This window comes from Dasypus novemcinctus, chromosome 17 (assembly GCF_030445035.2).
Source record: "Dasypus novemcinctus isolate mDasNov1 chromosome 17, mDasNov1.1.hap2, whole genome shotgun sequence".
Lineage (NCBI taxonomy): Eukaryota > Metazoa > Chordata > Mammalia > Cingulata > Dasypodidae > Dasypus > Dasypus novemcinctus.
Genome location: NC_080689.1, coordinates 41,647,892 through 41,792,070, shown reverse-complemented (window position 1 = coordinate 41,792,070; position 144,179 = coordinate 41,647,892). Strand labels below are relative to the sequence as shown.

At 36.5% G+C, this 144,179-nt stretch overlaps 1 long non-coding RNA gene and 1 other non-coding gene across 2 annotated transcripts; both read right to left on the bottom strand.

Moving 5' to 3' along the window:
* Positions 1-28,473: 28,473 nt before the first annotated feature.
* Positions 28,474-28,678, bottom strand: LOC111759088 (small nucleolar RNA SNORA73 family). Its single transcript, XR_002793177.1, has one exon. It is a non-coding gene; the product is annotated as a small nucleolar RNA SNORA73 family (small nucleolar RNA).
* Positions 28,679-46,697: 18,019 nt separating this feature from the next.
* LOC131273858 (uncharacterized) lies at positions 46,698-138,471 on the bottom strand. Its single transcript, XR_009181025.2, has 3 exons — positions 138,406-138,471; positions 109,430-109,485; positions 46,698-46,792 (listed from the first exon to the last, which is right to left on the bottom strand). It is a non-coding gene; the product is annotated as an uncharacterized lncRNA (long non-coding RNA).
* Positions 138,472-144,179: the final 5,708 nt, after the last annotated feature.

Below are 144,179 nucleotides of genomic sequence, written 5' to 3'. Positions count from 1 at the left end.
GTAAGACCAGTGAATTCCATGGGAATGTGCCCATTCCCACACATCATTTGCTGTGAAATTTTCCTTGTTCAGAAGCAATACTGTGTGGAATGCCATGGTGATAAGACATTTGGTAAGTCCACGGATGGTAGTTTTGGAAGAAGCATTGCATGCAGGAAATGAAAACCCATATCCAGAGCATGTATCTATTCCAGTTAAAACAAATTGCTGCCCCTTCCATGGTGGAAGTGGTCCAATGTAGTCAGCCTGCCACCAGATAGCAGGCTGGTCACCTTGAGGAATGGTGTCTTATCGGGGGCTGAGTATGGGTCTCTGCTGTTGGCAGATTGAGCACTCAGCAGTGGCTTAGTCAGCCTTGGTAAGGGGAAATCTGTGTTGCTGAGCCCATGCATAACCTCCATCCCTACCTCCATGGCCACTTTGTTCATGAGCCCACTGGGCAATGACAGGAGTTGTTAGGGAAAGAGGCTGAGCATTAGCCACAGAGCAAGTCATCTTATCCACTTGATTATTAAAACCTTCCTCTGCTGAAGCTACCCTCTGGTGAGCATTCACATGGGACACAAAAATTTTCATGTTTTTTGCCCACTCAGAAAGGTCAACCCACATACCTCTTCCCCAGACCTCTTTGTCACCAATTTTCCAATCACGTTCCTTCCAAGTCCCTGACCATCCAGCCAAACAATTGGCAACAGCCCATGAATCAGTGTACAAATGCACCTCTGGCCACTTCTTCCAAGCAAAATGAACAACCAGGTGCACTGCTCTAAGTTCTGTCCACTGGGAGGATTTGCCCTCACCAGTGTCCTTCAGGGATGTCCCAGAAAGAGGCTGCAGTGCTACAGCTGTCCACTTTTGGGTGGTACCTGCATATCATGCAGAACCATCTATAAACGAGGCCTGCATTTTCTCTTCCTCAGTCAACTGATTGTAAGGAATTCCCCAAGAGGCCAAAGTTGTGGACTGGGAAAGAGAAGGTAATGTGGCAGGGGTGGTCACCATGGGTATTTGGCTACTTCCTCATGTAAGTTACTCATGCCTTCAGGACCCACTCAAACCCTATTTCTTATATACCACTTCCACTTTACGATGGACTGTTCCTGAGCATGCCAACTTTATGGCTTAGTGGGACAGACAGTATCCAGCTCATGATAGGTAACTCAGGTCTCATGGTAACTTGATGGCCCATGGTTAAGCGTTCAGTCTGTACTATTCCAGTAGCAGGCCAAAAGCTGTTTTTTCAAAAGGGGAGTAGTTATCTTAAGAGGATGGCAGGGCTTTGCTCCAAAATCCTAAGGGTCTGCATTGTGATTCTCCTATAGGGGCCTGCCAAAGGCTCCAGACAGCATCTCTCTTTGCCACTGTAACTTCCAGCACCATTGGGTCTGCCGGATCATATGGCCCAAATGGTGATGCAGCTTGCACAGCAGCCTGGACCTGATGCAGAGCCTCTTCTTGTTCCAGTCCCCAAACGGAAGTAGCAGCTTTTCTGGTCACCTGGTAAATTGCACACCCAAATGAGGAATGTGTTGTCTCCAAATCCAAAGAGACCAATGCAGCATTGTGCCTCTTTTTTGGTTGTAGGAGGAGCCAAATTCAACAGCTTATCCTTCACTTTAGAAGGAATATCTCAAATGCCCCACAGCACTGGACACCTAGAAATTTCACTGAGGTGGAAGGACCTTGTATTTAAGTTGGATTTATCTCCCATCCTCTCTCATGCAAATGCCTTTCTAATAAGTCTAGAGTCTTTGCTACTTCTTGCTCACTAGGTCCTATCAACATGATATCATCAACATAATGGATGAGAGTAATGTCTTGTGGTAGGGAGAGATGGTCAAGATCCCTGCAGACAATATTATGACAAAGCCTGGAGAGTTGATATACCCCTGAAGCAGGATAGTGAAGGTGTACTGCTGTCCTTGTCAGCTGAAAGCAAATTATTTCTGGCAGTCCTTATTAATAGCAATAGAGAAAAAAGCATTTGCCAAATCAACAGCTGCATACCAGGTACCAGGGGATTTGTTGATTTGCTCAAGCAAATTGCTCAAGCAATGTCCACATCTGGGATAGCAGCTGCAATTGGAGTCACCACCTGGTTAAGTTTATGATAGTCAACTGTCATCCTCCAAGATCCATCTGTTTTCTGTACAGGCCAAATAGGAGAATTGAATGGGGATGTGGTGGGAATCACCACCCCTGAATCCTTCAAATCCTTGATGGTGACACTAATTTCTGCAATCCCTCCAGGAATCTGGTATTGCTTTTTGTTTACTATTTTGCTAGGTAGGGGCAGTTCTAGTGGCTTCCACTTGGCCTTTCCAACCATAATAGACCTCACTCCACAAATCAGGGATCCAATATGGGGATTCTGCCAGTTACTGAGTATGTCTATTCCAATTATGCACTTTGGAACTGGGGAAATAACTACAGAATGGGCTCAGGGACCCACTGGAAAAACTCTGAGACAGACCTGAGCTAAACTCCATTAGTTACCTCACCTCCATAAGCCTCTACTCTGATTGGTGGACCACAGTAACGTTTTGGGTCTCCTGGAATTGATGTCACTTCTGAGCCAGTGTCTAATAATCCCCAAAATGTCTGATTATTTCCTTTTCCTCAATGCACAGTTACTCTGGTAAAAGGCTGTAGATCTCCTTGGGGAAAGGTGGGAGAAAGATTAATAGTATAAATTTTGGGCAGTTTAACAGGATCCTTCCCTAAGGAGACCTGGCCTCCTTCTCATTCAAGGGGCTCTGTGTCTGTAAACTGTGTCAAGTCTGGGAATTGATTAAGGGGTTGTGATTCTCTGCATCTGTAATTTGAGTTAGGGTTTCATTCACTGGACCCAGAACTCTTCTGTTTATACAGATCCAGAAGAAATTTAGCAGACTACCTGTCTATTTCATTGCTAGGTACCCCATGATATATTAGCCCATGCCATAACTCTACATGACTCAGACTGTTTTGAGTGCTCTTCTGAATCCACCTTTTACTGCGGTAGCCAGGCCCACCTTGACTTTGGTGATTAACTGCTGATACTTGACTTTTACCAGACTGACATCCAGTCATCCCCATAATGTTTAAGGATTCTAATTCCGTCACAACTCTCCCTACAGTAATTTCTGAACTACAGAGAAGAGCAACCACAGAGCTCTTTAGGGAAGATGGAGTTAGTCTTACAAATTTATTTCTCACAGTCCTGGTTAAAGGTGTGTCCTCTGGACATTTCTGGGGTGGATGGGTAGCTCTCAGATGGTAAATATATTCTGGCATTCCAATTTCCCTAATCCTTTGAATTCCCTCTTCTACTGTGTACCAGGGCAAATCAGGCATCTCAACCTCAGACATGCTGGGCCATCTTTTACTCCATGTTTCAATCAGCCACCCAAACAAACTGTTAGAGCCCTTTCTAACACCTTGAGCTACAACATGGAATCCAGAATTTCTGCTCAGTGGGCCCATATCAATAAATTCAGCCTGATCTAACTTTTTTTTTCTTTCTACCATTATTCCACAACTTTACTATCCATTCCCACACATATTCCCCTGATTTCTGTCTATATAATTCAGAAAACTCATGCAGTTCTTTCTGAGTATACCTTACTTCCTCATGGGTCACACTTTATATTTCAGCTTTGGGGGCTTGTTATGATTTTAGTCAAGAGAGGTGGAGGGAGTGAGTAAGGAGAAGGATTAGAAATGCCTTGCAAGCTACTGACCTCAGGGCATTCCCTTGCGTTTTCTTCTGGTGAGACAGGATTAATCTCTTCAGGCAGGGGTTGGAAGGGCTTCCTCAGGACAGACTGGAGACTTGGCAGTGTGTCCTGGAGTTTGGCTAGTACTCACCTCAGGGCTGGAAGTTGTTCAGACTCCTTGGGGCAGGCTGGAGGCTGGATGACATAAGGTTAACAAGGTGTGGCCTGGACAGGGCAGTCCATGGCAGGCTTATCTGGCAAAGTCTCAGCAGAATTCAGGATTTCAATGTCTCCATCAATATCATTATCATATGTCCCCATCCCAATTCTCTGAATTTCACTCTTTTCCAATCAGTGTGTTCACTTTAACTGCAGAAACCCTTCAAGGTTGAGATTTTAGTTTCCTTTGTAATCCCGGTACTTGAAAAATGAGAGTCTGAGTTTGGGTCTCAGATATTTCGAGCCTGTGGCTACAGAAGACAAGGTTTTCTTTCAGAGCACAACTAGAAACATTCATGTCATCCATTTAGTGTTTAAGGTTCAAAATTGAAGCCTTTAAGTCATCTCTTTCTTTGGTAATAGTATCCAGAGTACCTAGGAAGAGCCATCCAACATCCTTATATTGTTTGACTCCACAAAATTCTGTTAAGGTTTTGAAAACACCCTCACCCAGATCCTTGCTTCTTACAAGCATGGAAGTAGGGGAATCCCGTAATGCTATTTTGCGAATATTGGTTGCCAACTTGCACCATGGACTGTTAGCAGCCACTTCACAATTGAGTCCAATTAGAGTAGAAAGGCAATTGTAAAACTCCAGAACCACCTAAGACATCCCATGTTTAAGACTCTGTTCCTCAAGAACCACTCCTGGTAATAAGCTGTATTAGCTGGGGTTCTCTAGGGAAACAGAATCAACAGGGGATATCTGTCGATAGTAAGAGATTTTTCAGAGTCTCTCACGCAGCCACGGGGATGCACAAGTGGAGGTTCCACAGGCAGGCTGCAACCAGTAGCTCCGATGAAAATCCAGTGAAGATTCTTGATGAGTTCTAGGAGATGTTGGCTGTCCAAAGATGAGCTGGGAAATTCTCTCTCAATGCTGGCATTACTTCCCCTTTTAAGGGACTCAACTGATTTAAGCATCACTCACTACTGATAGCAATCTCCCTGATCGATGTAATTATAACCAGCTAGCTATGATTTACCACTGCAGTAAAGTCAATGGTGACTAAAGTCCATAAATGCCCTTGAATTACAGTTAGCTCAGTGCTTTCTTGACCGAACAACTGGTTGCAATTACCTGGCTGAGTTGACATAATAGCCTAATTATCACATCAAGAAAATGAAAAGGCAGTCTACTTATTGGGAGAAATATTTGGAAACCACTTATCCAATAAATGTCTAAAATCCAGCATAAATAACGAAATCTTGCATCTGAATAATAAAAAGATAAACAATCCATTTAAAATCTGGGCAAGAGACTTGAACAGTCACTTTTCCAAAGAGGAAATGCAAAATGGCTAAAAAGCACATGAAAAGATGCTCAACACCACTAGCTATAAGAGAAATGCAAACCAAAACTACAGTGAGATAGAATTTTACACCTACTAGACTGGCTGCTATTAAAAAAACAAAAGCAAACAAACAAAAAATCCAGAAAATTACAAGTGTTGGAGAAGATGTGGAGAAATTGGAACACTCGTTCACCATTGGTAGGAATGGAGAATGGTGCTGCCACTGTGGAGGACAGTTTGGCAGTTCCTTAGGTAGCCAAGTATAGAATTGCCATATGATCTTTCAATCCCACAATTAGGTATATACCCAGAAGAATTGAAAACAGGGATATGAACAGATATATGCACAATCAAGGTTTTTGAAAAATAGAGACCCACACAGTAGCCAAAACATATTAAGCTCCCATCCTGGGGAATCCTGCTACTTTCTCAAATAAAATGTCTTGAATAATAGGCAGTGCCTAATAAAAGAAAACAGATCAATATGCCATTTCCCCAATCTTAATGCTTGTACTTTGGATCCTTCTTGCTCTGAATTTTTCCAGTGGTTATACTAGAAGTCATTAAATGCAAATTTGACTCATCAAGTCTAATATTAACTAATACTTTTACCCTTTCCCAGACAATGCTAAGATCTTAGGACACATCAAGTCTATCTATCTATCTATCTATCTATCTATCTATCTTTCTATCTATCTACCCATCTATCTATCTTGACATTAAATTAAATTCTCCCTATATTGTAAATCTCACAAGAAGTTATTAATCATTATTTTATAAAATTAATATTCATTTACATTTATTCACAGATTGCAGTTTTCCTGTTCTTCAACACTTACTGTTTTTCCCTGTGTTTCCATGTGACCTTACTTTCTTCTTAGTGACAGTCTGTTGGTGATGAATTTTCTATTTTTAATTGTACCAAAATTTCATTATTTCACTTTCATTCTTATTTTCATTCCATATGAAATTTAACATTGGTATTTCTTTTCTTTCTGCAAATGGTAAATATTAATAAATTTTCTCTTGGTTTTATTGTTTTCTGTTAAGGAATCAACTTAAAGGAAACTAGTATTTCTCTTCTTTTATTAGCTGCTCTTTGATTTTTGTGTTCTTAGATTTTACCTTGAGGTATTTAAGTGTGGATTTTTAAATTTAGGGCTAATTGTATGTTTAAATCAATGTAATGATATTTTTAATCAGCTTTGGAAAACTTGGTTATTTTATCTCCAAATATTGCATTTGGTTCATACTCTCTTCTCCTTCTGTGGTTTTAAGTACAAGAGTTTGAATTTCTTACTGTTTCCATGTTTTTTTACTCATTCTTGTTTTTGTCTTTCCACTATACTTAATTATCAATGACTTTTTCTGAGTTTATTTTAAGTTTTCTAGTTCTCTCTTTAGCACTGTCCAATTCATTGTTAAATACCTGTAATAAATTTGAAGATTACATTATTGTGGCATTTTGATATTATTTATGAATTCCAAAGGAGCAATTGATTATGTTTGTAAACTGGTCTGTTCTCTAGGCATGATCCCCTTTGATTATATTAAATTCAGCTGAGATGTCTGATTAAATTATGTTAAGATTAGGGCTTTGATTCAACTACATCATTAGAGTGCAATTCAGCATTGAGTCCCAACCCCCTTGGGCTGATAAAACAGACTCTCACACTAAAGTAGATACACACACAGGATGCACAAGAGGATCATGCAGCCCTGGGAAGATAAATGAGCCTGATAGTTTACAGCTGACCATGTGAAGAGACCAGAGAAGCTAAGTCCAGAAAGAAATGACCCCTACAGCTGGTATCAGGATATTAGAAGAAACTGGGACTACAGAGCCTTAAGCAGAAGGAGGAAGGCTGAACCTTTGCAGAGATCCCCTGCCATTTTGCTTCAACATGTGGTAAATGACTTTGGGTAAGAAAGTACCTCTTATGGTCCCTTGAGTTGGACTCTTTAGGGCCTTCTGTCTGTAAGCTTCTATCCCAAATAAAAACCTTTTATAAAAGCCAACAGAATTCTGGTACCTTGCATCAGCACCACTTTGGCTTACTAATATAAGTATGTTTCAGTTTTTCTGCTAAAATTTTCATTTTTCTATCCTTGAAATAGAGTAAGCAGTTATTTTTAAATCTAGTAATTAAAATATAGTCAACCCTTTTAAAGTTGATATTGTTAATTTTTGTTATTGCTAATTTTCCTTCATGTTGTCTTATGTTCATGTTTTATGGATATTATATTTGAAAAATTGCTTATGGAAATAATTTGAAGTCTTGAATGATGTTTCCTTCCTCCAGGAAAATTTGTTTTTGTTTTTCTCTCAAGTTTTCCTGTTTTTCCATTTGTTTTTAACAGGAGGGTTGGTTTGTATAGCTTAGTCCTTCATTACAGGGAATGTATCCAGTTTTATCCTTTATGAATAAAACATTTGTCTTGGGATAACAATTGTCTGTGTCTACCTTCTACAGTTTACAGTTCTTAAAAAAATGAACAGTGATCAAGTAAAATTCAGTGTTTCCTTTGTACATAGTTGGGTTATTCTAGGTCCAAAGCTAGTATTGTTTTACTGTCGTTCACCTAAATTTTAAACATAGTAGCCCGGAGAAATATTTTGCTTTGAATTTATTTGATACTGAGTTCATTCTGATAGCATAGGCAATGGCATCAGTTGTTCCTTTAACACATTTCTAAGGATGATATTGAGGTCTTATCATTGACACTGAAGATGTTTATACTTCTATCAGTGGTTGAACACAACCCATCTAAAAACTTAGCTCAGAGCTTTTTAGCTATAGAAGAAAACACACTTGTGGTAAGAATATGGACATTGAAGTGTCAGAAGTGGCTTTATGCCATGACTCATCCTCTAACCAGCTATGTGTCTTTGTGTATGTTACTTAGCCTCTTTAATTCTCAGTTTTCTAAGCTGTAAAATGGGAAAGAACAGTTCCTATCTAATGCAGTTGATGTGAAGATGAAATGAGATCATGCATATAAATTGCTTAACACACTAATGTCACTTTCTAAACATTTGATAGATCTTTGCTGTTAGTTTATTGAGAGGGTTTAGCCTACTATACGTCATTTAGAAATAAAACTTGATTAATGGAAACCTAATTTTCTTTGATTCTGATTCTTTATGTTGTATTGATAAGAACACATACTTTCATAGAGCAGATATAGAGCAATCTTTAGCTCAAGTTGCTCCTCACTGTAATTTTTACAAAATTAATTTCTAGGTATGCATCTCTGACTGCATATATGCACAGTTTTCTTGAATCCAACTCAGGGCTTATGTTTATGCTTGTTAAATTTCATTCAGTTTTATTTTTTTGATATCATTTTTACCCTTGATTCTTTTATCTTCTATAACAATATGCTTAATCATGTCATTTCCAAAAATGTTGAATTTAATAGAACCAAGGGGATATTGAAATACATTATATGTAATATAATCTGGTTTGAAAATATTAATAGACTTTTCCTAAAAGGAAACAAATTTAATTTGGCCTCAGCCATCACTCTGGTAACTCATAGAGGTTACCTTCTCAGAGAGAATAGACCTTTGTTTTTAGTAATATCTCCAGACTTTTTCTGGACATCAAGTCAGTGGGTTAGCACACAGTTTTCATAATTTGAAGATTTGGGATGCCATTTTGACCATTCTCAGAATTTTGCTAGAATTTTTCCACAAATTATTGCTATGAGATCACTCTTATATTAATACTTACGTTAATATGATCATTTGTAGCTAAGACAATTGTACTTCTTCAAAAGGGTCACATGCTTTTTTCTACATTTTCATGCTCAGTCTTGCATCTAAAAAAGATCCACCATTTCCACTACATTTTTTTATTTATAAGAACTTTTTCATAGATTTTGAGATCCACTTTTCTTGACACAATAGCATATTTAATTACAAGTTTCCTTATTGTCTGATTAAGTTGACATCATCTCCCCCCTTCCCTTTGTCTACAAAGAAATTTTTTTACAGTAAGAAGTAATAGGGGTCATGTGTGTGTGTGTGCCTGACAAAGTGATTCTTTTGATAGAAATTCCCTCCACATTGGTAGAGGAGAAAAGCTATAACAGTTTTCATAATAGCAAAGTAGAATTAAGTACATTAAAAAACCATCAGGAAAATGTTTTTAAAGATTATGATATATACTGTGTTTAAATATATATTACATACATTGCATATGCACACATGTCAAATGCTAACTCAAATAATAATTGAATAAGATCATTATTCAAAATTATTTTATTAGCATGTTATATAGTTAATAGCATAATAATATAATTTTGTAAGTACAAAGAATATAAAGCAAGCTCTGAATTATGTATTCTTAGTTTTCACAGGATAAAATGGAGACCTAGAGATAGAAATAACTTGCTCCAAATCACATAGTTTTGGTGGTAAGGACCATACCCATTCTCTGGACTTCCAGTATTTTTGACCCTTGCTCTTATAATCCAAAAGTTTACCATTTGGCAAGAACTGATTTCCTGACTTGGCAGAGGATTTAGTAAGTTTATATTGCCCAATGTTACTGTGGGAGGAAAAGCAGAATGGAACTTATGAAATAATTGCTACAATCAGAAAAAGAATGCACCAATTGTTTCTTTCCTTTGATGCTTAAATTTGCAGAAGTGACCTTTGGGATCAAAGAAATAAAAAAGTATATTCCAATATCACCATGTGTGGAGGAGGCAGGATTGGGTTTGTGGCAATAATATGAAGTTCTAAGACCTTAAAGGTTTCTTCATTAATTATCTTTGAAAAGTTCAGTTGTTTGTTCTGAACAAAATGAAACACTTGGCTGCAGGAACAGAATTAAAATATTTCACTCTTGGGAACTTCTTAAGATAGTTTTCATGATCCTTACACTGGGCATGGTAAAATGCAACAGTATCACTGGGTAATGTTTTTGTCTTCTTTTTTACTTTTCTAATCAAACCATCTCTATAGTCAATCCCTCTTTATTCTCTTTTACTTGTTCAGCACATCTTCAAAATCCAGCTCTGACTTTTTATCTGCTTTACTGCCAAACACTTGCTTGCCCTTAGTCTGTTCCCTTCTCTACAGATACAGCCTCAAACTTGCTTTCTCAAAATTACTCCTTAAAAAAAAAAAATCACACACAAAAATCCTTCCTTTAACAGCTTGGTGTCTGAGAGGAATAGGAAGAGGATCTTGGAAAGCCCTGTTCTTGTTCTCAAACATTATTCTCTACAGGGCTATTTGCCTCCTTGATATAATATTTTATATAGCATTTGGGAAAAATAGTTTTAGACCAAATAGAAGCTTCCATTGTGAATATTACACTGCAAAAAGGTTTTGGTTCCTAAGCCATACAAAATGGGTAATCTTTATATTCTCGTTAGCAACTAGGCAGTAAGATTTAGGAGTGTATCTAAATGCAAATAGATTTTGAAATCACTTTCAAAAGTAATTGTGCTTGGGTTGCTGGGTGTATATGCCAGTATATGCCATATTTTCTTTTATATTTTACATTTTATATCTATATTTTATCAATCCTTAATATCTTAATAACTTGTTTGGCGTTTTCCCTTAGGTTACAGATAAGAGTGAAGAGCCATGTGTGATTTCTTTTTTTTTTTTTTTTTTTGGTTTGTTTTGCTTTTGTTTGTTTGTTTTTTGGACATACTTAGTGAAATACCACTGGGTGTATTGAAAATAGCAACTTTTAGTTTAAGTGTATACCTTGTTTCTCATATATGTGTGGTCAACTAATTGGTGATATATCTGTGACTTACACATTTTGCAGATGTATGCCACACAATTATAACATAAATAGCCAAGGTCTTTCTGAATAGAAGCACATAAAAGTAAAAGGAAACTCCTTACCTAGTGAATTTTAATGCTCATCTCTTCCCATCTATTTTATATACAAAAATGAATCCCATTTTAGCTCATATACATGTTCTTTTACTCAACTGGGAAACAAATTCCCCGTAAAGGATTAATGGTTGTAAAATCACTTCCCCCAGACAATTTTTCCACTTTGACAAAAGCTTCAGTATCTTAATCAAACAGAACTTCTTAGTCAAAATAGTATTTGTTGTTGCTTGTCTGTTGTTTTATCTGTTATACCTCAAATGGCAGCAACTATAAAGTCAGTGTTGTTGTTTTTTTCTGCAAGTATAGTTAACTGATAAGCCTTTTCAAGGATATCCAAGTTAACATGTCATGATTTCTTGTCATTCCAGGCTCTCTAGCCCCTTCCCAAAACTCTGAGTAAGGAAAAAAGTCATTGCTTCATGAGTATACAGTTCTTAATCCCAGGTAGAGTTAGGTAAAAAGTTATTTCTCCTTTTTGTTCCAAATATCTTCTTTTAGTCTTTTCTTCCCACTGCTAAGCTGTACAGACCTGGTTTAAACTGTCAGAATGTCTAGAAGAGCTCTCTTTTCTCTCCAGCATGTCTTCTCAGTCTGTAGAGATGACATTTTAGTTCATCACTTCCAGCCTTTACTAGGCTGGTCTTTGCTTTTTGCTGCATGAACTCAAGAATGTGGGGGTTTTCTCTAAAATGACAAAAAAGAAGTGGAATAGAAAGAGAGATAATGAGGAAGACAAGAAGAAAAAGGCATGAAAAGATGCACGTGGAGAAACAGAGAAAGATGCACCAGAAAGGAACCATGCGCCTGGGGGTGAGCATGTGTCCACATTCCCACAGACTTCACAGTCTGAGTATTTCACTTCTTTTAGTGCAGCCTAAGGCCAATTTTTTAAATTTTCTTTTCTGGCAATCTCATAACACTGTTGGTTCACATTGAGGTTTTAGTAAGAGCAACTCTCTTTTACAAACACAATAGTAATTTAACTAATATTCATTGAAGGCTGACTCTGACAGATAATCCTTTAAGCTCATTTAATCCTCAAACATTCTTTAAAAATAGGCACTGTTTTTATTATATCGGGTTTACAGATGAAGAAACTGAAACACAAAGATGTTAAGCAACTTGCTCCACTTTACACAGCAAGTAAATAGCAGGGCAAAAATTCCAACCAGAATTGCCTCTCCTGTGCTTGTACTTGAGTAGTTTTGATACATTTCACATTTTATAAAATTCAGACTAATTCATCTACATTCATTTTATTTTTTTTGACTTTGACTCCTCATTTCATACTGTCAGGTACATTTTCAATGCTGATTCTATTACCCTTTGTGTTAGCTATTTCTCTCAGGTTCTTTTAATAAGCAAATGATGATGAGCATATCATTTTTCCCTCATCCAAAGCATTCTTGGACTTGATGAACAGAACAGAACCAAGGATGGCATGCAATGCTCTATGCCTTGAGTCTTCCTGTGAGTGATATTGCTTCATGTGTGTAGTTATTTTTTTATATCATTGATGGATTCCAAAAAGAAATATTGGATTATGTTTGTAAACTGATCTTTTCCTCTGGGCATATTAGTTATATTGGATTCATAAATTTACTTGATTAAAGTAATTATGTAAACCTCTTGTGCCAGTAGGGTGTTGAGTCCCCACCCTTTGGTGGGTAAGGACTCACAGATAAAAGGCATGGCAAAGGATAGAGTTGGAGGGTTTTTGATGTTGGAGCTTTGATATTGGAGTTTGATGCTGAAGCCATAAGCTGGAGCCCCAGGAAGAGAGGAACCCTAAGCCCGGGAAGAAGCAAGCCCTGGGAAGAGAGGAACCGAGAAAGCCTGAACCCTTGCAGACGTCAGCAGCCATCTTGCTCCAACACGTGAAAATAGACTTTGGTGAGGGAAGTAACTTATGCTTCATGGCCTGGTATCTGTAAGCTCCTACCCCAAATAAATACCCTTTATAAAAACCAACCAATTTCTGGTATTTTGCATCAGTACCCCTTTGGCTGTCTAATACAGTGTGTCTATTTATACCTTTTCAGAATAGATGATCACCCTCTTCTAAAGTGAGCTAGTACTAATTAGTATGCAGATATATTTCTTCATCTTATAATCAATGATGTTATGATAGAATATTCTGGTACATGTATACTGAATATTTGTATTCTAATAGTTTAACAGTAACCCTATCAAATTATTTGAGTAAAATGAATGATCTACACCCAAATATCTCCAAAGCATTTTCAGTAGGATAATTATCAAGGGTAGTTGATATTTCAATGTTTTTGAATTATGCAAAATAGTTTTCCAAAATTAGAGAATCTTTAATCCTTAGAAGACAAATAAGAAAATATAAAGATGAGTATATGTTTGTTTATACAGACACTCATATATATATATACACACACATGCATATAAGTATATATAAATATCAATTTTATGTGTATATTCTTGAGACAAATTTATTTATAAAGTTTTATCTTTGAAAACAGAAATTTGGATCTCTGTAGTATTAATTATAATTCCAATCCTGGAAACTTTTTCAGAGCTCAAGTGTTGAAAGAAGCTCAAGTAATGAAAAACAGTATTCAAGTCATGGAAGTAGCTGATAGTGAAGAACAGTATTCTTTTCAGTTGTTTGCCTTCTAGACTCATTCAGGTTCTAATATTATATCACAAGTAAAGATGTGGCCCTTTGTCCTTTGAGGGAATCTCAGGTACTAAGAAAGACAGTTGAATTTCCAGATAAATATCTAGGCTGTTTTAATCTTCCACCTTCACCTCTGATTCTCTTTCCAAATAGACTGTTAGAAAGTGGAATTGAATATTACACATACAGTAAACAATATTGGATCCCTCAATTTCTGTGAGGGTGTTCAGACAACTCATTATCAGTAAAATACAAATTAAACTTTGCCTGGGTATTTTATAAAATGCCTGGCCATGACAAATACTCAGCAAGAAATGCTTGTACAAATGGTGCCAGGGTGCTGTCCACTGGCAGCAGCATAAAGTGTCAACTTTCTTATCTCTGATTTTGCACCTTTCTTTCTCTTATCAAAGAGAGAGAAAAGCCCTATCCATTTTACAAACAGAAGAAGGTCCAAGGGTGAAACAAAATTATCATGTATGTCTGTAATTGCTCAATCATTTCTACCCCAAATCACTGCAAATGACTCTTTTTCTATGCAGGAATAATCATGCTTCTGCTTTTCAAAACACAAAAGCTGGTTTTGCCTTCATGCGTGAAATAGGAGATGGAGAATTTGGGGGTCATGCAATACATATTTATATAATTAAAGGGCAAACTGCATCTTATTATAGGGTCATGGATTCTTTGTTCTTCTTCACCCACCAATTGTGGAAATGATATTAAAAGCACTGGCTGTGTCTGTCTGACACTTGGAGGTTAGGTTTAGTTTCTACAACACTTTGTCAAAGACATATGGCAAAGTAATGGGTACAAGTGATTCTAGGGCATTCTACCGATAACACCTATCTTTTGGTTCATGCAAAAGCCATTTTTAGTATTTTTTCCTCCAACTACCCACCTTGTGCATATTACAATTTGTGTTTCCTGCAAGGAAAAGAAGTATAAGGTTTCTTCCTGATGATCCCAGAAATGTGAATAAAGTTGTTGGCATATGGTTCACACATTTCATTCTGAAATATCTTATAGTGACAAATAACAAAGTGTATATAATTAGCTCTATGCAGATGGCATACCAAGTGTTGATATTCATCTCTGCAGACTTTTTTTTTTTTTTTTTTTACACAGACACTATTTTAAGAGTCAAGCTACAAAAGCAGCCCATAAACCCCATAAAGAGGAGCCAAGCAGGGTTTTACCAAAAAGGACCATGACTATTAAGAAATCCTTTTCCTGACCAAGATTCCTATCCTGGACTCATGTTGTACTCTGTGGGGAAACAACCCACAGTGAGTTGTGTTTACACACAACTGATTGGACTGTTTTGATTGAACTGACACCAGGTTTGCACCAGGAATTGAAGACCTGTGTTCACTGCACTAGACCACGGAGAACTTTCTCATCCTCCACCCAGCCAAGCTGGTTCCTACCTCAAGGACTTTGTGCCTGTAGTTTTCTCTATGAGGCTCTGCTTTCAGGTCATTTCATTGCTAGAAACCTTTTATCAGTAAGTTTTATTATAAATGTCACTTTCTCAGAAAGGCTTTCACTGACCACCCAAACACTGTTGCTCTTTCCCATTCCCAGGTACCTCTCATTATGCTGGGTTTATTTTTCTTATAGTTTTCATTACTTTACATGAGATAAATGAGAACCTTGTTCATCTGGTCCACTGCTGTAATCCCCAGCATCTATTACAGTGTTTGGCATGTAGATGTTGCTTAAACATTATTTATAGGAGTGACTTTTGTAACTTGTTCCTCTCTGATCAAAGTAGTCAAATGCTTAAGCTAATACCTTCTCTCTATTCTGCAGTATTAATATATATGGTGCCAAAGTTCATACATTGAACTAGTATTAACTCTGCCATCAATATTTTATTTTATTAGTTCTTAAAAAAATATTTACTTTCACATATTTTGATAGCTACATATGTTGGACAGAGAATGTGAAATCAGACCAGGACTGAATACAAATAAGAAACAGAGTTTGATGTACGTATTTATTTTCTATTGTAGTTTTCCAAAGAATAGAGATCATCAGGTCAGTTGAACTTGTTTGTATATTGTCCACTACAAGGCCTTGCCCCTAATAGGTTCTGATACTAGTTACATTGTCTTATATACAGGGAAGGGAAAGTGTTGTCTTACTGTCTTATTGAAAGTGTCTAGCTTTTTTTAGTTCTTTCATAAATTTATTATTGTAATTTAAAGAATATTCTGTGTCTTACCTTGATAATCCATATATAACAAAGTATTTATAATATATCTTTCTATAGTTTGATGGGACTAATAAAGAGAATGACCTCCAAACGGATAGAAATAGGAAATATTCTGCTTTTGTTTTGAAAGTTGCATTTTGAAATTTTTTTTTTTTTAAAGAATGGCATCACACAGTTTCCATTTTGGCAATACTGAATTTTCTGATAAACTGTCACGTTTCATGGTGTGAATCATTGCCTAAAATTATTTTTTCCATTTCAGTCCACTGAAACTTTAAGAATTCTCCTGTTTCTCTAAAGTTTTTAATGTTTGTCTTGATCTACAATTTTGTTCCAGATCTCAGATATTTGCACCTTTGGTTTTAAGCAGGAACAGCTGAAAATTTTGAAAACTCACTCAGTGAAACATAAACAACAGGTTTAAGGAAACAAAATGGAACATTACCTTCTTCCCCAGTGTCTTTATAATTGTTAAATTTAAACACTTTAGACTCAATATCCATAAAATGTAATGATTGTCTCAGCTGGGATTCTGCTGTCTTCCAGTTTCTTCATATATTTTTAAAAAATGTAACCATTTTGCATTTAAAGGGGCAGCAGGATCTACGTATTTCTTTACTCTTTTAATTTTAATCCACAAGGGAATCCTTTTAATAGCTTTGTTTTTAACTCTCATGACAAAAAGTTGGCTACATTAAAGTCACCAAATCTCTATACTCTTGATCTATTTGGATTCCAGTGGTCCCCAAATTACTGTGAATGGAGAACAGCAGATCCTGAATTGCTCCCTCATGGAAGGGCTTCCTGGAAAGCAGGTTTCTATATAGTAACACTTCAGAAGCCATAGGAAGCCAAGCAAATGGAGGTGAAAGGTAAAGCTCCAAATCTGAAGTCCTCGTAGTAATGGCTGACTGAGGCTAAAACATTGAAGGTGCTAAAGTTATTAAGAGAAGGTTGATGAAGTACAGGACATGCACATAGGCTCAAAGCAGTGCTTGACAAACTAATAATTACAAAAGGTAAATAGTAACGAAGGTAGTAAGAATATGGGGATGCCATGGAAAAATACAATTAATGTAACTTATGGACTATAGTTACCAATATTGTAATATTCTTGCATCAATGTCACAGAAGATACTATATCAACAGTAATGATCAGTAATGGGGGTATGAGAGTTTTCTATTTGGACTAAGGAAAACATTAAAAAATTGATGTGATGACTGCACAACTCTGTGATGAAAGTGAGAGTCACTGAGTGAATACTTTGGATGAATGGCACAAGGAATGGGACTGTATGTTCACACAGTGAACCACGTGGTGGATGCTGGACTGTGGTTAACAGCACAAATTTGAGAGTGTTCCTCTCATGAACTGTAACAAATCAACAGTACTAACATATGGTGTTAATAACAGGGGTATGGAAAAAAACATACCAAATGCAAGATATGGACCATAGTTACTAGTTATATTTTTACGATATTCTTTCATAATCCATAACAAATGTCCCACAACAAAGCAAGGTGTTGGTGGAGAGATGATGCATGAGAATTCTGCACATTATGCCTGACTGTTCTGTAAGCTCACAACTTCACTTATAATTTTTAAAAGTAAATAGTAACTTTGTAATGAAGAAACCTGATAGACACCACTTTCCCAGGTGATCGAAGTCTACATCATTAATAACAGGACAAAACGATGTGCATGTGCCTTTTGGTGTGATGCACTGAGAAGCACACAAAATACTTCTTGACATTCCTGCCCTAAATCAGTCATCTCAATCTAATCATGAGGAAGTATCATGATGAATCCAAATTGAGAGGCATGCTTCAAAATACCTGACCTGTACTCGTCAAGACCGATACTATCATGAAACACAAAGAAAGGCGGAGGAACTTTTATAGATTAAAGAATACCAAAAAGATAGAACAGCTGAATGTTGGGGATTATCTTGCTTATAAAGAGTATTACTGGGACAATTGATGGAATCTGAATAATGTAGGTAAGATACAGTATTGTATCAAAATTAATTGTCCGACTTTTATAATTGTATAATTATGAAAAAGAATGTTTTTGTTAATAAATACACATTGAAATATTTAGAACTAAATAGGGAAAATGTCTGCCACTTACCTCTCAAACAGTACATGGAGAGGGGGAAAAAATGAGAAAAAGTAGTGTGGCAAAATATAAAAAATAACGGTAAAAAGTACTAGGTATCATGGGAACAGTTTCACAACTTTTCTCTAAGTTTGAAACTGTTTCAAAATACAAAGTTAAAACTTGGCCTTGTATCTTGGTTCCTCCTCCAGGTGCACAACCACAACAGGGAGCGCTGGCTTGGCTTCTCCATTGTGTGTTATGCCTAGCCTGCTTGACCTTCCCTCCAGGTGCAGCCTCTGGCTGTTTCAGTTCTTCTAAATCACCCTTAAATATTTCTAAAAGTATATTTCAACTTACAAGTTCTTTTGAATTATTGATATATAAAATTTTATTTACAGTGCTTGGTCTTTCAAAGGTTCTAATGTCTGTATATTGTATGTTACATTTTTTATATTTACATTTTTATTTGAATATTTTAAAGGCTAAGTTTATTATTTTAAAAAATTTGCATATATAATTCCAGAAGTCCCCAAACATTTAAGGTAACTAATAAGATGTAAATTACATTTATTTGGTTTCTTCTGGGTAACAGGTGGTATACTGAATACTTTCTTTAGGAAATTTATTACTCATAATGGTACTCTGAGATATTTTAAGCATTATTGATAAGAAAAGAGGCTCAGAGAGATTACATGATTTTCTCAATGTCACACAGCTAGTGGATGTTAGAATTAGAATTTGAACCCATGATGGCCTAGTTCCAAGGTCCAGTCTCTTTTCACTACTATCCTATTTCCACATACCATATATCTTGGTACAAATGAAAGATCAAAAGTCTAGTTAGTGAAGATGTGGCGATAGAATGGGAAGAAAATAATATGTCAATATTGTAGGTGAGTGATATAATTGCTGGAGAAACATGATGAGCCCTGATTTTTTTCATTGTTGCAAAATTGCAGTGTTCAGGGGAGATAAACTATTTATTGGTGCCAAGCATCTAAGAGTTTTCAAGATTCTTGTGTCCTCTAACATCCCCGAGCACTTAAAGAATGTGCTGATTTTCATATGCTTCCTTACTTTATAAACTTCATTGGCAATTACTGTTAGTTCAGGATTTTATCAAAGACACTGAAGAAGAGGCACTTAGGTGGCATATGCCCATTTCTGTTACCTGTAGACAATAATGATCTAGAAAGTGGTGTGATTCTTTAGAGAAGACTGTCAAATAGTCCGTGGTGAACCAAACATAAATATCAATTTGATAATGCCAGGAAAAATTTTAATAAGGGACAGAAAAGAGAATGTAGCCATTGTTTCTTTATAGCTGCCTAGTTCAGACAAACAAGATATTTTCCTGATTCCTCTGAGCCTGTCCTTCATCCACATACATGATTTCATGATTCAGTCAATCATGAATGTGTTTTTTCAACAAATATTTATTGAACACCTATTATCTACCAGGCAATGTTTTAGGTGTTGGAGTAACACAAGTGAACAAGGTAGACAAGCATTTTTAGGGCTTATATTTTAATGGGTAAGATACAAAATAGGGAACAAAAAAGAAATAAACTATCCAAGGAAACAATGGCATATTTTGTTAAGTGTGCATGAAGAGTATATGTTCAGCTTATGAAGCTGAACAATGTGAAGAGACTGTGTAGTCAGGAAAGGCTTCTCTGAATAGGTGATATTTGTATTTGATAGACTACAGGAGTCTTTCTGTGAGACCTGGTGGAATCAATTTCAGCGGGAGGAAGAGTAGATGCAAAAGCCCTGAGGCATGTTAGAGCTTGGGGTTTTCCAGAAATAAACAGAAAGCCAATCAGGCAGGATTAGATGAACAAGAAGGAAATAGGTAGAATGAGGTAGGAAATTGCGGAGGAAATTTAGGAGCAGCCCTGATAGGTCTTGTAAGAAGTTTGGGTTTTGTTCTAAGTGGGATGGGAAGTCATTGCAAGGTATTGAGCAGGGAAGTTCTGTGATCTGGTATATATTTTAAAGAGATTTTTTGGTTGATCTTTGGGAAGTGAATTACAAAAAGTCAACTATAAAAGAGATGTGGTAGGCTGTAACGATAATCTGAGCAAGGATTAGGGAACTAGCTGTAGCAGTGGAAATGTGGGAGTGGATCTGGGATACATTTTGGGATTAGAGCCATCAGGTAGAACAGACTAAGTGATGGATTGGAAAATTGAAAGTGAAGAAGAGTCTCAAATCTAATACAAATCAGCCCTGAGGGTTACTGGTTAGAGATCTGTTAGACTGGTGACCCATTCATGTAAAGTTACTTGGTCAAAGTTTGCCCCGGATGGCCTATACATTTTTCATGAAAAGCATCCCTGGTTAGTTAATTTGTGAAAGAAATTCCTTTTGTTTAGTCTGCAATCCTGCAATAACATTGTCAGGTTTGTTGTTAAGATATGACCCCTTCCTTGTGTCTGCTTGGTTTAGCAGTTCAAGACATTTTTTACAAGCACATACTGTTGCGCAGTAGCCTCTTTTTCCTGTCATTTATCAGTGTGTCTATGTCAAAACTATAACCTTCTATTGGAAGAATTCCTTGCTTCCCCAACTCATTATATAAAATCAGCAGTCAGAGACTGCCTGATCAGCATTGTTCTATCTTATAACAATCAATACATTTAGCTTTGTTTATTTTAGGTATTGAATGGTGATCTCATTATCTTTTGAAAATTCTGGGTTTGTCAATTTCTGGAATATATAGACAAAGTTAAATTTATTGCTTCCTAGAAAAAGGCATAGCTTGTTGGACAGACACACTCTCTCCAAGGAAGGAAACATGCTTATTTAATACAGGGTTTTGAGAAGCATGAAAGTTAGGGATAGCCCAAGTGGTTTGACCACATCTGTAGCGATGTGGTGACTGTCCTTGATTGTTTGGCATTCAGTAGTGTTTTTCTCCAAATGAGTTCATTCTTTAATATCTGGCTTTCAAAAACAAAAGGCTATTACTGATTGGTTGGCTTGTAACATCATGTTTACAGAGGCAAATTTCCACTGATGGGTGGATGGGTTTATAACTAGTTCTGTCAGCTGCTTTTCAACATAGCTATAAAAGAGCCATTTTCTAAGTGTATGGGAGCTTCTCTTTATTTTCACTCTTTCCTTTTCACTCTCATTCAGCCAAAGCCACAGTAAAGCCCATGAAGAGGAAGGTTTCTTAACCTCAGCACTATTGACACTTTGGATCACTTAGTTCTTTGGTGTGTGTGTGTGTGTGTGTGTGTGTGTGTGGAGGGGAGGCTATTCTTTGCATTGTAGGATGTTTAGCAGCATTTCTGGCCTCCCCTCAGCTGTGAAAACCAAAAATGTCTCCAATCATTGGCAAATGTCCCCATGGGGGAGAAAAATCACCAAGCAATGACTTAGAAGTAAGAGGATGAGACACTCATCTCTCTGGGAAAGCCCAGACTTAGTAAAGGGACTACTTTGGGGTAAACCCAAAGTGCATTAAGTTAATAAAGAGGAAAAGTACTAAGAAAAGTATAAGCAAGAGTTTGCAAAGGATAATGTGACATATGGGAGAATCTTGTTCCAGTGGTCTTGGAAGGAAGCTGGCTGCTTTGTGTGGTCAGCAGCTTATTCCAAGGATATTAAGTTGGCAGGTAATTTCCTTTTATCTTCTGCTTCTGGAGGTTCTCTGGAAAACCTCAGTTTCTCTAAAGGGTATAGCTTTACTTTTAAATCCTTGATCTTTTAAAAAATAATTATGGTATTAATATAAAGAATGGCAGAAGCATTCAAGTGTTGTTTTTCTAAATGACCAATCAGTAGCCCCAACATTTGATAGTTTTTAAAAAACAAGTCAATTTTATTGGTACATATTAATAAAGCATACAATTCATTCAAAGTGTACAAGTGTATTTGGTACAATCAATAGTTGTGCATTCATCACTTCAATCATTATTAGAGCATTTTCATTATTTTAATGATAATAATAAACAAAAAGCAAACACGAAAATTCTTCATCTCTCAATCTCTCTATGCTTCCCCTGCTGTACATAGCTGCTATTTCTGGCTATTCTTGCACAATTATTTATTTATTTATTTAGCAGTTTTATTGAGATTTACTCATATACTATACAATTTAATACCATATGATCTAAAACTAATTAAATAGGTTTTCTCATTCTCTGGAACAACACTGCTCTGCTCAAATCCTTGCTCTGCTACTTACTAGCTCTATTGGATCTTGGAAAAATTAAACTCTCTGTGCTTATAATTTTTGGTAGGATAATTATCTTTTCATTGTATTTTTCCAGGATTACCTTAACTATTCATATTTATTCTTTCAAAACAATTTTTAAACCATTTTATAATGAATATTTCAAAAATTATGAAGTTTTGATTTAGGCTACCTGTAATTTATTTACCTTTAATCCCATTTCAGAGAATTGACAATTATATAATGCTGTTATTTCCATCTAAGGACCAGTTTAATTATGGCCATTGGTAGAATGGTATAAATTTCTATATTATAATAGATCTTATATAGAGAGAATAGATCTATATTATAATAGAATTCTTAAATTCTATTTTGAACAGAATTACTTTTGGTTTAAAAGACAGCTACTTATTTTATAAACAGCCACCTTAGTAAATTCCGTTTTTAAAAGATTTCTCTTTTTTTTCATTATTTGTAATACTTATTTAATCCTTTGATTTATGACATAGGCTGATACTGTTTAATTGTCTGGCTCAATGTTAGATAATAGTGATAGGTATCCTAATTTTGCTCATAATATAAATGGAATGCTACTACTCTTTCTCTCCTATTGATGTGTATTTATATCACATTAAAGAAGTACTTCTTCCTATTTTACTTAAATTTAAAAAAATTACAAATAGCTAATAAAGTTTACCAAATATCATTAGAGTATTTGTTAAGATGAACATATGATATTTCTCCCTTACCTTACTAATATGGACATTAATATAGTTAATTAGTAATATTGACTAATAATTCCATTATGTGACTGAGTGTAGTTGGTCACAGTACTTTAATCTTTTTGTGTAATGATTTGTTTTTATTAATTTTAGATTTTAATTTAATATTCACAAGTTATATTGGTTTCTAAATTATTTTTTGAGTTTGCTATCATGTTTGGTATTGATGCTACGTTAACTTCAAGAAAGGAAGTGAGGTGATACCCTTTTCTGCTTTATGTTTGATGGCAACTGAAATAGCATAGGAATTTTTCCCTGAACATCTGAAAAAATTCACTCATGGAGGGATCTAAATCTGACATTTTTGAGAATGGGCTAAATGGGGAGGCACATATTTAGCAATCTATTTAATCCTATATTTGTCTATGTTTTGTCTCATCTTGAGTCAAATTTTGTAACTTTTATATTCCTAGAAAAATGTTTGTTTCAAGTTTTTTTCCAATATACTAGTCTTCCATCTGTAATGGATATTTCTTTAAACTTTTCTATGTCTGTAAAATTCTGAGCCATTTCCAATTTTGGATTTGTATTCATCTCATTTTGCTGATGAATATTTTACTTATATTTTCTGTTGAAATCTTTGCTTACAAATTACCTGCTGCTTTTATTTACTTTTGTTTCCTTTTTTCTTTTGTATTCCATACTTTTTATTAGAATGTTTAATTGAAATCTTAGTTTTTTCCAAGTTGTTTATTGATAAAATTTTCTTTAGTCTACAGATTTTAGGTATTGTTGTATTGTTTCTTCAGAAAACACTATTCTAAGGGCACTGTTCTAAGGGCTACCATTTTCATTTTCAAGGGATTCCACAAGTTTTGTCTGATTTCCTCTTTTATATGAAAAAATAAATATTAAATAGATAGCATATTGAATTTCAATGTCATAGTCTGGTTGTTTCTACTTTTATTTATTTCTAGTTTTATTGTATTGAGGCCAGAGAATGTGGATTGTGATTTTACTTTTCAGAATTTAAGATTTTCTTTGTGAATGAATAACCAATCCTTATGAATGTTTCATGAGTACTTGAAAAAAGAGTTAATTTTTTTTATGACATAGGATTCCAAATACATTTTGAGAAAAAAAAAAAATTCTGATTCTCTGAATTTGTGTTTTCTTTCTATAATTCTCTGAAAGTATATCAAATTTTGGCATAGTTGATTTTTCAAAAAGTGGAAGTGCACTCTAGCTAATATAATTTCTTATGTGTTCTCCTTATAGTTATGGGCAATTTAGTTTTACATAATATATTATTTGGTAAATGCAAGCTCACTTTGGATTAAATTATCCTTATTTATAAAATGATCATTATTGTTTCTTTTATTGAAAATTCCTTAGAACTCAGTTTCTGTTGTTTATTTGGTTTATATTGGCCCAGTATCAATTTGACCATTCTTTTACTTTCTTCATATTGAGGCAATTTTTCCAGAGAACATAAAGCTGGGTTCTGTTTCTGAAGTTAAATTCAAGTCTCAGGCTCTTTCTCTTTCTCCTTTTTTCTCAATTGGTGATTTTATATTATTTATCAATTAAACAATATGTGTATGGTTTCATCTTATTTTAGGTTGGCTGTTGTGAATTCTTCACATTAATGTTTCTTCAGTGACATGAAATTATTCATATTAGGTTGGAAAATTAATGTCTATGTTCTCAAATTCTTTATCTCTGTAGGTATGATTGAAAGTATAATCCCTGTTTCCTACATGATTGAGAATGTATTTGTTTTGCTTTCATATATATGAAAAAAATTTGACTGAATATAAAATTCTTGGGTCACTGAATATTTCTATAATCCTTTCCAGGAATTCACATTGCTAAGGGAAATCTAAAATCAACCTTTTGTTTTCTTTCCTTCTTTTTTTAGGGTGACTTGATTCTTTTCTTCCGTCTGAATGCTTGCAGGATGTTTTCTTTAGGTATGTTATGCAATTTCAAAAACAGAGTTGTAGTCTGATTTTAGAAAACAAAGTCATGAGACTTCTAGTGTTCTTGTCAGTCATGAGAACTTCACCTTACCTATGACATATTGATTCCTGGAATCAAGAGTTCCAGGGTGACGCTCTTCACTATTGCATCAGAATACCAGAGTGCCCCCTAAATTTTACTACCAAGACAGTCTAGCACAATAAGTAAAAGTAGTATTTTCAGGTAAAATAGCCCTCCTACAAAGAAGCAAGCCTTGATATGCTTATGCCATGGATGATTAACTTACTCAGAGGTATTTATATTTTAAAGGAAAGCACCTTAAATCAAAAGGAAAGGGACATTAAAGATATGATTTCTAGGGAATACTAAAGTCCCACAAGAAGAAATCACCTTTTATGTCAGCCAGTTGGGAAACTGATACATTCATGTGTGCTGAGAAACATGGTGCTAGTGCAAAATTGAAAGGTTAAGCTAATCATTACCTTTTTTTTTACTGGAATGTTTACCTCAAGGAATTGTTTAGGACCTCTTTTAACTACTGGGATGATAAGTGGTTAGGAAATGATTCAGGTACTCAGAACACATAGAGCCCTTTTGGAAACAATAATTTACATATTAAATATTTTCATTCTAACGTAATATGCTGATAGAGCCAGACACATAGTGATTAGTCCCTGGGGGAAATACAAAGAAAGAAACCATCTTCATGAGGTAAATAAAAATAAAGGGGAAGATGAAGAATGAATATTTAGGTGGCCAAAAGGTAGAAAGGATTTAGGTAAAGAACTAGAAAACTTAACTTGGCAGATTCTAATGGTAGGAGAGTACACATTTATTTAAAAAATGAAATATTGAAATTTGATTCTCTGATCACTATAATTATTAGTAATGGTCGATTGTAGTTATTATAATTTAGAAAAATGAAGGGATCTGGCTAGCACGCAGGCATTTAATTACCATGTTATGACCACACCATTTAGAAAGATTACATTTGCATTCATGGTGATGAATAATTCCTTTTTGATTCAATGAGAAGAAAGCACACTTCCCCTGCTTCACTTTATATCTTACAATTTCTTGAAAGTATTTCTTATTCAGATTCCTTTAATGCAAAAGATCTGCAGAATGACATAGAGGTATTGCAACTTTTTCTCCTTTTTTTTGTTTTCAAATTCCCCTCCTTTGAGAGAAGCCTTTCTGTTCTCACTTAGTGGCCTACTTATCTACACTGAATAGGACGCTCTAGTTGCAAAGCATTGTCTAAAGGAGAGCAAGTGACTGAATAAAACATGATGATATTTCTCCTTTGCATTTATAGATTATTTTATTCTGTTTTTCTGATAAGAGCTTTCAAATTCATTGTCACAGCTTTCTTGTCACATAAGGTGTTTATGTATCCTTCTTTTGGAGATAAGAAATCAGAGTCAGAGAATTGAAGATTTTGTTCTTTTTACTTTCTTTTAATTTCCTTTATCTTTTCTCTTTCTTAATATAGTATTATTTTATATAATGAGAGAAAAGGATTTAAATTTATTCTCTTATTCATTATGCCATTGTCAATTATCAAATAAACTATACTCTCCTCAGAGTTGAAATACCAATTTAATCATATATTAAGTTCTCCTACGTATATTAAATTCTCCTATGTATTGGGATATGTGTATGTATAGAAATGATGTGGCAGTCTGAGATTATTTATGAATTCTAAAAAGAGAGGTTATGTTTGTAAACTGGTCTGTTCCTCTGGTCATGATCCCCTTTGATTGTATGAGATTCAACTGAGATGTATTTGATTAAATTATGTTAAGATGAGGGCTTTGATTTGACCATGTCAGTAGAGTGTGACTCAGGTTAAGTTCCAGCTCCCTTGGTGGGCTGTATAAACAGACACTCACTTCAGAAGACACACAGAGGAAGATACATGAGAAAAGAGAAAGAAGATGCCAGAAGAAAGAACTTTGTCATGACACGGAAGAGGAGAGAACCTTGGTCCTGTGGTCTGGGGAGAGATGAGCCATTTGCGTGATAGTTGCAGTCGAAGAGAATAGATGATAGTTGCACTCGAAGAGAAGAGAGCTACGAGTAGTTAAGGCCTGAAAGCCCAGGCAGAGACAGTTCACTATCTTACCTTAATATGTGGCAACTGACTTTGGTGAGAAACCAACCTTGAGTTGGACTCTTTAGGGCCTTATATAATAACTGTAAGCTTTTACCCCAAATAAATATGCTTTATAAAAGCAAACAGATTTCTGGTACTTTGCATCAGCACCTCTTTGGTTGATTAATACACATACATACAAACATATATATTTATACATATATGTTTATAGATGTACACATATTTTCTTTCTGGACTCTCTAATTCTATTCTTGTTTTAATACCATACTATTTTGATCACAACAAATGTATAGTCAATTTAAATATCACATAAGACAGATCTTCCCCTTACATGCTGATATGAAGAATATAGAAGAAAAGACATAAAAATATTTGGAAATTCAATTGATAAACAGGTAAGGGGTAGAGACTGATAATTCACAGAAGAATTGTCACAACCTCAGCAACAGTCAAGAAAGTGAAAATTAAAACACAACGTGAGACTAATTTTCACTCATTAAATATAGACTGGAAAGAAAATAAGCAAAGAAAAGAATGAAATCCCTCTAGAAGATTATGTATGTTTTTATGAGCAGGGTATAAGTTTTTGAAGGTTATACATTACAATTTATTGATATGAGGTTACTGCAGAGAATCAGGAATAAATATGGAGGGGAAATTATTAACTTTTTTAGTAATTTTAACTTTTAAAATATTCATGTATTACTTTTACAATTAAAAAATTGAATATGATAAAAATTAGAAAACATGCAATTGATGAATGCCTAGAGATTTGTAAAGTCATCAGAAATTCAAAAGATTAAGAAATGTTCTTTATACACAGCTTAGACTGGATTCCCCAGAATCAGACTCTGAAATAGGGATTTTTTTCAAAATCATCTTTATTTGAATTCATAAATACATTAGTTTATTAGGCTAATCTACTTTGCTCCTATTCTCAGAATACACGGGTTATTTAGTACATTAGACTTTAAAACTGGTATATGGTTTTGGGCTGACCTGAAAATTTGCATTTCTAGCCCCACGATTCTGTTTTTAAGGCTGCAATTCTTTGATTTACTCAGTTTTTTAAAAAGGCAAACATGGAGATATGTGTGCCAATTTTCAAACCCTCCATGATGCAACAAAAAGAAACACAGATTCCCTGTGATGCTGATAAGGATAGAAGTGGTCACAGAACATACAACAAATGAACACAGAGAACAGACAACTGGGGGGGGGGGGGGGAAATGGGGAGAGAAATAAATAAAAAATAAATCTTAAAAAAAAAAAAAAGATAGTATAGCATCCACTTTCCCACCTCGTATTTCAGTGTCAAGGCTTTGCTCCTCTTCTCTCCTGAATATACACAAATATAAAACCAGTTTAGATTCCTTTTTAAGGTTTTTGCATTTTAATTTTTAATGTGAGATATGTTTCCTGCATGGCTTGTCTCCTTAGGTATTGTCCATAGGACTCTGAGAAGCTGGAGGAATATGCAGGTGCAGGCTCAAGAGCCTGGCTTCATCTCCAACGTCATGGAATGGGACTGCACATTACTGGGCACAGCCCTATGTGCCCCTGTGCCACCTGGACAGAGCCCGGGGAGAGTGACCTCTCAGGGTATCCATGCTGGAATGAAATAAGGATTTTTGTTCAAGTATTTTATATAGAAGAGATTCCAAAAACTTTTCATGTAAGAGTGAGAATGTGATATAGGGTAGGAAAGGCAGTCAATAAAACATACACTTTTAAGCCCTTGTCTACTACTAGTAAATCTGGCCAAGAGGTAAAGAAACTGGGGTATTTACATAGAACTCCTATCATATGGACTTTGATTCCAGATGGAGAGGTCAGTTTAGTTTTTGAAACATAGTTTAAATAAGCACATTCCTTCAGTTTAGGGTAGCAGCTGTTATTTGTAAACTTTAGGGTTTACCTTGTGTGTGTGTGTGTCTGCATGCTTTACCTCTTACTAGAGCAGAATTTAACTAATACTTCACAGGTAAATAGAAGTCGCTATATGCAGAGAGACTGTAATCTCTTAAACATACCTTTATGTCTTCTGTCTTTTAACTTGATAGTTGTCATATTTGCCATGTGAACTTATCTATTTATTTCCATTCCTACTTTTAAAGAATATTTCTTTTTTCCAGAGTTGGTGATTTTATTGCTGGGCAGAATATATGTAACAATTTGAAACTTTAAATACATTTTAAGGTTTTAAAGTCCTTGTCCTATTTTCTCAAAGTCAGCCATGTGCATTTGAAACCTTGAGAAATCTATCTTGTATATATGATGCTGGTAGTTCTTTATTCATTCTCTGTAAATGAATTACACATGGGTTAATTTTTAGTAATAAATCTGATTAAATTCTCATTTAAATGTTTGAAGCCTTGCTTTTTACTGAAAGAAGGAAATATTTAGATTGATTTATTTACCTGAACTCTCTGTGCACTTGCCACATTCTTTGCTGGCCATTGATTTGACATCCAGCTGACTTCAAAAGGGCTGAGCAACAAGATGATTTCTCTTTCCCCTCTGTCTCTCTTACAGAGATAGAGCCTGTTTATTGATTTTTTTTCATTGTAATACAATATGAGGTTGTTTTTACAATCCTGTGTCCAATTGGTTAATTCCTTAGATTTATAGTTGGACTAATGGGATACATTTCTTTAAGTAGCCACACAGGGTTTGCAAAAAATATGGTAAATAGAAGTGATTAAAAGGAGGACAATGTTGAAAGACCATTTTAATTTTTAAAGCTCGGAAATGGCTGGAGAGAAGTTGTTTGTAAGGAACACTGGTAGTCTCAGTAGACCAAACTAATTAAAACATATCTCCCTCCAATAAGTTCTAGCAGAATGAAAACCAACAAATCTCTTAGATATTTGGAATTATAAATCTCATATCTAAAAATGAATCTAGAAATGATAACACGACTTGGGAAAAAAACCCTAAAATCTGAAGAGTAATAATTGATTTTTGACTTATGTTTATTGCAGGTTAACTTTGATTTTAAAAGAAATAAAATTAAACTTCTTTTCAGTTCCTTCTATGTTCATTCTTCCATGGATTATAAACTTTGATGCCCTAGTTTTGTCATATAATTCACTCCCCCAGGAAACAATGCAGACCTGTGGGAGCTGAAGTAAACTTCAACTGCCTGGTATTCAGTTTAATGACAATATTTTAAGAAGGTTAGTGGCTAGATGGTTATTATGCTGTTCAGAGTCCCTCTGTAAATAGCCAGACCAAGCCCTCAACTTAGAGGAACTTTTTTAGTTAGAACTCTTAATTGTGATGGAAATTCAACTCATTGAACTCAAGCAAAAAAGGGCATTTATTGGCTCTAGTAACTGCAAAGTGCCGAGATGGACAGGGCTTCCGGCTAAGAGTAGGTTACCAGATTTTTCATTTGATTTCTTTCCCCCATCTCTCTCTGTTTCTTGCCTCTGTGTCTCTCTTCCCTTCTCTGTGTCTCTCTTCCCTTCCCTTAATCTTCTTTTACTGTCTTTTGACTTCCTCCTTTTCTACTAGATCCAGTCTTAAAGCTCTTGATTTACATTCAAACAGCCTAACACACTATGCCAAAACCTAGTGGCTGAAAAAATGTCAACCATTTTATATTTTTCATGGGTCAGGAATTCAGACAAGACTTACCTCTACTTGGTAAATGCAAGAACTTGAATGTTCAGGATGTCTTTTTTCTTCATATGTTGGCCACTCCAGCTCAGATGGCTGAAATATTCATAATGATGCTAAAATAATAATGCTCAGTAGTGAGTTTCATTTTTCCCCTGAATTTCAATAAGAAATATTTCTAATAAGATGTCAAGTATAAAATTTTTTCATCCTATAGACATATATCCATGTATCCTTTGTTATCCTAAGTTATTTTATCAAGATCATGTTTTATGTTTATTTTTAAAATTCAATTTCATGTATAGAAATAATCCTGTGGCTTTTCTTAATTGATTTATCAGCGTGGTATCTTTGGACAATTCATTATAAGTCATTTTTGCAATTCTGAGTAAACTAGTACTATGTCTTGATAGTATGTAGCAGTTTGATATAGTTATGAATTCCAAAAATAGATATTGGATTATGTTTGTAAACTGGTCTGTACCTAGGCATGATTAAATTATGATTAGGGCTTTGATTGGGCCATGTCAGTAGGATGTTGAGTCCTCACAGATGAAAGACATGGCAAAGGACAGAGTTGGGAGTTTTGATGTTGGAGTTTTCTGTAGAAGTTTTGATGCTGAAGTCTTAAGCTGGAGCCCTGGGAAGTAAATGACACTTTATGGCCTGGTAACTCTAAGCTTCTTCCCCAAATAAATACTGTTAGAGGTTTGCAATAATTAATAAGCCATAGCTCAGTTTCCCCTGGGGAAAGGCTAACCCAACCCCCATAAGCCTACATGTCCAAGGGCATGGCACTTCCCCACAGGTTAAATAAGGAAACCACGGAGAGAGGGGAGTAAAGGGAAATAGAAACCTTCCCTACCTACATATTGGAGAGAGAGAAAATTCCTACAGAACAAAGAAACATCTGCTCCTGCAGCATTCCAAGAAATGATAACTCCCTAACCCACTATCTTCTAGTCACTATCAGGAAAAGTTCCACCTCTAAGGGCTTCGCATTGGCCCCTGCACTTCACTCGGACCTTCAACCCCCTCCCACCAACTATCATTTCCCCGCCTAGGAAAGTTCTGTATAAATTCAAGTCCCCCTTTCCAGGAGTGGGTTGAAGTCTCTCTTCTGACTCCCACTGTGCTGGTGGTGGTGGTGGGGGGGTGGGCTGAAGTCTGTTCTTCAGACCCCCTCCATTGGGAGACCTTCTCAATAAATCTTTGTCTATAGTCATTCAGTCTCCGTGTCCCACTAAGCGCCATATTTTATCCAACAGATACTCTATAAAAACCAACTGATTTCTGGTATTTTGCCTCAGCACCTCTTTGGCTGACTAATAAATAGTATATACTTTAATAAAGTCCATTTTTATTCAGTAATTTAAGACATATATGTTCATAAGTAAGATTAGCCACAACTTTTTTCCTTGTTTTCTTTTGTCTGAGGTTGATGTTAGGACATGTTATCTTCATTAATTAATCAAGTATCTTTTCAACATATATTTTATTTCTTAGGTAAGGAAGTGATATTTAATAATTTTCCCATTCTCTGATGGTTATGCATTTATTTAGTTTTTCTAACTAGAATCAATTTTGGTAATTTACATTTCACCAAAAAATTATTCATTTTATTGAGATACAAGTTTTATTACCCCATATTTTCTGTTGTAATCTTTCTCCTTCACTTTCCATATCTACTTTCAGCCAGCATCGTACTACAGAAGGCTGACTATTATCAACTACATCAGTGAGATCCCATACCTTCTGACTTTGCCTTGGGTTCAGTTAATGGAGAGCTCCATCAACACATCAGAGGAGAGAGAGGTTGAGTATTCATTTGCTTATTCCCTACACTGTGGTTCATGTCAGGCTGTCAGGGTCACCAGGTGCCCCAGCTCTTCTCAAGGGGGTCATCTATTCAACATTCTCCTTCTAGGATATTGATTTTTTTTTTTTTTTGACTTTTAAAAATGTGCTTTTATTTTATTTTTTGTCTTTACTTATTTTTTTAATATTACATTAAAAAAATATGAGGTCCCCATATACCCCCCAACCCCCTCACCCCACTTCTCCCCCCATAACAATAATCTCCTCCATCATCATGAGATGATCCTCCATCATCATTCATTGCATTTGGTGAATACATCTCTGAGCACCGCTGCACCTCATGGTCAATGGTCCACATCATAGCCCACACTCTCCCGCATTCCACCCAGTGGGCCATGGGAGGACATACAATGTCCAGTATCTGTCCCTGCAGCACTACCCAGGACAACTCCAAGTCCCAAAACTGCCCCCACATCTCATCGCTTCCTCCCACTCCCTACCCCCAGCAGCCACCATGGCCACTTTCTCCACACCAATGCCACATTTCCTTCGATTACTAATCACAATAGTTCATGAATAGAATATCAGTAAGTCCACTCTAATCCATATGCTATTCCTCCATCCTGTGGGCCTTGGAATAGTTGTGTCTACTCCACATCTATATCAAGAGGGGGCTTAGATTCCACATGGATACTGGATGCAATCCTCCTGCTTTCAGTTGTAGGCACTCTTGGCTCCCTGGTATGGTGGTTTACCTTCTTCAGCTCCATGTTAGCTGAGTGGGCTAAGTCCAATAAACCAGAGTATAGGAGATGAAGTCTGTTGAGGCTCAGGGCCTGGCTATCACATGGTCAGTCCAGAGATTCAGGTCCCCTGGGTATATATTAAACCCTGGCACAAACTACAGTTCCGGTAAAAGTAACAGGAGAGGCTTGTGAACAAAGATCACATCTGAGTCCAGCTCCATCACACAGAAACACAAACTTGTTTTTTTTGTTTGTTTGTTTTTATCATCCGTTCTTCAGGTATCTAATTCATTATCCTGAGAGAATCAGAAATCCTGGCTATTTTATCTCATGAAAAAACTGTCTTTCTTTGAATAGAAAATAAAATAATTATTTGTTGAAGTTCTAACAATAATTCAGAGGGAATGATGTACTGTCCTATTTTTCATTTATAAAAGCCCGTTGGAATTCTGATTGTAGAAGAAAGCAAAAATTAAATCATCGTAACAAAGCTTATTAGCATTTTGATGTATTTTTTCAGTCACACTGGCACATATGCATATGTACATATACAAACCCTATATATCAGTAGTTAGTATACAAATAGCATTTTTCATATTATCAAGCTTTCTTCAAAAGCTTAATTCATATATTTTAGGTATTTTTCCCAATCCCTTAATGTACAATGTACTTCCAAAATATTTTAAATAATTCATATTATTTTATGTATACAACATACTTTTTAAAGCAGTCCCATATTTTTGGACTTATGCTTTATAAAAGTATTTTTATATAATGTATGCATTTCTTTCATATGTATTTGATAAAATCGAACTATTCTTTAAAAAGAACATTGTTTCCTATATTTTTGCTATTTTACATAATGCTATAACTTTTATTGCACATATGTATGCACAGCTTAAATTATTTCCTTTGTGTAGATTTCTAGAAGAATTATTGATATCAAATAGGAATGTTCATAAGGACCTTTGATAATTTTAACCAAATATTTATATCAGTGTCAACTTCTACCAGCAGTCTGAGTACGTATGTTTTAAATTATGATTTCCATCATTAACCATTAATTGAAAAGAAAATATTTAGTTGCTTTTTATATGAAACATAATTTTAAAGATGCTTTTTATTATTTATATTTCTATTTTTATTAATTATTAGGATAAATATTTTCCATATAATTATAGAATATATATTTCTTTTGTTGATTATTTAATAAATTTATGTATATTTCTACTTAGTTTAAGGCTTTTCTCCTCATTTTGGTAAACTTGTTAGACTTATATTTTTAAAATGTTATTTCATAGTTAATTCTTTATTGCTGTTTAATTGATTTTGAAATGATTTTAGGCATACAAAAGCCTTAAATCTTTAGATACTCAACGTTTTAGTAAACTTTTGTCGTTGACTTTTTTTTATTGCATTTTGGCTGAGAAAGTCCTCTCCCAAATTTATATTATTCTCTCTCAAACTTATATTATATATATATTTTAGCTGGAATATATAAATGTAAATCTAGATCCACATTTTATGTCATATATTATTTAACAATAGCTAACCAATTACCCAGACCAAGTATGTTTGTATCTTTACTCAATTTGAACCATGGGATCTGCCTTTTATTTTAGTATTTTAGAAAATGAAGAGCAGAAAGCCAAACACATGGGTATAGAAAGAAAAAGTATTTTCTTCTATCTTTACATCATTTATGTTTGTTTTCGATTGGATTTTAAATGCCTGCATCATTAACAAAAAAAAACACCACATGAATTTTATTTCTTCCTAAGTATTGGTAAGATTTCCTTTTTCTCTACCGTTATTTCTTCTTGGCCAGTGTTGCCAATTGTAATATAGATTGCTAGTGAAGAGATGTGTCTCAGGATATTTATACTGAACAAAGCTGATTCTAGTCACAGATCTCATGTCAAAATGAAGTAATCAGTATATATTCTGTCTCTTGCCTCTCTTCACCAGTTTCAGATTCTGTTTCAGGGAATAGAAGCACAGCCCCTCTTTCTTCTGCAGTGACAATTCAAGTGAGAGAACAGAGTGTTCAATTAGCTGAGCTAATGGAGCAGCTCCCCCAGTTAAACAGGGAGAAAGATTTTGAACCTTTCATGCTTCCTGCTCAATTTCAGTCTCTCTGATAACGTTTTTAACTGTCTGAAGAATCCTATTAAACGGTATTCTTCCCATATCTTATTACTGAAGAATATTCCAGTCAAATCCCAAAGATGTCAACTTTGGTGGGTATATGGAGAAACATTTAAGTGTTTTAAGTGGTACATTTCTGCAGTCCATCTTACCTCTTCTACCTTTGGATTCTTTCAAAGTTGGTGTGTGTGCACACATGGTGGGGATGGGATTTTTGTCAGTCTTTCCCAAGGTTTGCTCCAGTTCTGCTGTCTTCCTGGAAAAGAAGCTTTCAAAGTCTGCGAGAAGGAAGCTGAATTGCAACTTTCCCTGAAAAATGTGGAGTTGACAGCAAATGGGGTAATTAGCAGAAAATATGGAATGCATTCCCAGCAGTGAAATGTGGTGAGAAGACATTCTTTTAACCCTGTCAATGCAGAGGAAGCTTCAAGGCACTGATACGGTGGTGGCATGTTGAAGGACACTGGGTTTACACTCAGATTCGGATTGGAGAGCAGACTCTGCTACTCACTTACCTGAAAGTTTGACAGTGCATTCCTCTTTCAGTCTCAGTTTCCTTATATCTATTTCACATGGGTAGTGTGAGACTAAAATGAGAGATTATGTGAAAGTGTTTTGTAAACAGAAAGTGCTATGCAAAATATAAGGATATGTTATGATTATTCCTGATGTACAGACAATGAAGGGGGTAAGAGAGAAGTTTATTTATAAACATTTTCTAGGAAGTCCTGTGGATGAAGACTGAGTGAATGAGAGGATTATAAATGATCAGTCATCCCAGAGACTGTATTTCTGAGGACTTGTCCTTAAGAACCTTGTTACAAATTTGGAACTTTGTTTTGCTTGAAATAGGTACCATCAGAAGATGTTATATTCATATTGAGTGGGTAAATCTTCAAGTCCAAGTCTTTAGGGGTAGGTCCATCCACCCATCCATCTATCCCTCCACATATCCATCCATATAATAAATATGCATTATGTGCTGACTACGTAAAGTACATATTTTAAACTATGTGATTGCAAAGATGTAAAAGATGCACTTTCTACTTTGAAGGAGCTCAAAGGCTAAAAAAGGGGATAGGCATGGCAATTAGATCTGTAGCTGTTATCTTTTTCCAATAAACAAAATTTCAAAAGAAGTCCATATAAGTAAGAATAAAAGTGGTTTATACAACTACTCTAGAAATTTCGTACAAATTTAAAGGGAACACTATCATTTTGGGAGGCCCATGACCACTCTTATTTCTTTCTATTTTCAGGCCATTTTATTTTATTTTATCATGGCTAGTATGTAATTCCTATTTAAAGACTTCCATACCTATTTAAACTTTTCTCTGTACAGTCAGAACCAATACATTAGTTGAAGTGGTTGTGTTTAAGCATTTTTTAGTAAGTGAGGCCAAGCTATCAGACTCAGAAACAAGACTATTGAAATAAGTCTAAATCAGGGCTACCATATACGTGGTGTCTTGGTTTGTCAAGAGTACTCTAACAAATAACATGAGCTCTTTGGCTTAAACAACAGGCTAGAAATCTGAAATCAAGGTATCAGCTGGCCATGCTTTCTCTGAAGTCTGTAGAAGCTTGCCAACAGATCGTAACTCAATCTTACTGCTTCTGTCACATGGTGATCTGTCATCTTCTGTCTCTTCCTCTGGCTTCTAAATTTCCTTTGCTTAGAAAAACTTTGGTCGTCTTGGATTGAGGCCAACTCAGATTGCCTTATCTTAATACGATTTTCAAAGCTCCTATTCACAGGACGTGGAGTTAAGACTTGAACATGTCTTGTGAGAAGTATGGTTCAATCCCCCAACACATGGGACCCTATGCAGGCTAAAGAATTAATTTGTATTTAAAATGTTTCCTTTGATGGAAACTGATGGAAACTGATAGAGCGTCCACCTACCTTATGGGAGGCCCAGGGTTCAAACCCAGGGACTCCTGACCCATGCGGTGAACTGGCCCAAGTGCAGTGCTGATACGTGCAAGGAGTGCCGGGCCACACAGGAATGTCCCCATGTAGGAGAGCCCTATGAACAAGGAGTGTACCCCACAAGGAGCCACCCCACATGAAGAAAGCACAACCTGCCCAAGAGTGGCGCTGCACACACGGAGAGCTGACACAGCAAGATGATGCAACAAAATGAGACACAGATTCCTGGTGCCACTGACAAGAATGCAAGCGGACACAGAAGAGCACAAAATGAATGGACACAGAGAACAGACAATGGGGGTAGGGGGGAAGGGGAGAGAAAAAAAAATGGGGGGGAAGGGGAGAGAAATTTTTTAAAAAGGCTAGAAAAATAAAATGTTTCCTTTGAGAATTTGCTAAATTTATTTAAAAGGGTTAAAGGAAGCTAGGGTAAATCATGTTTTATAATTGTTTGTTACTTTCCATGCCAGGGAGGGGAGGTGATTATTTTACATTTCACTACTTACAAAAAATTCATGTGTAGAGATCTAAGGTAACTGGCAACAAATTTTAGATGCATTGAAGTAATATTTTCTTACTCTTTATATTAATAGATTGGCTTCATTGGCAGTTGCTCAATTGGCCTGCTTTTAATCTGGCTCAGTAAAGAGTCATGTATATTCTTATTTTTTTTATGCTTAATGTCTCTTTATAGAAGGAGATCAGAACTCATCTTCATGTCTTTCTTCCACTCACTGACTCTTACAGAACTTTTATTGAGCAGCTATAAAATAAAATGGATTATACTTAAATTAGGTTCCTCGTTCTTTTTCTTCCTTCTTTCCTTCCTTTCCACCTCCGTCCCATCTTTCCTTCCTTAAAAAAAGGAGAAATTTTATCAAAGAATATTTAGAAATGAAATAAGAAAGTAAAGATTACTTATGTTTTGCTGTAGTTCTTTCTGCTCCCTTTATAAATATTATAGGTAAGTGTATATGTATATATTTTATTAAAAATATGATTTACTATATTACTGTTTGGTAATATAGTTGCTTAACAAATAAGCATCTGTTTGTTTAAATATATTTTTCTATAATATAATTTCTTGTCTGAATTCTCAGTCCCTGGGTTGTTGATAAATTTATATTATAAACTATATTATAACATATTTTAGATAAATTTTATGTACATAATATTATTTGAAAGTATATTCCTTTATATGGAAACTCTAGGTCAAAAAATTTTCATTATATGAGTCTTTTGATACAAATTTTCAAATTCTCTTCCAGAAATGTGCAAGTTTATACTCCTTGTATATGTGTGCTGCATCACACCATCAAATTCTTATTTATAGGGAATGAAGCCCCCTCTCAATTAGAGGTAGAGTGGACATCACCATCATGGAATCTTTAGGACTGGGAATAAAATGTGACTAGAGTAGACTTATTGGTATGCTACTGTGGACTTATTATAATTCTAACAATGGAAGAAATTATGTCATTGATGTGGAGATAGTGACCACTGAAGGTGCTGAAGTCAGGGAGAAGGAAAACAAAGTATAATAGAGGGGCATTCTCAGGACTTGGAATTGTCCTGGATGACATTGAAGGACAGATACAGGCCATTATATATCCTGACATAACCTACTGAATTGAGTGGAAGAGAGTGTAAACTACAATGTAAACTATAATCCATGCTTAGTGGCAATATTCCAAATGCCACTGATGTGGTACATCAATTTCAATGAATGTACCACACTAATGAAAGAAGTTATTAATGTGAGGAAAAGTGGGAGATGTGGGGAGTGGGGCATATGGGAATCCCTTATGTTTTTTTATGTAATATTTTATGTAATCTAAGCATCTTTTAAAAATAAAAGTATATTTTTAAAAATCATTAAGGCATATCCTATATATTAAATGTCAACCACGAATCTTTGTTTCTAAGTGTGAGCTTTGCAATTCAAACATCCTTGTTAAAGTCGTCTTTATTTATGAACGTTAATATCTAGGTAAAAGCACATCTTTTACCTTAAATAAGGGGTTAATCTTGAAAATATAAATAAGATCTAGGTAATCAGTTTAGTGAATAGTTTTTCAACTTCAATGATGCCATTTTTTGGTTAAAGCAAAAAGTCATGATTTTTCTATAAGTCATTTTCACTGCAGGAAGCAATAAAAAAGTCTATTTCATTGTCAATGGTGATCCTACTAATCTCTTTTTGGCAGGGTATGAGGTTTGAATTGTCTAGTTACAACCAATTAAATATGACATAACATTAAAAAAATTCCTATTTACAAAAGATTTCTCTGAGAATTTAACTATTTTTAAACAACTTAAAATTCATAGCAAAATAAAAAAATTAATTTAACTCACTTTTACTACAATTAGGAAAGCTTGTCTTTACTAAATATTCTAATGAATTCTAATGCTATATTATTAAATGTCTATAAAGACAGGCTAGTTGAGAATTTAAGTATTAATTATGATTGCTTTAATGAGGTGAACTTGATATTGAAATGAAAAATTATGAAGAAAATAAAAGCAAAATGAAAGCAATGAATTAGACCAGTAGATTAAATGCTATTCTGAATGGAGATAGCTATGCATTGTAAGAAAAGCACAAAGTTCCTGTGTTCTTGTACTGGTTCCTTTGCCAGCCAGCTATACAGTATTCTGCAAAACTTTTAAATTCTTTGGTAGCCAGTTTTTCTATCAATAACATTCTGACAATAATAATTTTTCTACCAAATGTATAGGGTTATTTGTGGGACTAAGGAACAATTCACTGAAAATGATAATGCATGTATTATCCTTCCCAGGTAATTCTGTACTTGTCATTTGCTTTGGTATGATATCATGGTTGTCTCATTATCATCATCATATCTAAGAGTGATGCTTAATTCCATGTGTCATCTTAGCTAGGTTATGGTGTCCAGTTGTTTGGCTAAGCAAGGACCCCTGGTTGTTACTGTGAGGAAATTTTGTTGATGGATTAGAATCTATAGACGGTTGATTTCCTCTAAGGTGGACTGCATTTATAATTAACAAGGGAGATTGCCCTAAGCAATGAGGAGAGTTTCCTCATTCAATCAGTTGGAGGTCTTGTAGTGAGTGTTGAGGATTTCAGAAGTCAGGAAGAAGAATTCCTCCCTCTATTTCAGTCAGCCACCTTCTGGGGAATTCTGTCTCACCTTCATTAGAATTTCAGCATTTCCAAATTGCTACCTACACTACAGAATTTGGATTTACCAATCCCATGGTCATGTTAGCCAATTCCTATAATAAATCTCTGAACATTTACATGTCTATTCTGTATCTCTGAAGAACCCAGGCTAACATATTAACATTCCTCCTTTTTGTGAAATATTTTTCTGTAGACATTCCAGATATTGTATCATTGACAATGAGGTGGACGTTATTGTTATCCCCATTTTATAAATGGGAAACTCAATGTCTGCGAGTTTAAATGAATTTCCCATGGTTTCTTGGCTAGTGAGTAGGGAATAAGGGACATAAAGCCATGTATGTCTGAATCCAGTGTCCTGAAGATGAATGAAAGGGTTACAGTTGATGGTTCAATGGCCCTCTTTCTTATGCAGAAAAATATCTAATTTTGTTAAGTGTATTAGATGATCAGCAAGGGGATATCTTTGTTTTTCAAGGTCTCTGATCCATCTAATGGGTCTGAATTTTCTTTATCAATCCATTTTCCCAAATATTATAATTTGATGTAGGGAGAAACTTGCCTTATAAAATAATGTGAGACATTTGTAAATGGAAGATGGAGTAATTACCTAAATTTAGTTTCCTGTAATCCTGGTTTAAAAAAAAATCAAGCAGGTCTAACAGCCTTGTTTTACCAAAGAAATAAAATTTGATGGTTAAAGTTTGCCAGAATCCACGCTTCTGAGCTCTGGAGTGATGAAAATTTGTTATATCTATAAGGCAAGTTATTCATGTGAAGGATAAAAGTATGTAAGTAAATATTTACTTTGGAACATGACATCTCCCAAAGGAAGGCTCCTCTAACATCCAACCCCCTTCTGATATCATGCTTTGTCAGGATGTTTTCGTTTCTGACTGACTGAAAAATAGAATGATTCCTGGGGACTTAGAACTTGTCAGGTTCATACTTTGAAAGTTCAAAGAATTTTCTTCTTGCTGATATATATTTATTTAGTCTTTGAACAACTACAGACATTCAAAACCAGGAATATATTAAAATGAAAGTTTAAGTGCATAAGTGATTTGAACATTCTTACCTGATCTGTTCGGTGAAATCTAATGATAAATGTTCTCTAAAAAATGTCAATTCTCTTTAAAAGTAGAAATTTTAATTTGGTTTATGTATATCTCTGTAATACTGAATAAAAGCATATATTTGTACATTTATTGAGCAAATATATCTTGAGTGTCTCCTTTATACCAAGAGTTATTCTACAACTGCAGATAGAGGTATGAAAGATAGAGTTTAGATCTCAGGAAACTCATAGTTTACATGAGGAAACAATGGTATAGGCATTATAATAAATTGGGGTTGATGCTAAGATAGAAATATACTGGACCCTGGGAATACTGAATGGTATCTACCCTACATCTCACGTTTGTCTGAAATATGAGCAAGTTAACCTTTGGTCTGAGGCAAGTATTGCTAGAGATAGAGCAAAAGCTATGCTCCTAAACTGTTATAACAGTTACACAATTTAGTTCTTAATTATACTCTGTTTTCCATACAATGTTGTATGATGATATAGCTTAGTGGTTCAGAGTATGGCTTCTGTAATCCGATGGTTTTGGGAGTCCAAAACCTGTTTTCCCATTAGCTTTGGCAAATTTCTTACCTTTTTTAAGCTTCATACACTTTATCTTTTAATTGTAAATAGCAGCTGCACCTACCTCATAGGATTGTTTTGGATATTAAATGGAAGTCTATATAAAACATTTTTAACACAATTTCTGCCATATTAATAGTATATGACAGCTTCCATCATCATCATCATCATCATGCTTTCCTCTCAGAGACTGTAATTTATTTTAAATGTGGGCATAGTACAGTTTTTTGTTTTTCTTTTAATAGTGGAAAAGTCATTAGGAACAGGGCTCAGAAGTGCCTTGTTTTTATTTCTGGTCCTTGACATCTTCATTTGCTCCTTGGATATCCATTTCCTTTCTGAAAATTGAGAATAGAGAATCAAGGGGTGGGGCAAGGCAAGAACCAAAAATTCTCTTGAAACTTTTGGAGCACTTCTCAATGGCAAAGGAATTAGATATATTTAGGGTAGTTCTAAAAGGCCGAACTAAGACCAATGATGGAGGTTCTAGGGGGAAAGATTTTGGTTCAACTCAACGATACAATTCTAAACAACTAAATTTTTTCAGAACTCTGTGAGATAATAACTTTCTCCATTAAGTAAAGATTCAATTAGTATCTCTCAAACCTGCCCCAAGTGAAGAATTCCTAATAAAATTATAGACTTCTAGATTCTCCTGTCGAGTCCTGATTCAACAGGTCAAAAGAAAGGCCTAGACATAGATTATTTTTAACCAGCCCATCATGAAAGAAAGTTTGGGAAAAGTCTTCAGTGATCATCCATCAGGGAGACAGTAAGATGGCTTTTTATTTTGATTAGAGTATCATCATGATGTTAAAGATTCATTTAAAATTTCTGGTAGATTCTCAATATATTTAGTAATTGACTTTCATTATGGTCATTATAGCAATAAATTTTAAGAAATTCGTATTAATTTGATATACAACAAATAATATATAATATACCAGTATAGAGATGTTTTGTCTTGAGATGTGAGCTTAGGAATAATTGTCATCAATATTTATTTTTTTAAAGATATACATGTATTTTCATAATTTGAAATGGTATTTTCCTGTGTGTTATTCCTAATAAGGATAAATATAAATTGTGGCTATTCAGGCTTCATGAAAATTATCATGGGTCTTGCTAGGTAATATATTGAGCACATTCTAAAATGATATCCTGAAGTTTGGAAAAATATACAGGTTTTCAGAATACAAACTATTATAGTTTGAATGATTTATGAATCTGTAATTCAGGACATATACTTTCTGTATGGTTAGAAAAAATTAGCCTCCGACATTACTGTCCATGAAGGTGATGGTTGTTAGCAGAAACATCCCCTTTTAAATGATTATTTTAGAAGCTAAGTTACAGAAACCATCTAGGGACCTGTATGTCTCTGACTTCGTGTCAATTTTATTTCTGTAATAATTGAACCAGCTCTGGGGTAGTGTTAGAAATTTTTATTTTGCAAAACAAAGAAAAACTGTGTTGAAGTAAAGTAAACTGGAATCATTCAGAAATATCTTCTATCTATTGTTTGCAAAACCAATTATCAGCATAAATTACTTTCTTTTGGCTTCCAGAGGGGAGCAAATGAAAATTTAGAAACAAGAAAACTACAAGCATTTGTTCTAGAGGAAGAATAAAAATGAGGAGGATTCACATGCTGGCCATCAGTTGGAAGAATGAAACTTATGAGGTGGAGGCCAGCTGAGCAGTTTGGAAAGATGGCCAACTTAGAGAGAGACAAAGGCCAAAGGTTCTCAACTTCCATGTAGGGCTATTACTTAGGCATAAACATGTAATTGTGGTGGTTTTAAATTTGCCTATACATTCTTGATACTCTTCCCTTCAAGAGATAGAGCCTAATTCCCCTCCCCTTGAATGCTAGATGGTCTTAATGACTCATTTCTAATAAATAAAATATGGCAGAAGTGACAGTATGTGACTTCAGAAACTAGGTCATGCAAAGGGTCTTTGGCTTTTGTCATGGTCTTTCTGACTCTTGCTGTCTCTTGGATCACTCACCCTGAAGGAAGCCAGCTGTGTGCCCTGAGAAAACTCGGGGAGCCATGGGAGCCCATGTGACAGAGGAAAGAAGTGACTCCTTGCCTAGTTGAGCTTTCAGACTGAAACCTTGTGAAGACCTTCTACTGGAACCAACCATGTGAGCCAGTCCCCGATTCCTGATGTATAGTAGGTGTGAGAAAATGAGTTTGTTGTTTTAAGATACTAAGATTTGAGGTAATTTTTTACTTAGCAATAGGTAAATAAAATTGCTATTTTCCTCCATGTTCACTTTTTCTATACCTGAGTTTGGAGTTGTATCTTTAAAAATAAGTATTTGGGTTTTGATATACCATTCAAAAGTATTTTTAAAAGAGCTCTGGGACAAATTTATATTCTCGCCAGCTAAATCTTGTGCCTATTATGAAAATGAAGTATAGTGACATATGGGGGAGAATCAATCAGTGCTTGTATTTTGTTTTTTTAAAAAATATAATTAATTATATTCATGGGTTTAATAATAAATGCCTTTATTGTGTAAGGCATTTAAGCTAAAAACTCTCCAGCCGATACATTCTAGCTGGTCCTAATTTACTTTGACATTCTAACTGATCCCAATTTCCTTTGACTTTACATACTTTCAGACAGATTATCCATTTAGAGATCATCTGAAAGAAATGTTTGAGAGAAATTCTTGGGAAACTTTTTCCAATTTAAATATCTTATTCTTGGCCAGAATGCCACAAAAGTCAAGCTGTGCAAGCAGATGTAGCTCAAGTGGTTAAGCACCTGCTTCCCATGTACGAGGTCCTGGGTTCATTCCCTGCTATCTCCTAAAAAATAAAATAAAATAAAATAAAGTGAAGTTGTGCCTTACTTAGTGCATCATGTCAGGGTCTACATGATATCCATGTCTCATTGTTAGCAATGTTAATTTTGATCATGTAGTTGAATTGGTGTCTGCCAGGTTTTGCTAATATAAATTTATTGTTTTTCCCTTTACATTGGATAAGTACTTTCTGTAGAGGCTTTGCGACTGTGCACATATCCTGTTTCTGGTCATAGATTTGTCCCCCAATTTTTGCCCAGAATAATTAATGCTCTGTAGTTTGCCAAATGGTGATTTTATAATTCCATCATTCTTTCTATACTTGTTATTTATAAGGAAGAGCTTTCCTTTCTCCCTCTTTGCATATTTACTCAATTATTTGTTTAGGAACTTTAGTACTATTTTTGTAACTTTCTTGAAAACCTGACACTATTTCAAAATGAAAAATTAGCAAATAAAAAACACAAAGCCTTAAAGTTCTCTTAATGTTCAGGTGAGAAAGGCATAGAGGGATTTTATAACTTTAAGGAAGTGTAGAATTGTTTTGTAAATTTAGATGTTTTTGAAAAATACTGACATTATTATTATTAAACAAGCAGTGAGTGAATATTCTCAAAAATCACCATTAACTTTACCACTCATGACAATACAATATCTATTGAAGGATAATCATGTTATCCAAAATTTTGCAACAAATATAATGATGGTGCCCATTGCTCTCAATCACTGGGATTCATCCTAGTAACTTTTCTTTCAATGTGTATATTTCCCATTTCCATCTCCAAATTCTAAATAATGAACAAATTCGTTTCCAAAAAAAGAGAACATGTTGGATGGTCTCCAATTTTATTTCAGTTTTTTCAGTGTTAGTATAAGTGTAAAGAATAGAGAACTGGCAAACATGACAGCTTTTAAACATTTTCATAGTTTAAAATTTTAATATTCTTAGACTCATATCCTAATCAAGGAAACTAATGTACCATACATATGACCTCTATTATACTTATTTGTCTATCATAAAAATGACAATATTTTTTGACACTGGTATGAATTTGCATTTATATTAGGTTAATGGGCCTTCAAAACAACTTTTGGGGTAGGTATTATTATATCCATTTTATAGATGAGGACATGGAATAAGAGAAGTTAATTATTTTTCTCTGTCTCCAGCTAGATCAATAAAGATTCTGATTTGGAAACTCCACGCTTTTTCCTTTATAGCACAATACTCGAGGGTATTTTTATTTCTACAGGTAGCTATGTTTAACTAAATTATGTTATATTTATTGAGATTGTAAAATAATCTGTATCTGTACCTTGTCCCTTCTTTGTTTTCTAATAACTTTCTTTTACTGTTAAGTTCTTTGGTCCTTTTTCAAATTCATTTTATTATTGCAGTTACTTGTTCAGAGTGGAAGTTGGAGCAAATTCATTTTCTTGAAATGCATTTTTGATGGGGCTGTTTCACAGGGATAGAAATAGAAAGGAAATGAAGAGCTCCTTTACTGTATTTATGGTAGCCTGATGTTATTAAAGACTAACTCTACTTACTACAAGTATGGCTTCTATTCTTCTCTGCCATGTACATTAAAAGTGTTTTCTTTTTTTTTTTTTTGTTTGGCAAGTAGCATGAAGGAGGGAAAAAAAGCTGAAAATGCTTTCCTCTAGCTGCAATAGAAGTAGTTCTATTTTCCATTGATCAGCATTTCTCAGCTTGGAGATACCTGGTGATTGTCCTTGGCTTTGTCTTGGGCAGGAGGTCGCAGGAAACTTTCCTGATCAATTTGGATGCTCTAAATGGTGATGAAGTAGCAGAGTTGGTTGGCTAGAAAAAAAGAAATGAAATGAGAATGTGTTAATCTAAGATATTGACATTGACATCCTTTTATGTTTTTGTGAACAGCGAGGGGGTAGTTTAAAAAGTACTTGGAGAAGTTAGAAAATATGGAAGATACTTAAGATATAACACATTCTGGTGCACAAGCTTGTAGGAAGGCGCAAGGCCAATAACTATATTCTAGTCAATTATTAGTTCATAATTTAGGAAAATCCTAAATTAAGCTAAAAGATTCATAGTCTTAAGAATGAGTTATTTAAAAATGCATTCAATATAGTTAATCTGAAGTAGAGTGGAGTATATTATGTCTGATTACCACAAGGGGTGAGGTAGGAAAAAGACCATTTGAAAAACCAAACAGAACAGACTAAAAGGTAGTCTTATTTAAGGCATTTTAGTGACACTGTGTTTGAATCTATTATGGTTAGTGAACAGAACTTTTCTCCCAGTCAGGAAAATATATACATTTCTACTCAAATCTGGTCCAGATAGTAACACAATGTGCATCTTTATAAGGTACTTAATTGTTCCCTTAAAAAACAAAGAAAGTGTTAAAGATATGGTTTCCATAGTCATCAAATCTGTGTTGTTTATAAGTTGAAAATAGTGTTAAGGGTAGGGACAAAATACTTTAAAACGAATTTTCTACAGCACTTTATGCGCTGATGCGCTGTGTTGCCTGATAAATATTTATTGACACTGATTAATGCCTTTGTCTGGAGTCAGTGAATTGATGCACAGTGCCTTCAAGAAATTAAAGATATTGTGGCTTAGATCTGAAGAGTTATTCATAGTATCCTGGCAAATGGCCTGGGTCACCGCTCTGTACTGTTTCTATCTGCATCTTCCTATATTCTCATTTTTAGGACTCTGGTGACACTGTTCTTTTCCCATTTATAGCTCAAGAAACCTTTTAGAGGTAAATGAGCAAAGACATGAATCAGACCATTAAACAGATGCCAGGCTCTGGGTCTGAAAGAAATGGTCATCCTGGGTTCTAAATATTAATTGGACAAAATAGCAACTAGGCAACACTCCTAATTTTGAAAAATGTGCAGTAACAGAGAGTGCATGATAAATAAGCCACTCTTAAAATATCCTCTGAGAAAAACAGTACTTGAAAATGCATAAACTGAATTGTAATTTGTTGGCATAATTAGAGAGAAAAGCTCTGTTATTACAAAATAGGTACTTTACTATTCCTTGCAATTCATTGGGTTTGGACTTTTCATTCGGTCTAACAATTCAGGGAAAATTCATAAAACGTTCTCTGTGCATTAGGAACTGGGTGATAGACAAAGATGACTATGACATAATTTGCCCTCAAAAAGGTTCATATTCTTAAGAAAATTGATTTAATTGAAATGTTAATTATTGTTATTAAATAGTATATATTCATCAATATAAAATTCAAAGAAAAATAGAGAAGATATTAAAGTAAAAATCTAAGTCTTTCCACCTAACCATTGACATGTTTAAGAGATTTGTATTTTTAAAATTTTTTTCTGTCGATAATTACATAATTATTATACATGGTTGAAGTCATATATTTGTATAATTATAGATTCTCTCTTTTTACTTATCACAAGGGGACATATAAACGATGGTTAGAGGAGGTAAAAGATCAGACACAGTAAGAATGTTCAGAATGAAAGAGAGGGTTGGGTGTTGGTAGATTTATTCTACTGCAAAAGTTGATTTTCCTTGGGAAAATGAGGAAGGATGAAAATGCAAATCAGTATAATAGCTCCAGTCTGGGAGGTGTGGTTGGAAAGCTAATTTGGAACAAGATTACAGAGAACTTCGAATCTCAGCTTAAAATATCTGTATTTTGTTCTAAGGGTAGTTGAGAACTAGGAAAGCTTTTAAATAAGAAAACAGAATAAAAAATTTCTTTCGGAAAAAGATGTTGCCATGGTGAAGATGATCAATGAAGCAGAAGAGAAAGAACTAAAAAGTTCTATAAACCTTATTAATTTTTTTACTTTAATTTTAAGTGGCAGCCATTTTTCTCATATTTAATTTATGCCTACAATCTTATAGCTTTATGGTGTCTTTATCTGTAGTACTGCCTAGTAAGGAAATACTGTTAAAGTGATAGGAGAGAAAGTTATTTTAATGTTGGAACTTGAGTCACTCCTTTGATCTTCTGATGGAAACACACACACACTAAAATAATGAATCCAAGAACAAAATGGCTAATCATTGGTGGACCTCTATGTCAAATAAAAAATAATCAGGGAAGCAGACTTGGCCCAGTGGATAGGGCGTCCGTCTACCACATGGGAGGTCCGTGGTTCAAACCCTGGGCCTCCTTGACCTGTGTGGAGCTGGCCCACACACAGTGCTGATGCGCGCAAGGAGTGCACTGCCACACAGGGGTGTCCCCGCATAGGTGAGCCCCATGCGCAAGTAGTGCGCCCCGTAAGGAGAGCCGCACACTGCAAAAGAAAGTTCATCCTGCCCAGGAATGGTGCCGCACACATAGAGAGCTGACACAACAAGATGACGCAACAAAAAGAAAACACAGGTTCCCTGTGCTACTGACAACAACAGAAGTGGACAAAGAAGAACACGCAGCAAAGGGACACAGAGAAGAGACAACTGGGGTGGCTGGGGGGAAGGGGAGAGAAATTTTTTAAAAATCAATCATTATTATTTGGAACAGAAAAGGGTAAGGCATTGAAATTTTATGGAAAATCTGAGAGTGCTAATTGGGTAAGTTTGTCAGTTTAAGAAAAAACTGAGTTATTTCCTTTACTATACATTCTTTCAATTTTGACTCAACTAATGACACACACTTTTATGATATATAGCTTGTGCTAGCAGTTTACATTCAGTTTATGTAAATAGATTGTGTATTTTCCTTTAGAGATTTGGACCTTTTGCATTGTTTTGTTCAGAATCAGTGTTTTATAATAAACTTTTCATTTTAGATTAGTTTTAGGCTTACAAAAAAGTTGTGAAAATATTAAAAAATATCTATAAACCTACATAAACTTACATAAATGTATGGCTCATTTGTCAAATTAATGAACTAATATTGATAAATTATAATTGAAGTCCATAATTTTTTCAGGTTTCCACAGTTTTTACCTATTTTATCTCTTCCTGAATTCCATCCAGGACACCACATTACATTTGTCGCTGTGTCACCTTACGTTTCTCTTGGCTCTGACAATTTCTAAGACATTCCTGTTTTTGATGACTTTGAGAGTTTGGAGGAGTACTAGTCAGGTAGAATATCCCTCCAATGAGACTGACTGGGATTTATTCATGATTAGACTGGGGTTGCGGGTTTTGGAAAGGAAGACTACAGAGGTAAAGTGCCATTCTTACCACATCATATCAAGGGTGCATGCACCAACAAGACTCATCACTGTTAATGTTAACCTTGGCCACTTGGCTGAGGCAGTGTTGATTGGCTTTCTCCACTGTAAAGTTACTCTTTGTTCCCTTGTTCCAGACTGTACTCTTTGGAAGGAATTCACTGAACTCAGCTCACACTTAAAGAGGGAGGATTTATGTTTCCCTCCTCAAGGACTATGTATTTATGTTAATTATTTGAAATGCTTCTGTGTAGGAGATCTGTTTCTTCTCTCCCATTTATTTGTTCATTCAATCATTGATATCAGTATGGACTTACTGATATTTGTTTATTGATATATTTCGATACTACATTATTTATTTTGGTTTTTCAAATTGTTCCAGTTTGGGTAATTGGGAGCTCTTTTAAAAGGCTCTTATGTCCCTTTGGCATACTTCATCACTGTGTGTTTATTCAAACCCTTCTTTATTTCTGGGACTGAAACATGCTTCAGGCACATCTTGTATCTTTCCTTCCCCAGTCCTAAATTAGTCATTTCTCCAAGGAATCTTGGTTCCTTATATTGAAGAATGGTGTTAGAAAGTAAGACTTGGGTACTAAGTGTATCCATTGCTACTGTTATGTTAATTCTAGGCCCCTTCAGCAGACAGACCAAGGAAATATATTTATATATACGAAAGTATACATGTACACAAATCTATATCCCTCTGTATCTGTAATAGGCTAAACATGTGGACCTTTCTAACCTTCTCTGCTTTTTTTTGATCACCCACTCCATCATTGAGAACACTGGCTCGCATCATCTGATACCCAGTTACTTAATTGTTCATTTCCAGGACAAAACTTTAGTGGTTTCAGAACTAGTTTTTCAGATTTAATTCATTTCTAAAGTTGCTTAGGCCGGTCCTTCCTTCCTTCACCACCTTTCATTATTTTATTTCATATGTTTGTGACACAGTTAGAATCTTTTGTCACAATCTGAATTCCTCTTGGGACACCTGACCTCCTAAATTATTTTTTAAATATGCATCCATTAAGATTTACTCTTTTCTATGAGCTTCCATGGATTTTGACAAATGCATTGTCATATATCCACTATTACAGTATCATACAGATTAGTTTCATTGCCCTAAAAATTCCCTTGTGTTTCACCTATGTAACACCCAGTCTTCCCAAACCCTGGCAACCACTCATCTATTTATAGTTTCTATGGTTTTCCTCTCCCAGAATGTTATATGAATGGAATCATACAATATGATTTTCAGATTTTCACTTAGCAATATGCATTTAAGATCCATTCATGCTTTTACAAGGCTTGGTAGCTCATTGCTTATTATTGCTGAACACTGTTCTATTATACGCATTTCCCACAGTTTATCATTCACCTATTTAAGGAAATCTCGGTTGAAGAAGCCAAATACTTTAATCCAACTGAAAATATTCTCTTTTCTTTGTTTTTTGGTTCAAAATGGGTCTGAAATTACCGAAGTTCTTTACCCACTAATCTTATTTCCTCTTTGCTCTTATTAGGGCTTAATTTCTTAAGTGAGTATATTTTTCTATTTGCATTTTTTAAAATGTTATACTTTAATCATTTCAGTGCATAGACAGCTAGCATTGGTTTTAAGTATATTTTTAAAGCACAAAACCATTGTTCTACTTCTATCAGAATGCCTTTACAAAGTAAATGACAACATAAGCTATAAATCTCAAATATTATTTTTTATCTAATTTGTTTTGCCTAAAGGCATTTTCTTGTTTCAAAACAGTAATCCCTCCACCTCCTGAGGATTTTTCTCTATAACAAACCATGGATTAAAACATGTTTTAGTCACTTAGTTCCAAGACAAAAGCATTACTCAATCCCAAACAAAATTGTATTTACACTTAGAGAATTTGATTTTTAAATGTTTTCACTGAGTATCTACATTATTTTCTGTTCTATTTATTTTAAGGGTGTGATGTATCCAGGAAGCAGTTCATAATGCAAGTTATTCCTGCAGATATTTTCATTAAAAGATAAAGATACTGAGTTTTAAGGAGGATTATGTAAGTGTTAAAATGGTATTCAAATTCCATGTAATTAGCCATTTTTACCCATTTCAGTGCTTCCTTTGGTTAAAAACTGGAACTGTTACCAAATGTTTCAGGTGAATATTGCGTAGAGCAGATAGCAGATATTGTGACTTTTGGAAATTAGCTCCTGTGTCCCAGAAGCAGATAATACTTCAAATCCAGATAGTGTTTTCTACTGACAGCTCTCTCTAGTTACAAACCCTAACCATCCATTACTTCTGTTATGAAAAGAGTACTATGACTGAAGGTATGAAAGTTCTATTTAAAATCAAGTAGTCTCATTATAGAATTCCAGCAGGCATTTAGCTGATGATGGTAATAATGGCAATTATTATTAATATAATAACTTATTAGCTATCATTGGCAGTGCCAAGTTAATTTAGGATTGTAGCATCTAATACCACAAATATATATGATATGTATCATTATCTCTATTTTAAAAAGCAGGAACTAAGATTTAGAGCAGGGGTTCTTGACCAGTGGTCCATGACCTCAAATTGAACTTCAGAAAAAAACATTCTCATGGGGAAGTGTTGGTGCAGATGTGATGTATTTATTAAATAATACACAGAAGGATGTGGACTTAGTAAAGTGTCCATGGTGTTCACCTGACTGGAAAAGAGGCCCATAGAACGAAAACGGTTAAGAACCCCTGATTTAGAGAGATTCCCTAGCATGATTAAGGTCACAGACCTTGTAAGGGTGAAGACAGAACACATGTTTGATCTTATTTGTCTCTAAAGTCCTATTCTTAATGATTATGCTGTAATTATGAGCAATTATTTTCACCCAGACATCCTTTTAAAATCAATTTATTAAGGTATAATTTATATAAAGTGCAATGTACCCGTTTAAAGTATGCATTTAGGTATATTTTGAGTGAGTTTTTGTAGTAGAAAAATCATTAGCACAGAGTATGCAACATCTCTGTCACCTCAAAGAGTTACCTTGTACTCCTTTCTAATCCAATACTCCCAACCCTACCCTATTTCTTTGGTTATATTTATGTTTCCTAGGGATTAATATAAAAGGGCTAGTGTAATATGTAGTCTATCGTGTCTAGCTTCTTTCCCTTAGCACACTATTTTAGGTTTATTTATGTTATTTTGTTTTTCAGTAGTTCCTTCTTTTAAGTTTCTGAGTAATATTCTCTTGTATGAATTTACAGGAATATTTTTACCCATTCACTTATTGATGGACATTTGAGTTGTTTCCATTTTTTAGTCCTATGAAAATTTGAGCACTAGTATTTGTTTGAACATAGATTTCATTTATCTGGGTCTTGGAAAGTGACCGTTGACTCTTACATGATCAGTGTTTAACTATATGAGAAACTGCCAAACTGTTTTCCAAAGTGGCTGTGCCGTTTTGCATTTCTACCAGCAATGCATGAAAGCTGCACTCACGCCACATCCTTACTAATACTTAGTATTGTCAGACATTTTAATGTTTATCATTCTAATTGGTGTGTAGTATAACTCATTGTGGTTTTAATTTGCATTTACCCAATGACTAATAATGCTCAGTATCTCTTTGCATATCTTCTCTTGATAAGTATTGAATTATTGGCCCATTTTTTGTTGAAATGGTTACATTCTTATTAAATTGTGGGAGTATTTAATATAGAGTGTATACAAATCATTTGTAATATATGTAAGGTGAGTAATTTCTTTTGTTCTGCAGCTTTTAAATTTTTTTAAATGGTATCTTCATTTTTTTTGAGAGATGAAGTCCAATGCATCAATTTATTCTGTTATGGCATGTGTCTCTATAGTCCAACCTACAAAATCTTAACACCTCAGCAGCACGAATATTTCTCCTATGTTTTCCTCTAACCATTTTAGTGTTTTAGCTTTATGTTTAGGACTATGATTCACATTGACTTAATTTTTGTGGATAGTATTATGTAAGGGTTAAGGCTTATTTTTTCAAAATTGGTATACATTTGTTTCATTACCATATGTTGAAAATACTATCCTATCTCCATTGAATGAATAACTTTGTGCCTTTCTTGAATATTAGTTGATCATATATGGTGAGTCTGTTTTGGAACTTTTAATTTCATCCCCTTTTTCTCCATATATATCCTTATGCCAGAACCACACTGTCCTGATTATTATAGCCTTGAAGTCTTGAAATGAGGTAGTATAGTTTCTAACTTTATCTTTTTCATAATTTTTCAACTATTCAAGATTCTTTGTATTTCCACACAAATGCTATAGTTTGTAAATTTCTTTTAAAAAATATCTGCTGGGATTTATTTGGAGGTGGACTTGTAGTAAATCTCTGAATCAATTTGAGAAAATTTCCCATTTTATCCATAATGTCTTTTAATTAATGAGTATGGTATATCTGATTATTTAGGTTATCTTTAATGTCTTTCAGCCATGTTTTATTATTTTAATGTACATGCATCCATACTCTTTTTAAAATCTACTTGATATCTTTTGTATTTCCATGGGAAATTAATCAACAATTTCTTTTGTTGGTAGCCAAATAAATGAACTATAAAGTCTTGTATTTTAACCAGCAACATGACCATAGAGTGCTGAGTCTTATCCCAGGGACTTAATATACCAAACTTATTTCTAAATATCATTGCTGATGAAAGTTTATTTGGAGTAAAACATGGTTTTAGATGCATAAACTAGAGAGTCAATTTTTATGTAATATACATTACTGTGTGCCTACTATATGTTAGCCATTGTTTTAGATGCTAGGAAAATAACAATGAACTAAGGCACAAAATAACTGCATATGGAGTTTACATTCTGAACTTTTATAATGACAAAGCATCATGTCATGTAAAGTTGCTTGCATAATCATGTAATAGCAAATCAGCAAATGTGATAAACAAGATCAAATCATTAAAAACATGGAACAAAATGATAATATGAAGATTAAATGAAGAAGAGACTTTTAGAATATAATCATATAGATATTATCAGTTTGATGTAGAGCTGTGTAGTAACATCTTTTAAAACTGAATTTGAGAGGATGACTGTGCAATATCATTTTCTCAATGATAATACTGAGGGAAAATATTATTAGTAAATTAATTAAAAACCTAGCCATGAGTAGTCATTAACATGACCATAACTGAAGTTTGAACATATGAATAAAATGTTCTGGAAACTATAAAGTGATTCAGGCTGGGAACAGCTTTAGATTCTCAAAGAAAGTCATAGCAATTCTGCTAAAAATATTTTATTAAATCCATGTCTAATTTCTGAAGAACCACTAAATATGTGATTGGTGAGAGTCAAGGGTTTATTGTGTCTTTCTGGCTATAGTTATTTGCAATAAAATTTGCTGAAAAACATAAAATTGAATAGCATATTTGATGTAAAAACTAAGGAAATGCAGTAGAATATGTCATTGCAAACTATACTAACCTAACTCTTATGGGTCATAAAAAGGGAAACTCTAATGTTGCTGAAACGATCACCCTAAAAATTAACCCTCCAATACTTATTTTTAATATGAACTTAAGAGTATTTTAGAAGGCATACTTGAAATTCGTTTAGAAAGTTAAATACTTTTAAATTAATATTTGTTATTTGGTATGCATACTATGCTAATTTTATTACATGAATTATTTTATTTAATCCATGAAGCAACCCCATAAGGTAAATACTACCATCATCCCAACTTTATAGATAGGAAACTGAAGTTTAGGGAGGTAATGTATACTCATTATTTTACAGATGGTAAGAGAGAGGTGCACTTGGATTCAGGCACATTTAGTTTCAAAGCTCATGCTCATCAACCCTGTACAACTCTGGACCATTGGCCATGAGGTGCGGTGGTGCTCAGAGATGTATTCACCAAATGCAATGAATGTCTCATGATGATTGGAGAGGTTGTTGTTATGGGGGAAGGAGTGGGGTGAGGGGGCTGGGGGGTATATGGGGACCTCACATTTCTTGAATGTAACATTAAAAAATAAATAAAGACAAAAAAAATTTATCTGTCATATAGGGAATTTAAAGGAGAGGAGTTTGTGAAAATTTGTTCCTGTAAAAACTGAAAGTTTCATAAATAAGCCCTAAAAAATAAATGTATCATTATCAGTAGCTTTCCTCAAGAAGTTAAAAAAATAATAGAGGATATCACAGAATGTAGTTGGTTGGCTACCTTAGTTTCCTGTCTTAAAGAACCCAGAATTCCTTAAATGCTATTAACCACTTAGGAGGAATATTTCTGAGTATTTTTATATCTTTAAGGCTTCAATATATTTGGTTAACTTTTTAGTATAGAATTACAAGTCTAAGCTAATTGTAAAAGCACAAGGATAAAATAAAGCTAATGAGAAATCTGAATCATCACTGTTATTGCACGTGCACAAAAATAATCTGATCAGTCCTTTAAGTTAGAGAAAGAAAATTAATAATATATATGGATATACTGCTGTGACAAAATTGAATGGTAAACACAGCACTAAAACAAAATAAAAACAAAAACATATAATAGAGTGTTTGAGGCCCAAATTAGGGAATTTAGAACAAATTGTATTTAGATTTAAAATAACTCAGAAGGGCTTATTAATGTAAAAAACAAAAATACTGAACTGAACCTTATAACTTCTGGGGATAATTATTTAGTGCTTGTTGCTGTTTTGTAAATGCAGTTAAATGGAAATGTTTTTAAATTTAAGGGAAAAGGTTAATGAAAAATGTGAGTTAAATTCTAGATTACAAGTAATATATTCAGAGAATGATCTTACAAGTACTTTTATTCTGAAAAATGATTTATAAGAGTCTGGGAATAGACTAGTGCAGATCCATCAATAGTACATTATCAGTAAAGGATGCTTTTCAACATGGCATAGAAGATTAGGAAAGGACACAGAAAGCTAAAGAAGATATTCAGAAGAATAACAGGAGAGTAGATTTATACGGTAACTTCCATAAAAGTAATGACTTTGAAGTACCTTTAAAAAGGAGAAAAGTAGCAAGTCAACTGTTTCACATGTACATTTAAAGTAACTGAACCAAAGCCCCAGCATAGGAAATAGCGGAGGAGAGAGCTGTGTCTCCACTATACTGCTAAATTAGACTTGCTAAATAACTGGAAATGGAGTTTTATAGCCATTCAAATAAACATGGGCATCTTTCTTATCTACCCTCTAAACCATAGCAAACCAACATAGTGTCAGTAAAATAGAAAACCTCGTCAATTTGTTGGAGCTGATGGGGAAAAATTATACCATTTTCTTCCATTTGCAGTGAATCCAGGATTTTGTTTGGAAACACGCTTGGGCTGTGTGGACTCACTTCTGATACTGAGCTCTCATTCAGTCCAAGTAGGATGGACTGTCTGGAAGGTAGCAGTGTGGCCAGGAGAGGCTCATTGCTCTCCATAGCAGTAGGATGTAGACTGTGGTGATTTTATGATGAGATGGTACAATCAGAATGGTTCAAAAATCACTTCAGTGCTGAAGTATAGCACGTAAGGATCCAGGTTACAAATTCAAGGAATAGAAGCTTCTTTCCTATAGTTGAAATTACGTTCTGTTTAGAATATTCTTTCTCAGAGTCCGTTGCCAGCCTCTGTGCAGTGCAAAACTCCAGGCACAACCTACACATAAAGAATGCTATATGCAGTGTCTTCTGGAGCTGTGCAATGCCCTTCCCTGCCATCTGTCAAGATGGAGGAAATAACCTCTGTCAGTTTGGGACTTCTAACTCCTTATCCCTTTCCTTCTGAGGTTGTCTCTAAATGCCAGGGTAGAGTGAGGGTTACCCATCAGATTTTTTATGCCATTTGCCCATGTTCACATCCCTGAAATACTGTCTGGGTATTCTTTGCTCAATGGTTCCTGCCAGTTACTGGCATATCTGTGACAGAGGCTGTGTAAGTCCCTCGGCCAGAGGTAGGGGGGGATTAATAACTTTAATTATGAACTGGCTCATTTACCTCTGGTCAATAAGAAGTTTTTTCTCATATTAAGACTCTCAAGGCTTTCCATCAAAAGACATTGCATGACTGGTTCCATTTCTTTGGAATCTGACAAGGGCTTTTGTCAGCAACTGCTGGTAGCTTAAATAGAAGTTGATCATTTGACTCCAAAAGTATTAAATTAAGTTGTTCTTCTAAACCTGCTTAACTAATTATTTTGAAACAAATATTCCTAAAAATTCTTTCAAATTGTTCTATGGATTTATGATTCTCAGTTATCAAAAGCTATCAACCATTAACGATGTTGATACTTGAGTGTAGACAATTACTGGTACACAGGAGTTGCTCTGTTGTTGATCTCAAAGAGCCTGTACTCTAATGAGAAAAGTGTGGTCTGCAGACCCTGAAACATCCTGTATGGACATTAAATGTGATTAAATCAAAATATCTCTTGCTTAGCAGACCCGAACAATGCTATAATAAATACATTGAAGCTGGGTTTAGATGTAGGATCTGTGTTCCAAAGTCCCAATAAAGAACAACAAAAGTAAAATGAAGATTGCCTGCAAAAATTCACCAACAGGAAATTGAGGGATCTTGGGACATTTTATCTGTATAAATATCAGAGGGACTAAATCTTCTAGGGCCTATGTCAATGCTGAAGAATTAGAAATAAACTATTGAAAATTGGAAATCATTGAAATGTTTTAAGGGAGGGAAACAGATCTGGGTTTTTAGGCTAACTAAACTAGTGGTGGGTGAGAATGAACTTGAGAAGGCAGAACTGTTGGAGCAGAAGTGGGAAAAGAGAGGTCTCAACTGAGGCAGTGGGAAGGAGGGAGATCAGTAGTTAGACAAGTTATTTGCAGCTGGCAAAGCAGCTGGCAGGGGAAATTACAAGTGTGTAGACAAGCACTACATTCTGGAATTCTACATGCATAACTTTCCTGTCTCCTCAACCAGAGGATCTCAACTCGAGATCAGAGGATATGATGTCTATTTCTTTTTTATCCTCCACAGATTCTGGTAGAGGCTGGACACATAGAGCTTAATAAACATTTTTTATTTGTTTTGACTGATTAAAATCTCTACAAGCCAGTATTTATTTTCACCTGCTACTATATTGTGTGTTAACCTATAAGAGATGATTCCTGATGTGGTATTGGCAATTAGTGGGAGCTTTGTGAAATCCAGCCCTCTTTATTCTGACATCAATAAACCTGACTTGATAATTGCTATTGATGTCAATAAAGTTTAAGTATTTTACCACAATCATTAAGTCACTAAGACACTAATCAACATTAATACTAAACCTAATTTATGACCAATTTTTTATTGCTGTTTTATGGACTTGTGTTCTCCATGAGGCAAGGAAAATACTGCACATAACTTCATGGTCCCCCATCTCAGCATGAGAAAAACAGTCAAATCTATTGAGTCCCAAATATAGAATTTTGCTGTAACTGTATTGGACTATGTCATCAATGTATGTATGTAATGTCTCTGATTCACCTACATAGACCAATGACTCCCAAATTGGTAGATTCAGATTAGTAGTAAGTAACTACTATTACTACTATTGCTACTACTATGCACTGTTCTCAGCAGTTAAGAAAAAGTGTAATTATAGGAATAAAATATATATATTCATTACAAGACAACAAGGGCTATTAAGTTTCTAGTTTTTGACTAGAATTATGTATCATCTCGGTGTGGTAACATTCTTTATCTCATGCTTTTTTTTTTTAAGATTTATTTATTTATTTATTTCTCTCCCCTCCCCCCCCCCCCATTGTCTGTTCTCTGTGTCTCTTTGCTGCGTCTTCTTTGTCCGCTTCTGTTCTTGTCAGCGGCACAGGAATCTGTTTCTTTTTGTTGCGTCATCTTGTTGTGTCAGCTTTTCGTGTGTGCGGCACCATTCCTGGGCAGGCTGCACTTTCTTTCGCGCTGGGTAGCTCTACTTATGGGGTGCACTCCTTGCGTGTGGGGCTCCCCTATGCGGGGGACATCCCTGAGAGGCAGTGCACTCCTTGCACATCAGCACTGTGCATGGGCCAGCTCCACACGGGTCAAGGAGGCCCAGGGTTTGAACTGCGGACCTCCTATGTGGTAGACGGACGCCCTAACCACCGGGCTAAGTCCACCACCCCATGTTCAGTTTTGATTAACAATTTAAAGCACACTTGTACACTCACTCATATGGAAAACTTTTTTTAATATATGCCATTTGATAGGTCAAATCCTTCAAAACATGGAACCAAGGTGAGTAAATAGTAAGAGGAATCCTTGGAGGTAAAAACTTAAGACCTCAGACACAGATAGCATAATTCAGACTGTACATGGAGCTTACAGTCTAGTAAGAATAAGATTTTACAGAGTACTGCCAAAAGGCAATTTACTAGATTGTGCTGGATTGTTGAGTTAAGAAATATTGAGGTGCTAGAGAAGGGAAGTATCTCAATGATAAGATTAAAAATGGTTTCAGAAATCAATAGGACTTTTGGAGTAGTCATCATAGATACCCTGCTTCTTTTAGAAGTTTTCTGCAAAGCCTGTTTCCTTTTCTCACTAGCAATTTCCTTGATGTGAAGACCCTTTGTAAGACAGGGCACTTCTCATTTCTAGAGAATGATATCATTCCTCTGGTGACTGAAGTTATTTGGTGGGTGGCCTATTTTATGCTGCTTCTGTTCCACCCAAGTACAAATGAGCTGTATGCTGTGTGCTCCTTATTAATTAGTTGTACCTTGGAAAGGACAGGAAATGTTACATATTGATGATCTGTGTGGGGGTTTGCATCTTTTAAGCTATTGGATTTTGTTTCTTTTCGGAAAAAGTATCAAGTGAAAGATCTGTTGGGTATTTTACTTCTGAAATCTAGTTGTTACAAAGAAAATGAAGTTAAATTGCAGGCAATTTATGACTCTTTAATAAAAACATTATAACGTCTAAACTCCTATAGCATTTGGTAGCTTATTCCATTTTATTTCGTTTAGATGATGTATTAGTCAGCCAAAGGGGTACTGATGCAGAATACGAGAAATCTGTTGGCTTTTGTAAAGGGTGTTTAATTGGGGTAAAAGCTTACAGTTAAAAGGCCCTACAGAGTCCAAGTGAAGGCTGCTTTCTCATCAAAGTCTGTTGCCATGTGTTGAAGCAAGATGGCAGGCAATCTCTGCCTGGTCTCTCCTTCCTTCTTCCTCTTAAGGCTCTGTGGGCCTAGCTTCTTCTGATCTCAGCTGTAGGCGGGTATAGGGCTCATTTCTCAGGGCTTCCTATATCAGTCTGGCATAGGGCTCATTCCTTTCCAGGCCTTATCAGCTGCTCAACTGTTCTGTTCTCTTCAACTGCAAGCTATCAGGCAAAATGACTCATCTCTCCCTGTGGCCCCAGGATCAAACAGGACAGAACTATCTCGTCTTTCATGTGTTTTTTTAGTGAGTGTCCATTTATATCAGCCCACCAAGGGGGCAGGAACTCAACCCTGAGTCACACCCTACTGATGTGGTCGAATCAAAACCCTAATCTTAACAGGTAATTTAATCAAAGTCATCCCAGGTGAATCTAATAGAACCAAAGGGGATCACACTCAGAGGAACAGACTAGTTTGCAAACACTATCTCCCTTTTTGGGTTCATAAATAATCTCAGAATGCCAGAGAAGCCTAACAATATTTTAAAATAAAATCTAATACCTTTGAAATACTTACAGAAATTCTGGAATGTTTGTTAGACAACAGTTATATACATTAACAATGGAAACAGAAGTGGCAAATTGAAACATTTTTGATATTTTATGCATTTTGTAGAAATATTTGTTTAGCAGGACTAACATCATACATGTACAGGAAATTAGTTTATCAGGCTGTTTTTAAATTATTCTCATTTGTTACTTCCGTGGACATAACTTTAAAGCAAATAGAACTAATTACATGCACATAGTATTAATTTTTAATCACCTTGGTATCTTATTGTCTATGAATATTTTGTATGATTTGTTTTGTTTTATATTTGTCTGGTTTTTAGAATTTGTCTCTGAAAAACATCAAAATAATGAAGAAAATGCATTCTAAAATATTATTTTGGGTTTGGGCTTGGTCACAAATGCACTCAAACTATTTAGGGAGCTGTTTTAGTTTGCCAAAGGGCTGTATATGCAAAAATACTAGAAATCTGTTGGCTTTTATAATAGGGATTTATTTGGGATAAAAGCTTACAGTTCCAAGGCCATGAAAAGTCCAACTCATGGCACCATGAGAGGTACTTTGTACCAAATTCAGCTGCCACGTGTTGAAGCAAGATGACAGACAATCTTCTGCCTCATCTTTGCCCTCCCCTCCAAGTTTCCTTTCTCAGGTGTAGTTGCTCTGTTTTCTTCCAGATTTCAGATGCAAGCTGGCCTCCTAGATCAGTCTTGTTGTTCTGCTTTCTTCCTAAGTTCAGCCGTAAGCTATCAGTCAAATGGCTTGTCTTTCTCTGGGACTCAGCTGTTTGAACCTCTTCTTTCTGTCATATAGCAGGATCAAAAGTGGCAGAGCTCTCTTTTCCTGTGCCTATTTGAATGAGTCTTTCCATTTACATCAGATCTAGCAAGGGGGCGGAGACTCAACCTGAGTCATGCCTCATTGACTTGGTCCAATAAAAACCCTACAGCAATCTTAACAGATAATCTAATCAAAGATCCCTCAACTGAATTTAATGCAACCAAAAGGTATCACACCCAGAGGATTCATAAAATAACCTCAAACTGCCACAGGAGCTATCTGAGTTTTTCATTTTGGATAAGCATATATGTGGTTAATTTCAAGATTTTTCTATATGCATGTGCTCTATTCATCTAATAGTGTCAATATTTCTTCAACAGATTACAAAAGAAGAAATGAATTATAAAATGATGTAATTCAAAACAGAAATGAAAAGAGAGGGGAGTTGTCTATTTAGCCTGTATAATTAAGGGGTAGTTTATGTGATAGGTAGAGAAACACTCTTCTCAGGGCTGGGGTCAGGTGACTATTCTAACAAGACTTCTCCCCAACTAGTCATTGTAGGAAACCAGAGTGCACTTTTCAGGGTTTTGCATAGGAAGGCTGAGGAAGAACCAATACAATGATGGAACATCATGCAATGCATTATTCTGCAATGTCTAAATCTTCAGTAAATTTAAAGAGCATCATGCTTGCTTTAGTAATTATCTTTATTTGAGAAAACTGATACTGAAATAAGAAGGCAAGAGAAAAGACAATGAAACAGTATTGAAGGAAGAATGAATTAGTAGAAAGTAGGGCATGTCATAATAGTGTTTGGGTCAAATTCAACAAGAGAGCGAAGTGATTAGCTCCGTTGGACCTTGCTTCAGCTATAGTCATCAGCAACAACCTTTATTCTTCCCTTAGATTTCTTCTTGCCTCTGTGACTTGAGTTATCTTTTATTCTCAAAACCTTTTCAGATGGTCTGCTTCATAAAAATGACACTTACAGGTGATATCCAGATAGTTAAAATTCTTTATTGCTATTCTATGGTGCTTCTTTGTCAAGTTTCTTATTTATTTTAGCAAAGCTCGATCCATGTATTCTATCTCAGCATTCGGTAGTACACTGGTATATGGATGACAGTAATAACAAATGACTTTACACTTTTACCAGTATTATTATTCTAATCTCCCAAGATGTAATTTTTTTTTCCTGGACCTTTTTAGGGACCAGAGTTTACAGTTCGCAGGGCACACTTTGGAAACACTGTCCAATGAAAGACACTCTAGGCTTTCTGAGGAATTTAATAACTTGTGCATACATCTTCTTGAGTCATATGTAAAGTCAATCATTGTAAATATTCATTTTCCTTTTGGATGTCGTATATTCAATTGTGACTTGTTAAAAAGGAGTGCATTCTCTTTCTTCACCACAGCTACATGTACTAGCAATACCATAAAAGCAAATCTCAGCACAAAATAACTGATTAACACTCTAATGCACATCTTCCTCAGGTAAATTTTTCTGACAGTATTCTAGGGAGGTGAACAGCTAGAAAAATGGAGGAAAAGAAAAGCTAAGAATATAATAAAATTAGATTTAATTTTCCTTGCCCTTTATCCACAATTCCACTGATAAAAAAATTAATCAAAGTATTTAAAGCTAAGGAAATCATTTTCTTATAATTATGTACTAGGGGCGTTGGAGTCGGAAAACAGTATTGAGGCCATTTTTAGGACTTTTTTTTTAAGATTTATTTTTTATTTATTTCCCCTTGCCCCCCACCCACTGTTGTCTGCTCCCTCTGTCCATTCACTGTGAGGTCTTCTGGGTCAGCTTCTCATTTTTGTCAGCAGCACCGGGAATCTGTGTCTCTTTTGTTGTTGTTGTTGCACCATTTTGCTGTGTCAGCTCTCTGTGTGTGTGGTGCCACTCCTGGGCAGGCTGAACCTTTTATTGCATGGGGCGGTTCTCCTTATGGGGTGCATTCCTTGCGCCCAGGGCTCCCTTACACGGGGGACACCGCTGCGTGGCATGGCACTCCTTGCACGCATCAGAACTGCGTGTGGGCCAACTTACCACACGGGTCAGGAGGCCCTGGGTTTGAACACTGGACCTCCCATGTGGTAGGTGGATGCTCTATCAGTTGAGCCAGTTCTGCTTCCCAGGACATTTCTTTACTAATAGTGTCACGTTCAATCTTAGAGACTATAAATCCAGCCAGGCAGGTAAAGTCACTTTTTCCAAGTGGTTGTAGACAGGCACAAAATAAGTATATTGGTTGCTTCATGTACAGTTCCAAAAAGTCTCTCCCCTTTTCTTCTTTTTCCTTATGGGATATATTCCTTAACATATATAGAGGCTCCCTCCCAACATTTATTCTTGCAAGAAATACTGTCTTCAATGTTCAATGATGAATTCTTGTCCTTGCCTATACTATAACAGTTTCTCTCATGAATGAAGTAAAATGCAACATGAAAATATGTTTAATCTTCATAGAGCACCCTGTTATATTTTATCCTGCCATTCATTTCACATTGGGTGGGTCTGAAAAAATGGATATAAAAAGATAAGAGATAGATTGAGCTAAGGTACTCAGTGCTATCAGCACAAGCTACTTGGCTAAGATTAAATTCTGGTTTCAGCTTTGGCTACACAGCCCTTTCTAGGTCGTAGGTAGGCTGCTTCCTCCTTCATTGTGTAATATGTTATCATGGTAGATCCACTGTAAAGGCCCCTAATCTTTAATTTTAAAGGGTGATTTTATAATGCCTAGGGGTGTTGAGACCAGAAAAATTTGTTTTAGTGGAAATCATATTGGGGAAGACTGGGGAAATGTGGCACTGAAGGACAAATGCTGAATTAGAGTGGATAGTGTTCAAGAAAAGGATAGAAGCTGAGATGAGTAAGTCCTAGAGCATGGGAAGAAGCCAAATGACAACTACTCATTCTAGAACTTATGACGGCAGGAACCAAAGTAGGCAGAAATAAAGTGGTGACAGCTGACTCAGCAATAAGCCAGATTGCTATGGGATTCTTGATTTCCTTGGCATTTTACTTCCCTCTCTCTCAGTCAGGGATCTCCAGAGGAGCAGAAACATCAGGATATATGCATAGATATTTTTAAAGATTTAATTTAAGAAATTGACTCACATGGTTGTGGGGGCTGGCAAATTTGAAATTTTAGGGCATGCTGGCAGGCTGGAAATTCTGACAAGAGTTGATGTTGCAGTCTTGAGGCAGAATTTCTTCATTTCTGGGAAACATCAGCTTTTTTGCTCTTAAGGACTTCAATTTCAACTGATTTGATGAGGCTCACCCACATTATCAATAGTAATCCCTTTAGTTAACGTAGAGGGAAAAAAGGTGTATCAATAAACTGCTCTCAGGAGGACTTGTAGTTTTAGGGGTTTATAAGACATTCTGTGTGATTGAAACCCAAGTGCCTAATTGTGTGTGCCTGGTGCAATGGAGGAGTGCAGGATAGGACACAGTTTAGATATATGAAGTTTCAGATATAATCAGGGTCTGGTCATAAAGCCATTTTTTAAAAAGTATAATAATTTGGACATTTTCCTGAGGGCAATGGGGACCTGTTGGAGGATTTCAATCAAGAAGTGACATGATTAGATTTGAGTTTTTGAAAGATCAGTTTGGCTGCCACGTAGAGAAAGGATCAGAAGGAAATGAAATTTATCTATTATTCATTAAGATATTGAAATTGGTTGGGGAGCATTTTCAGACAAGAGACGTGACATCGCTTCATTTACTCAAAAATTTTTAAGAGAGAGATTTAATTCTTGTTTTGTCACTCAGGAAAACTTTAAGACAAAAAATTCATCACTGAGAAAGAGCAACCTTGTTTGTACATGCATAGTATATTAATACTTCACAGATTTGAGAATTATTTTTGTAACAATTCCTTTTGCTCATAAATCTCCAGGCACACAAACCTTCTATCACTACTATAACAATTATCATTCCATCTGGATTTGTCCTCAAATGAAAACAAAACCATCAAGGGAAATCAATATTGTTCTTCTTTCAGTCTCATTTGAAATGAAAATGACTTCTTAAAAAGGCTTGTCGTAGTAATTCGTCAAGACATGGCTAACACCTCCCATCTTGAAGCCTTTCTTAGGTGATAAAAGCTGAACACATTTCAGCCTGTTTGACACTGAGCCTTGAGACATAGGGGCCCCCAACTGATAATGGTGATCATTCACCACATTTAGATTGTGAAATGCTCTGATTTCAATTTTTTTTTTCCTGCTGGAATGTTTCTATGAGTAGGATAGCGGTAAAAACAAATGCAAGGCATTGACATTATGAGTTTGCAGGTTGGTGCTTTTCTCTTCCCAAAACCAATCTCAAACTCAGAGTTTTGGCTCTGCTTCCTTAGGGAAATTGTTCAGGGTACAGAATTATCACACAATTTAACGCAGCTAGCACTCTGGCCTCAAGAGAAACCAGAAAAAGATTGGAGAAGATAAACAGTAGGTAGGTCAAACATAGGCTAAGAAAGGGACCTGGAGAATAGAGATTCTCGTTTTAAGTTTAGGGATATTTTTAATCCTTGAGGTTTCTTTTGTACATTCAGCCAAGTTCATGTTAAAATTCTAAAGAGGTATTATTTGGGTATTAGTCTTCACAAGGCTATATTTAATAGAGTTTTCTAAATGTTTTCTAATTTATCTCCTATTTTTTCATTTTCTTCTAAGAAGCATAATACAATAGATTGTCATTTGGTAGCGAAGAAAACGGAGGCACAAAAATATGAAATAACTTGAATGATGTCATATAATTAATAACAGAGAAAAGATAAGCATCCAGGTCAACTTCCAAATCCTCTTCCCAATCAGAGGTGATCAAAACAGATTTAGATATAACCATTAAATTCCACAAATAATTAAAAAGAATGAGTTACTTGGTCCATCATATCTGTGGTTTGAGTATTTGAGCATCACCCCTCCCCCCTTTTCTGTTTTTGCAGCTTGAGCAAATGCTAGCAAAGACAAAGAAAATACTAGAATAAGAGTAGATTTGATTCAGAGGATATTTCATATCAATACCCTGTCTTGGAATTTTTGCTTTTTCTCTCCTCTGTCTGAACACAAATTCCCTGTTGTTTTTCCTATTTGTTTCTTTGTTTTAAGACATGAAGGCAGAAGATTGAAAGGAATGAACATGGGAATCTCAAATACTCCTTCATTTAACTCATATATGAGGGTGTCAAATGCATTCACAACATTGCAGTCGATTATGAAGAAGAGAAACAGAACAAGTTTAACAGAGTGCTTGCCTAAATGGGCTTTACTAGTTCCCACAGTGCTTACCGAAAAGGACACTATTGACAGTATTTAAGAAAATAAATAAAATAGGCAAAATTCCCACGTTAGAGAAGCTTTACAATCTAGCTCAAGAAACAAACTACACATGCTTGAACTAGCTAAGTAACAGTGCAGGGTTAATATGTGATTAAGAGTAAAAATAGGTAGATCTTGATTAAAGTCTTTCTACTAAAAATATCAGAAAATCACTTCAAACCACTATGTAAAAAAGGAATTAGAAGGATTCTAGGATATCTTTGCCAGAGGCAAGATATGCAGCAAAGCATCATAAGAGACTGAAACAACAGACTGGAAAATGGTCAGAAATCAGTCAGCAACTGCCTTCAAATCTCATCTCTACATCCTCTGTACATCTGCTTTGTTCTTTCCTTCCTTTTCTGTAGATCAGGATTTGTTGTGTACACAGCTAAAAATGGCTTTCCAAAATTATATGTTTTCAATTTGAGTCATCAGACCAGAGTGAGTGGTTGTCTCTGTGTACCAATTCTAGTTATTGGGATAGAGATTCTGATTGGTTCACCCTAGGACTGGTCACTCCCCCTGATTTGGTCAGGTCTGGCTAGGTGGGAGAGACCTGTATACAAAATACTTCCTGGGTCAAATTGGGGGAAACAATCATAAGAAAAATCGTCACATTCTGGCAGGATATCTTGTAAATTGCTTTTACTAGAGAGACTAGGAAACAAGAGAAATTCAGAAAAAAGAGCAAGTTATGGGCTGAGATGAGCTGCTGGAAGGCTTTGGGAAACAGACCATGAAAACTCAATAACACTTAGGGGAAAGAGGATGGGGGCAAGGAATAAGTACAGATGGAGCAAGAAAAATGGCACAAAGGCAGAGATGAGTCAGGTATATTTGAGAAGCAGTGGGCAGATTGGTTTTCCTTGACATGAGGGTGCTTGCTGTGGAGTTTGGGGAAAATAGTTGAATATCTTGGCAGAGGGGTAAATGGAATGGCAGACTTTGGAGACTTTGAGTTTGTGTGGGGATACATTAGAAGTGGATGTCTAGTTTCTGTTTCAAGTTATAAAGGTAGCTTTAGAGGTTTTCAGCAATAGAAAGAGAAGTTCTCTAACGTTATGAGAATAGATGAGTTTATCCAGGGATATATTTTTTAAATGAGTATGTAATGGATAGTGGTGGTGGTAGCACAACACTGTGAACATAATTAACATGAGTGAATTACATAATTGAATGTGATTAAAAGGGGAAATATTAGGCTGGGTATATATTACTAGAATACATTTTTTAAAAAAAAACAACACGACTGTACAACACAGTGAACCATAATGTGAACTATGGATTATAGTTAATAGTATAGTTACAATAATAACAAGGATGTGGTTACTTTATTTTTAAAACATAGCTTTATTTCAAAATATGGTAACTTTATGTGATTCTAGGATAAAGAAGGCTTGAGGTAGATGTGCCATATGGGGATGTAGCAGTGAGGGAGAAGAAAACTCTCAAGGGCAAAGTTTTGAAAATGACAGCAGAGATTCAGTGGTCAGTCTTGGCAAAGAATAGCCATAGCTGCTCCTGGGTGAGAGATGATGACAAAGGGGTGGATGAAATGTGGAGACATTTTGAGGGAACAGTAAACAAGTTTCTCTGTCCCTAAGTTTCTTCCTTCATCAATAGATAATAATATCCCCCTAAAGGCTGTTGTAAGACTACATGGACACTATATAACTATCTAGCACAGAGTAAGCATTGCATTAATGGTGGCTATGTGGGGGCTTTGAATGGCATTAAAATGCAATAGGTCCAAGACAAGGTTCTGATCAAACATTCCTTAAACTTCCCCCTCATTTCCTGAACTCTTACACTTAGATGTGGTTATCAGCAGTTAGCTGAACAATGTGAGTCATTCTGGACAGCAGGCACGAGCACAGGTGATGCAAGTTCCTCTGGGACAAAAGAGTGAAGAGTTAGTGTGTAACTCACCAGCTGTCTTTTCCTTGCTCAGCAAATGGCAGCATTCTGAGAGGTGGGGGTACCATCAGCATGGGTAGAGGAGAGCTCCCCTCCCCACCTTTTCTTGTCAGCATTGGTTATATAAAATGATTTTCTTGTGATTTGTCACTAAATTGAGGTTTAATTTGTTAAGTCTACATAACTAGCATATCTTGACTCCCACCAAGCTAATGGCGATTTCACATTCCATATATAAAGTTTCTAAGATTCCATGTTAAGTAAGGGCTTAGTTAGTTAAGATAATTTACAAACTACTGTTTGAGCATTAACCATGTACACTGTGCTGGGAGCTTAGGACACAAAGCTAATAATAATAGCAATAATGAGCATTTATTGAACCATCCTTATTCCAGGTATAATTTAGCCTCACAACAAAATTTTGACTTATATACTATAAGTAACTCCATTTTAGAAATGAGGAAATTGCAGCCCAGAGAGGTTACTTTACCAAAAACTACAAGCTAATGGGCAGAAAAGCCAGGATTCTAAATTAGCTGCTATGATTCATAGTTTTAACTGCTACAATATACTTTCTCTTTCATGGAGTTCTCTACCCTGGAGGGTTCACAGAACCTGGAAAAGTTTCTAAAATTCTAGACCATGGATTAAGTGCTTCAGAATTATCTGAAGAACTTATCTAAAAAGTGATATTCTTGAGCCCTTCCCAGACTCACTGAATGGGAATCTCTGTAGTCAGGCCTGCTGATTCTGACAACCAGGTTTGGGAACCATTGGCTATGAGTAATAAAGGCATTTAAATAATTTTAACATATAATATGATAAATGAAAAGAGAGAATTGCTGAAAAGTCCAATGGAAGCACATATATAAGAGCAATTAATTCTGCTTCTGGAACTTTAGATGAACTTGTAACTGAAGGAAAGGTAACAGAATGAACAAAGACAACACGGAACTCTCAGTCCACCTCCTCTCTTAACATGTTGGGTTTATATGGTTTGATGGATACCCTCTTCTCCTTCCTCCCTATATTCTCTCCCTAAGTTACCTCAGTTACTGCTAGGGCACTAAATCCTAATATATATTGATGACTTCCAGATTTATACTTAAACCCAGATTCTCCTCTAAGATCAGGGCTTTTCTAGGAATTGCTTGTTTATCTTCACTCAGCTATTTCACCAGCTTTGCAAATGTAACACATCTGAAATTCTTGATATTTTATAGACATTAGTTCTAAAAAACTTGCCCCTTTCAGTGCATGACACTGATCCAGTTACCTGTTGCTGCATAACAATCTACCCCCAAAACTAGAGACTTAAAACAATAGTTTATTATGATTATATCTTAAGACTTCGCTGGTCAGGAATTGGAGCAGTACACAGCGAAGATCGCCCATCTCTGTTCCACAATTAGAGAGAATGATCATGGCTGGACTTAGAAAAGATGAGGGTTGGACTGGCATCCCTCTGTCACTTTCACTCTTTCTCTCCATTCATGGTAGCTCTACCTGGCTGGCTTAGGCTTCCTTACAGCATGACTGCTTCAGGATAGGCACACTTAACTTTTTACCTGTCAGCTCAGCGCCCTAGGAGCAATCGTTCCCAGAAACCTGGGCAAGGCTTTTTTTAAAAAACCTAGTCTCAGTAGTTCTGAAATGGCCCATCTGCTGTATTTCTTGGTAAATCCAGTTTAGCCCAGATACAAAGTGTGTGTGTGGTGGGGGGGCAGTGGGGAGGTGGTACTTATCATAGTCCCTCTCTCAATGAAAGAATTGCAGAGCGTTTATAGCCAAATTTAATCTACCAAGGGTCTAGTTGCTCAAGTCTGAAATCTGGGAGCAATCATTAATATTGTTTCTCTCTGAACTTCTCTCTTGCTGTTTCTATTTCCACAACCTATCCTAAATCCTAACTATTTCCTCTGCCACCACTATAGTTCAAATTCCCGTCATCTCTTGTCTACAGATGTTTCTTAACTATTTTCACAGCTATCTTTTTTGCTCTTCTATAATGTGTTCTCCACCCAGAAATCAGTGTGTGATCCCATTACTCCCCTGATGAAACACCCTGTGCCTTCCCATTAAGTTGAGAATGAAATAGAAATTCCTCTACATGACCTAAAGGCCCTGCCTGACCTGTTCCCCTTTTAACTCTCCAATCTTATCGCAAACTGCTGTACTCCTAACTCCTTACACTCACAGACACGTGTGCCCCTAGGGCAGTGGTTCTCCACTGGGGACGATTCCCCCCCCCCCCCAGGACATTTGGCAATGTCTGAAGACATTTTTAGTTGTCTCAACTGAGGACTTGCTACTTAAAACAAATGCTGCTAAATGTCTTCCAATGGCACATATAACCCCCAACAATGAAGGCTGATTCTGAGAATGGATGACCTTTTCCTGCTTCTCAGCTGAAGTGATGCCACCAGGTAGCAGTAGTTCAAACATGATATGGACATTGACTTGGCCCCAGCAGCTTTAAATTTATATGATTCTTTATACATTTAAAAAATAGTAGTGATTTTTCACTATTTAAAATTTTTCATATAAATTGAGCCTTGGTCATTATTTTTATACCACAATATTTCAAAATTGCATAAGCTGAAATCACATAAAATGTGACTATATTGTATCTCATTCCCAGTCTTCTACTTTAGGAAATGGTAAAATATCATTCCCTCTTTCTCACTCTGTCTGTTTTGGGGAGGTCTCAGGACATATTAAGAATGGTTCTACTCACTTGTCGATAGTCAGCAACTCCCTGCCATTCTACATCTTGCTCTGAGGCCTGATGCCCACGGTTGCTATGGAATCTGATGTGCCATGAGTCTCCAAAGATTGATGGTGGCTCTGCCATTAGTATTTAGTCTGCTGCTCAATTCACTTTTACCCTTTTCATGGTACCAATTGGTACCATGATTGTGACTTGTATTTGGCCCATTGATGGAAACACAAGAGAACAAGCAATATCTGTTTAATCATTTGCTATTGCCATTCTGCTTTTGGACATAATCGGTGCTGTTTTGAGCTCAGATTCCCTGTAGATCTGATTGAGGGAACCCTGACAGTTGTGAAATCTGAAGGTTCAAGTGGAGGAGTCATGACAGGGAATAGCTGATTATTTTTTGCCGAGCTTTCATTTTTACTCTTAGCTAAGGAATATTTTCAGGGACTATAGCCCATGGAAAGCTATTGGCACTCCACAATATACTCAACATTGCTAAATGTAGCATAAAAATTTATTTTAAGTGTCTGTGTAATACTTTGCAATACACACAGAATTTTCCTGTCAGCTTTGAATAATTTCTGCATTCAGCAATATCATCAAAGAAAAAATCAGCTCTTTTCTTTCTACTGTTTGTGCCTAGTTTGTTAAATAAGATCCCCCAGTCTCATTAAAGCATCGAAGATGCTGACCTCTTGTGGAGTCTTAAGGGAGCATTTTATTGCAATGAGAGTCATGCAATTGAAACTATGTAGGAATAGATATATGGATTAGCTTCCACCCACAGCAGCTAGAAGTGCCTTCTTCCTCCGATTTTCGCAATCATGTGTGTTTTGGTCATAGGATTCTTAAATACTGTTATGCTTTGTGGTTTTTTAAAACTTCTTTGGTATGTTTATTTAGCATATACCAAATGTCAGGCATTTATTATGTGGCTAAGATTAGGGAATTAAATGAAGCAAAGCTCCTACCTTCAAGGAACTCACAGCCCAGTAAGGAAATGCATAAAACTAAACATAGAAATGTAACATGAAATCAGTGTTTACATAATTTGTATATAGTGTTCTGAAATCTCAAGATTATTGGTATATACTTTACCTGACTAGTTTATGAAATTGTACAATTCAGTTACTTTCTCATTTTCCCCTGTACCCATTCCCATAATAATTAGAATTTATTTGGTGAGTTTTCAGAGTTGATTGATTTTGCTTTGGTTTTATTTCGTTTTCAATACTTCCTCATTTTGGTGAACACAGCTGGTAGTATTTCTTAAAATATTATTTTATTGAAGTACAAAATGTGCATAGAAGTTTCACCAAGTCGTAAGTTTATATTTGATGAAATGGCTATGGTTACTAGATATAACCACAACCCAGAGTAGTGTGCTGGATGGAGATGGCTCATGCCAGCCTGTGAGAGCCATTGTTTAATATTCAGGAATTTTGTGAGTTGGTTGTTCAACTATTGGTAGCTTGAAATTGGCCATGGTGAGAATATTTACATATTAGGGCCACTGCTCCGACCCCACCCCCTGCGCTGAGTCCCTTGCTAAACATTTATCAGCACACCATTGCAGATGAATAGCATTCCCAGCATCCCGAATGCCACTCCTGGGCCTAGTCCTGCTCACCAGCCACTACACCTTCTTAGAGGTAACTACTAATCTGACCTCTAGCATCACAGGTTACTTCTGCTATTTTGGAATTACACAGAGTAGAATAATCTAAACCTTATCCTAACCCCAAACCTAACCCTAACCCTAACTAATTTTCACATTACATTTATGTATTTACTTTTATACAATTTCTTACTGGGCTGTAACATGTGATTGCGAAAGTCAGGGGAGGGAGAAGCCACTTCTAGCTGCTGGGGTCAGAGGAAGTTAAGCCATGTATCTATTCCTATGTAGTTTGACAACATGATTCTTACTGCAATAAAAGCTCCCTTTAGACTGAAAGAGGTCAGAGTCTTCTTCCATGGCCTAAAGAGGTCTATGAGAGTCTAAACCTTAAACAATTTTTGAGACTCTCTCTAAATAAACAAATATAAAAGTATAAAAGCAAAATTAGGTATAGGGCCTTAGACAAGATATGAGCAAGTTAAGGGACCTTTGTCTTTACAGTAAATCCGATTCTTTTAGAATGTGTATCAGTTTTTGTCTGATTTCTTTTATTTAACATTGTGTTTAAGTGTTACCTTGGCACATCTATAACCCATGAAAGAGCCCCTTGTTGAGAGCTCTTAGATAAGTAATAGTGTTGAATAAGGAATTGTGCTTATGATTTTGCAGAAGATGTATTCTGACTATACTGTAGACGGTGCGATGAAGGGGAATGGAAGAACATTATTCACATACATCTATTTCTTCACTGTAATCCATGAAAAGTTAAGAGAATGTTGTCCAGACACGTCTTACATTTCAGCAATGGACCTGTGCTGGCCTCCTGTGCCAGGACCTTAACCTTGGGTATATTGGGTGTACATTGCATGTTGGCTTGAACATTCCATTACTGCCTGGTAGATGCTTACTTTATCCGAACCTGCTCTATTAATAATTAGCACATTTAAATAACCTCAATATTCCTGGACTCATGTGTCATTTCCCATTGCTGAGATAAACTCCCATCCTACTCCTAGTCAGTTATATTTGAACAGGTTCCTCATTCCCATTAATAATGTGTCATTTTACTCAGTTGTATTCTATTTATACCTTTAAGCTGTAGTCTTCAAATCTGTGATATAGATAAATAATTCATAGTAAATTGATATCTTGATGCCTCTCTCTTAAATATTGAGAGATTTTTTACCTACTTTTCTACTATAGATTTAATATCATTATTATTATTATCTAAACTATTTCTGTGGAGGAAAGGAATAGTTAGGAGAGGAGTAGCATACCAAATTATCTGTGAGTAAATATGTCCCATACTATCTCCATTTCAATGATATTACTCATAAAACTCATAACACCCTTAGACTAAAGTTTTTACTCTAATAACTTTTTCTGACATACCCTGGAAAATGGAAAGTTGGTATCTAAAGATTGGAAAGATAGATACAAAGAATGCAGGCAGTGGAGAAGTTATATCTTAGTATAAATATTTTTTTTGTTATAAATAAGACTAGAATGTAGGTGCCCACATGTCTAGCCTACTGCTGGACCTATTAAAGTACACTGGCTCAGCAGTTGTAAAGCTGGGAGTTGCTGTTCTTGTGCATAAATTTCAGACCTCTAGTGTGAGACTGAGACATAAACTGTGTTTGCTCCTTTGGGTATGTCAAATGCACATGCTAATTCCAGTATACTCAGTGTGTGAACACCATGAGAGCATGCAGGTCACAGTCACCAAAAGTGACACAGCAAGTGCGAGAAATCCTGAATGTGAGTGCCATAGTTTCTATGACTACAACTGCTTCCATGTTTTCTTCTTGCTCTATAACCTCCTCTTCTTAACTGCCTTCTCTAACCTTTGCTGGATCCTCATTCTCTTCTAACTTCCTTAATGTTGATGGACCCTATGTTTCTGTCTTTAGTCCCTTTTTGTTTTCTCTGCATTATCTTCCTGGTGATTCTTCCTGGAGTCCAGTATCCACTAGATTTGGTTAACACCTACGTCTGTGTCTCTGGAACATATCTGTGATGGTTAAGCTATTGTGTCAACTTAGCCAGGTAGTTGTGCCCAGTTGTTTGGTCAAGCAAGCACTGGGCTAACTGTAATACAAGAGCATTTATGGACTTTTGTCACCGATGACTTTACTGCAGTGGTAAATCATAGATAGCTCGTTATAATTACATCGATCAGGGAGATTGCCATCAGCAGTGAGTGACGCTTAACCCAATCAGTTGAATCCCTTAAAAGAGGAAGTGATTCCAGCATTGAGAGAGAATTTCCAAGTTCTTCAGATAGCCAGTATCTCCCAGAACTCATCAAGAATCTTCATTGGACTTTCATCAGAGCTCCTGGTTGCAGCCTGCCTGTGGAACCTGGACTTGTGTATTCCCACAACTGCGTGAGAGACTCTGATAAATCTCTTGCTATTGACAGATATCCCCTGTTGATTCTGTTTCCCTAGAGAACCCTGGCTAATACAATATCTTTCCACTGAGATTCAGCATTGTATCTTTATTTCTCTGACACCTCAAGTTCAACTTGTTCTAAATGAATTCATTATTGTACTTCTAACGCATAACTAATGGTATCATCATTCACCTGAAAGCTCAAATTCAGCAGCTAAGGTGTTGCCCTGTTGCTTCCCTTTCCTTTAGATGCTACATCTAATTAATCCTATTAATCACATTTCTGAACTAGTTCCTGAATTTTCCTCTCCTCTCCATCCCCACTAGCTTTTATTACTGTTCACATGGAAAAATGTTATATATGTGAATGGAAAAATAGATGCAAAGATTCTGACTTTACAAATTATTGAAAACATTCCCTCTTTCTGCTATAATAGGAACAATAGTTTGAGAATGACTTAGTGATTTATTAATTTTATTTGCCAACAAGAACTATGTTATGTAGTGCTTTGCAGTTGGTGTGGCAGTCAGAAAGCTGAGCAAAAGTCAAGAATTGACAGTGTTAGATTTCTTCTGCTTATGTGTACTTTCATGGAAATTTCCTTGTGTGACCAGATAGAGGCAAAAATGATTGATATAAAAAAGTCTTCTTTGACTAGATTTTAAAAGACACTTTAGGTCTTCAGGGAAAAAAATATTAAGTTGCAGTCTTTCAATTTCAATATAAAAGCAAAATCTGTACTTTATGAGTAATGGTTGCAATATGTCCAGGTTGGGTCTGGAAACTGCAGCTGATTTTAAGCAATTCAGACAATACAGGTCATACAATCAGATATTTCCTAAGTTTCTGGGACCAAGCCCTGTATCAAATTCTTATGGTTGGGGAAGGGTAGTTTGTTTATATTTAATTTAAAAAATGATGTTATGGTAAGAGCAAAACTACTATTTCAGAGAAGGCATGTAAGAATTTAGTTAGATATGATTCAGATGAAAATCAACTAATTTTGATTCAAAAGCTTCAGACTTTCCTTAGTTGTGAAATGAAAGGTTTGTGAGGTTGTAGTCATGGCAACCAGTGTGAGGAAGCTCTGCTCAGAGCACCCATGTCCTCCATTACTGTCAGATTATAGATTCCCTATCTGGGGAAAAGGTGTTACCAAATTGAACAAAAATGGAGTAAGAAGTCACCAATTGAACTATTTACCACCTTGTCAAAGCCGTCTTTTGTACAATCAGGTAATGGTTATGATTCTTAAGTACCTCCAACGAGGTTACAAGTTGGAACTGTTTCTAATAGAAAACCCAATGATTTTGATTTTCCTTTTCTGCTGCTTTTTTCTTTTAATTTTGCTAAGAGTTTTCTGAATCCATTGCCTTTCCACTTGGGCCTCTGTTTGTATCAGGGAGCAATTAGGTCTCCTCAGGACCATAAAAAATTTCCTGTCATTTACCCCTCTCTGGCCTTGCTTTGTTTACTCTCTCAGCAACCCAAACAATGAACTCTCAACACATTAAGAGAAAATTGATGAAGTAATGATTTTTCTCAATGTAGGGATGAGGCTTAGGAGATATATAATCTCTTTCAGGGGGTTTTCTTGAAGCTTCTTTAAGCAAAGATCAGATCCCCTGCTCTTGAGTAGTTCTATAAAGCTGGCAGTGGTTTCTGAAACAGAATCTTAACTCAGTCTTTTCTTTCTTTTCCTCTCCTACTCAACCCTCTTTACCATCACCCTAACAATAAGTATACAATGAACACTTGTGAATCAGTTGTTAACATTTCTTAATGACAGTTAGGGTAGTAAAAATGTTGGAAATGTAAGAAGAGTGGAATAAAAATAACAAATTTCTGAGCTCTTTGAGTCTCTATGCTAAACACATTGTATACTACTAGTTCTTTTAATTATCAATCATCCAATGAAACAGATAGTATCATTTCCATATTTTAAGTGAATAAATTGTGTCTTAGGATGTTTAAGCAACTTACCCCAAAGTCAGCAACTAGTGTGTGTCAGAACTAGAACTAGAACTCAGGTTTTTCTGGTTAAAGCCTGGGGTTCTTAACCTCTTTACTGTTTCCCACCACCAAGTCTTCAGGGAATTAGGCTGTCAGATTCACTTTAACATGACACTTCCCTTCTGAAGTGAAAAATTCGTTATGGCTTCCTATTTCGTATCAGGCCAAATTCATCATTTTTTTTCAATAAGTATTTATTGACTGCCTACTATGTGCCAAGCAGTATTATAGGCCCATGGACTATTTGTGACCAAGAGATTAGGACTCTGTCCTCATGGTTCCAACAATTGAGTAGAGGATAAAATATCAAACAAGAGAGCAAAAAATAAACAAGATTATTAAAGGTAGTGATCAGTGCTCTGATGAAAAATGAAAGTGATAGAATATATTTGAAAGTATGTACACTTAATGGCATCAGGTTTGGGAATGGGCTGTTTAAAATGTGATTAGGAAATAACTGCTTATGAAGAAGATACTTGCTCTGAGACTTGAATAATGGGAAAGGGGAAGGCATCATGGATTAGATTAGGACAAGATTACCCAGCTTAATCTATGAGACAGGGGCAAACTAAGCATGTTTCAAAAATAGACAGAAGGCCAGTATTGATAAGGCAAAGTGAAAAATGAAAAAAAAGAGTGGTACAAAATAAGAGTGGAAAAGTGGGCAGGGGTTAGATCATGTGGGAGAGTGCAGACCCTGATTAAAAGAGAATTTATTCTAAATGCAATGGGGACATATTAGAAAGTTTTAAGCACAATAGTGACATGATCTGATTTATGTTTTTAAATGATTACTTTGTCTATTAGATGTTGAATGGATTATAAGGGAAAGGACAAAAATGGAAACAAGGATATGTGTGGAAAAGTTACTTAAGTAGTCTAGATTAGAAATAATGGTGGTTTGGATTAGGCTGGCGACAATGGAACTGGAGAGAACTGGGCAGATTCAGGACACATTTTGAGGACACTGTCATTAGGACTTGTTGATAGATGAATAGGGAAGTTTGAACGAAAAGAGGAATCAAGGACAATCTTGGATTCAGGACAACTCTGTGGCTTCTGGCTTCAGGGGACAGGTGGACAGATATTATATTGACTGAGATGCAGATGACCAAATTGCCAGGTTGGGGGTAATCAAAATTTCACGTTAGGATCTTGTCTAAATTCTTTAGCTTATTACCCATCTATATGTACCAGTGTCATTTTAGGTGCTGTCATCTCAACAGGATCTCACTGATTGCCACAATAAACAGTGCCTCAAACAGCAGGGCTCCTGAGGGCTCTAGAGGCATCTAGACACTATAGACAGGGCAAACAATCTCTGGAATTCAGCATCCTGTCAGGGGACCTTACTTTGGAATATATGCTCCCCAATGTAACAGAGTTAGCCTCATTTAAAATTGCCCTACACATGGCTCTTCTACCCCCTTTATTTGAACCTATAATTAGCACTATACATGTTAAATATATGTCCCAGAAACTTAAATCTTCCATCTGTTCATATGCCAGTTGAGCCCTGAGTCTTAGCAGAGTGGCAATACCTACTCTCCAGTTCATTTGAATCACCCAGGACAACTAACAAAAGGATGATGATGGACAACACCCATTCCAAAAAAACCCAAACAAAACAGATTATCAACAGCTGCAAGCAATACTGTTCCATCCATCTGCCCCATAGGATCTTAGGCCCCTCTCAATCAGAATCAGAGTGGGCATCACCATCCCAAAATATCCAAAATTGAGAAAAGAATAAGGAGCATATGCAACTTTGGACTAAAGTAGGTTTATTATTATTCTAGCAATGGAAGAATTTGTATCATTGATATAAAGGCAGTGGCCACCAGAGGTTCTGAGGGATGGGAGAGGGAAAAACAGTTGTAATATGGAGGCATTTTGGGGACATTGTAATTGTCTTGCTTGACATTGCAATGATGGATACAGGCCATTATACATTTTGTCAAAACCTATAAAAGTGTGCAGGGCAAAGTGTAAATTTTAATGTAAGCTATAGTCCATGGTTAGTAGCAATGCTTCAACATGTGTTTATCAATTGTAACAAATGTACCATGCTAATGAAAGATGATGTTAATGGGGGAAAGGGTGGGAGGGGGAGGGAGTGAGGTATATGGGAATCCCCTATATTTTTGATGTAACATTTATGTAATCTAAAGCTTCTTTAGAAATAAAAAAAATTAAAATTAGGTGCTATTTATACAATATTATTAATTTATTGGCTCAACATGTGGAGAAGTCAGTCCACTTAGCTAATTTCTCTAAAACCCATCCACTGAGAAAAGCTTACTGATTCTAGAATTCTATTGCCCAGTTTTTGGAGAAGGTCAAAACTGCCCCATTAATCACTTAACATGCATAATCACTTGTACTCTAAATTATAAAATTGCTTCCTCAATATTCACCACCTTTTTGCAAAACCCCTATTAACCCACTGCAAGAAATATTCACTTCCTAAGTTAATACAATATTTGTATATCAGCCAGAGCTGGAAAGGCCCATTGTCATTTTATGAAAATTAGTTTTCTTTTCCCTAGAGGCAAATTGCTGATTCTTGCAAATGATATATAATGTGACCTGTGTTCCATAGGATATGGGAAATATCTCCAACCATCCAGATTGTTCAACAAGTCAGATGTATTTTTTACTCATATTTTAATTGCTTTACTGTCAGCATCAGAGCTCATTAAGTTTTTTAAGGCACCATATCTTCTGTATGAAATATTTTTATTGAGAAAATGAATTTTTTCCTGCCTTGAGAATAGCTCCCTAATTAGCAAGCACATGCCATTAGTGCAAGTATATCACATTAAACATACACTCTGATGAATTGATAATTCATCTCAATCTCAAATTATAATCACTTTATGGCCTTTTTGCAAGAAAGAAACCTCCAGTGAAAGGAGAAAAATCATCAAGATATTTTGAGGGATTTCATTTTTCTCAGCTCACTGAGGTTTCCTTGACAATCATGGTTGCCTAAATGGTGTATAGTAATTTGATGTTTCTCCTTGTTCCTTCAAAAACCAGGCGACATTTAAACCTGCTGCCTCTAGCCACTTACTGTTATATAACTTTTTAAGTATTATTTTGCAATAATCTCAAAAAATTATTTGATGGAGCTGTAAGAAAAGTTACATCTGTCATCATTAAAATATCCTCCATTTATTCTAGACATCATGGTGATTATAGGAAGAGCATGCTCTATCTTACTGCATACAGTGAATAGCTGCAGCAAAGAATGATCATCTGCTATTGTTACAGAATCAGCAGTTTTAGGCAGCATACAATACATTAGCTTTCACATTTTCTTCAATAGAAACTCTCCAAGTTTAATTTACTCAACTGTATGGTGGTTAAATATCTGCTGGTGAAGCACCATCATTAACAGTGATTATTCATTGTCACCCTGGAGTAGGAAAATTCAACTTTCAGAGTTTCTTTTTCTTGAAGAGTATTAGTGGGAGCTGGAGAGTTGGGACAGGAAGCTCTGGGCCACAACCCTAAAGCTTGAGACTTAAAATTGGAGAGGAACCTAAGAGTCATGTTTAGGTGGACAGAGTTGGGTACCTATCATTGTGGAGATGGGAAAGAGAGGAAGCTGGAGGTGGCAAGAGAGAGTATGATGTAGACTTTGTAACAAAAGCGCTAGCAACAAGAGAAAAGATAGATAAATGGGACTTCTTCAAAATTAAAAACATTTGTGCATCAAAGGACTTCATCATAAAAGTAAAAAGTCAACCTACAGATTGGAGCAAAATATTTGTAATCATATATCCAACAAGGGTTTAAAATCCAGAATATATAAAGAAATTCTTTTTCCACAACAAAAAGACAAAAGAAAAATTAAAGGGAGTAAAAGACTTGAATAGACATTTCTTCAAAGAAGATATACAAATGTCAAAAAAGCACATGAAAAGATGCTCAACATCATTAACCACTAGGGAAAAAGCAAATCAAAACCACAATGAGATACCATTTCATACCCACTAGAATGGCAAATATTCAAAAATCAGAAAGTAAGTATTGGACAGGATGTGAAGAAATAGGAACAAGGAATGCATGTACATTGTTAATGGGAATGTTAAATTGTGCAGTGGCAATTGAAAATAGTTTGGTGGTTCCTCCGAAAGTTAAATATAGAATTACCATATGACCTGGTAATCTCACTTCCAGGTATATACCCAAAAGAACAGATATTTGCACCCTGATATTCATATTATTTACAATTTCCAAAAGGTGGAAGGAGCCCAAGTATCCATCAACAGATGAATGGATAGACAAAACATGGTGTATATAGACACACACACACACACCATACAATGTAATGTTTTTCAGCCATAGGAAGGAATGAAGTCCTGATACATGTGACAATATGGATGAATCTTGAAGACACCATGTTGAGCAAAATAAGCCAGACCCCAAATGACAAACATTGCATGATCTCACTGATATGAAATAATTAGAATAAGCAAACTCATGGAGTCAGAAACTAGAATACAGGTTACTAGGGGCTTTGGTGCAGGTAGGAAATGGAGTGTTAATTGGTACAGACTTAATTAGTACAGACTGTTTTCAGTGATGGAAGATTTTAGGGTGGATATGTATAAATTTTAGTGTGTATATTTGTTTACTAGAATAAAATTCTTTAAAGATGTAGCTCTGTACAATGCTAACAGTAAACCCTATTGTAAATTATAGTCTATAGTTAATAGTATACTTTGATAATGTTGTTTCACGAATTTTAACAAAGGTATACACTGATGCAAAGTGTTAATAACAGGAAAAATGCATGTATGGGAGTATTTAGAATTCTGTATTTTCTGCATGATTTTTATATAAACCGACAACTTCTCTAATTAAAAAAAAATGTTTAAAAAATGAGAGAGTAAGATGGTAGCAGGAAAGCAGTAAAAGACTGAATCCTGTTTATTGTTACTTAGAAACAGCTCTTTAATTTGGCCCTTCTTTATGGGAAATGTGACCTTTCCCTCAATCCCCTCATTCCTGTAATTAATAATTTCCATCTCCTTAAAATTCATTATGAAGGAAGGTTCTGTCAGCAACTACTTACATTACAGAGTATGAATTAATTATATCATTGTTTCGGAAATCTTCATTTTGGGAAATTCTCCCTTATGGAATAAAACATTTCAACTGTTAATGAGGAGGAGAAAGTCCTTCTGCTATCAGGGAGACCTTTATGGTTCCTCTAAAACTTACCTGTTTCCTCCTACAATTTACCCTTCTCTGAAAAAGACTTTTCCCTGAGGAAAAACGGCATCCCAAGCACTTCTTGGCAAGAAAGAAAATGTCCTCTCTTAATAAACGATATTAAAAATTATGAAGGAGAAGAGGCCGAAAATAAAGCCCTTTAAATCAAAACAAATAGCCTCTCAGTTTGAAATGCTTTTCTCTCTTTGTTCCCTTGTTTTTCGCTCATTTTCCATCCACCATCACAGCATGAATTCTTTAGGTTTGAGTGTAGATTTTCCCTGCCATGGCTTCTACCCGCGTGGGCAAGAGAGGCTTGACATGGAATGTAGGACCCTTGGGCCATCTCTAACCTGAAGGCATGCCACGTCTGAAATGCCACACACTGCCTTGGTTGCAGGTTGGAGAATAAGGAAGGGAGGGAGGCTGCTCGAGGCTCAGCTTCTCCAAACATATCTTCTGATAATTAGCAATCGCTGGGGGAATGCAGGAAATCATAAACTGGCTTAATTGCTTTTTTGTTTTAATGTTTTCCTTCTTTGTGTCTGTCCCAGTGTAGAAAGCCCCCTTCTGAGTGTGAATCTGCACTGCAGCCCTTGGTACAATTAAACGCTCAACGCAGGCCAAGCTTAAAGAGCTCTCTCAAACGGAAGTTTTTATTTTTAGCAGTGGATAAGCAGGGGCTCTGTAACACTTAGATTGGGAGAAACACTGTGACTAAGACTCCAAGGCACAATGTGAGGGTTCCAGGACTCACAAGAGGATCTGGTGCATACTCAGAGAAATGAACTTGGGAGGCACTCTATGCCATTTATAAATTGCCTACGTAACTTTATATTTTACTTAAATATAAAACTAAATATAATGGAGTTGGGCTGCTCAATAAAATAAAATCAGAGAGTTAGAGGCATGGTGGAAGTCACAGTGGCTGTAGAATAGAGGGATAGGGGAAGAGACAAATACTGCTTTAGTGAAGACCAGGGGCTTTGAGGAGGTGATCAGAGACTAAAGGAGACACAGTCTCTGCAGATGTATAGGAGCAAAGGCAGGAGGAAGGATTTTGCATCTGGGCAGGACCCGAGAAGTACAGGTGGAAAGATGATGAGTGGTAGCCATCATGCCTGGCAGAGTCATACATTTTTCTCTTCACCATTTATTGAGGAAGTACTGTGTGCTGAATCCAGAGACTGCTGAGAAGAATAAAACATGACTGTCATCTGCAAGGATATAGGAATATAAATGTGGAAATAAATAATTCAAATTCAATCCAAACCCATAAAGAAATATAGGTTACAACGGAGCCCAGAGGTAAATGTGACAAAATGCCAAGGAGAGTCAGAAACGACATCAAGGAAAGGGAACATTTTAGCTGGATTTGAAGAGTGAGAGGAATTTTCCAGGTGAAGAAATGGAGAAATGACAGTCCAGACTGAGAAAACACCATGCCCCAAAGCATGTTGTGGAAGACATGAATAGGGGAACTGCAGGGAAGAAGAGGCAGATCAGCAGATGTTCGGGGAGGCCAGAGAGGTCTTGAATTCTTCAGTACCCAAGTGTAAGCCAATGCAGTGGATCAAGAATCTGCACGGACCTGACAAAAGGTGAAAGGCCACGAAGCATCACCAGTCCTGAGGAGTCTATGCAGTGAACTAGATTCTGAGACAGCTTCAGGCTAATCAAGTGCTTCTCAGATGTTCGCCATTAGGGTAGGGACCAGCTCCAGCTTATTAAAAAGCAGTTTCCTAGATATGCCTTTTTGGAAAATCACCAAAAGTTATCGGGCCTTTATTAAGTGCAAGGTATGGCACTCTGTGAAATTAACATGATGAAGTGCTTGCCCTTAAGAAACTTATCTAGCAGGAAAGGAAGGCATGCATTTTGATCAATTAAAGGGGCCATGTCACCTTCATGTCCCAGTAGGGAGAGTGTGCTAACCGAGGGCCAATTTGGTACAAGACAATGTGTCAAATGTTTGCAAGGAACTCACGCACCAAGCGAGCAATAGATTATTGTTCCAATTTAGAAATGAAAACTGATATTTCGAGAGGCTAATCAGCTTGTACCAAAAAAAACCATTAATAAATGACAGAGCCAAATTGAGCTCATCTACCTGACACCGAAACAGCCTTTGTTCCCAAACCCAACTGTCTCAAATCAAACATAATGTAAAAATTTAGGTTCTATGCCTCATAGATATCATTTTCTTGAACAAGAGAATGGATAATGAATACGTAGGCACTGATATTCTCCAAAGTTTCTGGTATTATTACATACTCCATTAAAGAGGCAAAATTGGATTACCAATGATACTTTTGCTCATCCTTCACCAGATCTCTGTTCATTATTCATCACCATTCCCATCTCCTCCTAAATATCTGTACTAGTCAGCCAAAGTAATGCTGTTGCAAAGTACCAGAAATATGCTGGCTTTTAGAAAGGGTATTTATTTGGGGTAGAAGCTTTCAGGCACAAGATCCTAAAGAGTCCAATCAGGTATCATAAGAGGCACTTTCTCACCCAAAGTCTGTTGCCACATGTTGATGCAAGATGTTGGGTGATGTCTGCAAGGGTTCAGTTTCCTCTTCCCTCTTAAGGTACTGTAGTCCAGCTTCTTCCAATCTCATCTGTAGGCTGACAGAGGGCTTGCCTCTCTTCCTGGAACTAGTTTTTTTCTGGGCTCAGCTGCTCTGCTCCCCTCACAAGGTCAGCTACAAACTATCAGGCAAATGGCTCAACTCTCATCCTGGGGTCACAGGATCTTTTTCCATGTCCATGGAGCATTCTCTCTTTTCTCATGTATCTGCTTCTGTGTTCTTGATTGAGTGTCCATTTATATAGCCCACCAAAGGTGAGTTGCTGTAATGAAGGTAGTTGAATCGAAGTCCTAATCTTAACATAATTTAATTGAAGACATCTCAGCTGAAGCTAATTCAGTCAAAGTTCATTATGTCCAGAGGAACAGACCAATTTCCAAACATAATCAAAAATCTTTTTTGGGGGGAATTCATAAATAATGTCAAACCGACACAATATCTATCCTTCCCTGTCCAGCCAGAAGTGATTTCTTCCCCCTCCTAATGTTTGCAGCAGTTGTCTGCACTAGAGGATTCTAAATTGACCTGTACTCCCTCAAGCTTCTCTTCTTCAGAAGATTTCCTCCTCTGAGGCAATGGATGTCTGAAGCTTTAGAGTCAATAAGTTTCACAGAGCAAAAATTTATCACAAATGAAAATCACATCTATTAGTATAGCAAAATATTATCCAGCTGAAAATATTAGCATGGAAACAGCTGAGAGTGTCAGACCTGGAGAGGTCCACAAGCAGGAGCAGGAGATGATACAGAAGTGACCTGAGTGGAATGATGGCTGACTCGGTGGAGAGAAGTCCCAAAGTGATCCCTTTCTAGTGCGTAGAAGAATTATATAAACTGTGATATTCACACCTGATGTAGCAAAAGTGAGTGGGGCTTTCCTAAATTGACTCAGATTTAGTTTCCTCTGCCCTGTGGAACAGAGGCTTGAAATAGAAATTAACTTCAGTGATGGAGAAATAAAGTGCTATATATCTTGCATGCTTGAATGTATGGATTCAAAATGGTACTGCCTACATATATCTATATTCTCTTTCTCTCTCTAAATTCCAAAGTCTCTGGGACATACAAAAACAAAAACAAAAACAAAAAAAACCAGTCTCTTCTGTTTTTTTGTATATACCAGTTTTTCTGGTATAGTGGCCTATTCACAGCAACCCAGAATGGGCATTTCTTGTATATATTTTTTTAATGGAATGGTATTTTACTTTTTCAGGGTTTCTCTGACAAATACCACAGAATGGGTTGGTTTAAGTAACAGGAATTTATTATCTTACAGTTTTGGAGATGAGAAGTAGTACACCCTCAAGGTATCATCAAGGTATCACCAAGGCCATGCTTTCTCCCAGAGTCTGTAGCATTCTGGTGCTGACTTGACATTAATCCTTGGGGTTCCTTGGTTTGTAAATACATCACTGCCTCTGTAATATAATGATCTCCCTCTCTTTTTCTGACTTTGCCTCTAAGACATAGGTCATATTGGATTAAGGCCCACTCTCATTCAGTTTGGCCACACACTAACTGGTAATAGCTGCAAAAGTCCTGTCTATGAATGGTTTCACGCCCATACCCTGGGTCATCTTAACCAATAACATATGCAATCATCCTATTTACAAGTGAGTTCACACCCACAAAACTGGAAGCTAGGACTTGATCATATCCTTTGTGGGAGAAATTATTTGATTTTCAACAAATGGGATGCTTATTTCAGACCAAGACCAATGTAAAAAGTAAGGGAATGCATTGGAATAGTAAATTTGAGCAGTTTTTGTTAGAGGATATCTCTTTTTACATCAGCAAAGAACATTTAATTCCCTCTTTGGTTTCAAAGATGTACTAAAACATAACCTCCAATACTTCTGCAATTTGGCATGTAGGTGTAGCTGTAAATCCTTCCCTTTTTCTAATTAGGGTAATTTCTTGATGCTCTAAGCAACAGTCACCCCAATACTCAGACATGCCTGGCCATGGACATGTGGGACCAGTTGACTGTGGTAAAGTTTCACCACTGGAGAAGCAATTGGGGCAATGCATAAGAGGGGTCCAAACACTTCTTTCTTGGAAATTTTAAGGTATTTACTGTACTTCCACATTAAAAATGGAAGCATGGCAATTTACAGCAGTTAGAGCAATATTCTCTCTACTGAGAACATCAACATGACCCTTCAATTAAAAATCTGCATTAAGCCCTAAGCAACTGTAATATAAAATAAGAAATCTAATATTCCTTATGATCCATCTTATTTAGTTTTATGCTTACAGTGAGGAGCTTTCCATAAGGAAGGAAGTTCTAGGTGAAGAAATTATTGTGAAGAAAAGCTTCCTGGCTAGTTGCCAAGAAGCCTCAACAGGGGGCAATATCTTGGTCAGTTCTTCGTAGTCTTTTTTTTTTTTTTAATTATCTTTTTAAAAAGTTAATAGATCACCCAAAATGTTACATTAAGAAAACATAAAAAATTCCCATATACTGCACTCCCTACCTCCCCACCCCATCAATTTTTTAATTGTATTTTTTTGAAGATACATAGGTCACAAAAAGTGTTATATTAAAAAAAAATAAGAGGCTCCCATATAACCCCCACCCCCCATCACACCACTCCTCCCACATCAACAACCTCTTTCTTCATTGTGGCACATTCATTGGATTTGGTGAATACATTTTGGAGCACTACTGCACCACATGGATAATAGTTTACATTGTAGTTTACACTCTCCCACAGTACATTCAGTGGGTTATGGCAGGATATATAATGTCCAGCATCTGTCCCTGCAATATCATTTAGGACAACTCCAAGTCCCAAAAATGCCCTCACATTACATCTCTTCTTCCCTCTCCCTGCCCTCAGCAACTACCAAGGCGACTTTCTCCACATCAATGCTACAATTTCTTTCATTACTAGTCACAATAGTTCTATTGTAGAATATCAGTAAGTCCACTCTGATCCATATTTTATTCCACCATCCTGTGGACCCTGGGATGGTGATGTCCACTACACTTCTATATCAAAAGGGGGCTTAGATTCCACATGGATGATAGATGCATTTCTCCTGCTTGCAATTGTAGGCCCTCTCAGTTCCCTGGTGTGTTTGTTGACCATCTTTACCTCCCTGTTAGCTGACTTGGGTAAGTCCAGTGAACCAGAGGGTAGGAATTCCCACTCTGCTGAGGCTCAGGGCCCAGCTAGCACATGGACAGTCCAGAGATTCAAGTCTCCTGAGTATATTCCAACCCTAACGTCAACCATTGGTTCAGTAAAAGTGACAGAAGAGGCACGTGTAGAAAGGTCACATCTGAGTCCAACTCTATCACACTCAGGAACACATATTCCAAAGTAGGGCTCACTGATATGGCACTGAATTCCAGAGCCATCTACTATAACCATAGAACCTGTGTGTCTCCATAGCTCTCAGGAGAACCAGTTCATGGAGTTGTATCTACTTTGGCTGGTTCGGGTGTCCTGCTGAGATGTGCATAAGCTCAACCCCCCTGATGACCTCCTGGTTCCCCTTTATTTTATTCCCCCCCCCTTGCAGCTTGCTTGCTGTTTTCTCTCTGTGTCCATTCACTGTGCATTCTTCTGTGTGTCTGTATTTATTATTTTTATTTATCCCCCCTCCCCTTTGTGGCTTGCTTGTTGTCTGCTCTCTGTGTCCATTCACTGAGTGCTCTTCTGTGTTTTTACTTGTCTCCCTTTTTTGTTGCATCACCTTGCTGAGTTGGCTCTCCATGGCACTTGCAGGCCAGCAGCACTTCACGGTGCTTGTAGGCCAGGTGGCACTTCATGGTGTTTGTATGCCAGTGGCTCTCTGTGGCATCAGGTGAGCCTGCCTACACAAGGAGGTCCCTGGATGCAAACCCAGGGCCTCCCATATGGTAAATGGGAGCCCAACTAATTAAGCCACAGCTGCTTCCCATGACTCTTTTTTGAAGACTCTTAGCCATATAAACGCATTTGTCTTTGCCATTTCCCCCTTTCCTTCAAGGTCAAAAAGCAGTTTTTAACACACGATCTTACATGTAGGCTGAGATATTCTGCTGGTCTGAGTTGGTCCTTTTATTCACGGTCTCTTTCTAGTTGCATCACCAGTTAGTGATTGGTAGTAATCCCTTAGTGCTGTCACCCCTCGGGCTGCAGTGTGGTTTGCTGGCCTGGCGGGGGAGCAGCCGCGGCAGGCCAAGCCGCTGCCCCCATAATAGGGTGGTTGGTCGGGCCCACCGCCACCCCTGAAGGAAGCTCGGCATGGGCGCAGAGTGCCCTCGGGTCTCCCCTTCTCGGCAGCCATGCTTCCACGGCCGCCCCTCCTCCCGGATGGCGCCACACGATGCCTGTGGGGCAGCACCCTTCTTCTTCTTTCTCCCTGCGCAGGCGCAGGGCGGAAAAATCCAGTCTGCCCTTTTCCCTCCCCCCCGACAGCAGCAACAGCCAGGCGTGGGCGGGAAACTCAAGTCTGCCCTCTACCCCAGCAACAGCAGCCACCAATCACTAAGCCCTGCCACTTCCCCCAGCAACAGCAACAGCCAATCCCTAATCACCACCCTTCCCCCATCCAGTACTTCCCACTGACCTTTCGCCGGCAACCAATCAGAACAGGGCGTGGCTTCGACCAATCAGCCTTCCCCAGCCCCTATAAAACTGTTGCCTCTCCCTCAATAAAGTGGACTTGCGTGTTTACCTTGTCTCCGCGGTAGTTCTTCTGCCATGCGCCCTCCAGTCCTGAGAGCCCCCGACAAGGGCCTGGCCTCCCTTGTCCCCAGTTCGTTGCCTGCTTCTCCGGGCGACCCCTTCGTCGCCTGCTTCTCCGGGCGACCACTTCGTCGCCGGCTTCGCCGGGCGACCCCGTCAGCCGAACCCGATCCCTCGTCTGCTGCCGGACCGACCCTTGTCCCAAGTGGGACCGACCCCTCGTCCCAAGCGGGACCGACCCCTCGTCCAGAGCTGGACCAACCCTTCATCCGCAGCCAGACCCCACCTCTACCGACCGAGCAAGCCGCCGCACCTTAGCACCAGGGAGGCTCATCCCTGGGAGTCATGTCCCATACTGGGAGGAAGGTTAATGCATTTATGTGCTGAGTTGGGCTTAGACAGTGGCCACATTTGAGAAACATAGAGGCACTTAGGAAGTAACTCTTAGGGACCCTGCAGCTCTAGACCTAGTTCATATTTCAGGCACACAGGCTCAGAAGAATAGTCATAAGTATCAAGGGCTCATCGTTGGACCATCCTTCTTCATTGGTCTTTGCTCTTGAACTTGGGGGATTGTTGCTGTTCCATAGGGGAGTATGATAGAGCTCCCCTGGGTAGGAACTCAGCACTCCCTCAGTTGCCATTTGTAACTATAACTACTATGAAAATACCCAACATATATCTGAACATTTTTATGTACCCTATATACATGCCCTGGAGAACTCACTCCCAACCATGTGTCCCCCATCAGTAACACCCCACACCAGTGTTCCTCCCCTCCCATAGTTGAATCTCTCTGTGGTCCAAAACTTCTTCAAAAATGAAGCCTAATATATTGCCAAAATTAATTAATAGGAAAATGAAATAAATATAGTGATGGGTTTAAAGATTAGAAAAGGAATACATACTAATTTATAAAAACTAAAATAAAGTAAAAATAAATTAGGGTATTGAAAAATGAAAAATATTATAAAGCTTTATTTTTGATGTTTTGCCTTTCATCACTGCAGTAGGTGTTGCCCTGTATGTACAGTGGCAAGGCAATTTCTTTCTTTTCTTCCTCAGTGTCTACATCCTTTCTTTTTTCCCCTAATTTTTAATATTACCTTCACAAAAGTTTCTGATTACAGAAATTCACATATAAAATATAGGGGACTCCTATATATCCAACATCAATCCCTTTTCCCCCTTTCCTAGCAATGATCTTTTTATATGTTCATGTTATATTTGCTGCAGCTGATGTACAAATATTGAAACATAGCTTTCAAACATGGTTTCATTTTGGTTTACATTATGGTTTATATTTTAGATTGTATAATTTTCTAAATTTTTAGTTACCTTATGTTTCACATTATGGTTTGCTTTTTAGTCTATAGACTTTTATACGTTATTGGTGTAATTTAACATGTCTTATATCCATCATTGCATGATCCTGTGGAACACTTCCATTGTCCCCCAGTTGCCCTGATTCCATCTATTCTATACATCTCTCCCTCTTCCCTCAGGGCCTACAGTGACAATCAATCTTCACTACTTGAAGGACCAGATTCACAGATACTTGCAACATGTTGAGGGTTTGATAAACTAGACTGCCCTAACCCATTGGGAGTCACCAGTTCTCTCAAGAGACACAATTCCCTTTGTTTGAGAACATCAGGCCTCCCCAGGATGTGGGTACACCTTCACACTCATTGTATGGGTCTCCACTCAATGATATAATACACTATGACAAAATGAGCACTCACACACTCCCTAGAAGCCTTTCCCTGTGCCAGATACCCCCCCCCCTTAAGCACCTTAAACAGGTATTCCTTCCTTATTGTATTTTTTAAAGGGTTTTTCTCAACATTATAGTTTCAACCATATACCTGACAATCTCCCATATTCAACTGTTCCCCCCAGCCTTCCCCCCAATTCCTTGGACCATCTGATCCATCCTCCCAAACCTAGCCCCTCTCAAGCCTGCAAAGCCCCACCCAAAGTTATCCCTATGCTCCTATCTTATCTATTCCCTGTACAAATTCTTACCTCCAGCTTATCATAGATTTCACCCATGTTTGCATCAGCTCACAACCTTCCTCTCACCCCCAACTTCCTTTAAGCCTGTCATCCAGTCTCTAGCTCTCTAAGACAGCTTGCTTTACTTATTTCAAATCAGAGAGGTCATGTAGCATTTGTCCTTCAATGTCTGGCCTACTTCACTCAACATAAGGTCCTCAAGATTCATTTCTGTTATCCCATGTGTTTGTACCATATTCCTTCTTATAGCTGAGTGGTATTCCATTGTATGTATATACCACATTTTATTTATCCATTCATCTATTGATGGGCATTTGGGTTGATTCCAACTTTTGGCATTAGTGAGTAATGCTATATGAACATTGATGTCCATATATTGGTTTGTGTCCTTGTTTTCATTTCTTCTGGGTGTATACCCAGCAGTGGAATTGCTGGATTATATGGAAATCTATAGCTATTTTTTTGAGAAACCATCAAACTGTCCTCCAGAATGGTTGGCTCCTTCTGCATTCCCACCAGCAGTGGATGTGTTTCCATTCCTCCACGTCCTCTCCAACACTTGTAGTCTTCTGTTTTTTTGATAGCCACCAGTCATATGGGAGTAAGATAGTATCTCATTGTGGTTTTGATTTGCATTTCTGTAATAGCTAGTGATTTTGAGCGTTTTCTCATGTGCTTTTTAGTCATTTGTATTTCTTCTTTGGAGAAGTGTCTGTTCAAATCTTTTTCCCATTATTTAAATGGGCTGTCTTTTTGTTTTCAAGATATAGGAATTCTTTATATATGCAAGATATTAGTCTCCTATCAGATATATAGTGACCAAATATTTTCTCCAATTGAGAAGGCTGTCTTTTCACTTTCTTGACAAACTCCTTTGAGGTGCAAAAAGCTTTAATTTTGAGGAAGTCCCATTTATCTGGTTTTTCTTTTGCTGCTTGTGCTTTGGGTGTGAATTTCATGAAGCCATTTCCTATTACAAGGTCCGGTAGATGCTTCCTTACATTGTTTTCCAAGGTCTTTAAGGCTCTTATATTTAGGTCTTTGATCTATCTCGAGTTGATTTTTATATAAGGTGTGAGATGGTAATCCTCTTTCATTCTTTTGCAAATGGATATCCAGTTCTCCAGTCACCATTTGTTGAAAAGGCCATTCTCTCCCAGTTGATTGGGTTTGGTGGCCTTGTCAAATATCATATGACTGCATATGTGAGGATCTATATCAGAACTCTCAGTTCAGTTTCATTGGTCAGTGTGTCTATCCTTGTACCAATACCATGTGGTTTTCACTACTGTAGCTTTGTAGTATGTTTTGAAGTCAGGTAGTATGATTCCTCCAATTTCATTTTTCTTTTTCAATATGTCTTTCGCTCTTTGGGGCATCTTTCCTTTCCAAATAACTTTCCTAGTTAGTTTTTCTAGTTCATTAAAAATGCTGTGTCAATTTTTATTGGGTTTGCATTGAATCTGTAGATCAGTTTTGGTAGGATAGACATCTTAATGACATTTAATCTTCCTATCCATAAACAGGGAATATTCTTCCATTTAGTTAGGTCTTCCTTGATTTTCTTGAACAGTGTTGTGTAGTTTCCTGTGTATAAGTCTTTCACATCTTAGTTAAATTTATTCCTAGGTATTTGATTTTTTAATTTACTATTGTACATGGTATTTGTTTCTTGATTATGTCCTCAGATTGCTCATTACTGGTGTACAGAAATGCTACTGATTTTTGAGCATTGATCTTATAGCCTGCAACATTACTGAACTCATTTATAAGTTCCAAAGTTTTGCTGTAGACTTCTAAGGGCTTTCTATGTGTAGGATTATGTAATCTGCAAATAGTTAAATTTTGACTTCTTCCTTTCCAATTTGGATGACCTTTATATCTGATTATTGCCTCAGTGCCTGAGCAAGTACTCCTAAGATGATGTTAAATAGAAGGGGTGATAGTGGGCATCCTTGTCTTGTTCCTGATCTTAAAGGGGAAGATTTTAGGATCTCACAATGTAAATGATGTTAGCTGTGGGATTTTCATATATACCCTTTATCATGTTCAGAAAGTTTCCTTCAATTCTGATCTTTTGCAGTGTTTTTATCAAGAAAGGTTATGATATTTTGTCAAATGCTTTTTCTGCATCTATAGATAAGGTCTGTAATTTTCCTTTCTTATGGTATCTTTGTTTGGCTTTGGTATTAGGGTAATGTTGGCATCATAGAAGGAGTTGGGCAATATTCCTTCTGTTTCAATTTTTTGGAAGAGTTTAAGCAAGATTGGTGTTAGTTCTTTCTGCAATGTTTGGTATAATTCACCTGTAAAGCCATCTGGCCCAGGGCTTTTTCTTAGTTAGGAGGTTTTTAATGACTGATTCTATCTCTTTACTTGTGATTGGTTTGTTGAGATCATCAATTTCTTTTTTTGTTCATGTAGGCTGCTTATGTCTTTCTAGGAATTTGTCCATTTACTCTAAATTGTCCTCCTCATTGGAGTATAGCTTTTCAAAGTATCCTCTTATGATAGTCTTTATTTCTGTGGGGTCAGTGATGATATTCCCTTTCTCATTTCTTATTTTGTGTATTTATATCTTCTCTCTTTTTTTCTTTGTTAGTCTAGCTAAGGGTTTGTCAATTTTATTGACCTTCTCAAAGAACCAGCTTTTTGTTTTTTTTTTTATTTTTTAAGTGCTTTCTTATTTTCTATTTCATTTAGTTCTTCTCTGATCTTTGTTATTTCTTTCCTTTTTCTTCCTTTGGGCTTAGTTAGTTGTTTTTTACTAATTCCTCCAAGTGTACAGTTAGTTCTTCAATTTTAGCTCTTTCTTCTTTTTTGATGAATGAATTTATGCCTTTGTTTTTTTTATTTTTTAAGTGCTTTCTTATTTTCTATTTCATTTAGTTCTTCTCTGATCTTTGTTATTTCTTTCCTTCTTCTGCCTTTGGGCTTAGTTAGTTGTTTTTTACTAATTCCTCCAAGTGTGCAGTTAGTTCTTCAATTTTAGCTCTTTCCTCTTTTTTGATGTATGAATTTATGCCTATGAACTTCCCTCTCAGTACATCTTTTGCTGCATCCTGTAAATTTGGATATGTTGTGTTATCAGTTCCATTAGTTTCAAGGCAGTTATTGATTTCTTTTGAGATTTCCTACTTGACCCACTGTTTTTCTAAGACTGTGTTGTTTAACTTCCATATCTTGGTGCCAAATCTGGATCTCTGGCCCTTGCAGATTTCCAGCTTCATTCCACTGTGGTCAGAGAAATTATTTTGTATGATTTCAATTTTTCTGAATTCATTGAGACTTTCTTTGTGGCCTAGCATGTGGTCTATCTTGGAGAATGATTCATGTGCAATTAAGAAGAATGTATATCCTGCTGTATTTGGGTGTAATGTTCTGTATATGCCTCTTCAGTCCAGATCCTCTAATATATTGTTCAAAACCTTGTTTCTTTGTTGATTCTCTTTTGAGATGTTCTGTCCAATGGTGATAATGATGTATTAAAACCCCCACTATAATTGTAGAAGCATCTATTCCATCACTTAGTTTTTCCGCTGTTTGCCTTATGTATTTGGAGGCGCACTTGTTAGGGGAATAAATGTTTATGATTGTTCTTTCTTCTTGAAAGATTATCCCTTTCACTAATATGTAGTGTCCATCTTTGTCTCTCACAACTGTTCTGCATTTAAAGTCTATTTTGTCTAATATTAATATTGCTAGCTACTCGTGCCCTTTTTTGGTTATTGTTTGCCTGTAAGATTGTTTTCCATCCATTCACTTTCAATCTCCTTGAATCCCTGGGTCTAAGATATATTTCTTGTAGATAGCATATAGATGGGTCATATTTCCTTATCCAGTCTTCCAATTTGTGACTCTTAACAGGTGAGTTTAGTCCATTGACAGTCAGTGTTATAACTTTCAAGAAATTACTTATATTAGTGATATTTTCTTTGGATTTGTGTTTGTCATATTTTGTTTGTTTGTTTTTTCCTCTTTAATTGTTCTTATACTCTCCTCCAACTCTGTCTCTCCTGTTTTTTTCTTTCCTCCAGCAGAACTTCCTTTAGTATGTCTTGAAGGGCAGGTTTCTAGATGGCATACTCTCTCAGTTTCTATTTATCTGTGAATATTTTGAACTCACCATCATTTTTGAATGCTAGCTTTGCTGGATAGAGTATTCTTGGTTGGAAATTTTTTTCTTTTAGTACCTTGACTTTGTCATTTCACTGCCTTCTTGCCTCCATGGTTTCAGATGAGAAATCAGCACTTAATCTTATGGAGTTTCCCTTGTATGTGATGGTTCTCTTTTCTCTTGCAGCTTTTAGTATTTTCTCTTTGTCTTGAGCATTGGGTAATTTGACAAGTATATGTCTTGGGGTTGGCCTGTTTGGATTTATGGTGTTTGTGGTGCATTCTGCTTCCTGGACATGTATATCCATCTCCCTCAATAGGTTTGGGAACTTTTCAGCCATTATTTCCTCCAACACTCCTTCTGTTCCCCTTTCCCTTCTCTTCTCCTTCTGGGATGCCTATAATGTGTATGTTTGTGTGTTTTGCATTGTCATTCAGGTCCCTAAGTCCCTGCTGGATTTTTTTCTATCTTTTTATTGGTTAATTCTACTATCTGTTTGATTTCAGATGTACTGTCTTCCACATCACTAATTCTTTCCTCTGCCTCTTCAAATCTGCTGTTATTTGCTGAGAGTGTATTTTTGATTTCTTGAATTGTGCTGTTCATCACCATCATTATCTGTTATCTTTCTGGGTATGATTACAATTTCTTCTGTAAGCTCTCCAAGTGTTTTCTTAATATCCTTAATCTCTTCCTTCACTTCAATTAATTGGTCCATGATATATGTTTTGAGAGCTTTGATTAGTTGTTTGATGTTCCACTCCTCTTCCTGGTTTTTAGTCTGTTCATTGGATTGGGCCACATTTTCCTCATTACTGGTGTTTTGTAGATTTTTTTGCTGTCTGGTCATCATTTTATCTTGATGGGTTTATTCATTTTTTTAGCTTCTTCATCTGGTCTAGGGGTTTAATTAGTTCTTGTTTTTGCATATGTGACAAGTCTTCTCTTTGTCACTTTGTTCTTCTTATTCTATTTCCTTGTTGTTGGCTAAGTTCCCTTGAAGGAAAATATTAGAGCCAGGGAAAGCAAAAGGGGTAAGAAAAGAAAAAGTATAATAGTAGTATTGATAGTAAATTTCAGCAGAAATACCATGTGAGATCTAGGAGAATAGATATTAAACTCATGTAAGCTGTGTAGAGTTATAACTGTAATAAAAGTGGAGTACCTATAATGAGATAGTAAACTGAATATGGGGAGGAATACAGTATGAATCAAAAGTCCAATGTGGTTAGGAGAGAGGGAAAGAGAAAAGAAAGGACAATAATATAAAGAGTGAATGAAAGAAAGAAAACAGAATAGAGGTATTAGAAATAAAAAGTCAGAAAAATTGGGGGCTAAACAAAGAGAGGTGGAATGTAAAAGAAGTAATAAATGATGGAAGATAGAAAAATATAAAGGAAAGGGGATAGTGTTGGTAGCCAAAATCAGTACACACAAAAAAGAAGAAATCGAGGAAGAGGAATCACAGCAAATAAGAAATGCTGCCTACTGCACCTAATATAAAAAAAGAAAAAAGAAGGAAAAATGGGGGGGGGGGGGGGCGGAGCTAACAAGACAAAGAAAAAGAAAAAAGAAAAAAGGGCCATGGGAGGATTAAAAGGAAGGAAAAACTAGAAAACAAAACAACAAAAAAGACCAGACAAGGCCTCAAGCAAGGAATCTTCTTTGCAATTGAATAAATTGCTTAGGAGTCTGGCCTTCCCCCTTTCTCCCTTCCTCACTTCCCTCTCTCCCAGGGCAACAGAAAGGCTGCATGAGGGGTCCCATAGGAGATTCAGATGGGTCCCTGTTGAAACAACTCACCATAGAAAATAATGACTATTAATTTCTTGAGAAAGAGCACACACACCTTGCCAGGATCCCTAAATATGCTATTGGAAGCCTGCAGAGCATGTCCTACTGACCCTTTCCCTTAGGTGTGCTACAGAAGGGTTTATTAATTTTCTGACTCCACCTTCTCCCAGACCAAATTTTCTATCCCAGGTCTTTTAGGTGAATTGGTCTCTCTCAATAGATTTGCCTTTCCTCTCTTCCTAGTCTCTCCCCAAGCCAGCTGGTATGCTCCTCCAAGTTCAAAGAAAAGGGAGTGAACCAGAAAATTGAACCTGCACTCCTCAAGCTCTTCTGCACCTCCCACCAAAACCCTCCCTCTCTTGGAGTTAGTCCAATACCAGAGGGATAGGGGTATGCCGGATTTTGGGGAGTACTGTGTTTGGGAAGTGGAGACCCAGGGTAATGTGGACTAGGGGTATGTCGATCTGTGGAATGTGGGTTATGGATGTTCAGGGAACACGGAACTGGGAATCACATGTTTGGGGAACACAGGACTTTGGAATGCTGCCACACGACCAGCAGTTTTCAGGGAATGCTGAAACACTCAGCCCTAGAGATAAGGGTTTTGCCTTCCCACAGCTTCTGACTTCAGTGTAAGAAACCTGCAGTTTTACCTTGAGTGAGCACTACTTTTGTCACAGTCTTTCCATATCGACATCCAGACACCTCCTGCTTTGTAGGTTCCTGAAACAGCCTGCTCTGGCAGGTTCAGTCCCCACTCAGCTAGTCCTTTGCAGGAGAGATGCCAAGAGTGTATTCACTCGGATGCCATCTTGCCCCACCTCTCTTCATAGTCTTGAACCTAGCTTGCAACCAGAATACAGATTTTTCCTTACCACATTCCTAAGGCATGGATGTAAAAGCCGAATATCAAATTTTAAGTTTACAGTGAGACCACTAACCAGACTAGACATTCTTCAAATATGGGCATATGCTTTCTTCATAAAAAAATTGCAGGGAAATCAAATTATGATACATGTTATCTGAAGGTTGCTTGTTGAGAAAAAATGTCAGATAATAATCAAGATAAAAAATATACAAAGATAATAGTCAAGATAAAATAGCATTACCTCATTACACTGATTCTTACTGAATACCTTGCTCTGAGCTATTCCGTTTTAAACCCTGTGCCAGGTCTTGAAGAACAGATCAAAAGTCAAAGGGACTCTCATCATCAGCTTTCAGTTTTCTGGGGCATATAATAAAGAAACAGACAGCTAAAATGCATACAATAAAGACTGGCAGAGAGGCAGAGATTTATTCAATTGTTGGTATGCCTGGAGAGACCCTTACTCAAGATGGCGGTCAGGTAGGGGAAAGATAGGGATCCTCCTGGTGTAGGCAATATCTGAGTGACAGTATGGATGAGTAGCATAAATCCCCTGAAGGAAGAAGGAAGGGAGGGTGTGAGTGGAAGGTGTTTCACACTGAAACAAGGGCTTAGACTAAAATCAGGAACAAAGGAGAGTTTAGAATTTGCAGAACTGTAAATAGTTCAGTTTGACTGAGTCTAAGTCCAGTCCTGGGTGAGAACAGATGAGGCTGGGCCAGATTACAAACTCAATGGTGCACTCATTTTCAAATTTGGGAATATTTGCAGAAGAAAACAGTTAAGTCTGCCATAAGAGATTTCTTTTTCTTTTAGAGCCAATTTTTGCCTAGAGATCTTGGTCATGACATGTAGTATTTTTTTTCAAACATTGGTCATCTGGGATTTTTATTGAATTATTTTATTAATGTTATGAATAATGTGTTATTCATGTAACAGCTACCTCCTTTCTTTTTCCTGTAGTTGCTGAATATTACAATATAAAAATGAGAGTAGTAATAAGCAAGAGAAGGCAGCATTCTGATAACAGGTAGAGTAGACTTGTAATGGAGGCATGGAGGAAATAATCCCTGGCATGGAGCTATTGCTGAATGGTACTCATATAGCAAGCATCCAATTAAGCTGATATTCTTCTTCTTCAAATAATCTAATACTGGTTTTCTACTGAAGTACTTCTTGGTGGTCAGCTTTAAGAAATGATGAAAAAATCTAAGATGAAGAATTGGTCAGGTTGTATTCCAGAGATCTGTCATCCATGTAGATGTTACCTGTGTCGTGTGGTTTGGGGGTGGGGGTAGCGGTGGGCAGAGAGGTGGAGATGTTTTATTATGTGGATGAGCCAATATACCATATTTCTTATTGGAAAGTTAAAACCATGCAATTTGGCCATTTGACCCCATGGGATTCCACAAAAACAATTCAAAGCATAAGGATGCCATTACTGCTGAAATTGTGGAAGCCCCGCAGAACTAACATGGGGGGAAAAGAACTCTACCTATTTAGAATTAAAAATTAAATATGTATGAATATCCCCTACCCTACTTCTACCTCCACCTCAAATCTGGCTCAGGGGATGTTTGGAAAATATAGATTTGACAAGTGAAACATAAATAACCTATTTAGTTTCTTGGTAGCTGAATATATTTTTGTTGTTATTCTAGAGAGATGGCAAAAGAGAAAATCAACTATTTAAGTACCCCGTGGGTAGCCTACTCAGGAAAATGACAAAACAAAATAAATGGCCATTTTCCTATTGCTCCCTAGTGCAGCTAGAAAGGAATGGTGTTATTTCGTGAGTCTGACATAAATACTGGATTTCTAGATTGCTGGAGTATATATGTGAATTTCAGGATATTATGGTTTTTTTTTTTACAAGTTTCTTAGGGAAATTAACAAAAGAAAATGACTTTAGGATGCACAAAATCTGTTTCAAATAAGTAATATAGGTAAAAAGAGACAAGATATTTGGGGAATTATAATTACACTAATCACAGATGTTTTTAACTGTATCATATGGAATTTTTAAATGTACTCTAGTTTTTCTTCTTAAAACAGCAAATGTTTGGATCAGTTTTGTTGTTAATGGCTAATAAACCAGATTCTCATTAACTTAGAGTACCCTATAGAAAAAGAGTCTATTTTAAGACAGTTATCACAGAAAATAGAAGGATAGTCACCTTATTATAATGTAATTTCATCTCCGTGAAAATTCAATGGCAGAAATCGCATTATAATAAGGTTCATATTTTCTACCATTGGAGAAATTTGAACCTGGCTATCACTAAGACATTAAAAGGCTCTAACACTTATGGGAGTTACTAGGCTCAAAGAAAATATTAGATCTACTATTGTCAGGAGAAAACTTTCATTTGTTACCCGATTTCTTTGATTTGTTTACACAAAGATTAGTAAAATACAAATTAATCAGTGCATAGCTTTTATGATTCACACACTGAATACACCTTAAAGTCAAATTGCAAGGGAGTAGGATATTGCACTTAAGACAGAATCTAGAGGAGAAGTGGCTGTGGCTCAATCAATTGGGCTCCTGTCTTCTATATAGGAGGCCCTGCATTTGCATCCTGGGGCCTCCTTGTGAAGGCAAACTGGCCCGCACCCACAGAGAGCTGATGGTCCATGTCCACGGAGAGCTGGCACAGCAAGATAACGCAACAAATGGAGACAAGCAGACACAGAATTACGTACAGCAAATGGACACAGAGAACAGAGAGCAAGCAAGCTGCAAGTGTGTGGGGGGGATAAATAAATAAATAAATAAATAAATAATAAATCTTAAAAAAAAACCCAACAGAATCTAGAGACCTGGTTTTTACTTGTAACTCTACAACCAACCAGCTGTGCAATCTTGCAAGTCTCAGAACTCCTCTGGACCTTAGCTTTTGATCCATGAACTGAAGGAATTGGACCAAAGGCCTATTCTAGTCTAAACTCTATAAATATTAAACAGCGTATTATTAGCCAGGATGATTCAGTTGCAAAAGACAGAAACCCAACTCAGGGATTTTTTTTTTCCAAAAAGGGGAATTATTGGCTAATTATACTGAAAGTCCAGAGGTAGACCAGCTCCAGAAGTGGGTCCAAGGGCTTAAATACTCAGTTTTCTTCTATCTCATCTTACTAATGCTTTTTTTCTCTGCTTTTGCTTCATTTTCAAGTCAGCCATATGCATGCAGAAATTCTGACTTTCTAGAATTAACTATCCTACACATAACAATTCTAAAGATAGAACTTCTCCTTTCTAATAGTTCTAGCAAAATTCTAAAATTGATACTGATTTCTTTAACTTGAATCATGTGCCCATTCAAGTTCTGTGACCACAAGAATTCTCTAATTGGTCTGGCGATGGTTATGTTTCTATACTTACATCTCTGGTACAGAAATGTATACATTTCTGTGGATCACATGAAAAGAAAAGCATAGATCCCCTAACAGAACATTGAGGTGCTGCTCCCTAAAGTGGAAAATAATAAATACCAGCAGGCAAAACTAACAGATGCCCACCATAGGAATCTTATCAGTTTGACAGAAAAATTAATCACATCCATTTGCATAGGTTCTTGAGAAAGTTCAAAATTATATTTTGCTACATTTCTATTATTTAAAATATATATAAATATAGTTATTTTAGAACAGTTATATGCATAAAAGGAATGATAAAAAAATTTTTAAATCAGCATTTTGAAGCCTCCAAAATCATAACTCATTCAAAGACAATCATCAGCAGAAGGTAAAAAACATTAAGGAAAAACCAGATAATCCCAAAGTATACCTCCACAGATTTCTTCTTACTACTTACAAAGGAGAAGAGGTACTTTTAAAATGGATAGGTTTGATGATCATGACCTTAAACAAGTAATCAAACATAGTGTCACAGACATGGATTAACCTGGCATGATATGCCTATTAATGTAATGCACTAATGTCCCTGGTGAAATATTCTTGACAAAAATCTTTAACCAGACTCTAATTAGACTTTATTTTAGCCTTTTAAAATCAAGACTAGAAAATAGTATAAGTTAAAATAAAGGCTGAAAAGAAATTTAACCAACCAATGCAAGGGGAAAAATTAACTAGACCTCAGAGATATTAGTGGATTTTTTTTTTTCGGTTTGATAATGATATTGTGGTTATGCAGGAGCATGTTACTATTCTCAGGATATCCATACAGAAGCACTGGAGTGGGCGTGCAACTTGCCTGAAATAGTGCAGCAAAATATATACATGTAGACATACACATATATGCATGTATGTATATGTGTATATGTATACATATATGTATATATATCTATATTTAGCAGCTAAAGAGGCACAAAGCCAAAAGAAAATCCTATTATATTCCATTTTCCTAAATAAGAACTTAGAATTGATTTTACAATTTCTTCAGTATCCATGGTAAATGCATTAATAAGCCTTTGCAATGCCATGAAGGAACACATTAATCATACCACTCCAGTCCTTATAGTTCTTTTCCATTCCTGCACCCTATGGTGTTCACTCAACCAGAAGAAAATAAATGCTGCCCAGAGATCATTGTTTAGAAGTGAAGGCTTCCTGTTCTTAATTCCTACCCTTACCTTAGCCATGCCTGTTACTGTTAACAAATAGTCAGTTATTTGTAGCTTTTGTCCCTTTCTTCTGGAACCAGTGTATGGTGGTAGTTTCCTGCCCTTCTAACTAGTGATTTTTGGAATGATTCCCACTGTCGCTCTATGGTAATATTTATAATTTATTGAACATTACTAAATATTACTAAATAATATCAGCATTCTGGTAAATTATATTCCCAGGAAATCTATGATTTAGATAAAAATAATTTTTCAAATTGCTACCCTACTCAAACCACCACCATCTCTTGCTGGATTACTATTTTAGGTTTCTAACAGCTTCCAGTATTGTTTCTGTGTAAAGCATCCCCCATGCAGTAGGTAGAGGAAGACATCCATAGATCAGCAACAGAGATTTTGTTTGTATTTAAAAATCCTCAGCCTAAATCAATGCCTGGTAAATTGAGGATGCTAATATTGATTGAATGACAGAATGAATTGATATCTTTTCTCTTCTAAAAATATTTTAATGGCTTAGATTTGCACTTAAAGTAGTATGCAGACTCCTTATCTTGGTCAACAAAGCCTTCCCTGAGCTTGGCCCTACCTACCTTTCTGGTAATCTCTAGAATACTCTTCTGCTTTTTTCACATGAACCTTCTTTTCTCAAACATGCCAAATTTAGATCTACTTCAAAATTTTGGCACCTTGTTTTTGCTATTCCTTCTGCCTTGAATCTTCTACCTCCAGATCCTCCAGAGGTTCACTCTATTGGTTTATGAACTTCTCAAATCAAATATCACTGGAGGCTTTTGCTGACCATCGACAATCTTAATGAATCTCCCTTGCCAGTCACTGTTTATTGCATCATCCAATTTGTTTTCTCCACAGCCCTACTCTCTACTACTAAAACTAGCATTATCTAAAATTATGTTTCCCATTTGTTAGTTTATTTTCTGTTTAATGCCACTAAAATACAATCTCTCCATGCATAAGGACTTTATCAATCACATTTAATACAGCATTCTTGGCTCCTAGAACCATACCTGGCATGTAGTAGGTACTCCATGAATGAACCGATTTTGAATGAACGAGGAAATAGAGGCCAACAGAGCTTAAGAGCAAAAATTCGCAATGGTTTGAACCCATATATATATACATATATGTGAATATTAAAATAATGTTTTCTATGAAAAAAATAGATTATAATGTATAATAACTGTAATGCTCATTTTAAGTATGAGTCAACTCTTATGGACCATCCAAGGCCAAAATTGGTCACATTCTTCCCTGGGTATTTTCTTCATTTCACACTGATTCTGCTTTTTGGAATATACCCTGGCCTTAATTGCAGATTTGGATAGGAGAAAAATACTCTTAGCTCTGTACAATTTATCTGACACACTTTCACTCTTTTCTGATCCTTTAATCAGGCTCATCTCTTCCATTTTTGTTTTCTTTTGGAGACAATGAGAAACCAGTACCAGGAACTGAGAAAAGTCATCCTAGCGCCCAAGCTGTATGGCTAGCTCTTAGCAAAACTCTTCCTTAAACCATATATGTCTCATGGAAATTCTCTCAGTTTACATATGCTTGAATAGTTTCTACTTCTGTTAATTGGGATACATAAAGTTGCATCAATGTGTTTTTGAGCAATGAGCATTACAGTTATTTCTCTCATACAAATATAGTAGAATAGCTTCATGTGTGAAATTATATATACTTTTAAATCCTCACACTTATCTATTATTTCAACATTTCAGAGTACTTTCATATATATTACCTCATGTTATTTTGAAAATAGTCCAAGGAGGTAAACATGCTGTAAAATATTCCTGTTTAACAGATGAGATCATTAATGCACATAGTAGTAAAAAACTGTCTAAGGAACACATCTATATAATAGTGGATGACAAACTAAAAGAGGTAGGGTTGGGAATTAAGTCTCCTGATTCCTCATCCAGAACTGTTCCTTTCATGTGAGATAAGATTCAAATAATAGTATCAATAGGTAAATGTTATCAGAAAAATGTTATTTCAGAATAGTGAGAGAATTAAAAGGGCCAAAATGGCAATTTCAGTAGGTTTGTGGCATCAATATTTTGAATGAGATACAGAGAGAATGAAGTGCTATTGTTTTTAAGTGTCCAATATGAACAATGGAAATTGCCATATTAGGCACTTGAAAAGAAGCCATTAAGGAAGAATGCTTTTCAGATTAAAGTCCTATATTAAATCTCATCTTCAACATTTATGAAAATTGTAACCTCCCTAAACATCAGCTAAAGTACCTTTATTTCTTGCTTGGCTGAAACCATTATAATTTAGACTCATTATAATTGCACCTGAACAGATGCACATTTTGCTCAGTTTGACTCTGCCTACAAATGATATATGTGGGTGAAAACTTGTAAATTCAGCTAATTATCTTTGCAATTTTTCCTTCATAATGTTAAACTTTCTGATGATGGTAACGATGATTATAAAGATGAATTTAAAAGTTAGGGTCCCAATAGGAAATACATGACACACTCAAATGAGGATTAATATTCAAAATGGGTTTATTTTCAAAGGTATGAGCAAGAAATAGAATAGCCCCCTCTTATCTCTTTTTGGAGCCCCTTGGTGGTAGAACCCAACCTGAAGGTAAGTTTAGCTCCAAAGGGCAACAGGCAGATCATAAAGGTGGAAAATAGATCTTGATATGCAAAATGAAGATATCCAGCAGAGTGAATTTGCTTAGGAGGATGGTGGTGATGATGATGATGATATAGCTAACATTTACTGGCTGCTATATATTCATCACTGAACTTAGCACTTTACATTAATTGACTCACTTAACCTTCACAAGAGCCCTATAAAGTCAATATTATTCTTTCTACTTCACAGGAGAAGTATATGGTGAATTTCTTCCAGGTGTGTTTATGATTATCCCCTATCTTGGGAGCTGATAGTCTGCAAGGAAAGCAAATGTCTGTTGATGCTGGGAGAATTTTCTACAGCCAATTGTTATGAATTTTTCCTTTGGAAAAATTATAGAGCAATTCTGACATATTTCTGGTTAGTTATATATTTAAATTTAAAATACATTATAAAATATGGATAACTGTAACCTAGCTAGCTAGAGCTAACAAGAAAGCTCTGATGTCAAAATTTGTCACGTCTCTAGCTAAAATTAAGACAAATAAAGATGATGAGTCAATAATGATTGAATGAAAGTTTTCCACCCCACCCCTGGTCTTCCCATTAAGTGGTCAGAAGATGTGAGCTAAAGAAGTTATAACTTGTAGATCTAAGAACCTCAGAGAATGTGGGCCAGAAAGAAACTAACCATGTTATTTGAAAGCCTGAGACACACCCCTATCATACTGCCTCTCCTGGGACAAGAAAAGTGAGGAGGCATATAATGGACCCCATTCTGGGGAAGTCATGAGCACTACATCTAACCTGACCAAGACCCTGAGTGAGACAAGATGGGGTGGGGGTGGGGGGAGCGGCGGGGAACAGGGATGTGGGAAATGGTTATAGATTTCCTTTTTCTTCTTTGCTTGCAGTATTCAGTAAACAGGCTCCTCTACCCCTTTCTTTTAAGTGACTGGTGTAAGCATGACTCAAATTGAACCTCACTGGAGGGCAGGAGAAGATCTGGATAAAACAGTCCATAAATTTTTTTGTGGTTCATCTACAGGACCACAAGCTAATGAATACTGAAAATAGGTCCTGTACCCAAATGCGTTTTGAAAGTCCGTCTCTGTACCATTTTGCCATATTGACTCTCTTGACCCTTCCTCTACATCTGCACAAGGTATTTGCAAAGAAAGAATATAATTTGTATATATTAGAGAACTTATTGTTCCTTCTTTTCCCCCACCTTCCATCACCTTCCACCAGGACTCATAAACTGGTATCCAAAAAAATAGCTTCATAGGGCACGAAAGTATGTCATTTATCTCTTGAAAAGATCAAGAGATATAAAAATAGCATTATTTAAGACAAGTAACACTAAATCACATCTCAGGAGACTTTAGGGCCTGATTTTGAGATACCACTTTAACTCAAGTCGTCATGAGTTATTTAAATGGATGTAGTATTATCTGATCTGACAAAAAACCAAAAAGGTCAATGAAAACAGACCCAAGTTCTTCAGCCTGATACTCAAGGACTGTGAAGATATCTGACTTAAAGCTGACAAGATCTTGTCATTTTTTCACTGTACCCATGCCAGTCCAGCTCATGCCCAGATGTATGTTCTACTTTATGCCTCTATAAATGGGCATGGAAGTCTTTAAGGATTTTCTGAAGATTGATGAAGTAATTTGTAGAAGGTACTTTGAAATCCCCAGAGTTTCTTTCAATCAACTCATTTTAGGTATTTTTTCCTTGGTTTATGTTACCAGCTGAAAATTTGCAGGTCATATCAACACATAAATATTTGTTCTAGTTTAGAGCTTGAAAGGTGGAATTGTATTTCTTGCATGCTATTTTATTGATAGAACACTTTGGTTGAACTCCATGGGGAAATACAGACCCTGAAAGAAATGATTGCATTGCTGGAATTATGCTTTGGGGATCTGCACCACTTTGTAGACATCTTAGCAGTTACCAGATAGCATAGCACCCCTCTCTCTCCACCTCTTTTTAAAAATCCAACACTGTAACACCCTTCATAATTTTGTCATTGCCTATCTTTCTCTCTTTTTCAGCTGGTTTAAAGTGTGTGCTACAAACTCTGCTCTGAATTCTTAAAGAGCTTAACATTGCCTATGCCATCCTAAACCATCTCTACAGGAAACATTAGCTTCTTGTATAATATGTACAAACTCTTCCATGTATCACAATGAATTTCCTTGGATTGAAAACAAATCATGCGACTCACTGATGAAGAGAAAACAGACGTCTGAGATTCTACTTGCCTTGCTGGCTATAGCCCGTGTCATGAAGAATTACCTGCAGAATGGTGTTTCTTTCTGGTGTTGTTTTCCTTCACATTTCAGGTACTGATCCTGTGAATATGGAACAGAGCTTGAAGTAAGTCCATGATTTGCTCGGAACAAAGATTGCATGAAGTGCCTCAGTGCTTTCTCAGCTGAAAACATCTGTTAGGAGGCACAAATTCAGCTTCTCATTGGTGCCTTCCTGAGTACCAGACAGAGTTTATTATTTAACTGATGACTGGGAGAAATGGCCTCCTGCAACAATCTGGCCACAAACTGAAGAAGGTTTTTATATTTGTTCTTTAAAGCAGCTTGGGATGGAAGGATTGGGGAATGAATTATTGACCTTTCCTCCTTGCTGGCTAGGAAATCAAGTTGAATAGTGTTTGTAGGAAATATCTTTTGTTTTGATTCTCTACTATAGTAAACAACTTTGCTTTTTAAATTTTATTTTTAAAGAAGCTTTAGATTATATAAATGTTACATTAGGGAGCAGATGTGGCTCAAGTGGTTGAGTGCCTGCTTCCTACATGGGAAGTTCCAGGTTTCATCCCTGGTGCCTCCTAAAAACAGGAGAACAAACAGCAAGCAAGCAAACAAGCAAACAAGAAAACAAGAAAACGAAAGGGCCAACTCAGGGGAGGCTATGTGCCTCAGTGGTTGAGTGCTGGCTTCCCACAGGCAAGGTCCCAGGCTCAATTCCTGGCCTGAGTACCTCAAAAAAAAAAAAAAAAAAAGGGATTCCCATAAAACCCATTCTCTCCTCCTCCCCCACTTCCCCCATTAATATCTTTCACTGGTATGGAACATTTGTTATGACGGATGAACACTTATTGAAGCATTGCTACTAACCATGGTCTAGTTTACTTTATGGTTTATACTTTGCACCACACAGTTTTATTGGTTTTGACAAAATATATAATGGCCTGTATCTGTCATTGCAATGTCAAGCAGAATAATTCCAATGTCCCCAAAATGCCCATGTTACACCCAACTCCTCCTCCTCCTCTCAAAACCCCTGCCTTTGTATCAATGTTATAAGTTCTTCCATTACTAGAATAATAAATCTACTTTAGTCCATTGTTGCATTTGCCCCTTATGTTTGTTCATTCCTCAATTTTGAGGATTTGGGCATGGTGATCCCTACTCTGATGCCACTTGAGAGAGGGTTTAGAGCCCATGGGGTACAGGTGTGGAACTGACTTGTTTGCAGTTGTAGATACTCTGTTTTGGGGATGGACATTGTCCATCATCAGCCTTTTGTTTGTTGTCCTGGGCGAGTCCAATAAACTGGAGAGCAGGTGTGGGCTGCAACTCTGCTGAGATTCAAGGCTCAACCCGCATATGAACAGCCAGAAGATTTAAGTCTCCGGGACACATATTTAATGGGTTATAGTGCTAATTATAGGTTCAAATAAAAGGGGCATAAGAGTCATGTGTAGGAAAATTATAAATAAGTTTAACTCTGATACATTGAGGAGATAGGCTGTCATATATTCCAAGGTAAGGCCCACTGACAGGTTGCTGAATTCCTGGGATTGTGTCTGCCCTGCCTATAGTGTCTAGATGTCTCTAGAGTCCACAGGAGCCCCCTGCTTGAGGCAACTTTGCTTCTTTAAGAATAGAAAAAAATGATTTTTTGACAGTTTTTAAAAAAAATCAGATTATTTGAGTTTAGCAAACATAAAAGGAGAAAAAAAGAGGGAATTGCTTTAAGAGTTTATTTTATCATAAAGAATGAAAAAGAGAGAAAATGGAGAGAATGGGATAGACTGCATTGAAAGCAAATGTAATCAAATTGTAGTTAGTAGCCTGGAATGGACACATCCCATATAGGATATTGTATCATTCACTATGGGGGCATTCTAAAAGAAAATTTTCTTCCTCACCTAAATGTTTGAGGAGGTTAGAACAGAGAATTACTTCTTATCCTTTGCATAATTGCAACTGATATGAATGGTCTCAAATATTATTTCATTGTATTCTACGAAAGGTGGATTTCCAACAGTGTTTGACTGTTTGCAAGTGCTTACTGCTTTCTGTTCCTCTGGTTAGTTGAATGGGTCTTATACAGTGTTTCTCACACCATTTACTGCTTATTATATTACCTCAGGGAGTTTTTCAATAAACATCTGTTTCTAGAATCCAATCCAGACCAAATGAGTTAGGATTTCTGGTACAGTAATGGAAACCTAGATGAGTGACTGACTGTGCAATTGTAGACTCAGTGTCATAGCTCCTCTTGCTCTGGTTTCTTCAGATGAGCCATAATACTATTATGCAAATAATCTCTAAGTCCCTTCAAGGTATAAACTCACTCCAAGTCAAAGTTTCCAGCCAGCTACATGACATAAAATTTCTCAGCTGGTCTTGAACACACTTTCTGAGATAGGTATCATTATTTTTACTTTACATATAAGGAAACTGAGGGCCAGTTAGGTGAAGAACATTTTCCTGGGGTCATGAAGCTTGTTCATTTTAGAGACAGGGTTTAAATTCAGGTAAAAATAGAATTGCAGTCCAAACTATTAATTGTGGTTTTCATTCTCTGATTCAGGCTCCACCTTTTTATAACAAATATTTTGAAACACCCCCTTTACTATCTTGTAATAAAATTTATTTGTAATATAATCTATTTCCAAAAAATAAAAAATATATTCCTAATTAAAAATAAATAAAAGGAAAGTAATTTAAAATCAAATAATAATTTATTGATGCATCTTATTATATGATGTTTAAATGCTCATGTTAAGAGCATACTAGAACATGTCTTAAAGCAGCCAACTGTAATTAAACTAAGAATCACTCTGAATGACACAGTTGTAACATGCAGGTTGACACAGATGTGTAATATAGGTAGTGTATGTACTATACTTATATAGGAGCCTATACATGAGCAACTTTACAGTACAAAATGCATTTTTTTCCCTAAAGAGTAAAATAAGTAATTTCTGAACAAAACAGATTAGAATTTACCCATAATTTACAATGATGTTGCAATCCTGGAAATTGCAATGTATATTAAAACTTTGCAAAAAATACTTTGCAAAATGGAGGTAGATTAGGGCTGGAATAATTATAAATACACTTTTCAATTATGTAGATGTCTGGGGCATTCAGAAGGTATATGGGGTTCTCCACTTTTCTTTGTATGGGACTTTTGTGAAATTCAGAAAGACTCACCTGCCCTTCCCCCACTAAAGGCCAGGAGTACTCCCCTCCTTCTCCCACCTCCCCAAAAGAACAACATTGAGATAAAAAAAATACCCTAGGAATTCACAAAATGCACTCCAAGGGGGGCAACAGTGCCATTGTTGAGAACCATTATATGGCACTACTATACTATCTAACTAAGGCTAATCTTGCACATATGTGAGTCTTTTGGGTTTTATCTTTGGAGCATATGGTAGAATGGATTACTAGGTAGTTAAAAATCTAGGTCTGCTATTATGTGCTTAGTCAAGGAGCATCTTCTCTGAAGCTTTCTGTATTTAAAGTAGCATCTCTTACAGAGATTAATTGCTCAAAGGCAAAAGGTAAAGTGATGGAAGAAATGTGATGCTGATATGATGCCATTACTTTCAAGATTGGAACACAGTAACACATAATGATACTCTTCTAGAAGATGAAAAATATGTTTTGTTTTGTTTTATTTTTCTGCCTGAAATGTTCTTGTGACACTCCAAAAATCCTTATCAGGGATCTCTCCTTGACTCTGTTAGCCCACAAGGAAGCTAAAGATAGTTTTTGCTGAAGGCATCCCTTTTCTTTAAGCCACAATGCCAAGGGAGAGAATGACATGCTTTTCCCTTCTAACACTTAGATTTTGGTGTCCTTTTTTCTGTCCTAAACATTGTCCTGCAAATAGGTCCAATTTGAATTGAAACTCCTAAAACTGAACAAGTTGTGTATTCATCCTTGTCCTCATTTTCACCATTAGAGACCACTCACTTCTATGAAACTAGATTTACTTAACATTATGATATTTAATGTGCATATACATATATACATATATATATATATATATATATATTCTCAAAATCTTTGCATGTTAATGATTTAGGATTTGCCAAGGAAACGTTGTTTTATATTGTGCCTGACTGTGTTGGCTCTTCAGTGAGAATTTCAATTGCCGATTTGAAGTGAAAAAAGGCACTATCAACATTGTTAGCTTTAAGGAGAAAGCTAATTTCAATTATTAGACTCAGTTTCCATATCTGAAAGCAAGTCTAGGACATATAGACTAGGGATTACTTCCTAGCTGCCTACAGTTCTTGATGTGGATTAAGTGTTTAAAGGATGAGATAGAAGAAAATTTTCTCTACCTGGGGAAAATTTTGAAATAAATGTTTTCTGTTCAAACATCATATCTCTTCATGCCAATGACAGGTAATTTTCACAGGTGGAAAATTGCTATTCTACTCTTTCCCAAATCTAATATCACTTTGAAAAACAGTTTGGCTTTGGAAAATGGATATTTTTCAAGTAAAAATAATAATTTCCAATTGATACCAGCAACTTGCCTCTGATTGGGTTGATTTTGGGAAAAGTTTACCTTGCATGATTAATAAAGAGTAGATCTTTTTTAAAGAAATAAATTGGTTGTTTCTTGACAAATGGAAAACTTGTTTTAAAAGGAAATGATAGAGAGGGAAGCGGCTGTGGCTCAAGCAATTGAGCTCTCGTTTACTGAATGGAGGACCCAGGATCGGTCCCTGGGACCTCCTGGTTAAAGAAAGAAAAAGGGTGTCCCAGACCATCATGGGAAGGTGCAGGCCCCTGTGCAGTGAGGAAAGGTGCACCAAAACAACAACAACAACAACAACAACAACAACAAAATAACACTACCAGATAGGGAAAAAAAAGGAAATGAGAAACTAATACCCTCAGTCCTTTATTTGAGCAATGAACTATATTCTGTGCTGAGTTTCAAATATATTCAAGGTTCCATTCTCATATAATCCTCTAAAAAATACCAAATATGAAAACAAAAGTGAGAATAGGCTCTTAGTTGACTCTATCTACCAAGATTTCTCAATGGCAATCATGAGAATGAGCTGCGAAGGCAAAACCAAATATATTACTTCAGACTTAAGGAGCATTTACCAACTGTGGAGTTTTGAAAATATGTACACAAGTTCTTTGATACTCCTCTCTTCAAGAGATGGAATCTGTTTCTCCTCCCCTGAGTATGGGCTATACTTATTGATACTGCAATGACTAATAAAGCAGAAATCACTATAATGGGTAACTTTGGAGAATGAGTCATTTAAAAAATCACTGTGGTATCCATCTTGGTGGTTCTCTTTCTTCGATAGCTTACTCTGGGGAAGTCAACCTTGACATTGTTGGCAGAAAGCTCTGGGTTTCTGGGCTTCTAGTTTCCTGGCTCATGTCACATAAAAGAATTTAAGGACATGCCATAGAGTAGGCAAGGGAGTAAACAGTTTATTAAGAAACAAGAAAAGATTACACAGTACCAGACATGGTCTGTGGAAATACTGCAGAGTGAGTCATGCATGTGGGGGTCCCAGGTTAGGCCTTTTAATACCTTTACTACTCTCCCTTCATAGTGTTGGGGAGGGGCCCCAGCTGTTTGCTGTTCTGATTGGTTGCCTTATGACCCCCACCTGTTAGCTGTAGGGGTCTAATGAGAAGGCCTGTTTGACCTTCTCCTTGACCCTGGAAAGAGTTCCAAATGGGATCTCATGGCCAGGGTCTCATGGGATCTTTCTGGCAGCCTTCCCCTCAGGAGCTTCCCAGGTGGGATCTCTCAATCATGTGTTCTGTCCTCCATGTGGTCTGCAAACATGGTCAGGCCTGAGCCACCTTCCTTCTTTCACTGCATTAACCTGCCTCAACATGAGTACACTTAAGCAACCCTATGGAGGGCCCTAGAAGTCAGGAATGGAGCCCTCCTACAGACTGCCCTGGAAGTGAATCATTTTAGAAGTGGATCCTCCACCCCAGTCAAGCCTTCAGATGATGGCAGCTCCAGCTGATATCTGAATCTAACTTCATGTGAGACCCAGAGCCAGAACTACTGGGCTAGGCTTTGCCCAAATTTGCCCATAGAAACTGTTACACACAAAAAAGTTTGTTGTTTGTAGCCACTAATTTTTAGAGTACTTTAAAACACATTGATAAAGAATGACTGCACCAATAATATGCCTTTGATATTCACTGATATTTAGATCATTTTTCATTTCTGATATATTGAAAATCTAAAGGATATACTTGCTTAATATTTCAATTAAGATCTCTGGGAAGATAGGGCTATAAGGAAACTAGTCACTCTCCTTGGCAGATCACACACAGTTTTTCCACTTTATATAGTACTCTTACCCTGCATTCTTTCATATTTATCTATAAGTTTATTGGTTTAGAGATGCAGTAGTCCCATCATCCTTCTTATAGTCTAATGAAAATTGATGAGGTGCCAAGGTTATAACAGGTAATCAGTTATGAATGGGAGCATGACCTCTAGAGCCAGGCTATCTGGGTTCAAATTTTGATTCCACTACTTACCAGCTGGTGACCTAGTGCTGGTGAATCACAATATATCTGTGAAGATTTACTGTGAAGTTCCAAGTTTCTACCTCTCTAAAACAGGATGTTAAGCAGCTTTGTATCACAGGGAAGCATAGAGAGATTGAGAGGTGACGAGTTTTTATTTGTCTTATTATTATTGTTATTAGAATAATGAAAATGCTCTAATCATGATTGAATTGATGAATGGACAACTCTGTGATTATACCAAATACCACTGACTGCACACTTTGGATGGATTGTATGCTTTATTAATATATATCAATAAAATTGGTTTGTTTAAAGAAAAACCAGGATGATAATACATTCTTCATTTGGGTAGCCAAATGTTTCAGCCCCACACACTAAAAATACCATCATCATCATTTTCCCATTGATCCACTATATTACCTTTTATTTTTTTGGAGGTCAAGTGTCCCTGTGGGAGGATTCCTACCACTAACTAATAAAATTCGCTCATTGAACCTACACTGTTTTATGATTTGTGCTGAACACCTACTGTGTGACTCCAGTGGAAGAGGGTTCTTGAAAGCTTGCCTCTGCTTTCCCCAGTCCTCACCATGCACTTTATCCCTTTGCTGATTGTGCTTTGTATCCTTTCATTGTAATAATCTTAGGCATGGTGTTAGGATTGAATCATGTCTCCCACAAAAAGCATGTTCAGAACCCAACCCCTGATCCTGTGGGGGTGAACCCATTTGTAAATTGGACCTTTGAAGATGTTATGTTAAGGCGTGTCCAAACTGAATGCGGGAGGGCCTTAATCCAGTGTGGCTGAAGTCCATATAAGCAAAGGAAATTGAACACAAAAGAGAAGCCATAGTGAACAGCCAGAAACTGGAAGTCAACAGAACCAGGAAGAGAAAGATGATACCACCATATGCATTAACATGATAGAAAAGTCAAGGAACCCCAAAGATTGCCAGCCAGCCCCAGGACACCACAATCTTTGGGGGGAAAGAACCTTGTTGCTGGTACCTTATTTTTGGTACCAATAAATTCCCACTGTTTAAGCCAGTGTATTGTATGGTATTTGCTTTAGCAGCAAACACATTAACAGGGCTATATGCTGAGTGCTGTGAGTACTCAGTAAATCATTGAATCTGGGGGTTGTCTTGGGGATTCCTAGCACAGATATTTAACTTATCTTAAACCTTGAATGGGAGAATAAAAATGCGTGCAATACTACTTAAAGAAAGAAAATGACAATGGGTAGATGCATAGAAAGAAACTTTAAAAAAAATATTGTATTTCTTTAAAGGCTATTATTGACTTTAAGTTTTTGCAAATATGTACACATATATATTACACAAAACAAAAACAGAATTTGTCGCCATCAATCCTATAACTATTGAGAGAAAATCACAACCACAGTTTAAAACTTACACACAAAGAAAATTTTAGGCTTAAATAATTGTTCTGTATTGAAATTTTATTAATGATCTTGAATCTTCAAAAAACATTGTAAAATGTTGACCATAATTAGAATGTAAACAAATTGAGAAAAACATGTTTTTGTAACAACTGATAACCAGGCATTTATTTATGCAAGAATATGATATGGACTGGCTTAATGCCAGCCAGAAGGGCACTTTCTACAAAATTCAGTGCAGATACCACTTCTACGAGCATCAGGTAAGAGGCAGGCTGACACTGGCTTGCTCTGACTTCCAGCTCCAATGCCTGCGCTATGCTGCAAGATTATCTGCTGTTCTCAATAACAGCCTGCTACCAGCCCAGTGGCTTCCCCCATGGGCTTTGCAACCTCTGTTGAAAACCCTGTCTAACCTAGCTCTGGAGACCCACTGTTAAAGGTACCACCTACTTTTCCCCAGTCCTCAGGTGGACTTTAGGGATTATCTTTAATATTTATATGTCTTTGATCTGGCTATTGTGTATTGGTTGTATTGGAAGCTTGAGATCAAGCAAGCAAATAAATTGCATTGAGCTTGGGAACTAGAATCCTGTTGGACCTGTTTTCAAGTGCCTAATTTACTTTCATTTTGATCACCTGTCAGTTACTACAACGAAATTTACATGACAATTGGCATAGTGGGCAGGATCCCAATACCAATGCAAATACTTATTTGGGCACTACAAGCAATATATTTATTTAAATTATAAATTCTAAAAGAAAAGAATTCATGGGAGATATGTATCAGCATTGCCTATTTGAAATTTTGCATGTACTTATTTTAATTGACGTTTATGTTTGGAAGAAAACTGAGAAGAAGTTTGGAAAACACTCATGCTGTGGAAAAATCTTTTAAGACAATGAAATGGGGGGAAAACTAAGTGTTAAAAGATGAGGATGCTTGGAGGCCAACAGAGGACGTCATAAAACTAAGATTTAGGATTAGAGATGTTGGCCTGATGTTGGCCTGATCACCACACCAGAAGAGTTATATCCTATAATTAAGAGCTAAACAGAAGGAAATACCTTCTATATTGCCACAAGCAAGAGGCAACATAGACAAAGATATAAAAGTAAAGGGAACATTCTGACTAGAAGGACTGAGTCTAAAAGACCAATCCAAATCCTGACCCAAATGCTCCAGGTGATGACCCAGATTCCTTGCCAGGTGGTGATGACTATCCGGATGATCCGTACAGCTGGCATGGATGTAGCGAGACCTATCACTCTGATTAAAACTACTAAGAACAGTAGCGATAATGACCCTATTGCAGTAACAGAGCAAAGGGCATTTCCCAGACAAGAAATCATAAAATTAAGGCAAAAATTCTCACAAAATGGAGAAACAACGGAAACACAGTGGTTATTAGATCTATGGTCCAAAGGAGGACATAATTTGCCATTAATAGGTGGCAAATTAATACAATCAGGAAACATATCTAATGATGCTAGACTAAATAAAATACTTAGAAGTTTTGGTGAAAAACATCCAGAAATAGAAAGATCACTATTTGATTTGATTTCTAGGGCTTGGAAATTAAGCCCTTTTGAAATTTAGCAGCAGCCATAACAGGGACTTGGCCTTCTGTGGGGGCTGCAACTAATACCTTGATGAAGCTGGGGCTATGGACTATGATTCATGATGGTCGTACTAATAGCCTGTTAGAAGCAAAAGCAACAGACCAAATAAAGAAAATTATACTAAGATCAGCACCAAGTCGGGAGAGAATAACTCTGTTCACAGTTTTCACAGGTGCTGAGACAATTGGCAAATAAATTAACGCAATTAGAACAGCTGAAGAAGTATGTTAGGATAAAATGTATGCCTTCAGAGCACTGCTCAGTTTTGAAAAACCTATGAGATCCCCCTATTTAATCTAGAATGGGAAAAACCTGTACCAATAGGGGAAAAGCTGAAAGGAAATGGGATACAAAATATTAGGAATGCTTTCAATAATAGAAATGAAGATTTTAGGCAGATAAGAACAATATTTTGAAACAATGGTGATGGCAGAGAGAACTTTAGACCACCTACGACCTCTTACATAACTAGTGCAGTAAGTAGTAAAATGCAAAGTAAACCAAGAAAAAGTACAGCGATACATAGAGACCTTGTGTTACTATAGGGACACAGGGACTCAGCAGTCTCCAACTATTGGTCAAAGGTAGAATCAATTACCCATATATAAGGGTGACCATTTCTATGGATTATTTTGTAAATATGAATATCTAATGTTAGTAGATATTGGATCACAGATCACAATGTTTAAAATCCAGATAGACAATGATGAAGAAAATAATGAAAAAATTTGTACTGAAGGTCTGGGAGGCAAAATTAGTATAGGAACTTGGGTTAAGAGATATAGTATAATAGTGGAAATGGAACCTATGTAACCAAAAAGCCTCATATGGCCTAATTTAGAAAACATATTGGGAACGGGCATTATGGCATCACATGTGAATAGAAATATGTAACATACGACAGATTAGCAAAAGCTAAATGGATTCATGTTGTGCTATCAGATGTAATTATAGTAATTAATACTGCACAATGTAATTTAAAGAGCAGTTTCTAGTATATTACTAAAAATTTACAGGAGCTAGTGGAAGAAGGCATAATAATCCCTAACATCTCACTTTACAATAATAACATTTGGCCAGTTAAAAACTAGATGAATCTTATAGAGTCATTGTAGATTTTAGAAATTTTGATAGGGCTACTGCTAAACTAGAAGGAACACTACCAGATATTGGTACAGTAATTAATAAAGTTACTACAGGAAAAGGAATATGGTATACAACGTAGCTTTTAGTGATATATTCTTTGCAATATTTATTGGTAGTGAAAGCATTCTCATGGGAAGGAAGGTGATATAGGTTCACTAGATTACCATAAGAATTTATTAATAGCCCAGTAATAGCATACAACCAGTTAATACCAGAATCATATATATTTTCTTATACATATCCACACGCTAGGATAGCATCTTGTATTATACTGATGGCATTATTATAATTGGAACAGACAAAAGAGAACAGGAAACATTAAATTACAAATTATTTACTTTCAGAAAGATAAAATGCAAGGACAAATTATTGTGGTAAAATTTTTTGGAATACACTGGTTCTCAGAAGGACAAACTAAACCAATCATAACCAAATTACAACAGTTACAACCACCCAACACAAAAGAAGAGACATAAAATTTCTTGGGTTTATTCGGCTTATTAGAAACAGCCTATACCCTATATAGGTATATTGTTGAAAGTTGTATATGAAACAACAAGGGAAAACAAAACCTATTCCTGGGAAGAAAAGCAGGAATTAGCATTACAACTAAAAGATGCAATTACAAATTATCAGACATTAGCACCTATAGTATTAGACTCTAAATTAAGATTAGAACCTATATTTACACAAGGCTTTGGTACACAGTCATTACAGACCAACAAACCAAAAGTTGCTAGATTCTATCCAGTAAGTTTCTGAACTAAAAAGTATTAAGAAGAATACCTGTGCACTGTGAGAAGCCCTACAATATTCAAAGCCATTAACAGAAAAAAAAAAAATCTCACAACCCATACTGGCATGGGCTAAGCAAATGCGAAATTAGCACAGAAGAATTATGCTGGTTCAACGAATTCTCAATTGGAAATGGTATATTTTTGAGCAGACAGTCCACTCTCTGCATTTGCTGAGGAAATCTGAGTATTGCCAACTGTGGGCTTCCTGAAATTTTTGAGGGATTAGTCGATCCAAGTGCAAGCACTTGGGCCATGGGGGCCACCCTGGTCCAAGGCACTTGAAAATGCATGTATGCAGATGGGGGAGCTGGAAGACTGTGGCCTTGGCACTCAAAGATGCAAAAACCCTAACAAGTAAGGGGAGGCATCATTCAGCATAACAAGCAGAATTAGTAGAAATCTGGCTGGCAATTGAACAAATGCTCAAAGAGAAAAAGAAAAAAACTATGTCTTTATAGATCAATGGGCAGTAGCTAGAGGAGTGGCAATATGGTCTGGATCATGAAAACTGAATAATTGGCAAATTAATAACCATGACACTTGGGACAAAGAAATGTAGGATGAAATAGCTAATTCAAAAAAGATATCATGCTCACACATGTATCAGCACATCAAAAGGACAAATCTAAAACAAAATATACTAATGCAATAGGTTAAATAGAATAGAATAGAACATATGGAAACTATATGTAAGGTGATAATAAAGAAAGAAAAGGGAGAAAGGAAAATACAGAAGATGATGTAACACTATGGAGGAAAACCTATGAACAGACAGGACATGAAGGATTACATGGTACAATTAAATGGACACAAAATAGAAATTTGCCCACATACGTACAGATTGCAAGAGACATTTTCATAAATGGGAGTTCTATAAAAAACCTGAAAACACAACTGACAAAATGAAATACAGCATTTCAAATAAAATGAGTTGACTATGTAGGTCTGATGACACCAACAGGAAATAAAGCTTACTCTTATAATAGGTAGAAACATGGTCAGGAAAAGGGATTTCTTTGACATGGAAAAAGAATAATAAAAAAGCAACTATTAAAGCTCTTGAAACATGGATAGCCTGTTACAGAAATTCTCTAATCATAAACTCAGATCAAGATAGTCATTTTAGGGTAAAAGAATTGCAAAAGTGGGCAGAGAGTGAAGGAATATGCTGGAATATTATTTAGTATGCAACCCCCATATAAGCAGGAAGCATACAAAGATATAATGGATTAATGAAAGAAAAATTTAGAATGCTAACGAATAATGTGGAACTGAAAGGTTGGACTTAAGTTTGGAAGGCTGCTAAAGCATTCAAACTAAATTCTTGTTGGATCTGCTTTCAACTGCTAAATTTTCTTTTTCTTTACTTTTTAATTTTTTTAATTAAATTTTTTTGTAATTTATTGAAATATATCACTCATACACAAACATACATAAACAATAAATGTATTATAGTTGTGAACTTACAAAACAGATATAACATCAAACATATGTAACAGCTCAGCCTACCACCAATAACCTGCATTATTTTTAAACCTTTTAACTAATCATTAAAGAGCATTGTCAAAATATTACTACTAAACAAAGTATTTTTCCCCTAACAAATCTGATTATCTTTATATCATTTATATATGAACATACCTAAACAATTAAGTGTATAGTAAAACTTGTGAACTTACAAAGCAAACATGCATAACATCATACAGGGGTCCCATACATCAACCCTCCACCAACACCTTGCAATGTCAAGAGACATTTGTTACAAACTATGAAAGAACACTGTCAAAATCTTGCTACGAATCATAGTTATAATCTTACATTTGGTGTGTTTTTTCCCCCACCCCACCCTCTTATTATTTTTTAAATACATTTTTTATGACAGAATTTGTAAACTTATAAAATAATCATGCACATGTGCAGAATTCCCAAACAACACCCTTCCATCAACACACCACAATGTGGTGTGTCATTTACTACAGATAAAATAATATCATCTGATTATTGCCATGACATAGTGTACATTTGGCTCACATTTTCCATACTGCCTCAGTATCAACACAGTACATCTTTTGCACAGATGCAAGAATATTATATTATTACTACTAACCACAGTCCATAGGACCCTCCAGCTGTATTTTTCCCATGCTTCTCCACATTCCCAACACCAAGCAGTAGTGATACACATTTGCTCTAGCTAACAAAGGACACTCTTGCATCTGTGCCATCAGCTACAATTCTCACCCACCTCTTGGTTTACTATGCTATCCAGTTCCTAGATTATTCTCAAGAATTCTGTCAATTGGCATTTGCATAACTAGACTACCATTTTCAGTCACATCCCCATTTATAAACTAGCTATTACTCACTGTGTGTTACCACCCACTCTATACATTTCCACAATTTTACAGTAAAGCTAATTAAAACTTCTACATACATTAAACATCAGTAATTCATTCAGTCCTTCTCATCTCCTTTAAGAATCTGCCATCTACCACCAGGTCTTTAAGATATTTTCCAATCATTTCTTCTAGAAGTTTTGTGGTTCTTGCTTTTATTTTTAGGTTTTTGATCCATTTTGAGTTAGTTTTTGGATAAGATGTGAGATAGGGGTCCTCTTTCCTTCTTTCAGCTATGGGTGTCCAATTCTTTCAGCACCATTTGTTGAATGGATTGTTCTACCCAAGCTGTGTGAGTTTGACAGGCTAGTCAAAAATAACTTGACCATACCTGTGAGGCTCTGTTTCTGAAGTATAAATTTGGTTCCATTGGTCTATTGTGTCTGCCTTTAGGCCAGTATCATGCTGTTTTTACTACTATAGGTAGGTATTATGACTTAAAGTCTGGAGATGAGGGTTCACTTTTCCTTTTTATGATGTTTCTGTCTATTCAGGACTCCTTACCCTTCCAAACAAATTTAATGATTGTGTTTTCAATTTTATTCTTTAATGCTGGTGGAGTTTTTATCAGGATTGCATTAAATCTGAATATCAATTTGAGTAGAATTGACATCTTAATGATAGTTGGTCTTCCAATCCATGAGCATGGAATGTTCTTCCAGTTATTTAGGGCTTTTAAAATTTGTTTTAACATTGAGTTGCAGTTTTCTGAATACAAGTGCTTTACATTATTGGTTAAGTTTATTCCTGACTATTTGATTTTTATCTGTCATATTTTATTTTCACCACTCTTTTGACACTTTTAGTTACTTTTATTGATATAATCTTCATTTCTAAACTCTCTTCCAGGCCTCTCACCCCTGTCTTTTCTTTTCAGACTCTAGCACACCCTTTAGTATTTCCTGAAATTCTGGTCTTTTGCTTAGAAATTCTCTTACTTTCTGTTTATCCGTGAATATTCTAATTTCACCCTCATTTTTTGAAAGACAGTCTTGCTGGATATAAGATTCTTGGCTGGAAATTTTTCTCTTGTAGTATCTTAAATCTATCAGAACACTGTCTTCTTGCCTCCATGGTTTCTGGTGAGAAATCAGCATCCAATCTTATTGGATATCCCTTATATATTATGCATTGGCTTTCCCTTGCTGCTCTCAGAATTCTCTCTTTGTTTTTGGCCTTTGACATTCTGATGAGTATGTGTCTTGGAGTTGGTCTATTCGGATTTTTTCAGATGGGAGTATGTTGTGTTTCTTGGACAGGGATATCTATGTCCTTCAATAGGGTTGGGAAATTTTCTACCATTAGTTCTTTAAATATTCCTTCTGCCCATTTTTCCTTCTCTTCTCCTTCTGGGACACCCATGACACATATGTTTGCATGCCTTTTCTGTCATTTAGTTCCCTGAGACCTTGTTCAATGTTTTCCCTTCTTTTCTTCATCTGTTCTTTTGTATGTTCACTTTGAGGCCATTTCTTCAAGCTCACCAATCCTTTATTCTGCCTTCTCATATCTGCTATTATATGATCCCAATGTTTTTCTAATTTCATTGAGTGCACCTTTCATTCCCATAAGATTTGCTATTTTCTATGTATGTTTTCAAATTCTTCTTTGTTCTCATCCAATGTTTTCTTAATATCCTTAATCTTTTTGAATTTATTAAGGAACATCTGTAATTAGTTGTCTCAACTCCTTTATATCATCTCGAGGCTTATCTTTTTCCTTTAACTGGGCCATAGCTTCCTGTTTCTTGGTGTAGATTGTAATTTTTTTGTTGATGTCTTTGCATCTGGCTTACTAGAGTATTTTTTTTTGGGGTGCAGTTTTTCTCTTTAGTTAGGGCTTCCTATCATTTCTCCCTTGCTGGTTATGCAGTAGGAGCCAGGCATGTAGTTGGTGCTGTAAGCTGTGGAGGCTCAAGCTTCCCTCATTGCACCAGGGACCAATGAAGCTTCTTCCAACTTTCTCCTTTGCCAGGGGTAGGGACAGAGTCACAGCTATATGGAATAATCCACATGCAAACCTAGACTGTAGTTGCCCAGAGAGACTGATGAAGCTTCACATCCCTTTCTCCCCTGCCTGGGGCAGGGATGGAGCTGCAGGTGTGGGCAGCAGTCTATGCAGTGTGAGTCCAAGATGACTATAGGCTTCTGATTTTCAGTCTATGCCAGCCAAAGTTACCTGTAGTTACCTATATAGGTTGGTACAGGGCTCCTCAGCCTCCTCCCCACCAGAGGCAGGGCTGAAGCCTGATCTGCATGAAAGAAATTGGTTCCTGTTGACACTGAGATTTTCAGTCAGCCTAGCTTCCCCGCAGGCTGGGGGCAGAGTCAGAATGGTGGATACTGACCTCTTTCTGATTTGGGCTGGTTCTCACCCCCGCTGTTCCCAGGGTTATCTCTTAGGCAGCTAAGTCTCCCAGTCAGTAACTGAAATCGGCAGCCAACCGTCTCCTCCTCCCCTGTTTCTGGGGAATTGAGCTTCCAATTCCCATCACAGAACAGCTCCTGGGGTGGCTCGTGCCACCAGAGTAGAACTCATGTTAGTGAATGTGATGATTTATTGAGGTTCTATTTGGTTTTTATCTTGTCACTCTCATGCAGAAATAATCTAAACATTTTAGCCTTTTGTATCTAAGATATTCTGAATATGGAAAACTGTGTACTTATGGGGATAAACTGCAATAATGTAGTACAATTTTTTTTTGCATAATCCTTTATGGTTTATTGGGATACTTTCATGTTTATTATCTCAAAAAGAAAAACACACCAAACAATGAAATAGTGTCAAAGTTTTAATTGCCTGTTACTTAGGTCTCCCAATAGACAGAAATATTGACTGAGATATGATCAGTGTTGTACTCTTGTATCATCTTTAGAAACTAACAGAATATCTGGTACAAGGAGGCACTAATTTAGTGAGTGAATGAGATTTAATTACTCGCTCAAGGTGACATTGTTGGAGCTACATTTGATTGAACCCAGCTCTTCTGGCCTCAAGACCAGTGTTTGCTCCTCTTTATCACTGCTAGCCTAATAGCACCTGCCTGTATATGGGCGGAGAAACTAGAAAACCAGGGAAGAATCATGTAAATATGTTTATATTTTCTCTGAAGCTGACCAACCTTTCCACTTTCAACACTCTGGGATGTAAACAGATGAAGAAGATAAAGCATGGGTCACTAGGAAGGCAACTGCTGAGCAGTCCCTGACCATAAAATACCATCCAAGTGTCCATCTGTTCCATATTTAGATACACATTTTTCAAAATTAACATATGCAGACTCATTTAAGTGAAGAACATATGTTCAGAAAGGTATTAGAAAGTGCTGCTGAAAGCTGATGAGAAAGCCTGAGGTCTAAGAGAAAAATCAATGACTCACATTTCCTTATTCTGCAAAGAGATATTTAAGTTAGTAGAGTAGCTCCCAAGGGGAGAAGATCTCCAGTGTGGTCTAAAAGGATAAACTTGACATCCTGGGTGATTTTATCGGCCAGGGCCTCCAAGCAGTAGCAGTATTAATCGCTTACTTTTTTCCTTGAATAAACAGATACCAGAATCGAAATGATTTTCCCAAGACAGGCTGATGTTCCACTTTCCAAAAAGCATACTCACCTCTGAGCAGAATAAAGAATTTTTCTCAATGGCCCCCTATGCCATGTTTCAAACTTCCTGACCTCTGTTTCCTCACATTTATTTTCTGTATTATTTGTTGATGATACCAGTCAAGAACCATTTTGCCCATCTGCTTATAGAAATCTAGGAGCACTGAGTGTTAGACACACAAATAATTTATCCTCCTGGAATTAACAATCTAGATATAATACAGGATAACATACAAGTTGCTTCATGTTATACAATTATAGTACCAGTTATTTTTTTTCAATACAGCCATTGAATCCATAGTCTTTGCTTGCCAGGCAATAATGATTATATAAAACATACAATAACAATGTTAAAACATGCAATTCAATGCAAACCTAAAGCAAAATACACAAAATTGTGAAATATATAACCATGTAATATATAATCATATTGCTACATGATTAATATATATTTTAAATACTGTGCATTTTAGTAGAAGTAGAGCTCTAAGCTTTAAAAAATGGGGAAGATTACATAAAAGAAGAAAAACTTGAGTTATGTCAAATAATTAGTGAGGTACAGAAATGAAAACTATATAGAAATCTAAATCTTGAGGGAATAAAAAGTAAAAGAATAATCTAGAATATGGAGAAGATTAATCAGGAGTAATCCCAAAGGAGATTGGAGTTTTAATTCTATTTTTGAGGGAACAAAGGGTTTACATCTGCAGAAGATAAGAAAGCTGTAAGATAGAAGACATGTTAAGAACAGGGAGCAGAAAACAGTACTTTGGTTCTTGCCGCTTCAATATTTTTCTCAAGTGTCTGCATCACAGCCTAGAGATCACCACTGTAAAAATTTGGCATAAACCGAATAAAAAGAAACAAACCAGGTAAGGCCATGGGACTCTGGGGCCAGGGAAACTCCTTTCTGACTCTCCTGCCCTCTTCAACTTCCTTGCTTTAAATCTCTTAGGAGAAATTCCCCACTCTAATCAAGCAGCAGTCATCTAAGTTAATCAGGTACAATATTGGGCAAGTTTGGGGAAAGACTCAATATATTGGTAAGTATGTCACCATTCTTCTTGCTCCTACTTAAATAGTTGTGCTCTTAAAAGGAAGCAAGATGACCCTGGAAATGTGGGCTATCTGCAGCAAAGCTGCACTGATGCTATGGGCGAGCCCTGAACCCTGTGTCTGCAATTTCTGTCAAGGTGCTTTTTTCACTTTCTCAGATAGATTGTGTAATTCATATATCTACCCTATTATTCCTGCCTTCTTTTGCAATACAATTCCTCACCATGAAGTATCTACTCACTTTTTATCTACCTCTTCAAGGATGTATTTATCATTAAATAATCTACTCAAAAGAGAAGTTCAGTCCATCTTGCTGCCTAACACTGCTCAGCTCATGTAACCAATATTTTGCAGAGGAATGTGATCAGACTACTCACCTTCCTAAGGGTTTGGATATTTAGGAACCTCAGTAACACAGCGGGCATTTTTACATCCATAATTTGCATAGGTATTTTGTCTGATTCAGCAAAAATGTCTAATACTTCTCCCACTTTATTCTGTTGTGTATCATCTACTGACAATTTCTGAATCTAAACTTCAGGGAGAACAGCCAACATCCACTTAACGTGTCACTAATTTGCCTTTTACTTTTCCAGAAGATGGCCAGGCCAATGACTCATTAGAAAATAGAGCCATTTTTCTACGATTTATCTCCACTCCAGTAATGTTTTTGGACTGAAAACATGCAAGGTCATTTGACACAGAAAGGTCACAATAGTGCCTAAACTCATTTCTCACCGAAAATGAAAATATGGAATCCTATTGCAAGGAAGGGGTTTGTCATGGGTCAGCTGACCTAGAAACATCTTTGATTAGTCTAGATGTGTTCAGTGAGGAGACTGGAGGGAGGTGATTACTTCTATTGATCCACTCCATTCACTCTGCTCAACACAGAGAAGAAGTCAAGGTTCTTAAGGAGTTCAAGTTTAATAGAGAACAGGCACACTGATGAATAAATATAGTGCACTAAAGGAAGAACAATATCAGAGATATGTGGCACATTTAAAACAATGTTGGGATCTCAGTAAGAACTCAAAATATGCAACCACTGCTATTAAAACTCTTCATTCAATAATGTTGTCAAGGAGGAGAAAGTGATTAAATTGGCTTGGTTGGGTTAAGGAAGGATTCCTTTCACTTAATATAGCATTAACTTTTTATAATAACTTTATAATATAACTATAATTAACTTTGATTTTTGTAATTGAGAAAACAATTACAAAAAGAACAGTTAATTCACTTTTCTTGGTCACATGGCTAGCAGGGTCACAGTTCAGGTTTGGAACCAGATCTGTCTGAAGTCAAGGTCGATCCCTCCCCTTCCCACTCTGGTGCTTTTTTCCTCTTCATTATCACATGGGGACTGTGGAGCTTGCAAAGATGTATATTGTTCATTATCCTCAAGGAGTTTATAGATTTGTATAAGAGACCCAAAAAATTACAGAGTGGAACAATTAGAGTATTATATCAGTCAGGAGGAGATTGCTTCAAAAATTTAAAGCAGCCTCAGTTTTAGAATTTCTTGAAGGTGGATATGGTAAGGGCCAACCTCTATGCTACTTTTAGAAGCATATTTAGACTATATCTAGGCTCCAGTGATTACCAACAATAGCTTGAAAGGGAACAGAAAACAACTACGGCTGGTGCCAGTCATACTTAAAAACAAAATAGACAAGCTTGGCTTGTGGAATCTTAGGAATTGGTTCAATAATGGACATTCTGCTGTCCATGTGTTTTTAAAAACTTTTAAAAATTAGTTGGGGAAGATGTGGCTCAAGTGATTGGGCTTCTGCCTACGACATGGGAAGTACTGGGTTTGGTTCCTGGTGCCTCCTGGAGAAGGCGAGCTAGCACAATGGACAGGCTTGGCAAGCTGACACAACAAGATGATGCAACAAAAGGAGACACAAAGAGGAAAGACAATGAGATACACAAGAAACCAGGGAGCTGAGGTGGCTCAGGTGATTGAGTACCTCTCTTCCACATGGGAGGTCCCGGGTTTGGGTCTCAGTGCCTCCTAAAGAGAAGATGAGCAGACACAGAAAGCACACAGCAAATGGACACTGAGAGCAGACAGTAACCACAAACAATGAAGGCAGGGGCAGGGGGATAAATAAAATAAATCTTTTTTTAAATTAGTTGTAAATTTGATATATTTTAAAATGCTTTGTGTTGATAGCCTTCTGACCTTGATATAAACTATTGCTAAATTTCTGTGATGACACTTTTATAGCATTCAGCTGCATGTCTTTAATAAAGATAGTTTATTTCAGTGACGATCCTTTGAGATGAGCATAATGAATTCTGGGTATTTTTCTGGGGAGGGGGTACTGCTGTCAGAGAAATAAGGTAAGAAGATCTCAGGGTTATGCTTTTGGACAAAGCGCTAGTAAATGATTCTCTCACTCCTGATTTACCTAGTCGATTGGAGAGATTCTAGTGAAACATTTCAATCTATAGTGTTCATCACTAATTAATTAGTCCCCCTGTCAACATTCAATACAAATATATACACTATACGGTAATTATAATGCACCTTGCTCCTGGGGTCTTTGAAGAACACAAAAATGACCAAAATCTATAATGTCCCTATTCTTTAAGATCTTAAAAAAATCTAACAATGAAGATAAGACACTGGTTTATTCTTCTGAGAATTAAATATATCTTGAGGACAGTTCTAGGCCCTGAGGGTACAAGGGTGTACAAGTGGACTGAAAACCTGCTGTTATGGAGCTCATGCTCTCTTGGGGGGAGGCAGACAACAAACACCTAAGTAAGTAAATAAGCTGTCAGGTAATGGTAAGCACTGCCAAGAACATAAAACAAATCAGGGAAGGTCTTGGACAGAAGTAATATTTGTGCCAGCCATGCAAAGATCTGAGGGCAGTGTGTTCTTGTCAGGGCAAACAGCAAAGACAACCATCTAAAAGACACAGAAAACACGGAGTGCTCAAAAAGTATCCCAGTAGGCTGATGTACTGGAGCTTAGTAGTCGAGGGGGCAATGGTATAGCATGGACTTGAAGAGGTGGGCAAGGGCCATTTCCTGGAGGACCTTGTGGGTTCTGGTAAAGAATTTAGATTTTAATTTACTTGCCATTGGAATCTGATAGAGTATGTGATTATGATGTGAAAAAGTAACTTTAATATACATATAATGTGATGCTATTTAGCCAAAGTATATAACCCAAGCACTGTGATTGTCAAGGGGCTGCACAATTACTTTTATTTCTTAGAAGATTAGTGATGACTTTTTGGAGATGTTTGCCTTTGAGCTGAGTCTTGCAATACACAAAGAACTTCCTGTGCTGAGGGAATGGTGTGAACAAAGATCTCAAGCAAGTCATGTTGAGAATAACTGTCTCACAGACAGATGCCTTCACTTCATGAGAGTGGGAAATACTTTAGCCCAAAGAAATGGCAGTTAAGTGTGAAATTGTAGGCACCAGCAGCAGGCTGAACTGTTTGGGTGACTAGAGGGTGAGTGGGGGGGTGAAAGTGTGGGACTTTACCCTCAAGCTACACTAATGGCAGCTGTTTACTCTGACTCCCTGGAAGCTGACCTTCTTGTTGTGCATTGATGACCTGAGGGACAACATGATACAGTAAATGTCATGATAAAGGAGTTGTATTTCAGGAATCTGCCAAGGTCAAAGGGAAAGGTCAGTACATCATCAGAGTAGAAGAAATTCTCACTAGCGAATATGAATGGACTGACCTCTGCTCCCTTTTGTGTTTCTTTTTAAGCGCTTATGCAACAATACCTTCTGCATGTAGAAAGGCAACTCAAGTGCTTGAGAAAAGGAACTGAAAAAGTCAATTCTCAGCTTTGGGCTATGCTAATTACTTAGAAATAACTCAGGCAGAGTTTACTAACCTGTTTTGAAAGGGATGGTATGTGCAATGCCACTAAAACAGATTTTGATATAATAGTCCTGGAATTATACTGCCATTTTCATTTTGAGGTGGGGTGCTCTCATTATGATATTTTTCTATTTTGTACAACTTTGTCAAGACACGTAGGTTTGCCAAGCAGTGGACATTACTAATCAAATTACCCAAAGACAGGGGTCAGCAGTTTTTCTATAAAAGTGCAGGTAGTAAATATTTTAGGCTTTGTAAGCCAAGAGTCAAAATCAAGGATTTTATGTATATAACAAGAAAGAAGAAAAAACACATTTTAGTTGTTTTATTATTTTTTATGATAAATTAAAAAAAATGAGTTCAATTTTTGGTAATGCAAATCTTTTAATAAGAAGAATAGAATTCTTTTTGGGGGAGTAATATTTCACTTAATTAAGGTACATATTTAGTGTTTTCCATTAATAAATCAATAGCAATTATTCATCTGAAAACCATTCTTAGGTTGTAGGCCTTAGTAACAGACCATCAGGCTGATTTAACCCATTGTCTATAGTTTACTGACCTCTGCCCTAAAGTATATCTTAACTGGTAGCATGAATGTTTTAAAAATTTAATAATTATAATATTAATAAATCATCATCTTCAGGTAGTGCAGTATCTTTTTAGAGGTCTACATTCAGTGGAAAAATGGTTAAAAGCATGTGCTTTGGAATCAGGTCTTTCTGGATATAATTCTTGGTCATCCTCTAGATGAGCTGTGTAATTTGGGGCAAGTCACCTAATATCTCTGGGTCTTGATTTGCTTGTTTTTAATATAATGATAATATTAGTATCTTTTCAAGGCTGTTTTAAAGAGTAAATAGATTAAATGAGATAGTATTAGTATGGTTTCAAACAAATAGTAGAAAATAAATTAAAAAGAATAAATAGTAGCAATTAACACTCTTTTTATATGATCCATCAAGTCATTAGAGGTGAGGGGTTATTATTTACCCAATTTTTGTTATTCATTTGAGGAAACTAAGGCAGAGATCAAGGAAATTTGCCAACACCTGTGGTGGAATTATAGCTAAAACTCAGTTCTCTTATCTATTAATTTACTTAGGTGTATACATATATGATAGACAGAATTCGTAGATGACCCCTAAAGAAACTGCCCCCTGTTGTACGTGCCCTGTATAATCTCCTCTGCTAGACTGGGATGAGGTCCATGAACAGGAGGGATATTGATTAGGTTAGGTTAAATGGTAAAGGTAACGGGTTAGTCACTCCCATGATTATGTTACATTATATGAGTCTCCATCATAGCAGACAGGACAGAGATGCTCTTGCTGGCTCTGAAGAAATGAACAGTTATGTGAGAGGGCTTCATGGTTAGGAGCTGAAGGCAACCTCCAGATCAGCACATCCCCTGGCTGACAGCAAAAATATGGAACCTCAGTCCTACAACCATAAGGAACTGAATTCTCCAAGAACTTGAATGAGTTTGTAAAAGGCTCTTAGTGCAAACAGTCCAGCCAACACCTTCATTTCAATTTTATTGGACACTGAGCAGAGAAAATAGCTATACCATGCCCAGACTTCTGGCCTGAGGAAACTGTGAGATAATAAATGTATGTTGTTTGAAGCAGCTGGGTTTGTGGTAATTTGTGCAGTAAAAGAATACTGATAAAATAAGACTTAAAAAACCAGATAGATTGTTAATGCTGGATATAAAATGGTGAAGAAAACAGACTTGGTTCTTGTCCTAGGAATTGTCCTTGGAATTTTCTATTTAGACCACAAAGAAAACATTTTAATGCAGTCTGTTTCTATGAGAAAAGTAAAAAGTAAATTCATAGGAAAAGAGAAAAGGTCATCTAGATATCTTGGGGGTATAGGGAAAGTTTTCTGAAGATTTTGTTAAGAAGGAAAATTGAATGTGTACAGCTAAAGAAATGGGAGGGCAAATGGGAGTGGAAGGGGTGGTGTATGGAGGGAGTGTTCCTGCTCGGTTCTGGAGATATAGGTAAAAGAATGGGGTGTTCAGTGAATTCCAAGTCACTCACTGTAGCTATAGAGGAAATGTGAGAGATGAGGCTACCAGGTAAGCAGGGGCAAGTTTGTGAAGGGTTTTGAAATGCCATGTCACAGAGTTGGGACTTTCCTCTGAAGGAAATGGGGAACCAACAAGTAGTTTTTATGCAAAGGAGTGTACTTTTTTGGAGTGTTACATCCACATTTTAAAATTTTTTATTTCATTGATTAAAGTATTTTTGCATGCAAAATGCAAATATTCCAGGGCACTTGAAAAAACATATGAAATCAATATAGCAAAATATGAATAGTATAGGGCAAATTCAAGTACTTTAGAATTTGAAGAGAAAAATTACATCAATCAGAGGATAAATATAAGTGAAGAAGTAGAGGTTTTTCTACTCACAAAGTGAAGCATAATTTTTCTCCGTGCCTTAAGTTTTGCAGAAACAAAGAATTCTTTTAGCTTTCATTAAGATCATAAATAGGACAAGTCCAGTCTTGACCAAGTCCATTCATGGAGGAAGGTTGGGTATTAGGAAAGACTTAATGCTGTATTTGTCCTCATATTAGATCTTGATTTGAAGGTGAACAGTTGTTTTAAAGTCTTGACCATATTTGACAAAACACACATGAAATATATCTTGTTTTCCAAATCACGCATGTCAAATACAGGTATGATAAGTTATTTTTGCACTCTGCATACAACGCAGTGTAAAGTCCAAAAGATCAGGTAACGGCCAGAGCCACAAATGACATGACAGATTATGACAGATGAAACTAGGGCCACAGCAAGGAAAATGGAAATATGTGTTCAGAGTCTCCTGCATTTCCACAATATGGGTATTAAGTTGCCATAGTTTCTGACATGGCAGATGAGATGATTTATAAGGGCATACATTGGAAGGGTAAAAACTCACTTTTCTATGGAAACCTTTTTGGAAATTGGTTATATGATCATAATGTCTAGACTGTGGGAAAGAAGGATTCAATCAAGTGTCCTTATCATTTCCAAGGGAGAAAAAAATCTATAGCTTTATTGATTTGCAATGGTTTTTTTTTTTTTTCCAGAGAAAATGCTGTCTGAAAAGTGGTCATTCACAGATGTTTATTGATCCTTCCAGGGATTGAAAAATTATAAAATGCTCTGACCTTTTTAACCTTATTGCATCCCTCTGGCATTTTGATGAAAAGCAATTAGTCACTTCTATTTCTCCAATAATAGCAGTTCCAAATTCAGATCAAGCCTCCTAATTAGAAGATCATAAGCCAGGTTGGAAAAGCAAATGGTCACCTGACAACCAGAGTAAGATAAATGCTGATGTTTTATGCAGGGGCCGTTGAACAAAGCCTGAGAAGGTTCATTGAAAAAGAGTTTAAAATTAATTCCGGCCTGTAAAATGGCATGGATGTCATAACAAATCTATTGTTTGTTAATAATTCTTTAAATGCTGGTATGCACAGTAATTTTTTTATTGTAGAAAATGAGCTGGAAAGGCTTACAATTAGTTGATTGACATGAAATAATATGACAGATTTGATTATCCCATCATTGAGAGAGCTGTCAGGTGGATACCATCAGTTTGGGTTCCACAGAAGGTACAATACACTTATTCTTATCCCCTAAATAGAACTTAGAGTGATTCTCTATAGCCCTGAATAGGAGAATTGTTGTAGCCTTGAGCTCCTTGTGCAGCTATTTTGGTAAATGACACAGGCGAAGTCTCCAACAAGCGTGTCTGAAATAAGAGGTGGTTTGACAACCAAGGAAGGCTTTGATCATGTAATAAACGAGGCAATGGGAAGAAATCTCTAAGGTTAGAGAGCTATAGTTCTATCAATTATGTCGCTTCATAAATCAGGAGAAATGGGAGGAGGATGAGAGGTTGCCTTTCAGCTTCCTGTCACATGGATTTCTAGGAGAAAACCTCAGTCACTTTCCAGATATCTGTGTCGCAGACAAGTCTCAGCTGAAGTATGTTAATGCAAAGAGGAGTAATAGGACATATTGACATGTTTCCTCGATCTTCTATATAAACAGTCTATGGGGAGTGGGTTTATTTCTGATGTAGATAGAACAAAATAAGTGAGGATACTAAATTATAAACCTCTCCTTTCCAAAGTCAATTAAAAACCCATGGCCTAACTTTTACACACTTATTATTTAATATGCCCTCAAACTGGTATCACCCTCTAATGAAGGTTGGCACATATGGGCCTGAAAAACCACAGGTGTGTGTTTCTCCCAGGGGACTGTCTCCTTAACTAAGTTCCCGAGGGCATTTTATTACTGAAATGAAAAGCTTAGTTAGGGGTTGATTAAGTGGCCCTTCAGCAAACCCAGGGAAGTGGTGGCACAGAGGCCTCGTTTTCTCACTATTCCTGGATGAGTATATTCATCAAGCTTGAGTTCAAAGTCTAGGAACTCTCTCAGGAACAATTCATATTATGAGATTTCCTGCACCAAAATCAGTCTATGTCTCTACAAGCATTTTCAATAGGGAATGCTAAACTGCTACAAATGAGCCCCTGGCTGGCTGAGTTGAAGCACATTCCCTCCTGTACATGACTGTCACTAGCTTCACACACATCACTGGAAACTGGGAAGGAATAAGTTCTAAAATGCAGTAGAAAACATTTATTTAGTCCCTGGATCATTGGGATCTTTATAAACATTAAATTTCCCCACCCACCCTAATCCTAGCTCCTGCCAATGTATTCTTTATTAGTCTGAAATGGTATCTAAAAGGTAAATGAACTGGCAATAGGAATGAAGTAAAGTAGGTACCAGATATTCCAAAATACTCTCATCTGTACTCTTCAACTAACAACAGAATGGAATATTGCCTAACACCTCATCTCAGTGGGCTTATTATGAAACAATGATCTTAAATTGCTAAGAACCATCCACAATTGTGCTATGTCCTTTGACAAATAGAAGGATGAGATTAAGGGATTCGCCATGGATCAGTTAGAAATGCATTTGATTGAAAGTTAAAGAAAACCCAACCATGGTTACTTATAGAAACGAGCTTTTGTATTTTTCTCTAGCAATGTGTTGGCCAATGTTGGCAATGCCTGGCATTGATTCAATGGTTCAGCAATGTGGGGACCAAAACCTTTGTGATTCTCTTGACCTTTTTCTTGTCTCAGAAGATGTCTTCTGAAGTTTGAACAATCATGACCACATTTAAGGATGGAAGGAGGGCCTATGCCAGCTGGCTCTGTCCCCTTTTAGAAGCCTTGCCAGCCAGCATGCCCAATGGCACATAACTACCTCTAGATTCAAGGATGTCTAGGAAGGTAGGGCACATGTTTGTTGTTATTTGTTTGGCCCAGTGCATTGCTTAGAGTAGGATGCTCATCTACTTGAACAAAACCAGGGTTTGTTACAAGTAAGAAGGTGGAAGGATGCAAGTTGGATAATGTAACAGAATTTGCCTTAGGGAAGAAAAGGAAATAGAGACAAGAAGCAGCAGGAAAGGTTTCACTTTACCATCTTGTTTAGTTCACTTCATTCCATAGTAAGGGGAGCAAGCAGGGCCAATCCTAGATGAAATTGTAAAGGGTCAGTGTTTTTTCTGCTGTTTCACTTCCCTCTTCACTCTGTCACCACTTTCCATATATTCTTAGGTGCTCTGTGTCAGGGGTTTCCCACATGCCCTCTAGTCAAAGGTTGCTTTCAGGAGAGCATCTCCGGTCAGAGTGGATGCCTTGATATCCTGGTATCCAGAGTGAATAAATTGATATCTCTGCAATAACTTTCTGGAGGTTTTCATTTTAAGCTTTACTTAGTAACAAAGAGCTTTGCCCACAAATCAAGGGGGTTCAGGCACTGGTGCACACATGACAGAACTTTGGAGTCAGAAGGGCCTGCCTAGTACCCCAGAAATCACACTGGCTCAGTGGCTGACTTGGTATGGTACCTACTCCGGCTTTTTCAGAAGACTGGCACTAAATGTTGGCTTGGACTAGGACAGCCCCAAAATATCAAACCTAGATTGAATCATCGTTTTAGTTTTCTATTGCTGTATAGCAGATCGCCACACACTGCAGCTTAGAACAAAACTCATTCATTATCTTAACAGTTCAGTTGGTCAGAAGTAGTGGGCTTGGCTGAGTTCTCTGCTTAGGTCTCACGTGGCTGAGATCAAGATATCTGCCAAACTGGGCTCTTATCTGCAGGCTCTGCAGAAGAATCTGCCTTCAAACTCACTGTTTGTAGGCAAAATTCATTTCCTTGTGACTGTAGGATTGAGGTTCCCATTGACTGTCATCAGGGGTTGCTCTCAGTATTTAGAGGCCATGCTCAGATCTTTTCTACATGGCCCTTTCCAACTTCCACCTTGTTTGAATCTCCTCTGTGCTTCAAATCTCTGACTTCCTTTTCTGCTACAATCCAGAAAAAAGGGCTCATGAGATTATATTAGGCTGAATAATCTATTTTAAGGTAAACTGACTAGTAAACTTAATTACATTTGAAAATTTATTTTATTATTTAAAAGAACATAGTCACAGGTGTAACATTGGAGGATGGGGATCATGGGGACATGTTAGAATTCTGCTTACCTCAGTCATCTCTGGTTGAGGGAATTCCATGAAGAAACTTCTCTCCTTTAATTTTTAAAATTTTGCCTAATAGTGAGGTAGAAGAAAGTGGAAGAACATTGAAGTCAGGTTCGGTCAATTCAGTACTTTAGCTCAGAAATGATCTGTTTGAGATATTCATGTCACATGGACAAGGAAAAAGGAAAGTCAGAGGGGGCACGAAGACATGAATGGAACTATGTTTGCTTGTTTCTTTCTCTTTTATTCCCAACAATTAATTCAGTATAATCATAGAGTAAGCACACTCAGGGAATGCTTTTTAAATGAGGAACGATTAGACTATGGATTATTCAACATTTAACAAACATCACCTCCCCCAATCTTATTTACTTACAATTTAAAAAAAATTGTAATTATTTCTTGATTTTTGATCTTTTCCCCTGATGGATGGCAGGAGTAAATGAGACCAAATCGAAGTTCACAATTATATCAAATCCTCTTCAAGGTCACATGGTCAATCCCATATCAATGGGGTGAGGAAATTTGGTCTACCTACCAAAAGTCACATCAGCATCACATGGCAAAGGCTGGACCTGTATAATCTAATTATAGAGATAGAGTGTAATTGGGAACAGCAATCTAATCTATCACAGACTATCCACAATCTATTGACTAATAATTGTCTGTGCTCCTGCATTAGCAGACTCTAAGGTTTGGCACTGGAGGGAGAATATGTTGGTAGGGAGAGATAGCCGATTAAGGTTTTTCTACTTTATCAGTCTGAACTCATTCTTTCTCTGGAGTCTCTTAAAATCCTTTGTAAACAAGCCTGTCAGTCATTAGGTAGGGTTCAGAGAGACCATTTGAATGATCCATTTGGCTAGCCTCACTGCAACATCTAGAGATCCTCCAACATAGGGTTTAGTTTTAAGAAATTTTTTTATTTTCCTCAGATCCCCAGATTCTGTTACTGAATCTGTGAATTTTATGTGGACTATCTGATTTCTCATTGTTTAAATGTACTTGAAGCCTAACCTGATTGTAACAATGGCAATAATTTTACCTCAAAGATTACAAATACTGTTTTGTAAAGGAAATATATATATAGTTCACTCTATCTTCCCCCTTCCTGCATTCAGGTGACATTAATCTTAAATTATAGCCACATATAGTAAAAAAAATATTGTTCTCTTACTTTTAATGCATGTTCATTCCTCAAACTTGGAGGAAAAGTTGTTGTGGAAATACCATTTTAGTCAATAGATTACTAACATATTATATTATATGCCTTGCACCTTGGGTAATGTGATGTATGGAAAATTACATAGCTATTAGTCTTCGGCAGGAGCCAAATGAATAATGAATATTGGTTAATTCATCTTATTTTCAAGGCTTTTCAACACTATCTATGTCCTTGGGGTCACTTTTGCAAATGGTACACTTTACTGTTCCTGACCCAAAGAAATAGGAAGCTTTTCATTTTAAAGTTAAAGATTTAAAAGAGGATTGAAGCTTGTCTGAGCTATGCATCTCTAAAGACAGCCAGGAAGAAACATAACCATTTGTTTGTGTTTCTTTTCAAACATGACCGTTAGAACAACGGCTGCCTTTTTCCCCCTCTTGAAGCAAAGCTGCAGTCATTCTATTATCAAATAGAAAGCTGATTGCCAGGTTCACATCTCACCTTCACTCTTGGGCCTTGACTATATTAACCGCCTCCTATTAAAATTCTCTCCATCTCCTGTTTCTCTGGTGGGTACCAATATATTTTCAGTTTTCTGGTGATACTGAAAGTCTCCTCAAGTCCTTGCTAAATAATTAGCAAAAAATGTGTGGGGTAGATGGAGGAACATTCAAATGGGTGGGTATCAGAACAGAGTCAGTGAACATGCAGTTCTTTGGCTGTCAAGCCAACCACGGTCATGTCATAATTACCTCCAGAATGAAATAAAAGGGCCCTTGAAAGCCACCTGTCCTCAGTGTTTTCCTTCCCCTAGTGTTCATTATAGATAATGTGACTTTTCTTATTCTTCAAGATATTGGGATGAAAGATAAAGGGGGCACTGAATGAGGCAAATGGACCGTGTGGCAGAAATTGCTTCCTCCTCAGCATACAAAGCACTTTTTTCCAGCCTACCTTAAAATTAGGTATGGATCCCCTGTTTCAGAAAACGGGATTTGAGCAGAAACGAGGTATGCCACTCTCCAGGAAACACCATAAAACTCCATTATTGATCCTCGACTAGCTTGATGAAATAAGCATGGCTACCTGGGAAGCCATACAGTGTAGGTGGCAGAGTTTTAAGATATAGGGAGGTTGAGAACCTGGATCAAAACTTGGAGCGAATTATTTGCTGATCAAAAACTCCTATTTTGGATTTTATTTGAATGAAGAATAAACTTTGGTTATGTTTGAACTCAGCATGTAAATGCAATGCCTTCCCCCCAGCGCGGGACATGACACCCGGGGATGAGCCTCCCTGGCAACGAGGGACCACTATCAACTACCAACTGATGATGCAACTGGAAAATGACCTTATACAGAAGGTTCAATGCGGATCAGCAGAATATCCATGTCTACATAAAATACCATGACTTTAAAATGCTGTTTGACCTAAAGTAAGGGGGAAATGGAAAGGAGAAATGAGTTTATATGGCTACGAGTTTCTAAAAAAGAGTCTGGAGGCTGGCAGAAGGTTTGCCCTCATGCACAACTGAGCAGAGTCAGAGAGACAGATAAAGCAGATACAACCCCCAGATATTGGTTCCTTTGAGGGCTAAAGAGACCCATGGGAGTTATGGTCATGGCCGATGGGGTTAACTACCAGGGCAGATGGCCCCTCTTTGGAAATGGTGTTTATGTGTGATGAATCTGGACTCAGATGGGATCTCCCTTCATAAGACTTTCATGCTAATGTGCTGGAGGTGCAGTTAATGTTGAGGTTTAAGATATATTTAGGGGATTTGAATCTCTGGACTGACAATGTGATAGCCAAATCCTGAGCCTCAACAGACTCCAGCACCTACAATCTGATTTATTGGACTTACCACACTCAGCTAAGATGGAGTTGAAGAAGGACAACCACCACACCATGGAGCCTAGAGTGATTACAACTGAAAGTGGGAGGATTGCATCCAGCATCCAGGTGGAATCTGACCCTCCTCTTGACATAGAGGTGCAATGGACACAACCAATCCAAAGTCCACATAGAAGAGGTGGCATTGGATTGGGAAAAGTGGACATAATGGACAAAGGGTATGGGGAAAGGCAGGAAGAGATGAGAGGTGGAGGCGTCTTCGGGACATGGAGCTGCCCTGGATGGTGCTTCAGAGGTAATCACCGGACATTGTAAATCCTCACAGGGCCCACTTGATGGAATAGAGGAGAGTATGGGCCATGATGTGAACCAATGTATATGAGGTGCAGAGGTGCCCAAAGATGTACTTACCAAATCCAATGGATGTGTCATGATGATGGGAACGAGTGTTGTTGGGGGGGGGAGAGGGGGGGGGGTGGGGTTGAATGGGACCTCACATATATATTTTTAATGTAATATTATTACAAAGTCAATAAAAAATAAAAAAATTAAAAAAAAAAAAACTTTGGTTATGTTTGAACCATTATTTGTTTTGTGATTTGTTTGTTATTGCATCTATAGATTCTTTAACCAACATATATGTAATCTCACTGTGTTCTGAAATAGTAGAAAAGGAGAAAAAGATGCTTTAGCAAATGAAATCTAGGAAAAGCATGGAATTCATGGTAAAATTTGAGAAACACAAAGCAATTGGTATGTGCATAAACTTAAGGAATATGGTGAGAAGAATGAGAAGTTGTTACCAAGTTATTATACTCAGGTACCTAACTCCAAATGTTAACCAGAGGGCATGATGGAGTCTTCATTACTACCCACTGAAGTTTGGAGATTTTCAGTTGGTGAAGGTATATTATCACAATTTGAGGAAGGGTGGAGGGGGCTTGTATTATTTTTAAAAAGCACCATATTTAATTTATTCATAGTTTTCTTAATTAAAATCACAAAAAGAACCTTGTTTAATAGGGATAACTTCTTTATTGTTGTTAACAGATTAATTAAAGTGAAATAAAAAACAAACAACATGAATCTGAATTATAAAACTTTATCAGTTTTGATAAATGTATACATTAGCGAAACTATCCCCAATCACTGATCTGCTCTGTTATACATTACCTTGCATTTTCTAGAATTTTGTAAAAATAGAATCATACAATATGTAACTGTTTGGGAGGGGGTCTGGCTTCTTTTGCTTAGTATAGTTATTCTGAGATTCATTCATGTTGTTTCATGTATCAATAATGCATTCCTATTTATTGCTGAGGAGTAGCCATTTATGTATACACCAAAATGTGTTTATCTAATCTCTTGATGGGCATTTAGACTGTTTCCATTTTGAGTTCTTACAAAATTGCTATGAACATTTGTGTACAAGTCTTTATTGGAGATATGCTTTTCATTTCATTTCATTTCATTTCTTTTCTTTTCATAGGATTGTAATAGTTACGTCTTATGAAAGGTGTATGTTTAACTTTTTAAGATACTGCCCAAATATTATCCAAAGTGGTTGTAATATTCTACATTCCCACCATAAGATTTCTGGTTTCCCCATATCCTCTCCAAAACTTGATAAGGTCAGTTTATAAATATTTATACATTTCAATGAGTGTTTAGTGAAATCTCATTAATCTAATGATTAATAATGTTCAGCATCTTTTCATGTGTTTATTTGCCATATGTATATCTTTGGTGAAATACCTATTCAACATTTTTGGCCTTTTTTAAAAAATTTGTGTTGTTTCCTTATTATTGAGTATTAAGAGTTCTTTAGATATTCTTCATGAAGTCACATCAGAGCTGTGTTTTTAAAATAGTTTATCTCAAACATCTTATAACTTCATTCTCTTAGCAGTGTCTTGTAAAGAGCAGAGGGTTTTAATTTAGATGAAGTCCAATTTATCACTTTTCTTTTATCAATTATGTGTTTGGTGTTGTGTCTAAGAAATCTTCCCCTCTTCCAAGATCCCAAAGAATTTTACCTGTTTCTACTAGGAATTTTATAATTTTATGTTTCACATTTAGGCATATATTCCATTTTGCTTTATTTCCATATATGTTTTGTTCATGTTAGCACTCATCATGATACCCATTGGAAACATCCCAAATGTCCACTAATAATGCAATAAGCAAGTGAATTGTACATTCACAAAATGGAAAACTATCCAGCATTGAGGATGACCAATATAAAACTAAACACAATATAGACATATTTCACACTGAAGTTGGATAGCAAAGAGAACCTATTGAGACTTAGAAATCACTGTAGTAGTTACCCTCTGGAGATAGTGACTGGAAAAGGAGCACTGAATGGGGATTATGTTATAGGTAATATGGAATGCTTGAATTGAATGCTATTTCTGTACTCATTTCATGATAATTAGTCAAGCTGTATACTTTTGATATGTGCATTTTCTGTGTTTCCCTTTCAAAAGTTAAAAAAACCCGAATGTGTCACTGTGATAGAAATTTATCCTAATGATATTGTTAAGCAAGTATATAAAGATATGCATGTTTTTTTAATTTATATTAGCACTATGTACTGTGTCAGAAATTTGGAGACAACCTAAAGGCCGACCAAAATGATTAAAATAGATTGTGGGACCCTCATCAAGTGGTTTGCACTGAAAATATTAGGATGATTATGGAGATGTATGTTTATTAACAGAAATATGCTCACAGTATACTTCTCCATGTATCACT